General features: G+C 40.9%; 3 protein-coding genes across 3 annotated transcripts; 1 reads left to right on the top strand and 2 right to left on the bottom strand.

Moving 5' to 3' along the window:
* Window positions 1-83,454: 83,454 nt before the first annotated feature.
* Window positions 83,455-85,720, bottom strand: LOC117261895 (uncharacterized). Its single transcript, XM_033634459.2, has 3 exons — window positions 84,954-85,720; window positions 84,678-84,795; window positions 83,455-84,205 (listed from the first exon to the last, which is right to left on the bottom strand). Exons 1-2 carry the CDS (start codon window positions 85,486-85,488, stop codon window positions 84,680-84,682), a joined length of 651 nt encoding a protein of 216 aa, XP_033490350.2. The 5' UTR covers window positions 85,489-85,720; the 3' UTR covers window positions 83,455-84,205; window positions 84,678-84,679.
* A 10,568-nt stretch (window positions 85,721-96,288) lies between these two features.
* ptdss2 (phosphatidylserine synthase 2) lies at window positions 96,289-128,355 on the top strand. The gene is made up of 13 exons (XM_033635901.2): window positions 96,289-96,496; window positions 97,066-97,414; window positions 104,432-104,533; window positions 108,307-108,389; window positions 110,988-111,055; window positions 113,072-113,206; window positions 114,266-114,316; window positions 116,523-116,636; window positions 118,564-118,682; window positions 119,016-119,130; window positions 119,646-119,791; window positions 121,447-121,632; window positions 127,225-128,355. Exons 2-13 carry the CDS (start codon window positions 97,188-97,190, stop codon window positions 127,376-127,378), a joined length of 1,500 nt encoding a protein of 499 aa, XP_033491792.2. The 5' UTR covers window positions 96,289-96,496; window positions 97,066-97,187; the 3' UTR covers window positions 127,379-128,355.
* A 4,012-nt stretch (window positions 128,356-132,367) lies between these two features.
* tmem168b (transmembrane protein 168b) lies at window positions 132,368-143,761 on the bottom strand. The gene is made up of 4 exons (XM_033635900.2): window positions 142,473-143,761; window positions 141,644-141,786; window positions 140,960-141,234; window positions 132,368-132,935 (listed from the first exon to the last, which is right to left on the bottom strand). The coding sequence occupies exons 1-4, from the start codon at window positions 143,607-143,609 to the stop codon at window positions 132,388-132,390; spliced, it is 2,103 nt and encodes a 700-aa protein (XP_033491791.2). The 5' UTR covers window positions 143,610-143,761; the 3' UTR covers window positions 132,368-132,387.
* Window positions 143,762-144,179: the final 418 nt, after the last annotated feature.

Raw genomic sequence — 144,179 nt, 5'->3', positions numbered from 1 at the left:
ATAGTGTCCTGAGGGATCTCCTCCCAGACCTGGGTCAGGGCATCAGTGAACAGTCTCCTGGACAGTCTGTGGTGGTACTTGGTGGCACTAGATGTACAGATACAGTACAGGCCAAAAGTTTGGACACACCTTCTCATTCAATGCGTTTTCTTTATTTTCATGACTATTTACATTGTAGATTCTCACTGAAGGCATCAAAACTATGAATGAACACATGTGGAGTTATGTACTTAACAAAAAAAGGTGAAATAACTGAAAACATGTTTTATATTCTAGTTTCTTCAAAATAGCCACCCTTTGCTCTGATTACTGCTTTGCACACTCTTGGCATTCTCTCCATGAGCTTCAAGAGGTAGTCACCTGAGTTGTTCTAGAGATGGGTCTGCTGCTAGAACTCTGTGTGGCATTCATCTGGTCTCTGATCTGAGCTGCTGTTAACTTGCGATTTCTGAGGCCGGTGACTCGAATGAACTTATCCTCAGAAGCAGAGGTGACTCTTGGTCTTCCTTTCCTGGGTCGGTCCTCATGTGTGCCAGTTTCGTTGTAGCGCTTGATGGTTTTTGCGACTCCGCTTGGGGACACATTTAAAGTTTTTGCAATTTTCCGGACTGACTGACCTTCATTTCTTAAAGTAATGATGGCCACTCGTTTTTCTTTAGTTAGCTGATTGGTTCTTGCCATAATATGAATTTTAACAGTTGTCCAATAGGGCTGTCGGCTGTGTATTAACCTGACTTCTGCACAACACAACTGATGGTCCCAACCCCATTGATAAAGCAAGAAATTCCACTAATTAACCCTGATAAGGCACACCTGTGAAGTGGAAACCATTTCAGGTGACTACCTCTTGAAGCTCATGGAGAGAATGCCAAGAGTGTGCAAAGCAGTAATCAGAGCAAAGGGTGGCTATTTTGAAGAAACTAGAATATAAAACATGTTTTCAGTTATTTCACCTTTTTTTGTTAAGTACATAACTCCACATGTGTTCATTCATAGTTTTGATGCCTTCAGTGAGAATCTACAATGTAAATAGTCATGAAAATAAAGAAAACGCATTGAATGAGAAGGTGTGTCCAAACTTTTGGCCTGTACTGTACATAATGTCCCATAGGTGCTCAATTGACCTATGGCTAAGCCACGCCCCCCTCCACTCACTCTGACAAACTATCAACATTCAGACAGATGTCATTGAGAAGTAACCAAAAGGGCCTAAACTACGCATTGGAGGGATATATTCATCATTTTATTGTTGAGAAGGTCGATGAAAAGCTTAAATTACAAGCCAAAATTTACAGGTCACAGTGTACACTTGTGAACCGCATCTCTTTTATAGTCCACTATATAGTGAATGAAATTAACCACGAAGAATTCGAACAACACTACAAAATGGCGAACACACTATATAGTGCACTATATCCGTGATAGGGAGCAATTTCGAACCCAGCTAATGATGTACGATCACCAAAGTACAAAACTAGAACAAAATAGGCTAATGAACTCCCAGCAAACAAGGTGACATGATGAACAATGCAGCTAGGAGCTAACGTTAGGCTAACTTTAGCTAACGTTAGCTAGAGATGTTAAAGATAACTTTATATTTCTTTCCAGCAAAGTGACAATATGTTGCCTCAAACACAATGTTGACTTACCTTAGAACAGATGTAGACATCATTGTTAATCTTATTCACGTTGAGCTGATGTTGTGGTCTAACGTTACCACACAACTTTATCCAAAGGAGACACTTTTCTCGGTTGAGATGTGGTTTAAAGTGTAAAAAATACACCTCGTCGCCCAGCCTCTCAGGATACCTTGTGTCAGAGTTGCATGTACCCCATGCACACCGTTTGACCATTTTTAAACTTCAAATCTCCGAAAAAGCTCATAAAACTGAACAAAACAGACTTTCTGTAATGCATTTCAATGAACGTCCAGGCAGAGAATGTCCGAGTGCATGGGAATGGCTATACGCACTGTGATTGGCTCATCGTGTTTGAGGGCGGGGCTTAGCCATAGGTCAATTGGATTTAGGTCAGGGGAACGAGAGGGCCAGTTAATGGCATTAATGCCTTTGTCATCCAGCAACTGCCTACACACTCTGGACACATGAGGCGGGGCATTGTCCTGCACCAGGAGGAACCCAGGGCCCACTGCACGAGCATAGGTCTGACAGTCCCTCTGAGGATTTAATTTCAGTACCTAACAGCAGCCATTCCCTTTTTGGGTTGTTTCTTGCTTTTGCCTCTCCATTGCACCTGCTGTCACTTTTTAAAGCAGGTGAAACTGATTCACATTCACCTGTGCTTCCTAAATGGACAGATTGATATCACTCAAGTTTAACTGACTTGGTGTTATAATGTGACCATTAAATGTTCCCTTAATTTTTTTGTACAGTGTATTTAAAATACGTCACTTAATTTGAGTGATCTCGTGGAATACTTCACAAATTACATTTTAGGGCATGTATTCAGTAATCTCTAGTGCAATATGTTTTAAAAGTGACCCTTCTAGCACTGATAGTTCACCTTTACTTCTCAGGAATCAAGTTTGATTTTGGGGATTTGACTAAAAGGTATGTTTGGTGCCGACTGGAAGCTCTCTGTGGTTTGTCAAAGGGATTTCACAGTGTCAAAAAGCAAAATCCAGCATGCACAGTACAACACAGACTGATTATACCATACCTTTGCCTAAATATCTGAATACAATTCCCCTCTACAACAAAAGTTAAGGCCTTGCATATGGAGGGATTACAAAGCTGTGTATACTGTTCTGGATAGCATCACATTCATTGGGCAGACATGAGCTAAGTTGAGGTATTGTTAGGTCAAAGACCTGTATGTGCGGTTGTTGTGCAATAACACCAGATTCCTGTTTTTGACTGGGTGGTGACCACACTTGATGTAAACATAAGGATACAGAAAGTGAATGCAGAGATGGGTATTTTCTGTTGTGCCAATAACAAGCTTGTGATCAGGCAACTATTGTTTCTTTATTACTCACCTCGGATTTCTGGTAAATGCACACTGTGTTGCGATTCATCGTCATAGTTACATTTGTTCACAGGGGAACAAACGTTTTCAACTGTTGGTTGATGGAGGAGAGGAGTGACTCGCTCGCTGTCGCTGCTGTGAATTTATTGTTGGAGTGAGGAATTAGAAAGCCCCCTCGCAAAACCGTTTACCTCACATCTAGGCCTTGTCAATATTTTTCAAAATGAATCCCATAGTCCTGCATTTACTTTGTGTATCTAATCATCTTTTTCTATATCTTGGTAAAAAAGAAACTCTCCTTTTCATCTACGACTCAGAGGACACAGATGAACAGACAGTAAAAGATATCAGTTTTCCCCAGGGCCGATTTCTTTATCATCAAAAAAAAAAAACACTTCACGTTTCACAGTTATGTGTCTCTTCATTCAAACTTCAAACTGTCTTTTAATATTCAAACAATCCCATTGTCAGCAGAAAATCCAGTAAAAGCAAGTTTTCATATCTTAATAACTGTCAATACATGTCAAACACAGCCAAGCCTTCAGGGGGTTGACTTAAGGTTTGGTTAAGTGAAGGCAACTAAAACTTTTTTGTTTAATCCATGTCTTGGAGTTCTCAGTTTGTTTTCAATGTAGCTGTGAGAAAGGAGATTAAAGGTCGCTGTGGCAGTCAGGTCAGTTAAATAGGGGCTCATAGCTAAATGCTAAAGGGAAATAGACATTTTTTTAAAAACATATTTTCCTTCTTTGTGCTGCTTACTTATTGTATTACTTTGTGTTTTTTTACCATTTGCTATTATATTGCTCTTTGTTTTGCACAACTTATTTTTACACCGACCTGTGTTTTTCTTTTTACTGATACGTATTTATATAATGCTTTGTGGTTTTTTCCTACCGGTGCTTCCTGTTTGCATTATTCCTCTGCTGCTATAATGCTGTAAATTCCCCCACTGTTGGACAAATAAAGATTACCTTATCTCATCTTAATATTTTAGTGTCAAGTGTAGGCTAATAAACACGGTAAGCAGTTCCAAACAGAGATGAATCAGTTTAGTCTTTTTTATAGAGTGAGTTTTATACAAAACCACAGCTTAAAAGAATCATTTTAGGCGTTGAGGTGTTTAGTTTTAATAATTATAGAAACATGTTTCAGCCTTTTACTTGTTTTATTGCATTAAAATTTGTTTTGCTGGCCAAGAAATAATCCAAAGTTTCAATTTAATTTGTTCTTGTTTTTGAGCAAATTATACAGACAGGGTATACAACCCAAAAATGCTGGCATTGTACATTCCTGCCAACCTGTAATTATGTAGTGGAATTATATTTATTGAATTGCATTTTAATTAAATTATAATTTCTTATTTTTATATTTTAGCAACACTGTGGTTATTTTGTGGTTGTAATTAGGCACAAAAATTTTAGGAAAAGATCATGTTTTGGCTTAAAATACCTGGTTTTGGTGCCACAAACACCGTTGGAAATAATGCAATGTCGGGCCGTCGGTGGCTTAGTGGTAGAGCAGGCGCCCATGTACAAGGCTGTTGCCGCAGCTGCCTGGGTTCAACTCCAGCCTGTGGCCCTTTGCTGCATGTCTCTCCCTCTCTCTCTCCCCCTTTCATGCTTCACTATCCTATCAATTAAACGCAAAAATGCCCTAACAAATATCTTTTTTTAAAAAAAAGAAATAATGCAATGTCTTGAAAAAAAAAACAATCACTTCTGTTTTGCTGTTGTTCCCGAACAGTGATCTGGAGACTGGCAGCTCTCTCACATAGGTGCTATGCCATCCCCAATCCCCTCCACATTCCAGTGGCAAAGTCAGTGAATATAGAGTGCCGAAGTCACGCCCCTTCCGGTAGAGCTCATGGGACCTTAGATCGGAAAAAATATGAAGGCAGTGAATGGCGAGAGCAATATTATCTTTTGTTCCCGTTTGAGTTGTGACATGAAATCTAAATATGTTGTTAATGAATTTAAAACATACATTTTAAGGTCAAGAAAGTCATATTTTGTGGTAAAACGGTTGAGATATAAGCTTTTTAATTAGAAAGACTCAAGAGTACACAGGAGGAGGTTGCGTATGTGACGTCATAGCTTTCGCTCGCTTCCTGCAGCTTGGCCTCCCCGCTGAAATTCCACTGTTTTATGATTAATCGATTTATGATTGAAGATGTCTGTGTGTTTTGTGCCGGGTTGCAGTCACTCCAAGCTGCAGGAAGCGAGCGAAAGCTATGACATCACATATCGGACCGCCTCCTGTGTAGTCTTTCTAATTACGTTTTTTCAAAAGCTTATATCTCAACAGTTTTACCACAAATTATGACTTTCTTGACCTTAAAATTTATGTTTTAAATTCATTAACGACATATTTGGATTTCATGTCACAACTCAAACGGGACCAAAAGATAATATTTCTCTCCTCATTCACTGCCATTCATATTTTTTCCGATCTAAGGTCCCATGAGCTTCACCAGAAGGGGCGTGACTTCGGCACTCTATTAGGGCTGTACCCATCTCAGAATTATGTCAGTCGAATAAGATTCGGCCGTTTTAAAGTTTGAACGGGGCTCAGCGGGAAGTTCAGTGTGACAGTGGCATTTATGTAAGATTGTAAAAAAGCTAACTGCGCTAACGACGGTTCGGCTATGTGCAACATATGCGACACTAGATTTCAAACAAAGCCAGAGACTGTGAGCTGTAAATTCACCACAAAAATCTCAGTCAGCTGAGGGGTGTCTGACCGACAATTCAACTCTTGTGAATATGCAACACATTCTCACTCCGACCTCATCGCATACTGACGTTTGGTCATGGACTTTCCAGGTTCAGATATGACATGCAAGGTACCCTGGGTGCGTTGGTTGTTGCTCTGGGACGCCGTGTGAAGTTCTGCGTGTTACATGCATTGTCTTCTTTCAAGATACACTTCCATTTTCACAGGAAATTCAACATTTACATACAGTCTCTTTCGGTAAAACACTGCAAATTGACTTTTCTTTTTTGTGCCTTCAACAACTAATGCTTGTGGTTGGCTTTAGGAAAATACAACAGGGTTTAGCTTTATAATTTTACGGGACAAGAACACCACTGTCACAGGTGAAAGTCGGTGTTTGTTGGACCCATTCACCACCCCTCCCACATGCCCCACTCAGACTTTTGTCGCCTTAACTTTCGTTCTTGTTCTGCCGCGTTTCCCCCTGCCGCTGCTAAGTGCCATTAAACTATTACAGCAACCGACTGCTCACGTTCAAGAACAGCTTAATTGTCAGTGTCTGACGCCGCAAGTCACTGCCCAAGCACCAGATTTCGATGACTTCCAAGTGAGACCAGGTTGGAATAGACATAGAAATTACAGCACTTTACAAACTTTGATAATGTGTCCATGGTGTGCAGAGACAGCTAACATTTTCTTTTGGCGACTGGGATGAGATATAAAGTGTTAATTAATGCTTCAGAGGCTGTGGGAGGCAGTGGTATCAATCCTCTCATCTAACTCATTGCAAGAAAGCACATGAGTGTGTTTTCCAAAATGTGGAACTATGCCTCTAACGATGAATGCCACATTTACAATAAGTGATCAGTCAAAACACAACTGGTGACCATATGCTGTTTCAGTGGAACTGCTATAACTTCCTGCTTTGGCACTTTGTGAAAGCAGAGGCTATTTTAAGCTGCTTGAATAAACTATTAACCCCCTTTCTTGAGAGGCAAATTTATATTTCTGTTTTCTTTCTCACATTTAGTTGTTGTGTAACCTCGTGAAAACCCTGCCAAAATCCAATCTATCAGAATAATAAAAACCTCCATGCCAGCTTCCCACAGAAAAAAGAAATGTTTACGTTTTGATTAAGGCATTAATCTGCCAACATTAAACTCATCCATAAATGTTTACATGAGCAGGCTCCTGAGGATGGCGGCGACCTGGTGAAACCCTCTGTGGAATCTTGGCTCAGTAACTAAACAGCTGAATGAAACAAGTCTCCAACACTGAAAAGTAGGTCAACGTATGGCCATTCTGTCCCATTCAACACAGAGTTAATCATAATCATTTGGACAACTTAAAATATAAATTGACTCAGAGCCACCAGCCATGAAATTATGGGTAACTTCCCCCCTTCTCTCCCTCCAAAATTATGGCACAATAAATCTGTTCTCTATCTGATTTATTAACAAAAGCCCATTAAGGACAAACATAGCAACTATGTTTTAAACTTCATGTTTTGTGGCATCAGACTATTTATTGAGTTGTCTGTGTTCAGATATCTATCTCTAGTCAAATACCCATTAAACATTCTTATCTTGATCTGTCACTTTCTTCTCTCACTCCTCTGTGTATTCCTTCTCCTTTTCTTCTTTTTCTGCAGCTGCTTCTTCAGTTGCTCTCTGGTGCTCTGTGAATGTTGGATGTGATTCAATATCCTGCAGTCAACAGGAGACCCGGACTGTGTTTGTTCTTGTAGGGCCTCGGGTGATACAGCTGCTCTGAATATTAACTGAGAGATGTTTTGAGGTGTAAAGTGGATCACATCAGAAGTCTGATATCATTGATGGATGTTACTCGGGTCTGATTCCTTGTGCTTGCAGCTTTAAAGTTACACAAAACTCCATTTTCACGCTTTATGACAACATTGCTTGTGTTCTTTTCCAGGATACTTTGGTATATCATGTTTGTGATGACTTAAATACTCAAAATAGTAGGTACTGTGTATGATTATATAAATGATTCTGTTTAAATTGGATCTAAAATGACCTCTTAGCTGTTGTTTGCCTTTACAAACCTGTCAAGTTGCAGTTAGAGATTACATCCATGTCAGTAAAAACATGCTGCAGCACAAAAGATCTACACAATCAGCACAGTTTCAAGATGAACACTCAAGATTAGTTTTCACCAAGCGCAGTATTTGATCAAATGTCTTGCCCTCTGTTCCTGAGATATGACCTTGAGTTGAGGCCAGAAAAGTGTTTTTGCAAAGCATTATGATGTCACAGTGACGTTGACCTTTGACCTTTGGATATAAAAGGTCAGAGGTCACTTCACTTTAAGTAACTTCAGCATTTTAAATAGTGTATAAATTCCTGAGGTATGGCCAAAAACACATTTTTTGAGGTCACAGTGACCTTCGATCTTTGACCCTTAAATTCTGGTAAGTTCATTCTGGAGTCCAAATGGACCTTTGAGCCAAATTTGTTTATGTTTTATTGTTTATGAAGAATGGAATAAAATATTGAATAAAATTATTTATTAATTTTTTGGTTGTTTAATGTATTTTTTCTAGTAACGTTGAGTAATTGTCCAGATCACGTGTGTTGTAAATTCTGTTGCAAAGGATGGAAAAAAGTTCAAATAATTTAATTGTGAATGGCAGTGCCATCCACATTACCGTTGCTAATTTTACCATCCTGCGCTCATCCACTGAAATGATATCTGCAGCGCCTACTGTCTCTCTGATTCAATATGAACAGAGCATAAGGTTTACAGCTACTGTTTAACTGGACCTCTCCAAGAATTGAATTTCTGATACAACTCAAGTTATGTCTGTGCGATTCTCTTCCTTTAATTCCAGCCATTAAGCTTGTCAATAATTAATGAAATTCTCATCCTAAATGCTTTTTTTTTTTATCAGTTTAGCATAACTGTGGTAGGTATTTGTTTCTGTTAGAATTTATTTGTGTACATTTTGAAACCTGTCATGTTTAATGGCATTATTAGAATGGAAATATCAAAATGGTGTTATCCACCTTTGTTCCCAGTGGCTCTGTGAAGACAGTTTTCTCTAAAACCTGCTGACTCATGCTTTGTCTCCTGTAAGTCTAAATTAACACCATCATCCCATGGAGAAAATAACCAGTCTGTCAAATAACTTCCCATTAAACAAGTCTTGATTTGAACTGGTCTTTTAAACTTTAACAAAGGCATTTGGCTCGTAAATGATGTTGGATCAACTGATTTCAGGTGCCGCTTCTGAGTGGAAACAAAGGGCCTGTTTATACGGTTCTGTATATTTCTAAAAACGGGTATTTATCTTTGCGTTTGCACCTATCATTTACACATAACCTGCGTTTTTCTCGATGAAAACTGAGATTTTCAAAAACGGCTTCCAAAGTGAAAGTCTTGTGCCTATGGAGACGTGTACACAGGATAGATGGAGTTTTGGAAAACGATGACATTGCAACGCAGTTCATGCATGCCCATTAGGCGCCCGGGAACCACAACAACAATGGCGGATATATGCCGGGTTGTGTACGTTTTGTTAGCACTTTTGGGACTACTTACGAGCTTACAAATGAACATAGCACTGCTGCATCAACATCACCGCTACATTGGCGCACAAAGATGTCTGCTGTGCCCAATATTAGTAAGTGCATAGCATCTAACTATGCTACATAAGGTTAAAATGTAGTTTATCATTGTTTTTATCACTAGCACCAAGAGGAAAACAAATCACTGCATCTGCAAAATGTTCTTCTGTGGTGGTTGACATATGGCTTATCGCCACCTACTGGCCTGGCATGCTAATTTCAGCAAAAAGCTGTCTTTTCTGCGTTTTTGTGTGAACGGATATCGTTTTCACAACCAATCCTGTAAATCCGGAATTTTTTTTATACAGGATAAATAAAAATCCGTTTTATTTGTATCGGTATGCGTGTAAACAAGGCCTAAATTTCTGAGTTATTTTATGCAAACAGCAAGCAGACACTGATTGATGACTCAAGCTTATTAGCACTATGCAAGCATCAAACACTCCATTTACAGAGAAACGTGACAAGCTTCTGTAGTCAGCAACAGCAGACTGGGCCACAAAATAGTTTTATTATGTGTTTACTATTCAATCCAGAGGCTAAACCGCCATCAGGATTTAATGCAGTCAAACAGAAATTATGTTAATTAACCAATTAAAAAACATATGCGATGCCACAGCTGACTTTTTTATGACTGTGTCTATGCCAGAGGTACATTTACACGCACATATTAATCATTTGCCCCATAGGTACTGAAGAGGAAACAGCCTGAAGCTTTGACTCACAGGTCGTCTGCAGGTGAAGAGAAGTTGCCGCATGATTCTTATCGACAGAGATTAATCATGTTACTTCTACTGTCTGTCACAGATCAACAAAAGTGTTTTGATGACAAATAAATTCATGGCGAACTTACTGCAACAGGCTAAACACACACACACACACACACACACACACACACACACACACACACAGATCTGGAAAATCCCCCATAGAGCCCCCACCTCTAGTCGTAACTCTAATTGAAGCCTCATGCCAGCAATTGCTGCATTTGCTTTTATAGCCCAAATTCAGCAAATGATTTTAATGAGAGAGGCACAGAGGTTGAGTGATGCTAGCAGTTTAAAACTACTGTTTTAGTGACCACTTGATTCAAAACAAATGTTTTCATTCGGCTTATCCCTTAGCAGACAGAAATCAAGTAAAACATGTTAAGATCTTAAAGTATAGACACTTCCATTTCAACAAATTGTTCACGCAGACATAGAATCTTCTGAACGTTTGCAGCAAGCTGTTCCCAAATGTCTTCAGCCTGCTGAAGAAGCACCACATGTCTATTCTTATTTTAATATTAAGACATATTTTGAGATCTTTACTGCTGTCATGTCACAGAAAAAAAAAGAAGTCTGAGCAACTGGAAACGTCCTTTGATAATTCGTTGCCGGTGTCTTTTAAGTCTGTCTGCTGAGGCGACCTCAAAGAGACAAAATTACTGTTTGGTGGAGGCTGGTTGAACATGAAGCACATTTGCCCCGGGGCAGTTCTGTCTGGGGAGGGCTCCACTCCGGCTCCAGTGGTCTACAGTTAGTTGGGGAGTCTTCAGACAGATGTGGCGAGCTGCATGTGATCAGTGCCAGTTTAATTTTAGTTTAGTCATCATGTGGTCGTGAACAAGGCTGACTGATGCCAGTCTGGCAGGAGTAACATGGATGGAGGAGTTAGTCGCTGCTCTCCTCTCATCCTTTCTCCCGAAAGAATAATCTGATGTTTGATCTCTAACCCTTCTCTCCAATATGATGGAACGAGATGGCACTTGGCTTGTGGGGCTCAAAATGCCCCCCCAAAAATTGACACTAGGGTTAAGGTTAACTCAACAGCTACAACTTATCACCAACAAATCAATGGTGAAAAGTAATGCACCTAAACATGAGTGTGGTGTCTACACTCTGAGCTAGGCTACTTCTTGACATTTGGTGAGGTGTCCACACAGTGAGAAAAATTAAACATGAATAATTTTAATGCTTCAAGATGCATTCATATGTGTTTTATAATTGCATCGTCGCCCTCGGATTTGAATCGTGAGACACCCTAATGGCCGATATCTACAATTTTTGGGGTGAACTGTCCCTTTAACTCTGTGACAGGTTACCCAGTTCATTTCAAACTATCTCCCCTACTTCAATGATTCCCTAATTTACCCTTTGAAATGGTGGATTTCTCCTATATGACTTTGAACCCCTATATGACTTTGAACATTGGGTCTGGAAGCACCTCTGTCATGATGGCTCTTTGATTCTGAGGTAACCACTTATTCAAAGATGAAGATTTAGATAGCTGGAAGTTTTTCTTTTACCCCACCCGCACTGTCAATGTCTCACATATTGTAGATGTTGTGTTTTTTCCCACCATCAAACTTCCAAAACTTTAGGGCAGATGTTTCCTTTAAGGAAAACATTCATTTGCCATCTTGCAGTGAGTTACATGGATTTATTCCAGTCTTATGTGTGTACATTACATACAGAGCTTGAGCCAGGAGCCAATTAACTTAGCTTTACTGTTGATCACGTGTGGCATTTTTTGTGCTAAACCCAGATCTTAGCCAAGTATGAACTGATCTGTTATGACCTGAGTGGTTAATGCCCCTCACTCCCCTGTGTAGTATTTACTCAGCCCCACACTGGTATTAGGAGCAAAATACATCCATGACATCAGCCAGGAGATTTTCCAGCGGCCAGCTTTCATGCCAGGTAGTCAGGCCGTTAAAATGAAGCAAACAACGTAAACACAACATCTGACAGCTAAAGGCAGATTTATACTTGTGCGTCAGCTCTATGCAGAGCCTAGCCTATGCATGTGGCCTACGCCATTGTGAGAATCTATACTTGTGCGGTGGTGCACACCTCCAGAGCACTAGCCAGCGTCGGGATTTCTGTGAAGTGTTGTAAAGTTTAGTTGATCAAAACACACCCAAAACACACATTAAACATGGATTAATAGTGTCAGTTTCCAAAACAAACATACAAAATTCGTTTCCATCACAGCTCACAAGGTGCACTGTCTCATACTAAACATGTTTTCCAATTAATTACATGCTAACATTATTAGCACAAGCCCATGGCATTTTACATTGTATAAATTAACCTAGCAACTAGCGGAAACTTCTACCCATATGAAATCAGGATGAATCACACACAGGACTTAAAAAGCAATTTGTGGAGGCTTTATTGTCTTCAGGTTACCCTGAACTAAGTTTTAAAGGCATATAAAATTGGAAGCAGGGGAAACAATTTGCCTGGCTCTGTCAAAAAAAAACAAGGTAAGACTCTGGGAAGTCCCTACACCCATCTGTTGTTGGCCAATATATTGTTCCAGCAAAACAAGAAAGCAAATCAGCTTATTTCTAAAAATGAGGAACTACTCCTTTAAACTTCCCCCTCACCCTCTCCCCTTCGGCTGTCACATATCTACAGGTTGAAGAGTGTCGGAAGACAGAGTGTGGGTGCCTTTGACCCAGAGAGATAGTCACTTATATAATGACTGGGCCCTGTATGGTGAGTGGGAGGGTAGCAGTTGACCATGAAGCAGCGCTGTCAAGGTCGGCCTATAATTAGCACCTTTTGGCAGGTCAGAGTGGAGGAAGACGGAAGTGTGGCTACAGTCTAATCAGCTTTACATGAATGAGGAGGCGGTGGCAGGAGGTGCACTGACTATATGGAAGGTTCAATTACAAACTGCGGTTAGATGCATCACACATATGAGATTTCCAGCAACTCCACAGACAGGCGAAAACAGACACATATTTAGGCTCCATTCAAATCAGACAGACTGTCCACACTGGTATTTCCAAGTGGTCGGATCAAATTTGTGCGTCCAGAATTCACCAACCTGTCTGTATGGGTTGCTGTGGCAATGACGCAGGCATCAGTAACTACATAGCTATGCTGGCGCCACAGCTTTTTAAGGAGGTCTTTGCCTCCTCCAGTTTTGCCTTTACCTGCCTCCACTTAAGTGCAATATCTATCCACGTACTGTTGTTCTACATGATGTCCTCCACATCATCAAAAAGTCATGACCATGCCACCCATAATCCTGTCCTGCTGGCTCTCCCATTTAAACAGGCGTCATTTCGGTGCTGTCACTACCTCCAATGCTGGCTTAAAAGTGAGCCCACTCTGTCCACCTATTCCACGATTGAATCTTTTGTACAGAACGGCAAGGCAGCATAACAGTGTAAAAGAGGCTACTGTCAGGCGTAGATGTGTAGCCTCATGTTTGACCCTATTTCACCTCTCAGTTTCTTAGTTTCACCACCCTATACTTGAGTGTGAATAAAGTGTACTTCTGCTCTTGGGTGGAGGGACCCTAAAGGATCTAATTTAAAGGCAGCACAAAGGGGAGGTTCCCTCTTTTGTTTTGAACATTTCTCTCTCTGCTTTGCTCCCTATAATACAAACCGTACTCCATTCTTCTGGTGTGACAGTGTATAACCTTTATCCTTAGTCAAACCTGCTGTTGGAATGTGTCCTCATCCTCAGCATGGTGACAGAAATGGCTGAATTCCCCATGAGCCAGTGTAATTATAGATGCAGTCTCTATAAAAATGTTGCTGTTCTATACATAAGGAGTGGAGAAAACCAAAATGTACAGAGAGCTGAGAAGTTCAAGTCCTAACTCTCACCTTGCACAGCTGGCCAATCACAGTGTGTGGTAGGTGTGCATGTCTGGCAGTTGGTTTCGGGAAGTTAAAGAAATTGTCGATTGTTGGATACATCTTCTTGAGTCAAAGTTTCGCCTCATGTCAAGGCCTTCCCTTCTCAACCTGAACCTTAGTCATAGTTGTTTCACTTTAGCAAACCAGCAGCACAGTGGCATATCTAATTTGTGCTATTGTCACATCATTTGTGGTAGAGGATCATAATCATCACATCATTTGCGTTTACAACATGTAATCTGCAGCACGTTACAGTCTGCTCGTTTTGTCAACTTCTAGGAGTCGGTTTTAGAGCCATAGCTTTATCTTCCCTCTCCCGCCATATCTGTCCTTGGCTCTCACTCTCTCCGTATCTGTTACAAATAATCCTCTCTTACACCCTATCTGTCCACCCCTCTCCCTGCTCAGTGTAGTGATAGATGTTATCTGGACTTTTGCAGCAGAAGTGGTGCAGAAGTAACAGAAGGGTTGGTTGGCTTAATGCCCTGAAACTAGAACAGAGCTTCAAGTGTGATTACAACACTCCAGCTCTGTGTGTGTGTGTTTAGGATAGTGTAGACTCAGTATGTGTGTGTGTGTGTGTGTGTGTGTGTGTGTGTGTGTGTGTGTGTGTAATGGGGGCTGATTGGAGGAACTGTCTTCTTAATGTTTGCTTGGAGCGATTGGACGTCAGCCAGGTGTCTTAAAGTTTAGGATTACTGGAGAGCACTCTGACGCTTAGTGGGAGGATGTGTGTGTGTGTGTGTGTGTGTGTGTGTGTGTGTGCACACGCCACAGAGCATGAAAAGGGCATAACAGTTAATTGCATGTGGTAGCAGGAAAAGATTGCAAACACATATTCACAGTATTATGAAATTCAATATTGGCCAAGTTAAGATGAAATTACTCTTACACGTAAATAATTCTGCAAACTGAAGCAGTGCTGAACAACTGTAGGTCGTGGAGGAGCCACACCTTCCAAATTTCAACAATGGGTTGTGAAGACCTGCGCGCCAAACACGCTGAGAGGTTGTTCCACACAAATGAGCCCTTGTGCATATTCTCCCATGTAACATATAGAGGGTAACATAAGTGCAAACTACAGGTTCATTAATGAAGCATTAATGTACGGAGAGGTGGTCCAAAAGATGAGAATTATTGAAGAGGTGGAAGTGAAGAGTGCCACAATGTGTAGCAGGGTGGTGTGCCCTCTGCTGAGTCCACTGTTTCTACATCATCTCAGAGTGCTTTATGAGGTTGACACCATCCACATAAGGAAGAGAAAAAAAGAAGGCTGTACACCTTTTGAAGTTTGTTTGTATTCATTTTAACCTGAGGCAAATTTCGCCTGTATTAGTTGGCAACATAACATGGAGCACTGTTGCTGCTGCTGCAGTTACCTGCAGGAAAGAACTATTTTTGGTCTCATTGTCTCCACAGACATTGTTGGGTAACTAACAGCTGAAGCACCTACATGGATTTAGAAGACATTAAAGTCCAGTTTGAATCATCAGTGCAAAAGATGAACTGCTAGAAAATATCTGGTTCCTTGATAAAGAGTCAAAGGTACAACTCTGTGAACGTAAAACAATCATCCTCATACAATATCTAACAAATTAGTGCACCATGAATGGTGTTGTCACGTAATGTACTGACTGTAAAGTTACGTAGATTACATGACTGGGCATCTTCATGTTACATACTTTATGTTAAGTTACGTAGCTTACTTAATATAAAGTTACGTAGGGTAGGTTTAGGAAAGTAAAGCTACGTAGATTACACCATATTGCCTGCATGAGTAGTGCGTGTGCATTGATGCTTGATTTGTTTTTGTTTCTGGCACCCGCATTAACAGGTTAGAGCAGTCACACTGCCCACATAAGCAGCACTGCTCAGGCACTGCTCAGCTGCAGAGATAGATGTGGAGTCTTGCCTATTTTTTTACACATGATGCCTGCAGTTTCAACAAAAACAGGCAGTCTTTTGATAATCATATTGGCATCATACCCCCTTTCACATCCTGTTTCTGTTACAAAATAAAAGTCCTCTGACAAAGTTCTTTTAATACAAGTCTTTTTATTGTAAAATATTGTGAAGTACTGGATTTTAATTTTGGAAAGGTACTCATAGGAGGAGGTAGCTCTGCAGTAGTGCCACAGCAGTGTGTGAAAAACACGTGTGCAAGCCACAGCAGTTCAGCTGAGTGGACTGGTGTCACGCAGGCAACATGGCCTGCATGTTAGGTTTAGGAAAAGAAACATGGTGACAACGTACCTCAAAATAACTCAAAGTTCACTTGGTTTCACACGAGGCACAAACTCCGGTCTCTTGGGGGAAAGTCTTGTATTTGTTTGACTCATCCACCGCCTTAACCTGCCTCCTTATAGGGACTACATCTTTTTTTACTCCTGTCAGTGCATTGGCCACATGATTACAGCCTTCCTGAATACGTGAATTATATACTGATTCTGACATGGTGCATTACTTTTTGTAAGTATATGTGTGAACAGTGCTTCCAAAAAGCCTGCATAAAAACATTCTGTGAGAGGTTACCTATAATTCTAGAAGTGCATTTCACTCAGAAACATCCAATCACCATTCTTTAAAATTTTACAAAGGTATCTGTGTAAAACACACATCAAAAATCTTCTTACTTTTTATTTAATCTACTTATTCTGAAAAAAGCACATGTGCACAAGTGAGGCACGCTAAAGTAATAATGTATGAAAGTCACAACATAATGTTTTTGTTAAGAGTAGAAGAAGTGATGAATAAAGCCACACACACACACACACACACACACACACACACCAGTACAACTCTGTGCTCTGACTCAGTGCTGACACATGGTTTCTCACACCGTACCAGCTACTGACCGACACAGGAGCCAGCTCCTAAATCCTCCCACTCACACACCTGCAGAATGACTCCTACAGAGAAAGAGAGAGACACACACACACACACACACACACACACACACACGCCCCATCCTCACCCACCCTACCTCACCCCATCATCAGCAGGCTGACCTTTAGCCTCAGGGCCTGTGGGGAGGCATGTCTGGACGTCTGGATGCTGCGTGATTCACTCATAAAGCTTGAGCAGGGGAAACACTGAGCTTATTGTCCTCTGACTTCATCCAAAGTTTAGTTTGGGAGCCTTTGTTTGGGCTGAGATGTGCTGCAAACAGGAAAGAATTACAGAGTCCAAGTCCAGATTCTCACTGTGAACTAGCTGATTGATTGTCTGGAAATTAAATGTCTGTTTGGGCTGAAGAGACAAACATTTAAACTGGGCTGCATTGTGGATAGTTTTCAGATAAAGATAAGATTATTGTAATAATGAAAACACATTAAATTTGCTTTTCTTGAGGCAGAATACTTAAGATTTTTAAATGTCAAACACAGACCTGCAGTTTTGTTTCAAACCAGTAGCTCCTAACCTTTTTGGCATGTGACCCCTTCAAGTTAAACAAAGTCTTGTGACCCCTCATTACAGGTTACGGCCTTAGTGTGTGCAGATATTTTTCTTAGTCAGATATATATTATGTGAAGGATTTGTCAAGGCCGTAATCCTTCACTGAGTTTACGTTTACTTCTTTACAATTACCTGTAACAGATCTTTTTCTTTATCCCTTAAATCATCTGGTGACTCCTCAGATTTACCTCCAGGACCAGACCCCCAGGCTGGGAAATTGTGTGAATTTTTGCTTTCCACAGGCAACAGTAAAACCTGTGAGACTGAGCAGCTATAGCATCATTGCTGTACTGTGTGTGTGTGGGTGGCTTCAAAGTTTAAATGCAGCCCTAAAGGCTTATTTTGCATGATGTAATCAAGTGTTCTAGCTTTCCATTTTATCATTTGAAAGTTTTGATGCAGGTTTTATACGATGGAAAAGGGCGGGGTACAGTTTTTGTGAAATTTTAGATGGTATAGAATTAAGGGTTTTATGTAAGCCTGCACACCACAAAATGACCATGGAAAATATAGATTGTCCACACTGTAAAAAAAAAAGAAAAAAAAAGAGATTTCAATAGAAAGACAGAAAAGAAGTGTTTACAGATGTCCTGGAGTATTAGCTAACCACGTGAAATGGGTCATTTTCATTTGATGTTTTTTGTCCTTCTACCTCTAGATGGACATTAAACATAAGTCAAGCATTAATGTGGTCCTCCTAACATCAGAGCGGCAGAAGCGTCACACACGTAACTTGCGTCTGATGGTCAGGTTGGGAGCTGCAGCCAAATGCCCCACATTTTATAAACAAATACTGTCTGCAGCTAAATATATTTCAAATGTAACCGACAGACAAACATGTGCGTCTCCCATCTGCATATCTAAACATGTGTTGTGTCAAAGGGTGTATTCACTTTCCCGTAGCTGCATCACAACATGTACTGACAGGCGGATTCGTGGAGCTGAAATAAGATTACGACTGTGAGGGAGGATTTCCACGGAATATGATTCCAAGAGCAAAAAGCCCCAGGCGGCTCCTGGAACTGGAGTTCATAGAAAGAATAAACCTGTGTGCACTGATCGACACATGACACATATGATGGAATTTCCAAAACTGTGATGCATTCTTGCCATTTGAGAAAAAAAAATACATGACCGTTTTAATTATGTGCCTGGTTTGGTTTGGTTAATTCTGTTCATCAAAGTTTCATCTTTTACATCTACCATTTTAATTAAAAGTGGCCTGAAATGAGTTACAATAATGTCTAAACTGTATGCATCAAAAACACATTGCTTTGAGTGCAATCACCGTCATAATTTTATGTGTTTGACGCTTTAGAAAAGTTTGCAGCATTTTGCATTTTAATGTATTGCTTTTAATGCATTTTTAATCACACTGCTCAAGCACAAACCAGGGCTTCGACCAGTCTGCGGAACTGATGGAAAAAGCACTAAGAAATGATTGCTGCCATATCAGAAAAAGTCTTCATACAGATGAAACTTCGCCCTGGATGGTTTTTGTTGGTACAACGTTTTCACCAAACAGCAGTCTGCTTGAACAGCTGAATGACATGCTTTCAAATGTTTGTGAATGCCTAAGATTTAAGACAAGCCTCAAAGTTATTAGTGGAGACTTTTATCTAAGGCGTCATACTTAGTGTTACGCACTTAATGAGGATTTAAGACATTTAAATATACAGGGTTAGGAAAGATTATCTTGGGGGTTTTGTTCAGGAGTGAGGGTAGAATGGAGCGTGAGATGGATCGGCGGTTTGGTGCAACGTCTGCAGTGATGCAGGCGCTGTGCCAGACAAACATGGTGAAGAGGGAGCTGAGCTAGAAGGCGAAGCTTTCGATTCACTTGTCCATCTACCAGAGATGGGACCAAGTCACACATGTGCAAGTCTCAAGTAAGTCTCAAGTCTTAACCTTCAAGTTTCAAGTAAGTCCCAAGTCATTTTTTCTTGGGCAAGTCAAGTCAAGTCAAGTCAAGTCAAGTCACAGGTTATGTCAAGTCAAGTCAAGTCAAGTCACCTTATTATTGTAATTTTACCTGCAGAATCTGATCTTAATAAAGTGAAAATACAAGATATAGGCAACGGTCAGTAAACATTGACTTCATCGCTGCAATGTTTACTTTGCAGGGACGACCCCCATGCGTATGCGCGCGCACACACACACACACACACACACACTAACCAAGGCAGCGGCCAAAATCACCCATTTAGCTCATTTAACCCTGTGTTGCTCGTTCATAAAATGTACAGCCGGTCTTGTGATAAACCCGTCGGAATGTTCGCTCATGTTTTCTGGGGTTAATGTTAGCAAATAAATTAAAAACAAGTTCCACCAAATCGACCCACCCCTGTATCGTATCAAGCTAACGTTAGGTAACTACCAACTAACCAGATAATATTAGCTAATTGACAAGCACTTACTGGGCAGAATGGCTCTTCAAATGACGAACAAAGTTTGAAGTTGTTGTCTGGCTGTCCGAGATGTTTATGCCGCATGTCTTGCACTGTGCTGTTCGTCTTTTGCCGTAATAATGGTAATTCCGAAACCCGAAGACGATGACTCTCGGTACCCCTCCCGCTGACATGTTGATGCCTATCTGATATAAGAGGGCCTGTTTCTCCAATAAACACGTAAGGTACGTAGAGAGGGCATGACTGATTGACAGGGTAGTGATCCAATCATGACAACGCCATTCTCAGCCTGCGCTCCTACCGGGTAATCGACATTATTTTTTAAATTGATTTATTAATTTTATATTCTAACCAAAAACATGATGTGAATAACACTCAAGTCATTCAAGTCATCGTGTCTCAAGTCAAGTCAAGTCCCGAGTCTTTAACTTCCAAGTCCGAGTCAAGTCTCAAGTCTTTTATTTTTTGTCAAGTCACAAGTCATCAAAACAGCGAGTCGACTCGAGTCCAAGTCACAATGACTCGAGTCCCCATCTCTGTCATCTACATCCCAACCCTGACCTGTGGTCATGAGCTCTGGGTAGTGACCAAAAGAATGAGATCATGGATACAAGCAGCCAAAATGAGTTTCCTCCGTGGGGGGGCTGGGCTCAGCCTCAGAGATAGGGTAAGGAGCTCCTGTTAGAGGTGTTCCAGGCATGTCCCACTGGTAGGAGGCCCCAGAGTAGTCCCAAGACATGCTGGAGGGACTAAATATCTCATTTGGCCTGGGAACACCTTGGGGTCCCCGAAGGGGGAGCTGGAAAGCATTGCTGGGGAGAGGGACGTCTGGAGTGCTGCGCTTGGCCTGCTGCCTGCATAAGTGGATGAAAATGGATGGATATACTATGCAGGATTTCCCCAAATAAACAATGTATGGACTCAAAGACTATAAGTGCCTGGTGGTGTATTGATTTGCAGATACTCTGCATTGTGCCTGTGTTCTTATTTTCTTCTGATTTTGCTGTGATCAGGAAGTCTTAAACACAGCGTGCAGGTAAGGTTGGGACTTAGTAAAAAAGTAGCGATCAGGTGCCACAGCAGCAGGCATCCAAGAGGAAGCTTCAAAAATTGCTGATACAGCGCCGAAAAGGTGCAAATGTAGCATGACAAAACAGTAAATCATTCTTGCATAGTTCACCTTAAAGACAAGGTTCAAAAGTGTAAGTGGAGACTCTAATCTAGGTCATCATATTTAGTTTAACACACTTAATGAGAACGCAACACTGGACCAACAACCTCCATGAATATTGATGTTTTGGAGCCTAATATGACTCATCACCTAACTGAAACCAGCTCTAACTATCTGATAACTATCTGTTTTTTCACTTCACAAAGTTCAGATAGGTTTTTTGGAAAAAGCTGCTCACAAAAACTCACTTGACTGTTTTCAAAATAAGGTTTAGTAATCCAATAATTCTTGATCCCATGTGGCCCAGTCAAAACACCCTTCTGTTACCCCTTGGACATTGCTAATTGCAATGCTGGTCATGTGTGGCGCTAATCCCCTCATGTCTGAGGACAAGCAGGTTTTTTTGGAGAGTGTCAGAGTGTTGATTTTTCTTTTGTGACCCTTGACCTTTTCTGAGAGGTGCAGATTGCCTTAGTGATGTGTAGAGTCAACAAGATTGGAGAGAGGAGGGCCAGCTTTATAGATATTTATAGACAGGTTAAACATTTACCTGCACCTTGGTATTCTTTGAGCAGTAATATTTGCTGATAGGTGGGAGATCCCAGAGGACAGGAAGCAGTGGTTTGGTACAGCCAGGAGCCTACAGGAGCCACTGGTTTACTGAAAGCTACTCATTAGCCCCATCCTAATCACTTGGCTGGGTTTGCGCTCGGCTAGGGGGCTATATGTGTGTGTATATGAATCTGCAGACTATGGAATAGTGGCTGCCCCGTGGGTAGATATCTGCCCACCCGTGGTCGTCTAAGTGCTGCTATTTAAGGGTCTCCTGTCTGCTCTGGGAGGTTATTACTGTGGAAGTGGGGTCGTGCCGGAGCTGGGGGCGCGTTGCCAGATAATTGAGGTCCTTGTTGGGGTGGTCACATTTTACTGAGTAGGTTTTAAATTGTAGACCCTGACTGTTTTTTTTTTTTTGTAGAAAGGAGACTGTGATTGTAATTATTTGATAGTCCACTCATTTAGCTGAGTTACAGTCCTCAGTGGAGTTGTATACCTCTGATCCACAGCTGCTGTGGAGCACAGTGTCTCATTTGTTTTCAGTCGTCTGGGGTCATGACATTATTAATGGCGCTTAAAAGCCTTTAAGTGATACGAGGTGGATTATGGAATTGCTGTGTTGAAAAGAAAAAGGTTCCTCTGTGTGTGTGGAACCAGCGCTAATAAAGGAAAAAATACTGAATGCTTATTCATGACACCGTTTCAGTTGAGAGTATGGTCAGTTAGCGGTACAAAACAAAACAAGTAGCCTACTAAGTCATTTTTGTTCCTTTAAATGACTCTAAAAAATGAGTGCATTAATTTACACAATTAAAAGCTAAATGCTGCTGCAGTTGCCAGTTGTCAGCAATGTTGGGCAAAAAATAATCAAATTACAGAAACTTTTAGAGTCAGCATCTCCCAGCTGCATTACTGGGAGTATGATGAATGGTGGATATCAGTTTGTTATCTCTGTTTAGTTGATGAACTGGTCTGTGTTGAGGCGTGTTAGCTTAGCAAAGGGGCAGGAGGTGGGGGGAGGTGGTAAGCTTCTACCAAGAGAGGAGAAATATGACTATCAGTAACTCCTCTCAGTAATACCTTTGAGAATCACCCGGTTTTGTTGTGTGAACCCTGTAGCTCCACGTCAGAGCTTCAGGGTTCACTGTGGCCAGTGCTTAATTTGAGCCGGAACGTATTGGAACACATACCAGGATCTTTTCAGAAAAGGCCCTGGTGCGTTCCGGAACTAATTTGCATGGGTCTAGAACTTTTCACATCTAAAAACTACATACAGTTTTGGCTGATGTCCCTAGTGTTGCAGGGTGGAGTACCATAGTGCTACAGGGGGATAAGTTCAAAGATGTGAGGGTGAGTGTCCATGTGCCGTCCAATAACGGCGCGCGCTGGCCACCTGGCACTCAATATGCTGCTGTAATGGTTTGTTTTCCAGACATGTGAGTATCTTTGAGCAGTGAAAGTTATTATTTATTTCTTTTTACTTGTCGACAGTGATTTATTTTCCACAGAGCTCTACGTGCGAGCATTTTACTCGCATTTGCGACTAAAAATAGTTTTGTGCGAGCAAAATAAATCATTCAGCACACTGTGTGAGTACAGATTTCAACCAGCAGCAGAAACGAAAGGCGAATCCTGCTGGTTGTGGTTTGAACGGGGGTCACAGACAGGATACGGCAGTCAAATAGCCTACGGCGGGTCCGTGGCGCAAGATAATGGCTTACCGGCGACAGAGAAGTCCGACTCCAGGTCCAGTAGCCTAATTTCCGGTATGAGATCGCTACTTGTTTGCACGATATCTCGACCGCGCTTTGGAAAGCAGAGGTAAATGGTAAACAAACATGGCAGCACACCGGTAAGGTAAGACAACACGTTTACATGTCGTTTTCTATATGTTCTCTGACATTTATCCTAATTATATGAGTCTTTGTGGAAAAAAAGCTTGTTTAGTGGACTAACTTTGCACTTGAAGGTTGCCCGTTCACTTACGTTTTAACAGGTCTGACGCTACTATGCGCCCCGGCTGTATCTCAGCTAACGGCTAATATGCTAACTATTACTATTTTTATGTCACTAGTCACTTGAAACAAATTTAGGACGACAGGAGACAGGTTGAAATAAACCGAAATTTTCCTTTAAAGTCAGCTTTAAAGGAGCTGTGGTTGCTAAAACAAATTACTATACTGATGTGTGTTTATTTAAGTAATTAATTACTTTTTTTTTTCAAGTAACGTGCTAAATACTGGTTGTCTCATTGGCTCTCAAGCTCACACCAGACTGCTCAGCCTATGAAAATAAAGTACTGAAGCCCTGAGGAGACCAGGAGAGTCTCTTGTGGCCACCACTTGGGTATTTTAAGGTCCTAAAAGCACCGTTGAGCTCAGGTAAAAGGGCTGTTGAGATGGTTATTCTCAGCCACCAGGTGTTTATCAAGTGTAAATAAGCATTTGTGTGTGCCGTGTGATTCTGTGTCAGCCTGATGTCTGCTTCTGGGTTCGTGTATTTACATTGTGTGTGCATGCTGCATACTTGCCTGTGTGTATTCAGGCAGCATCGTGGGCAGCTCGTGCACTTATTTTACTGGGCTTCTCAAAATAGCTCTGGCCCCAGTGTGATTGTGTGTTTATGTGTGACGGACACTTCTAAAAGCGGGGGAAAAGCTAGCCTGGCAGCTCGAGCTGTCTCGGAGCCAAACCTCCAGCTCAATGAGTGGTTAGCCTGCACGGCTATACTTAGTGTAGCGTATACTGTGTGCAGTTGTGTGTGTGTGTGTGTGGTGTGGGGTCTGCCAGATAGAGACAAGGGGATGCCTGTGTCCACCCCTACCTATTAATTCTCTTGGGGTGGGGGCTGTGGCTAACGGTTAAAGCTAACCACAGCTAAATTGAGCTGTTTGTAAATCCAGGCCTAGAACGTATTAATGGGAGATATGTGTGTAAAACTGTCAGCTTGGTTCAAAACTCTGTTGAAGTTGTTCAGTCTCTATTTGTGTGTGTGTGTGTGTGTGTGTGTGTGTGTGTGTGTGTGTTTGTGTGAGAAAGAGAGAGAGAGAGAGAGAGAGAGAGAGACTAGGTTTGGAATGCACTGTGTGTTTGTGTTTGTATTTGGGTCCATGTTTATAACCCAATGGGGAAAAGCAGTGTGAATATGTGATGAAGAGATGGTGACAGGAACTTTAAAGCAAACAAACAGCAGCACGGTATGAATGAGGGACAAAAAATGTCTGCAGCACTGAAAACTGCTCATTCTGTCATCAGATGCATGTGTGTTTTACTGCAGCATCAAAAGCATTTACTGACCTCCTCACACTTTGGAATCTGTAATGTCTCATTCACACATATGGGCTCAAACATCAGAGACAAAACAGGATAAACATTAAAAAAAAAACATGCCCAGCAGGCCTCAAAGACTCAAAATGACCCACTGGCACGATTTGGGAAAGCTGAGAAGGTTCAGATGTATACAAATCACCTGTGGGAGTCACAACCTGAAGACAATCTGTGCACTTATGTAACCAGTTTACTCAGAGAAACCAGGGTATGTGGGTAACTGGAGAACTTGTTTACGCACACTGTAGTAAACTGGTTACTGTAAACCTGCGTAAACATGCAGCAGCTCAGTCATCAGATTTCTCCCAGACTTTTTTCCTATTTTGAAAACAAGGATTGCATACTTAATTACCTGTTTTTACCGAAGACACTGCCTCCTGATTTTCTATCCTTGGTGTGTTTGTCTGACCCCCAGTTTCTTATTTATATGACACTTGGGCAAGATCTACACTTCTCATTTTAAAAAGCATAACTATCGATACATTTTCGCCTTGCATCCACACTACTCTGGCATATTCAACCCCCAAAAACAGAGACTTCTGAAAATGTTGCTGATCCCATTTTAGTTTGAAAACGCCGGTGCTGCATTTTAGACTGGATGCATGGAAATGGAGATTTTTAAAAACGTTCACTTCCTGATTTGATTTTATCAAGCTGCATTAAGAGCTCCTGTGCCAGCAGCAGAGGAGCGAGGCCTCTGGTGTGGGGACTGCTGGTCCTGCTGCCACTCAGCCTGGGATTTTAGCTGTCTTGTTTGCTTGTTTTATTTGTCAATAAATCCCATGGATTTGAGTGTTTTTAAAGGTGTCTTATGTGGTTATTTTGGGTCTGTGGTGGAGTTTTGTTTGTCCCATAGGGCCACCCAAAGGTAGGGCGTAACAGGCACGGCGTGTCAAGCCAAAAACATTAAAGCCAGGTCTACGTACCCTTTTTGATTTCATCAGTCTTGTGTGGGTTACTAATGCTGTATTAACATCCTCCCTGTATGGTCCCATTTCCGGAGTTGAGAAGTTTTTCTTGTGACTTTGGTGTGTTCATGAGTTTTTAAGTCGTACTGTGGAAAAAAACATGGATGATATGAAGAAGATTTGTTTTATTATATTGCTCAGAACGTTTAATGTGTCAGTAGCGTCAGTATTCAGCGACTTTGCAGTGACACCAAGTTTAGGCTGACCAAACATCCTCTTTTGCCCGGACATGTCCACTTTTCACGTCCCGTCCGGGGCGTCTGGGAGGTTTTTATAAACTGATGATAATGTCCGGTTTTCCGTGTGTTTGTGTGTGTGTGTGTTAGATTGCGGCACGGGCCGCATATTTCTGTCCGAACCCGAACCGAGCCCGACATTATTTATAACCAAAGCACTGAGTTTGTCACACAGTTGTTACGGTTACAGGCTATTTAACAGGCCGGGCGTGCTCAGCAGAGAGGGAGACCTCCGTGTTTGAGACGGGAGCGGGAGGCAGGAGGTCCGACGCTTCCAGCGAGAGGAGAGGGAGAAATAAAACAAAATAAGATAAAATAGGAAAAACCTGTCTCCCTCTTTTATTTTATTTTCAGCATTTAATGAAGGCGGAGGCGGGCAGCTGGAGGTCCGAGACTTCCAGAGAGGGGAGAGGTAGAAACAAACAGCCAATGTGTGTGTGTGTGTGTTATGTTCAGGTGTTGTCACGTAAATAACAGTGCCCAAGCAATAAACAGAACAGATAATAGGATTTTAATTTTTTTTACACTACATTTTCACTGAAAGCTGACCGAAGCCGACCCGAGCCCGAATACAATTTATAGCTACATTTTTGACCGAACCCGGCCCAACCTGTCGGGTACCGTCGGGCTCGGATCGCCACACTCTAGTGTGTGTATGTGTCCCCTATTGGGGCCTATCTGAATTTCTGTCTTTGAGAGATATTATTTTGTAATATAACTGAATTTTCTATCCATATATATAGATTTTAAATATATTTAAATTATAAGGCATCTTTGAGTAAACTACGAGTATCATTTAAGTAGGCTATGTCGTGGCCAGCCGAGTGTCCTCTTTTTTGGAAATCAAAATATGGTCACCCTAACCAAGTTGCCCTGTACCGCCTTACGTGTTACTTTCAGTGGCCGCGTTTCCCAGTTAAGAGCGATCTTAAGACTTAAGAGCACAGTTAAGAAAGTCTTTGGTAAGAAGGGTCACTAAGATACGAGTGTTTCCCAGATGCGTTCTTAATGCCCTGCGTAGGATCGCTCTTAAGATCGCTCTTTAAGAAGCTCTTAACAGGAGCTGGCCACTACCACGGTGCTGAAACTACATCAATCGATGTCAGGCAAGTCGATCACCCACCACTTAATCAGCGCATAAGTCACACACAGCGCTGCTGCCTAATGCACTAATTCCCTGCTGCTCATGTGTATGTGTGTTCTAATAATTCTAATGAAAAATGAAGACAATAAATATTTGTTAATGACCTATTTTCATGATGAAAACAAGACTACAACTAAATAAGAAGTAGTCTTGGTAAGAGAATCATGAGGAAATGTAGTATATTTAAACAAAAAACCACAGACACCTTGCTGAGGCCGGTGCCGTCTCCCACCACCTCCAGGAAGCTCCCCACGGTGTAAAAACGCAGCACAGCCAGGCACTGCACCTCCGGGTTGCCCTCCGGATGTGTGGAGACACTTGTTGATGAGGTGTTGTATCTCAGCTGGTACTTCATTTGGACAGCCCGGTCTGACAGCACGTCGAGTGGGCTGAAGTGCTGACGCACAAATGCATTTACACATACGGTTTGGCTTTGCACATGGCAACACTGTTGGTTAGCAGCGAGAATATGCTGTAAAGCAGCCATGGTATCTCACACATGTGTGATGTGGCAAAGCCTTTATGTAGAGTAGCAGGTGGAGCATCCATTGATGAGGTTCCAGCTGAGCTCAATTACACCTGTCAGTTGCCTGATATCTGAATGTTGCAGGTTTGAAAGGGTGGATGTGTTTCTGTTGTGCCCTGACGCATTTTTTGGGTGCAGTAAACTATCTCATATGTGCATGCAGATGTGGGATATGTGCGGACAAATTATGATAAATGATAGTCATGATGATTCATTTTATTTGTGTGCCTGATGTGCACAGCAGTGTATGATTAATTTGCCTGACGCGGCTGGATCTGTGAGCGTTTGGTCGCTAAGAAGACTGTTAAGAGTGGGTCAGCTCAATCTTACAACTCCTTCTAAGATCTTCTTAAGCTAAGTGCGAATCTGGGAAACGCGTTTTTCTTTAACTGGAGGCTTAAGAGCATTCTTAAGAAGCTCTTGGCGCTTAGAGTGATCTGGGAAACGCGGCCAGTAACAGTTTAACCCCACTGTCAATCAAAGCAAAGAAATCTCCGGTCTTACTTTTTTATACATAATAGTTTCTGTAACTAAGCAACCACCAGCAGAGTAGACAAGAAAAAACAAACTAAAAAACATAACAAAGGTGAAGCTAATCACTGCTGTCAACAGCTTCACATGTCTGTACACTCTAACTTTCACAAGCTACAGGAACATTGATAAGAAAAACAATGCTTGGAAAGACATCACACAGGAAATAATCTTCTTTTATGACTCTTTAAATGTTATAGCCACATGGCTACTGCAACTTGACTTACAGACTGTAATAAGTGACCTCATGTGACATTATTGTTGTATCTACAAAACTTCATGTTAGCACACCTGACTAGACTTATCCAATAAAGATCTAGTGAGTGTATTGCAAGATACAGTAAAGATAATATATCTGAACACTTAGCTGTGGATTTTATTACTTGTACACTGAGCACTTAAAGTATGAATCATCTGTAAGACAAACAGACAGTGTGGAGAACAGGGAGAATTAACTTCACAGTCTAGTTTTAAGGCTTTGGCACTGGATTACAGGCTCAGGTTTAGGGTTGAGATGTGGGTTCATTTAAGGGTTCAGTGTTGAGGAAACAGGATTCAGATCCAAAATAAATCTTTGGTTCTCACAAAAAGGGACAAGTATGTGTGTGTTTGTGTGAGTGTGTGAGGACAATGGCTGTTGCCTGCATGCCTCCACTATGGTACAAAATGTTCTGGGTCAGGAGAGCTGGCACTAGACCAAGTCTCCGGACTGGAGTAATCTCAGTCTCACTGCTCCGTAACTCCCTCATTCTGGCTTGCATTAACTCACAGCCCAAACTTAACCCCCAGAGTTACACAAACACACACTGTAATGTAAATTCAATCCTGTCTGATAGCATAATGTGTTTTTTTTTCTGCTGACACACACTCACAAATTAGTTCACAATTTGTTAACTTATCAAAATAGCCAAATGTGTAAATTTCTGTTTACATAAAAAAGCTTTTTTAACCCTAGACTGCAGACAGGGACCAACATTCTTCACTTGTTTATGACACTTATAACATCTGTATCACACACCTTTTTTTATTGCCTGTTGTTATCAGTTCTATCTTCTATCGTCTGTCTTTTCTCTTAAATGCTCATTTGTCTGGTCTCATGAGTCCTCGAGGAATATCACAGCTCTGACCTTTGCCCACTTTATTATTGCCTTGCTCTGCTGCTGATGGAGGAAGTGAAGCTTATTGTCCTCCTCTAATTTTTCAACCCAAACAATAGAGTCGAGATCCCTTCCCCTTCCAGTAAAACATGAAAAAGAACAGGGTGGTTAAAGCTTTTGACTCCAGCCAGTAATAATATTAGTCTTGGTGTAAGTATTGCCTCTGTTTCCTTACTGCCTCATAGGGATATTCAGGCTCTGATGATTTTGTGGGTTTTGAACCAGTAATTTTTTAGAAAAAAACAGTTAGCCATACATTAAACACTGGTATTTTATTTTGTAAAGCAAAGTTGGCAGCATCTGCAAAATACTGTCTTATTAACTTAACAATAACTCATGATTCGTCTTACATATTTTATCTCATCTTACATATTTTACCTCATCTTAAAAACACTTACCATCTATGCTCTCTTCTAATTTTACCTTGCAAAACACAGGAGTTGCTGCCAGGACACAAGGACACAAGTATGTGATGTTGAGGGGACCCTCTCTGATCCACAGAGTATAACATGCGGGGTGCCCCAAGGTTCGATCCTGGGGCCCCTGTTATTTTTAATCTACATAAATGACATGTCATCTGCGCTACGGTGCAAGTTGCTATTATATGCCGACGATTCTGCTTTACTTGTCCCAGGGTGTAATGTTAACGACATTGAAAGTACTCTTGGCATAAAGCTTGAGTCTGTCAACCAGTGGCTTGTAGACAATAAGCTCTCTATGCATCTGGGCAAGACTGAATCAATCTTGTTTGGTACAAAAAGGAAGTTGGCAAAATCAAATATTTTAAAGGTAATGTGTAATGGGTCTGAAATTGTGTCTAACTCAAGTGTCACATATTTGGGTCTAACATTGGATCAATCACTTATAGGTGAATCCATTGCAGACAAGATTTTAGCCAAATGTACCTGTAAGTTGAAGTTTTTATATCGCAAGACAAAGCTTTTTGATTTTTCTGTAAAGAAATTACTGGTATTAACTCTGGTTCAATGTCATGTGGATTTTGCTTGCTCTGCATGGTTTTCTGGGTTGACTGTGAAACTTAAAAACAAATTCCAAGTGCTGCAAAACAATGTTATTCGGTACCTGTTAAAAACACCCCCCTGTACTCATATTGGTAGGGAGGAGTTTACAAGAGCTGGTCTACTACCTGTACATCTAAGAGTAGAACAACTTAAGCTGAACCATATGTTTTACATTGTTAATGGTCATGCCCCCAAATATTTATGCTCTAATGTATCCATGGTCCACACGCAGCATAGTCATAACACTAGGGCCAGCATCCGCTCCTGCATAGTTCCTAGAGCTAATAATGCAGTTAAAAACTCTTTCTTTTACACTGGTATCATGGTATGGAATAGTTTGCCAACTGCTACAAAATGCCTCTCATCATGAGGGATTTTTAAAAGACAGGTCAAGCAGATTTTATGGAACAAGGTGGATATTTAGTGATGAACTAGATAGTTTTTACAGCTGTTTTGTTTTCTTATTTATTTTGTCTCTTATTTACTGTATGTATTTTTAGTCTGAGATTGTCTGCTTCTTTTTTATTTGTTTCTTGTGTGTAAACACCAAGGACCATGCTGGAATTAATTATTTTACTTTAGCATGTCATCCTTAGGATTACTGTCTTATCGTCCTCCAGAAATAAATCAAATCAAAGTCTACCACTCTGTGATCGGTTAGTTTGTTTGTGTTATTGTGTGGCTCTTATAAATCCAAACTGTGAGGCAGCAGTAGACCAGCAGCTCCTGTGTTCTGCGAGGTAAAATGTTTATGTCAAAGGAGTCTGATGGCTTTAAAGAGAGTGTAGATGGATATAATGGCTTCATTTCCCTGTCGGAAAGGGCTGTCTGATGGCAAGGTGGTGTGGTGAAAATATTTTTAACATAGCATAAACTTAGTCTGATATTGATATTTTTCAGTGGGACTTTTTTGGGGTGCAGAATGCCATTTACTGTATGTAATACACTCAGGGCCGAATTCACAAAAGGACTGAGTGGCTTTTGCAGCCGCTAAACCGGTAAAAATGGAGCAAACAGATACCGTCTAATTCACAAAGCACGCGCAGAGGGTGAAATACTCCACTAACTGCGCTGCCAAGCAGATTGTATCTCGGTGCTCCGATGTTATTTGCACGTATTTAAAAGAGGTTATATGCATATATTTGGCGCAAAAATTGCCCCTTTCTATGCAAATGAGCCTATTGATAAACAACGTCTAATTCACTAACACCAGCGCTAATAGCCACACGCAGTTTGAGTGAAGCAAATAACGTCTTTAGAAAGCTGGTGCAAACTGGGCGCTCCTCTGTGGAAGCTTCTCGCCCAGACTTTCCAGTGATCGTGGCAGCAGTGATTGTCTGTTAAATCAGTCTGTAAATAATATTTTGACATTATTATTATAATCATTATTGCTTTAATGGCATCCGAAGATATTGATGCGTTGAACAGGTGACAGTCTGCGGTCGTTCTCAAAACGCACTTCTGTCACGCACTTCAAAAGCAACTTTCAATCATTTATTTTACGAAACGGGGGATAAACGGTTCCATAATTCATATTAAATTCAAAAGTTAACGAAAACACAGCTACAAGTGAGAGGGAATAGTGATAAAGTGGTCAAACTTGGTCAAATCCACAGCCTCAACCCATCCGACACTGTTAGACTGACTCACCAGCAGACATCACTACATGAGGGTATACAGTATTCAGTACTTTGCCAAACAAAGTCGGCCATTGTTCTGCCACGGTGTTCTTGGCGCAAAGCCAGCATTTATACTTTGCCACGTGGCTTATTGCAATCAGGGGCAAATCAGGGGCAAACTGCACTCAGCTGCCAAACTTTGTGGGCGTGTTTGCGCTGGTATATCATTAGTGCAATATCCTTTGTGAATAGGACATTAAGACAGAGCAAACTGCGGGTGCAAGTGAAGTGCAATTCAAGGTGCTATCAACGGCCGCAGTTCATTCTTTGTGAATTCGGCCCTCATGTACAGTTAAGCTGAACTACGGTTATAGCTCGTCTAGGTCATTTAATTGGACTACTGTCCTTATCCCAGTATATATGCATGGGAGGGAGACTGATTTACTAATCAAAGTATGCATGACTCCGCTACGATAGGTAGCGACATGTCCCCTTTCAGCTTGTCAGTACTGGATCTTTTTTTGTCACAGACCAAACAATCGTCATTCCATGTTTTCCTCCCATCCATGTATTTCAATATATTCAACTCTTTCAGCTGAGCATGAACTGTGTCTCTTCGTACGTCCAAACATGCACAGCTCTGGAAGCAGATTTTGCCATGTTGTTACCGACACTAGGTAGATGTTGTTTCCAACACCTGGCAGAGAGTAAATAGTAACATTACAGTAAAAGCTTTCAATACATTATGTTATCCTTTTATTCGATGAAAGTTCGGCTGTTAAAGTAAAACTGTATCAATAGGGGTCATCAGTCAGTTATTAAAACCTTTTCACTCTCTTACCTGTAAATCAGCACTCTCTCTGAGTTCTGGGACCTCCTGATTTACAAACTAGGCACTGGCTATTTCACAAGACTTGGGTGTACTACAAAACCTAAATTATATATTTTATAAGACCAGTTTGGCATCTCAGGAAGATTTGTGACTCTCCATCCAACACCATCACCATGGGGGCATTGACAGGAACAGGGGAAGGTTTGTGGAGCAGCAGAGGGATGCTTAATAATCACCCGTTTTACACTGGTGGGGTTTTGGGTCATTTTATAACTTTATGATTGGTGGCCCGAGTTGTGGAATTTGTGAATGTTCTTCTTGGTTCAGGCAGAAGAGAGAGAGGGCAGGGTTTGACTTCAGTGATGGATGTTGAGGTCTAGAGGCTGGAAGGTCCTGCGGTCCAAGTATACCTCTGCTTCTTCCTCCTTTGCCTTGTAACTTCCATAGTAAAAATGGGTTTGGTACATTCTTTAGGCTGAACGACCTTTGGTCACAGGAAGGCAGAGAGCCTCCCTGACTCTATGTGGTTCCTTCTTATTGTCTCAAGCAGCAGGAAAGCACTGATTTTCACCACTGCCATGTTTTCAGTTCATCTGCTGCCTTCCTCCTGTACCCACTGGGTGAGCGGCGGTTGTGTGCATGTAGGTGGCTTGATAATGGTCTGTGTGTGTGTGTGTGTGTGTCAGTCATGGCTGATTGTTGCCATGTTGGCAAGTTGTGTGCTAGAGTTAATGCCAGGGATTTCATTCTGTCCAAACACTTGAAATGTATTTCACCAAAGCACAGAGAAATCCACAGCAAGCTATCAAATGGTTATCGATCATGTACTGTGTGCTTTCACATATATAAAAAAACGTTTCATGGTATCAATTCTGTCAGGAATTGTTGTGTTATGTGGGTGTAGTTTGGTGGAAAGAAAATAGCTCAACACATTCTCACTCTGACCTCGTCACATAGTTGCCGTAGTTGCTGACATCCTTGGACACCGTGTCAAGTCCTGCCTGATACATGCATTGTCTACTTTTGAATTACACTTCTGTTTTCACAAGAAAAGTACAGTTTGCAGTCTCTTTCAAAATAAACACACTACGTCGGTACAACACCGCAAATTGACATTTTCTTCCTTCAACAACAAACGCACATGGTTGGGTTTAGGCAACAAAAAACACATGGTTAAGAATCTTACAGGATGCAAACATTGCTGTCTCGGGTGAAAGTCAATGTTTGTTGGACCCATTCACCACAAGTCAGACTTTCAGCGCCTTAACTTTCGTCCTAGCCCCGCCGGGTTTCCCCCTCACACTGCCAGGCACTGTTAAACTACAACGGCAATCGGCTGCGTATCGTGCCGACATTGAAGGATGCCTTTTTTCGTTGGTTTCTGATGCTGCAAGTCACTGCCCAAGCACTGGATTTCAACCATTTCAGAGTGAGTCCGGGCTCAATAGTTCCGAGCTGCTCACAACAAGGATTATCTTGAGTAACCTGGTCATGATTTCTACAAAGAGACATTGCTCTTTAGTTTTCAAACTGTGTGTTTTTTTTGGCACTTTTAGCAACACAAACCGAGTGCCATCTAGCTCCATTATGATTGACAGAGGGCAGACATCTCTATTGCCGATATCTCCAACACTCTGCAAATCACACTAAAACAATCTTGACTGATAAATAGCGCTACAGGTAAGAGGAAATATATGAAGGCCAAAACTGGTTGTACAACTGTAAACGCCATGGAAATTTCACTTCACTTGCGATCGTGACAACCGAAGAACCAAGAGGAAGACTCACCTGGGACAAACAGCAACATGTATTCCTTATTCTTTATTCAGGATCCCCATTAGTTGTTACCGCAGTAACGACTACTCTTCCTGGGGTCCACACAAACACAAAAACAAGACAAAACATAAAATTTTGATGTCATAGACCATTCCCAACATCGACAAATTTAAACACACTGGTAAAAGAATTTGTGATATTCAATATTTTTCTCATCAGAGAGGTGATCAGGATCCAACATCTATAATATACAGTTTTTAGCCTGAAATCTGCCTCATTTCTAGTGCTGCTATCTGTTGTCTCTTCCCTGACAGCATCCACACGCACTCAGGTCCCACTGAGGGTTTCTTGCAGATGGAAAAACTGTAACTGTTTATCATCATGGCTCTCTGCCTGCTCTCAGCAACCACTGCAGCCAGGTGGGATGCACGCCTCCATAGACTCTCCTGTGTAGACGCAGCGCTGCCTCGGCCTGCTGTGCAGCACCAGGCTGCAGCGGAATTTTCATTATTTTCAAAGAGGCTGCTCCTTCTTGGGTGGTCCTCGCCATGTGTCGGCCCCAAGTATGTGTAAATACGTGTGTATCTGAGTGTGTATGTGTTGGGGAGTTTGTGTCTTGTTGCTTGCACGTTTTGTGAATAAATTTTGTCCATGTGGCTTTGCAAGTGTGCGTTTTTTTGCCCAAAACTGCACAAGTCACGGATTCCCTTTCCGCATAATTAGCCATGGCTGCATTTTACGAGGGTGATAATCTAAACTGGGCAGCAGCCAAGTGGTTAGGACACAGCTAAATACAGCTGTTGTCCACCGCCTTTTCTTTTTTTGGTACAATTAGACTAAATCTGATTAAGATTTAATCTGTTTTCACAAGCAAAATTAGTGCAGATATATAGAACAGGTCTTTAACAAACTGAAGGTGGTGACCCGTGACTTCCTCTTTATAAACAGTGCAGGGCCCTTTATTCATGTAGGCTACAGAGGACAATTATTCCCTTCTAAAAGCTGACATTTTCAGGTGGGTAATTCCTAAAGGGGGATTTGTGGTATTTGAAATACAGATTATAGAGTAATATACATAGAAAGAAGTACTACACACTCATTTCCTTTGGTTTGGTTTACACCGACATGAACTGACAATATTAGAGCACATTGTGATGCCTTGTACCCTGTAAGTACATTTCATCAGTCTGGGGGCGGATCAACAATTACATGTGCAGGAGAAAAAAAGAACTGTATAGCTCTTTATTGGTGTGGTCCGGTTGCTTCAGGGGCTGGCGAGTACATCAAATGTAAACCACAAAGTCCAGTTTGAAGTCTTATCAAACACAGTCACCGTGTTGCAGTTCAAGCTCCTCTGGAGAAGGATTTTTACAACTCACGACACCAAACCAATTTTCTATCTCAGCTAGCTTTAAAAGGATAGTTTGGATCTTTTGAAGTGGAGTTGTTTGAGGTATTTATTCATAGTCAGTATATTATTTACAATAGATGGCGGTCAGCACTCCACCAGTTTGGAGAAGCAGGCTGGAGTTCAAACACAAAAACTAAACAACGTACCGCTGTGGGGCAGCAGCAAAATGTATTTTAGCCACCTAAAAAAAAACAGTAGCAGTTTAAGGCCCAATCCCATTTCTATCCCTTAAATCTTCCACTTGGTATTGAGTGCCCTCGTTTGCGAGATAACCCTTGATGAGGGAAGTGAGAAATATTATGGTAGAGATCTTTCCCTAAGAAATGAGACACCACTTCATGCAAATCGGCGTAGCCAATGTGCAGGCATACGTCACACGTAGTAGCGACACAAGATACCGGTAGTCATTCAGGTTTGAAAATGCCAGCTCCAGCGCTTGTGTTGTGGCGTGTGCTATGTTTATTCTTCTCCGTCTGATGAATCAACAGAGAAGAAATGCTGGAAACAGGAGCCGCCTACAACGTCTTCTAGTTCTGATCGATTTTCTTCGGGTAAGTCGATTTGTTTAAATATTTTGATGCTGTGTTCAACCGAGTTGCTGATGAATTTACGCTCATCCAACCATCTGTTGTTTGTATAGCCTACATTCCGATCGTACAGTAACAAATTGTCCAAAACTTGCTGAAGTTGCTTACTTTGCAAGGTGTTCTGGGAAATTCCATCTTCCACTTCGTTGTAAGTGTGGGTCGGGGCTCCCTTGGAAACCACTTCCACTACCTCAATTCTGTTTTGGGACACCACTAGCCTAAACGTGAACACGCACAACCAAGTGCAAGCGGGTATTTCTAGGGAAAGTGTGGGTATTGGGACAGGCCCTAAGTGTATGCTTTATTGAGAATGTTCACACTGCTTTATCTTGCAGTCAGACAGCTCTTTTAGACGGGGAAGCCATGAAAGGCTTCAGTTCCACTTCTATGCTCTCATCCAAGCTATCATTTTAGCCAGCTGAACGCAGAAGCTGCTGGTCTTGTGCTGTCGCGATCAGTTAATTTGTGTATTGTGTGAGTTAAGTGAATCTAAACTAATCTTTTAAACACCAAAGTCACACTGTAACACAAACTAACTAACTGATCAGCCTTATACTGACAACACATTCTCACCCCGACGTCGTCACACGTCCACGCTTAGTCATGGACTTAAAGTCGAGATATGACATGCAAGGTACCCTATTTGCACTGGTTGTTAACATTCTGGGACGCCATTTTAATTTTAGCCTGTTACATGCATTGTGTGTTTTAGAAATACACCGCAAATTAAAGTTTATTCCCTTCAACAACAAACGCACATGTATAGGTTTAGGCAACAAAAGCATGTGGCTGGGTTTAGAAAAAAAGAACAGGATTTAACTTTACAGTCATACAGGAAGCAAACACTGGCCTCGTTTTGGCTTAAAGAGGCAACAGATAGGATTCGGGTTTTTTTAGCTTGACGACACCTAGCGTCAGCTGCCGCAGAATGGCAGCGAGGATGTCAGCCGACCAACACTCGCTACCCGGTCCCTGGTTGTGGCGATTTGCGATGCTGGCCAGCTAGGAATGAACTAGCAGCCAGTACAGTACAATCCTCTCTGGTCTAGCTAACATTTAGCCGTGTTACTTACTGATCCATTAGAAAGAAAGCTAGCTGGACATCAGTTTTGAAGCCTCTTTGGTCACGGAGCTCCCTCCATCTCTTGAACGCCTGACTGAGGTTTACTCTTTTTTTTTCCTCTTCTTTTATCACTCTCCTTTTTGTTCTTCTTTGTCTCCTCAGACAGAGGAGCTCGTTTTCTTTTGCTAGGCCGGTTTTCACTTGTTTCCATACTTTGTCCGTCTGCAAAGGACACTTACACTGTTCTACAAACACAGTCTGACCATCTCGAGCTTTTATTTTGGTACTTCCGGTGACCGGCAGTGTGAATTTGCATATTAGCTAAATATTTAATTTCATCCAGAACATTTAGATTTAACATTTACCATTTAGATTTAACATTTAGATTTATATTTAACATTTATATTTATATTTAATATTTAGATTTAGATTTAACATTTAACATTTAGGTGCCACATTTGATATTTAGATGTAACTATTTAATATATTTCTAAGTTAACAAATATTGCTGTAAATGTGGTAAAAGTTGACGTTAAAAAATTCACAACACTTTTTTAAACATTGTTTGAAGCTAAATGTGGCAAAATGTTGATGTTATTTTCAGCTGAGCCACTTTACAAACGGCACCCCATAGTAAAGCAGATTTTTTTCCGTGAAATTTCGACACCGGTGGCAGAAGCTTATTACAAAGATTGCAGAGCCACAAAGTAACCTATGTAAACGCTGATAGTCCGATTTTACTGTGGCCACTACCCTGTGCAACCCACATTATTTTCATAATGATATATTTAGGAAAAATGCTGTCTGTTGCCTCTTTAAAATAAGTACATTATGTGACGAAAATATGTCATGTCTTACTTGTTGTTAAGTTACTTAACACCAAGGTAAAACAACACTTACTTTTGGTTTCACATGGGACATAAACAACAGTGTCCTGAATAAAAGTCTGCGTGGGCTAGAGCTCTCATTCTCAGCAGTACACTGCTTAGCTTTCATGGCAGTACTCCTGCCTGCTTCTCCAAACTGGGGCTGTGCCAAAGGACATCTACTATATGTAATACACTGATTATGGATAAGTAACTCATTTAACCCCACTTCAACAGATCAAAACTATCCCTTTAAGGAAACTGGATATAGTGTGATGTGTTATCTTTGTCAATATGGCCCAGTGGTGAAGCACAGAATCCAACAAGGTTAATTATTATTATTGTTAAGGACTTTCTTGTAGTCAGGAAATTCCATATTTATATATGTGACATCTCAATGTATTTGTAGCAGGGAAAGAGAAAATAATGTGCATGTTAAAATGAGAAAAAATGCTGGCTGAGCAATTTTTTATTGGAGTCCAGGATCCGGTTCTCATCATATATTCATCCTCTCAACACCGTGTGTGTTAAATCGCACAATAAGCACAATATTATCAGCTGCAGGCTGCAATGTAATCTACACAGTATGTGCACTTGGACATAATGTAATTTGTCTGTGTTAAGCATTTCCCAATGAGTTGCCAAGACAAATCCTTTGCTGGATGGCTCTGCATCTCATCATCTCTGCTAAGTTAAAGATTTTAGAATCAGTCTTATTATCTCTATATCATTATTTTATCCTTCATTATCTGTACTCATGCTAAACAATTTCAAATAAGATGCAACTACTTGGCAGGTATGTGCATTACTTTTTGACTTCATACTTTACACAAAGGAAACTGCAAACGAATAAAAGTTACAATCCTTTATTTAAACATTTTTGTCCTGATTTTGCTGAATTAATATCCAATGTGCTGCGTAGAGCACCATGAAATACTTAAATATCTGTGGTGGTTTGAGTCAAAGAAAGAAATTTGACTCTCCTCCTCCAAAATGATTTTTCCATTGTTTTGGCCAATTCCACAGAGGAGAGGATCGGAGCCAAAAGAGCCAACTGTTAGTCCCGCAGTCAGGCTGCAAATGTTTTTTAGAGTATACACCAGCTGCATGCGCCATTATACCATTATCTAAATACCACTGTAGCACACTAATCACACAGAGAAATTGCAACCAATTTTCTTGTCGTGTCTTGTTGTGCTGCCAACTGACCAAAAATACTGCACATTCAAGCTCGGGGATAATTCAGGGGGTACCATTTGTGATGCAAAGTGATGAGTAAGAGAAAGCAGAGTAGTCAGAAAAATCCATCATAGATATAATGTTTCTCCAAATATAATTACTCCGCAGATATTATGCACCATGATTTCTAGTCCCTTGTAGTGAGAATGGTACCTACATATCTGCCATGTGGCATCCTAATGAGCTTCTTTTGCCGTGGCTTAGTGTTGAAAGCTAAAACAGAGAGAGGATGGTAAGTGTGGATGTGCATCAAGAACTTTTGTTTGTGTTTTTGTGACATCCCTTTGCTCAAAAGTAAGTTTGGTCCAAAATGTATATTTCTTAGTGATGGGCAAAAATGACCAAACTAAGCTTTTTGAACGCTTTTTAAAAAGTGTCAGGTATGTGCTGGGTCAGCCTATTGAAGGTCTGAAAACTTGAGAATTCCCGACTTTTTCCACTCTCCCGCTCGCTCCAATTGGAGAGTAATGCTCACGCTGCCTTCTGCTGTGAGTGAACAGGAAATAAATAAATCAGACCCCAATTGGGACCTCTGCCAGCCGAGGCCAATCGTTAATTCACATGCTCTTCGAAAAGTCGTTCTTCCAACTTTGGTGTTTCATGAGCTTTAAGCTGTAACGTGGAAACAACGTGGATGCCGGATGTGTTGTATTTTCTCGCTCAGAGAGTTTAAACAACATGTTGATAACGAAGAGCAAAGGAAACAGATCAGGTGAGCCATGACGTATGATCTGGAACTAATTTTTCAGATTGTTTCAACACCACATTGCACTCGTCTAAAGACTCTAAGTGATCTAGCTTTGGCCGCTGTAGCACCTACATATTGGAGTGTATTTTACTTATATTTTGTGTATTGTGAATTTTTTTCTGTGCTCATAGTTTTGCCAGTTGTATTCTATGATTTCTTTCTTGTTGTATAATGCTCTTGGATGCACTTTTTGACCTTGCCTGCAAAAAGCGCTATATAAATAAATTTAACTTACCTACTCACTTACCACATGAATGCAGCACAAGGCTGTGGTGGTAACTGGGATTTCTGCAACTTGCCCTTTAAAGAACAACAGATCGTTGGTTGGTGGCATTTCTGTGTCATCCAACTGAGGTTACATAGTCTACCTGCAGACAAGAGAAGTTTTGTGAGGCAGGCAGCACTAGATGTCAAACGTACATGTATTGTAATGGAGTGTCTCGAAGAAACTGACACCATGTTTTGCAAAACGTACCAAATTTTTGAATTTTTGAAAGGTTTGAAAAGCTCCATACCAACTTAGTCTCACTCCGAAGTCATCGAAATCTGGTGCTTGGGAAGTGACTTGCCGCGTCAGACACTGACGATAAAGCCGTCCTTTAAGGTCGGCATAGTATGCAGCTGGTCGCTGTTATAGTTTAACGATGCTCGGCAGTGTCGGGGGAAACGCGGCGGGACAAGAACTTAAGTTAAGGCGGCGAAAGTCCAAGTAAGGTGGACGGGTCCAACAAGGTCGTCCTGTAAGATTGTAAAGCCAGACCCTGTTCTGTTTTTCCTAAACCCAACCACGTGCATTATTTGTCAAAAAAACATCAATTCCTGTTGAGCTGACGTAGTACATATATTTTGATAGAGACTCTATTTCAACGGTAAATTTCCTGTGAAAACAGAAGTAGACAACGCATGTAACAGGCAGAACTTAACACTGCGTCTCAGAATGTCAACAACCAACGCACCCAGGGTACCTTGTATGTCGTATCTGGACAAGGAAAGTCCATGACCAAAAATCGATGTGTGACGAGGTCGGAGTGAGAATGTGTTGTACAGGTATCAACTTGAAGGAACTGCTACTGTGAACAGAAGTTTTAGTTTTGACACCAGCAATCTTGGTCCGATCCAACATTTCCTTAATGCACAGGATTTACCACAAAGGCATTGACCTAGATAGAGCTTTTTCTGCTCTATCAACTGCCTGCAAAACTTCTGCAGAGGAATGCAATGCAGTATGTTGAAGAAAGACTTGTACTGATGGAAAAATCACAAGTGGACAACAGAGACTGGAGAGAATAAGGAGGAGTAGGGGAGGCAATAGAGGAAAGAGCAGAAAGAAAGAACAGACTACAAGAAATGGAGAGAGTCTAAAGCCTGCTGAAACATATCTGTAGGCACAGCCAGTGAAGGTGTTGATTTACTGTACTTAGCAGAATAAAGAAACATGCTTTGCAGGCTCTTTGAATGATTCCAAACATAAAAGTGTACACGTGTGTGTGTCAGTCTGAGTGAGTTTGTCCTTGTTTGTGCGAACATGCCTCTTTCTCTTCCCCACTGGCAGGAACAATAGCCTGCGGTGAAGTCCTCAGGAGCAGCCAAAGCCGGGAACAATGCGAGGGGCGTCACGTGCCTCAGCAGGAGGTGGTTCATGCCCGGGCCCTCACTGTGGGGGGAACGTCAGGAGTCAGGACTAGAACCAGGTGAAATGCCTGGCATGCCACAGTCCCATCTGGCTTACTGTAATGGAAAACCATCCCAAAGAAAACCAGAGAGGGAGAAAGTAAAGGATTATGTTCACCGTCCAGTGGGGTGGAATGCTGGGCTGCGAAGAACGGAGACGAGCCAGCAGTTTCTGATTGGATCTGAGCCACTAGCAGTCAGTGACCAAACAATCTGGCTTTAACTCATCCATGGGGGGGGAGGCCAAGGCCAAAATATACACTCTCTCAGAACACTGACGAAGATGCTTTTTCCATCACATTGACAAATAGGTTGCATGTATCTTTTTTATGTTGCACTTGGTGAAGTTTTTATGTCAGTGTTGGGACTGAACAAATTCTGAACAGTTCAGAGAGGTCATGTAAGGATTCATAGCCCATGTAATCACAAAGTCCTCAGCTCAAGTCTGATCAGGGACCTTGTCACACAACAGGTCCTCCAAATTAAATGTCCATGACCTTCTTCCTGTGCAGATTTTAACACTCTAACCACCATTTCCACCTTTCTTTCGCAGCGGCTAGAGGCCTTTGTAATTTAAACACAACCATGTGTGGTTTGAGGCACTGAAACAACTGATGCTGTCGACAGTGTTCTTTTCTAACACCAATTATTTCCTCAGTGATTTGATTTTTACTGTTTTCTCCCAAGAAATTGTATAATTTACCAAACCCAAGGTGACACATTTGTCACAGCTCAAGTTCCTTTGGTCATGTTTTATTTATTTAATTAATTCATGTTGTTTCCTGTTCTACTTTGAAACTCTCATCTCCTCTCATTTCAGATCACTTCACTTCCTGCCCCATGTGTGTTTTCCCTCCCTTGTGATGACTTCACCTGTGTCTGATTGTCTGTCCCGCCCTGATTAGCCTCACCTGTGTCTCGTTATGCTTCACCTCACCAGAGTATTTAGTGTGTCTTATCTTCTATCAATGCCAGTTCATCTCAGCTCCTTGTGTGTCTGGTGGTCCAGCCTTTTGTTTCCCCGTGTCCTTTTCTTGTTTTTTTTTTTGGATTTAGCCTGTTGATTGACTCTGCCTCTGCCTCATTGCTTTTGTATTTGTTTGCCTCCACTGATAGTCCTTTCAGTGGTCAGTCAAAATCGGGCCGTCAGTGAGCGTCTGTCGGCCTAGTTTTTGCGGTGTGTCATGCACTGTCAGCAATTCGGCGTTGGTGGCTTTTCAGCCGATTGAGCATGTTGAATCGGTGGCTGAGCTTGTCTGTGTGAGAGATCACTCTGATTGGCTGTTCAGGTTTGATTTCTTCGTTCCTGTAGCGAGTGACTCTGCCTGTAGTGAAACCGGGGCTAACCAGTATTTCCTCCGCAGGCTGCACTTCACTCAGCTGCCTGACAGACCCGTTGCTTCTTCCCACTTTAACCTCAATAGCTGCAGCAGGACTGGAGGGAAGCACAGCCAGTTAGCCTCCGCTAGCTTCCCAGGTAGCCCCAGCTCTTTGTTTGGATCCAACCGAAGCACCGAGCCCTGGTTTGTTATTCAGGTTAAAGTGGGAAGAAGCAGTTTGCCGAGCAGCTGAGTGAAGTGGAGCCTGTGGAGGAAACACCAGGACCGTCTGGATGTAATAGTCCGTGGAGGTGCTGCGGTGCTCAGCTGCACAGATAGGAAACCCCTCGGCTGACAGGATGTACCACTCTCTCACTCCGCTACTTTGTTTATCTCATGCATTCCTCAGACTTCCGGTTTCCCTTTTTGCGTTATTTCCTCTCATGCAGATGCAGAACGTACGTGCTACTTGGCCGTCGGATGTAGTCTTTGTAGTGTGTTCAAATGCAACTGACACAGGGCGACGTGAGGCGACGTAGACGATGCAACATTTGGCTTTCGTCGCCGCTAGTTCTTTGATGTTGGTTTGGTGTGTCTGCACCTTTAGAGGCAGAACAACTCTGTCCCCCCATTCCATGATCATACCTTGTATACAGAACAGCAAGGACGAATACTGGCCCAACATTCCCGCCTCAGTTAGCAATGTAAAAGGGGCTTATGGCGAAATCTTAATTGATACGATTTTGTTTGCATAATTATTGCTAAGTTAACGCCTAGCATCCACACTACTCCTGCATATTAAAACTCAAACAAAACAGTGATGCCTGCACCCAAGTTTGTTTTCCAACTGGGTCTAATCTGTCACGATCTGTCAAGCCAAAACATTATACCAAGGTCTAAAACTATATACCTTTCATGATTTTATCCTTCTTGTGTCATTACTCATCGGACAATGGATAATGCTTCCAGTCCCGCTCGGATTTGTTGCCATATTTGCTTTGCAGTGTCTCTTAATCAATGTTTTCCACTGCCTTGACAGCCTTATACTCATGTGTAATTTTACTTTTTGCTACTGCTGTTCTTTCTATGTGTTATTTTTCTGTGACTGAGCAAACAAACGCAGGGTAGACAATCTGCTTCCTGTTTACGCTGGCGCACATATGCCCAATACACATGAATGCGTTTTCAGGCGAGTTAGTATGGTCGCAGATCATTTCTGAAACAGATCTAAAACACTTGTGTGTATGGAGATCATTTTCATGTTAAAACACCATTCTATGATGAAAGGATATTAGTGTGGATGTCTCTCACTCTCACTTTTTATATCAGTGCTTTATCATTGAAAGGGAGGACACCACTCTTTTACTGCTCACCTGTTTCATGTAAACTTTTACGTTTATTGCCAAACAATCATATTGTTAATACACACACGCACACACACAAACTGAGAGCACACACACACACACAAACATAAAACCTCGCCCAGCCCCCGACCACCACTTTGCTGACTTGACATAAACAAGTCAGAGAGGCTGAATGAAAACAAGCCAGGACACATCGCTCTGCTCACTTTTCCTTTTGGCTCCGCTTCATGTCCCAGATCTCTCAATCATTCACACTGAGGGGAGGATGTGGATGGACTGAGGAAAAGAAAAACAGTGATGTAAATCCTCCACACATTAAAGCAAAAGCAGTCCAATTTTTATGTACGTCGCTCTCTGTTTGACAATCTCTCCTTTTTTTTCTTTATGCACTTTCTCACTCTCACTTTTCATCTCAGTCTCTGCCTCTTTCTCCTTCTCTTCTTGGTATCACCCTCCGTGTCCTTCCCCAAGGTGTGGATTTGATTAATACCACATGTGCTGCATTGGCCTTGAGACGCAGCCAACATTTTATTTTATATAATTTTTAATTCATAGTCCCTGCAGAGAGGAGGACAGGATGCCAAAAGCACCTGGAATCGCTCCGAGAACTTTGGGATAGACAGGTTGTGCTCTCCGTGCCAATATTGTGTGTGTGTGTGTGTGTGAGTGTGTGTGAGTGTGTGTGCTCTGTATGTGCTTGTTAAGAGCACCATATCTTCTTTTCCCTCTGCTCTCTCTTCTACATTTTCTGGAAGCTTAATACCTCTCTGCTCACTCCTCTCACACAGCAGTGTACTCTGAATTCTGCTTTAAAACTGATTCCACACTAATGCATACATGAAGATATGAGTTGAAGTTGAGTTAAGTTGAATCGACGGTACTAAAAACTCAGCACATAAAGAGGAGATAGGGTTGATGGAGGGAGCTGCAGCAGGAAACAGTCAGCTAATGCAATCACCACTGTGGTTTCTGCCTGAAGTAATGCTACACTTTAGAGTTATCCATTCTGCTGTTGATTATCAGCGCAATCAAAAAACAATATCCACCCATTTCTGACACAGACACACATTTGTCTCCAGTTTGAAGAGATAATAGACCGGCTAGACTGCTACAGATCTGCTCAAAGACTGTGAGTCAAACATTTGAGTTGAGTTTCCAAACTGCCTATACTTAAAGAATGTTGTCTTCTGGCTGACAACGTTTGACCCCTCTCACATTTTATTTGAAGAATATCAGCTTTTGCCGTCACACAGAAGATTTAGAGTCCCATAGGCAAGACTGAACAGGCTGAAGAACACTTTTGTTCCTCAGCCTGTCAACCTATTAAATCAGAGTTGCCTCAGTGTACCTGGGTCAAACACTGTGTCGAATGTAACAGGGAATGTTAAACTGTAGGTAAGTAAAATCGCAAGGTGCTCAACATTAAAAAGAAATTACACAATAAAAAGGACAGATAGCAACAATACACAGCACAGGGCTGACTAAAAACATATGAAGGTGTGTCCTAAAAATATCACATAAGTGATAAGAGGAGTGTCCGCAAGACTGGGGGACTGCATGAAAGGCAGGTCACCTTGAGTTTTATAGTGGGTTGGAGTCTAGTAATTTTAGCTCAGATGTTTTTAGAGCTAATTTGGCATATAAGGGGGGAGGAGGTCAGTGATGGGGAGTTATGGTGTGTGCGACCTGCAATGGGAAGTCGGAATTTCCAAGTTCCCCATTGGAAATTTCCGTTGGAACACCCTCTGAAGTCAGAGGAACTTCATTAACCCCAAACTCAAAATCCAAGATGCATCACGGTTGCTTCATGCATCAACAGTAGTGAAAGCTGTAGTAATATATTATTAATTAGGCCCCTCTGTCGTATTTGTGGCCCATTGAAACAGTCATATACACAGTCCTGTCCAGCTTCTATCCGCGAACATGTTGCTATGGCGTTTGTATGTGCAAAATACATTGTAATGCATTCTTAACAGCTAGTAATGCTCGCAATGGCCATCCAGGCTTGAACTGGAATTGCTGACAACATCTTGGTTTTCCAACTTGTACAGGAATGCAGTCAACTCAGGTGTATCATCATTTCCAACTCCAACCTCTGACCTCCACGGTGAATGAAATGCAGCATTAGGCCATGCAGGACTCACGACAGCACCAGTACTTTAAAATGAATACAAAATGTAATAGGAAGCCAGTGAAGTAGGGATAAATTTGGTGTGATATGTGATCACTTGCTACTTACAGTTAAGAGCCATGCAGCTGCATTTTGGACAGTCTGAAGACAGTTTTGTATGATTCAAACAGGTAAAAAGACCATTACAGAAATTTAAACAAGAAGAAATCAAAGCATGAATAAACATCTCCACCTCAACTTCAAACACCACTGATCTTAACTAAGTGATGTTGCCGAACTGACAAAAAAACATAGACAGTAAAAATGGGTGACGTAACGGCTCCCCAAAAGTGAAGCCTATCATCTCATACATTTCCAGGGTTCTTTTACAGCAATCAGTGTTCGATTTAAATTTCAAAAGGAAGACGCCAAATCGCATTGACTCGCAGCGGATAAGATCAATGTATTCATTTGCATCACCCATGTTTGAGTCAGTTATTGGCATCCTTCCTTCCAATCCCATTTCTATCCAACAGCCATGTTTTCACATCAAAGATGGAGAAAGCTCTGTTGATCGTAATAGGTGCTTTGGGACGTGTTTAAGCCTTCTGTCATCGCGTCCTGGCGTCCCATCCTTTGTGTCAAATCTCGTTTAATCACTGTTATTGATTGTTCTTAATCACCGCTTTTGGTTTCATCTCATTTGGAGACCACTTCTGCAGTAATAACGATACGCCCAGTGCCATCTGTTCAGAGCGTGAGGCAGATCTGGTTATCAGCCATGTGGCACCTATTCCCAGTAGAGGTGCTCAAACAATGCTCAGATGACCTGTTAAAATATGGAGATGCTCCTGCCCACCAGCTCATTACTGTTTCCTACGAGTGTGCGTCTGTGTGTGTGTGTGTGTGTGTGTGTGTGTGTGTGTGTGTGTGTGTGTGTTAAGTGTAGGGGGATGGGCTTGTGCCACTCTGTGCTACGTGTATGTCTACACGTACATTGCTTTGTTTGTGATGCAAAATTTTTTACAATGTATGAAACTATTGCTTTGCACAACTTGTGTTGAGAGAAAAAAAAAATCCCCATTCTGTTCATTGTATTGCCTTTTATAGGAGCTTTCCACAGATGTTTTTATGTTTGATTTTGATGTCTCCAAATCATTTGTCATTGGAATTTTATGGCAAACCTTGAGTGTAAAGTGATAAAACACAATGACGAAACAGAGAAGGGGGAGGACGTCCAAACTCAAGGGTATCCCTGAAACAGTCTTTCACAATAGAGACAAAACAACCAAACAAATACAAACTGCGGTGACGAGCAACTGAATTGCCACTGAGGGTTGGCGCTCAGAGCGAGGACACTGGACTGATAATGGGTGCTCTGTACTGGGCCTGATGGCCTGCAGTTTTACAACCTTTTACTGTCTGGTAACTCAGCGCCAACAGATGTGTTTACACAACCTTTATTACCTGTCATTAACGAGCTGTCAGCATGTGTGTGTGGAAACAATTGAAGGTTTTCCTCAGAGACATATGTGCAGCTGTTGTGACTGAGAGGTGGTTTGAATCTGTGGATTTGATCTGGAAAAGTGAGGATACGACTTAAGATGGCTTCAAGCTAGAAAACATTTTGGGAGATAACCTTGTGTGCTCCCTGACCTTATGTTAAGGTGACTATATGGAAAAATAATTATATTAATTTCATGTCTGTGCAGGCAGTAAAGAAGTGCAGGGCATTAGTCTTGCATTCACTTGGCACAAAGATGAGAAGCAATCAGGCTGGTTTAAAGTCAGGAAATTAAGGTTTGAAAAACTGAGTGGGAAGTGCACTAAATAATTACTGCATCTGATGAGTTATGAGTCATGTGAGTATTTCATTCTAACACTGCTTGTAAAGGGATGATTCTCCTTGTATAGCTGCTTAAACAGAGACAGATTTTTTTTTTTAAATGAAAATGAACAGCAGCAAGGTTTTGTACAAAATCCATTTGTATTAGATTAGATTGGAGGATACATGCAGTTTCATCTGTGCAATAAACTGCAGTAAACACATTTGTTGCAATAATCTTGCAAAACACTGTTTTGTTCCCTTTTCTACAAATTCAGCATGTTGCAACAGGCTTTGTCTACAAAAACATGTTTTTGACGTAAACATTTTTTTTTTTCCTTCACAAAAAAAGATTGTAGACAGGGTAAACATTTAACCCCAGTAGGGTTGGACAGAGACAGCATTAAAAGGAATTTAAAAAGAATATATGTGTATATAGACACCACCATAATGAGGAACGGTTGCTAATTAACATATCTGGCAAAATGTTAATACTGAATGTACCAGCAAAATGTTCACTGATAACTTTTTCAGTTGTTTCCCACCACCGTCTTGCAATACAGCATCCAGTCATAGTGATGACAGCATTATTTTTTTATTAACATTGAACCTTAAAGGCCGTGACTCACCAAGCCAAAGGTCAGCTGTCGGTCAATGTTAGGCCATTGGTTAGCATCCGTGACCCTCGTCGCTGCAGTGTATGCCACACCATTGGCTCTTGCTGGTGCTAGACCACTTTTTTTCCGCCGATTCAACATGTTTAATTAGCATCAGCACAGTGGAGCCTGTCGGTGAATGATTCACTCTGATTGGTGGTTCAGCTCAATGCACGAGAACAAAAACAGAAATGAGGAAAGTAAACAAAGAGCTAAAGTCAAGAATGAGCGACACCAAAACAACTTGTTATATGAGGTAAGATTATTTTTCTTTGGCCATTGAGCTCTTTCGCAGAAATGTTTTGGGATGGTTTGTGTTATTGGTCACTGGCGCATGGTCAATATGGCTATTCTTTCAACATTGGATTGTGTTGTTAAAGTGCTAATTGGCTAACTAGTGTCAAGACAGTCTGGTTTCCCTTTTTGTATGACAATTACAAATGACCACTGTCTGCTGGTGTGGAAAGTTATTTCCCCTCACGCAGGCACAGAACACACTTGCTGGTTGGCCATCAGTTGAAGCCTTTGTGGTGTGTTCATGGGCAACTTTTTGACTGAGACACAAGCAACATGAGGCAGTTTGGTGTGTCTGGGCCTTATGAGAGAAGTCTTTGTTAATATTTCTTTTATTAATAAAATGTAACTGAAATCTGGTCGTTCCCAAATCAACCAAAGTGCATTTGTTGGCCAAACCTAAGACCAAACAAAATTTCTAGAGGACACAGTAATGCAGCTCCCTTTAATGTCATGATGCAATGTTTATGTTTAGATCATGACATGTTTGAGAGCTTACATTTACAGTGTGCGGACAACTTCTTCTTTTCCTTAGAATAAGATAGTAAATACAATACTTGTTTTGTTCTTCATTCATTCTCTGGGAGGAATTAACATCTTCCTGCACAGTGGAGGTCAGAGGTAAGGGCTGCAGAACACCTGGCAGGAACTCATAATACTACGGCAGGACGAAAGCTTGCAGACACAAGAGACTGAGCCCAGGTGTCCTGAGACTGCACAACTCAAAAAGTTTTGAGCAAAGATGTGCAGATAATGGCAAAATAAACCACTTTGAGAAAACATAAACGGAGCAAAAACACAAAAATAGTACAAGTAGGCTAAGTAATAGGAGCTAAGTAAAAGCAAAACTCAGGAAAGAAGAAATCGTGTCAAGCAGTGATGTGCAAGAATATGAGAACAGCCCAGATGAAGGAAGAAAGTGTGACTGTGAGTTTATAAAGAAGGAACTTAATGATACTGCAACTACTGCTGCAGCTGCACAACAATTTCCTCGTGCTTTTGATGCTTCACTGAGATAAACTCATTCCATCTGCTATAAATATCTTTTTTTTTATTTTTTTATCTGACTTATTGCTTCTGTTGCATGACATGACCTTGCCCCTGCCATTCCAGTCTCTCTCTGCATATGGTCTGAAAAAACAAACAATCCTCTATAAAAATTTGCCAGGGAAAATGAGTGGAGAGGCCGTGTAGAAGACTAAAAGTGTCTGTTTATTATCTGCCCGTCCAGAGTTTGTTGCTGTTTCTGCTTGGCTGCAGCCTAAGCTTTGGAAAGGTCCACAGCTGCAGGCTGTAGTGCACCGTACAGACCACTGCAATCATAGAAGAGCATGTCAGCCAAGCAAACACCTACAGTGGACGCTCCGGGGAGTGTGTGTATGTGTGTGAGTGTGTGTATCTGTACTGTTACATTGTGTGTTTAGTTATGGACAGCTGCCAGTGGAAGGAGAGAGCAGCGAAGGGGGGCTGGTTGGATATCAGTGTTTGCTCTGGCTCTGCGCCAGAAGACTCCTCTGTTTTTCTCAGCTGGCGATAATAAATGGAAAGGAGAGAGCCAGAGAGAGAAAGAGAGAGACTGACTGTAAAAGTGATAGGAGAGAAGAGCAAAACAGGAGGGAGTAAGATGAGGAAAAAGAGGACAGACTATGTGAAAAACACATGGAGAGAGAAAACAAAGTCAAACAAAACAACACTCGATATAAATGGGTTAACTGTCCTTATCCGTGGGGGGTTGGAGCAGCAGGAGGATGAGGAGGGAGTAAAGGGAGTAAGAGGAAGCAGAGGGAGGGAAGACAGTGAGGATGAACTGACAGGAAAATGAAGAATAAGAAACAGGAAGAGGAAAAGAAAAGGACAAAGGGAACAATAAGGGGAAGGAAAAGAAGAAGAAGCAAAGAGGACGAATAAGGCCACCAGTGCACTATCAGTCAGTGTCCTCAAAACTGATGTTGAAGATAACACTTTGAGAAACTGTCAGTGTACAGACAAGACTTGCAATTTCCTCAAAACAAATAGTGGAACTGGTTTAAAATAATGTGTAAATACAAACCACAACCCACACAAATGAAAGAAAAACCTCTCTGTGCCCATCTGTTAAATCCCCTAGTTGTCATTTTCCTGTTTTGATGACAAAATGTTTTGTTTGCAGTACACTGTCAGCTGACCAGACAGGCACGGAGCCAAAACAGAAAAGATTTCACAGCTAGGCTGTTAGGCTTGGCTTATCGTTTTAAAGTTTTCACACAGTAGGTTAATTAGCTGAAAGTGAGCGAAGATTGCAAGCGGTGTACAGAGCTAACTAGTTAGCTAATGCTACTATACTCACTGTCTGCCTCCAGAGGGGACTCAAGTAAAGCCATGGCCGAGTCGATGCGCCCTCTCTTCCAGTGCTCACTCTCTGTGACCATAGTAAAGCTCACCGCCAGCTTTTTCTGTCTACACAACTCCGGCTGTTTGTGGTTCTTGATCCATCTATAGCAGGGGCGATTGCTCTGAGACAACAAGGGAGGCTGAACTTCCCCTAAAATTTCATAGAAGAAATGGTCAAATATGCACTATAGAGTGTGCCAGTAAACCCGGAACTCCGTTAGCACTTTTAGCACTTCCGGTTCTCTCGTCTAAAAGTCAATACGTTTTTTGAATAGGATTTTGGTAAAATGCCTCAAATAAGGTCTGTGGTTAACAAAAGCTTAAGCGAGTTTCATGTTTTGTTCTACAACATAAAACACGTCAGTAAATACCCTACTTGTGAATTTTGAAGCTTCTACGTGTCATAAAAAAGGCAGTTGCTAACAAGTTGCTCAATACGACTACAAACCCTGTCGGGGACATTAAACGTCATCACCCCCAAACAGGCGAGAGTGCTGGCAGTCCACCATTACAGCTTCTTATTTAGCTTAAACAGTCCGATTTCCCCATTATACAATGTTTTTAAAATAAAGCGGCCGAAATCAGTTGAAAGCTTAGTGGTGGTGACGTCAAGAGTCATGCAACCGTGGAGTAGTCATGTAGTCTTTTAAAGCCTAACGTTAGCTTTTTACTTCTGGCGATCGCATTTAAGCTTCAAATGCAGTATGAAAGGTTTTCATATGTGAAGATTATCTCGCTGAACAAAACCTGTAAGTATCATAAACTTGTGTTAGCCACAGAGCTTATTTTCTGACATAATCCAAAACGCAATGCAAAAATCACATTCACTTTCTCTTTTGTGGGCGTGTTTAATAAAAGGCCTTGCACCCGCAGCTGAGTTCAGTTGTGTGTTGGTGAAATGGGAAATGGCAGAGCGTCTCCGATTCACGTTTTTTTTTTTTAAATTCTTTCATCCTTGGATTCGGTGCTTGGTGTTTCAACTTCTGGATTCACAATGCTGTGCCGCTGTATAGCCCTACTTTGCCGACACATACATTCTCGTGTCAGCACGGTGGATGCAGAGCCTCCAAGCATTCCTATGAGACAGCGCTGAGCAGGTTTTTTTCATGCAGCAAAGCGAGACGGTCATTGGATAAATGCGACAAAATCGTCACTTCCAGGGAGGCTCAGCTTCCCTGGGACCTAATGTAGCGGTAGGCGGGAGAGGACGCTCGGTGTATGCATGATGATCGGAAGAATTGTCTAAAAGGCTGAACCCCTTTGTGATTGACAGCACTTTGGAAATACACACCGGCATTGTTGTTTTGTTTTTTTTTGTTGTTGTTTTTGGTATATATTTTTCATTGGTTTTGTTAACAAAACAAAGAAAGATCAACATAAAAGAACAGTCAGAGCAAATACATGAACAGAAATCAAAATTATCACAAATATATAGCATGTTTTAAAATAGACACAAATGATAGTAAAAACAAACAAACAAAGTAAAATAAAATAAAAAGACATCACTTCACAATAAATCATCGTAAAGCATCGTCACATTTTGAGCTCAGTCCTATGTACATATTTACGAATGGAATCTATCGACAGAGCGCCGTCCGCTTATTTCCATAAGCGATAGAGCTCATTTTCACCGTTTTAAACCCATCTGAAAATCTTTGATGTGTGTGTTGCTGTGGTTCTGTGGCATGAGTGTGGTTGAAAAACGGCTTTAATTAAATGTTCCTTTTATAAGTTACTGCCTTGCTACAATATGACAAATTTTATGATGTAAACTTAAAGTGAGCTTCCCCTGTGTGAAAGACCAGCAGCTGCCACTGATCTATAGATACTTTTTAGTTTGTTACATTTTGTCCTACACTGCTTGGCCATCTGGTGGAAGCCATGGTCAGCCATTCACTGAGAAACAAGCTGTAATACTTTCTCATTTCTAACAGCTCCATCCAGCTCCTGCTGTATTTCCTCTTTGCCGATGATGGAGAGGAACATCTGCGCCTCGTTGGTTGACCACGAAACGGGGTTGTGTGCTGACATTTTTAAATACATTTTAAAAAAATAGGCTGCAGTGTTTTTATCGCAATGTGATATTTAAAAATGTTGGGTTTGCGCTTTTTGCATTAAGTCATGATTCTCTGTCGACCAGTCAACGGACTGCAGTGGTTTTAGCTCCACCTTTTAGTTCCAGATCTGTGTGCTAGGTACCCCAACATAAGAGTGACCAAAAATGGGGACGGTACGGAATGGCTCCATTGGGAGAGGAAGGTGTTAACCTGCATGGACATATCAGCCCACCCATCCTTACAACCGCCATCTCAACTCTGGTTTGAGGTGGGTCACATGCTACCCGACTTTGGTGAACAGACGTCTCTTACAGTGATGTTTTCTGTGAGAAACGTATACATTTTAAGCAGGATGTGGCTGCAACAAGGCACACATGATCAGCAATTACTGCACATGTACCTCTGGTAAGAGAAACACACACATACATACAGTGCGTCAGAGAGAAGCACTTTAGCGTCATGTTCGCTCATCAAACTGTACAGCGGTTACAATCATAAGAATTAAAGCGACAGGACCCATACATTACCTCCTCTCTGTCTCACACACACACACTCGCACACACTTGCAGCACCAGCCCTATCATCCACCATTTGTGACTTTGATCGCAGCGACCACAAATCCAGCCGGGGCGGTGTTTATAGTGTGTAGTTGTCGCCTCAGTGCAGCTTTAGAGTGGAAGAGGTGGGAGTGACACCGAGCGACACGACTTCCAACTTCATAAAGAGCAGCCAAGCGCAATTAGTACAGTTTTTTTCTTTCTGTCCGTCTCTGCTCAGAATGGGGAGGGGTAGGAGGCGGTGAACCAGCCACGCTAGCTAATTGGGGCCCACATCTGACACAGGCCTCTGCACTGATGTCAGATCCCGGCCCAGATGTGACGTTGTGGGCAGATGAAAGAGTTTAATAGACATGATTTTTTTTTTCCATCCATGGAAGGAAGGAGCGACCAGAGGAGGGTTCAGGAGATGAAGAAGATAGAAGATTTGGAGATAATTTTAAGAATAATGGTTTGATAACACCGGACTCTCCGTCTTGAAACTGAATCACAATCCTGACGTGACAAGCGGACTGGAGGGAGGCAGATAAAAGAGGCTCCTGGGGTGTGTTTGTTGTTGTTGTTGTTCGTTTTGATGATAAGAGCGTCCTCTGATCATAAGGCCTTATTATTGGCCTACTCAGAAGGCAGCTCATTACGGCCATCTGATAAAAAAAGAGCGAAACAAAAAGGCTGATTTGTGTTTTCATAACAAAAGATAAACACACAATATCTCCGTCCCAGTGGCTTTGTTTGCTTACTTTGCTTGCCTCCCCTCCTGTCTGTTCTGCAAGAATCTCTTGAGGCCGACAGTGTCACGTTTGGGGCTTTAAAATCTTAATGCTCTCCTTCTTTGTTGGGGTACTTTAATCAAAAGGGTGAAAATCCTCTTGGATGCAGTAGAAGCAGGGATTGGATGTGTTAGTGAGATGGTCAACAAGACACTCAGCTACCAGGGAGTCTCAGATTCTGATCCACTGTGAAAACCACTCCGTTACTTATTCACTGACTGGAATGGTTCATCATCATTTTTCAGTGTGTGGGATCGGTCATTTGGTGCTCAGCAAAGTGCTAGTTTTTAGAGCTGTGTTGCTGAAAATGATGCCATGCCATTGTTTCGACGGCCCACATTTCCGTAGCCCCATTTGTCCAAAAATAAGTCCCACTGGAGCAAAACCCCATTCCTCAGCCCCTTATCCCAAAAACAAACACCCATTGCTCCCAAGTCCTGTTTCTCTGAAAAGACACACTCTCTGCAGTCAGTTTCAGTTTCCCAGCAACACTGCAGGAGTTTTTACTGATCATTGCGTTTCTCAGCTACATTTGAGCCACCGATCCTGGGTATTTTTACTGACCTTTCATGGCATTTGCCAGCGGCATTTAGACTACCAATCTCAGGTGTTTTTACTGTTGCTTAATGGCATTTCTCAGCCATGTTTGAGCCACCAATCCCGATTGTTTTTACTGACCTTTCGCAACGTTTCCCAGCACTGTTTCAGCCACCAAATCTGGATATGTTTACCAACCCTTCATGGTGCTTCACAGCAGCATTTAAGCCACTGATTCCAGATGTTTTTCACAACTTTGTGGTGTTTCCCAGCGGTGTTTGAGTCACCGATCCTGGATCTTTTACTGATCTTCCGAGACATTTCCCTGCCCTGTTTGAGCCACTGGACCAGGGTTTTTTACCAACCATTCAGGGCGTTTCCAAGCAGCATTTGAGCCACCAATCTATTGCGTTTTTACCGACCCTTCACATTGTTTCCTAGCAGTTTTTAAGCCACTGATCCCGGATGTTTATACTGACCCTTAGTGTCATTTGCCAGCAGCGTTTGAGCCACCAATCCCAGGTGTTTTTACTGTTGCTTAATGGCATGTCCCAGCAGATCATGGTGTTTCTCAGCTGTGTTTGAGCCACCAATCCCAGTTGTCTTTATAGACTTTTCACAATGTTTCCCTGCACTATTTCAGCCACCAAATCTGGGTGTTTTTATCAACGTTTTGTGGCGTTTCTCAGTGGTGTTTGAGTCACCGTTCCTGGATGTTTTTACTAGCCTTTCGTGGCATTTCTTGATCCCTTGTGTTTTTACTGACCCTTCATGGCTTTTCTCAGCAGCATTTGAGCCACTGATTTCTGGTGTTTTTCCCCATGCTTTGTAGCATTTGCCAGTGGCATTTAAGCCACTGATTCCAGGTGTTCTCACAAACCCACCCCTGCTTTTCCACCGGCTTTTGTGCCATCAAACATCTGGGTTTGAAGCCAAAACATAATATTTTCCTAAGCATAATCAAGTGGTTTTTGTGCTGAAACCTAACCACACATTTACTACAGTGTTGTTGAGAAACATAAAGTTTCAACATATCCGCTACAAAATAATGTACAAATGTAATGTATCCATGGTGTACAGAAATGTACAGTGCGAACATTTTTTCTGGTGACTGGGTTGTCTAACTGTAGGGAGTGTGTATTCCTGGAGAATCAGGACTTTGGAGCAATGGGTGTTTGTTTTTCGAATAATGGGCTGTCCGAGAAATGGGCTTTAGGTCCAATGGGACATTTTTTGGAGTCACTATAAAGTAGGTGTTTAACAGTGGACGTCAAAGCTTAGTTTCGGAGTCATGTATCAGTGTGACTTCGGTACTACAACAACAACAACAACAACAAAAGAATGAGGATTTGTTTCTTTTTATTTATTTTGAACAGACAATAGTGCAAATGTCAAAAACAGACAAAATCGTCTTGCTCAGGACTAAGGTAGTATTTTGACACAGGTAACTTTGGCATACTATTTTTTATAACAAAAATAAGCAACATTTAATCACTTGTGCTATGAAACTGAAAATACAAAATACAGGTTTCTCTTTCCTCGATCTGGTGATCGGCACATCTGGATGATGCCGTCAAATGTGCGTCAGCATGTTGGAAGTGTTTCCATTCACATCTCAGTCCCTCCAGCGATTATGCGATCGCATAATTCAACGCATAACCAGCCAAAGTCTGCATATTTATGCGGGGGCTGCATTTTTTCAAAAACGCCGCACTTTCGCCTCATAAATCGCCGATTTCCACGCAAAATGCACGAAATATGCAGGGCTTGCATGATTTCATAATACCAGCATTTTCGTTGCAAAAAAGTCACATATATCTTAGCAGAAAGTTGAAAAATGTTGCATTTACTGCACACAAGAGCAGCCATTTCCCCCCTGTTGCCTTGGGAACGTTATGAAGTGACGTAATTACGCGATGTAATTACGCGACGTGAACGTCATCGAATGTGTGCATAAAAATAAAATGTAAAATGTGTGCAGGAAGCACACATTTTACATTTTATATTTTATTTATTCATTTTTACAGAAGTTATAGCATATACTTTTTGCAAAACTTCAGAACTTGTTTGACTCAGCAATGTTTTGTAAGTTTGAGCCATGCCTTTATTAAGGTCTGAAATAAAGAAATAAAATGAGAACTTAAATATTCCCTGCACTTTCTGTGATGTAGTATGCTTGCTTATCATAAGAAGTAATTAGAAATGACTCTTTACATTAAGGTAGTAGCCTAGTGAGAACAGGGTGTTGGGGGAATCACTTTTTTTTTCTCTTTTTCATCAAACCACAGTTTTTGCAAGTTCCCACAATTTTTACAAGTTCCCGCAATTTCATTGCATAAAATTGCATAAATATCCTGCATATTCCTTTGCATTTTTTAAGAAAACATGCCGCATAATCAAGGATTTTTTGCCCGCAACAATCACAAAAAAAAAATTTTCTGGAAGAACTGACATCTCCTACAACGGTGGAACAATGCACACTCACCGTCTTTGTCTTACACACAACTCTCCGTTGCTGTTGTAGCTGACTAGAAATAGTCTCTTCTTAAAGGCATTAATGGGAGACACCATGGGTCAACAAAACCCTGGACTTAAACACAGCAAGAGGCTGTTCTCCTGTTTCCAAAGCATGTTTAAAGCATGACCACAAGCAGTCCCAAACCTTAACCACGTTTCTTATTTTCACCATGACGACAAAGCTCCCAAACCTTAGCTAAGTAGTCATTTTAGCCCAAACTTTAAATTTCCCTAACCTTAACAAAGGTCAACCCAGTGCCCATACTACCATACTATTTAGTATGCCAGGAAAAGATTTATTATGTCCTGCAGTATGCTGAAAATACCAGGATGTTCTTTTGCATCCGGAAGCATTTTGCAGTTTGCAAACCAGGGTGCTTTTCTGGCTATTTTGACCTAAACTTGCAGTGGAAGACGCCTGAAACACAAACAGACCACAGCTCATTGAAAGCTCACAGAAGCTGCAGTGAAGGGTAACAGGAGAGTGCTACATATTTTTTGTGACTCGTGCGTATAATTGATACCTTAATATACTATTGCTGCATGAAGCAAAGTGGACTGTGATAGATGTAGGAACAAGAGTTTCAAAGTTTAAGGCGCAATGTTGTGACGAAGTAGTGTGTATGATCACAGCTGAGGCAGGGACGACAGCACAAGCACTCCTGCCTGGAGAGGACACACCCCCTCCTCAGGTGCAATCACTTTATCAGATGAGAGGCTATATATACTGCTTTGCTCCCTTTGTTCTTTCTTTGACATCAGCCATGTTGTGTGTGGCCAGAAAGTGATTGATTCACATCTCATAAACCACACACACAAAGAGACGTGTGAAGAAATCTACAAAGAAATTAAGCTAAAATAAAGCTGCTCTACATTCTTAACATGTACTCCTTCACCTCCCTTCAAACAGTGCTCCATTAGGTTTAGGATTTAACAATCTTTCCCTTTAACCAAACAGAGTCATTTTTGTGCCTAAACCAATCCTTAATCATGTAGTCACATCATTAAACTGATTGGTGACGGTTTTGGAAGGCACAAACAAATGATGACATCTTGCCCCAGGTACGTCACATCAGAAAAGGCTTCTGTGTAACTCTTGAGCACATGAACGAACATCTGATTTTACCATTTAGTTTGGAGGACTTGTCAATGAGACTGAGACAGCTGACACATTTCAACGAAAATCTTCACTTCATAAGTGGGTAAACAGCAAGGGCTCACTCAGTCCGTTCTCATTCTGATCTTGGGAAATACCACCACTTTGTCAGTGATTCTGTTGTTAGACAGACACAAAAAACACAACTTTTGCTGTGGTATGATATGGTGCAAAAGGTGCATTTTTGCATCAGTTTAAAACGCCGCTGGTAACAACATAATAAAAGGACCTGGAAAGTCTATATAGGGCAGGTGGAAGGAGACTTTGATGGGTCCAACAAACCTCGGACTTCCACACAAGAGCCCGCTGTTTGCTTCCTGTGTGAATGTCGAGCCCAACTATAATGTTTTTTATGCCTGCATGCCAGTGAAAGCTGTAGCTGGAGGCATTATGTTTTCAAGTTGTCTGTCTGTGAACATGATATTTTAAGAACACCTTAAGGGAATTTCTTTAAATTTGGCACAAACATCCCCTTGGACTCAATGATGCACTGATTAGATTGTGGTGGTTGACGGCCAACATAAGTGTGACCTCACTAAACATTTTTTTTGGCCATAGCTCAAGCATTCTTATGCTAATTATGACCACACTTCACACAAATATCTAATATGATGTAATAATAATCAAGTAGTGACATTTTATATCCAAAAGGTCAAAGGTCAACTTCACTGTGACATCATAATGTTCTGAGAAAACACTTTTCTGGCCGTTACTCAGTGTCATATCTCAGGAACAGAAGGGGAGATATTTAGTCAGATACTGCATTGGTGACTCTATTGTCGGGTGTCCACCTTAAATTTGTGCTGATTGCATAGATCTTGTTTGCTGCCTGGGGGAAGATGCGTGTAAAGCATCCATGTTTTCACAGACATGGGAGAAACTTGACTGGTGCGTGGAGGCATACGACCGCAGGGCCGTAATTCTAGTTCTAAAGCTAATCACGTACTTTTGTTGCAAAAGGAAATAAACATAAATAGCCAGGTGTTTTATCCACCTGGTAAGGTCATTTTGAAAAAGACTGCATGCATCTAACAGGCAGAAACTGTACATAAGTGACTGTAAATTGACTCCGCGTCGCAAAATGTCAACAACAGACACAGGAGGGTACCGAGTGCGTCATATGTAGATGTGTAAGTCCACTGACAAGGCCGTGATATTTGACAAGTTGGGATGAGAATGCATCGGCTCTCTAACTGTTTGATAAGTCTGAAAATGATGTGAATCATATTCTATGACCTTCACAATCAGAAGATCTAAACCTGGATGAACATCTGTGTGAAGATTTCATGTTAGGCAGCGCTCTCTATCACCATCATTGAATCACCAAATAAGAGAATATCAATTGAAAGAACACTCTTAATCCCTCCAGTAGCATTTCAAAGATTTGGTGAAGACACTTAATGTTGGTTTACTTTTTAATTTGTCACTCACTTGTATTTTATCAGACAACAAAAGATGAAAACACATCAACATGTAAATGTGAAAAAAAAAGAAATTAGAATGAACTCTGGTTTGGGAACGACCAGAAGTCTGCCATCCTCCCGTCTCGACCTTCTACTTCTCACATCGGTCACATGGGGGCATACTTGAACCGACAGTCTGCTCTCTCTCACCAACTCTGGCCTGTTGTGACACACACACACACGTGCACACATACACAGACACACACACACACACACGCCCTCACTCACAGAGGGCTCCGACATTCACTCTCACACAGGGAGACACCCCCTCTCTTTTGAAAATACACAATCGCCATTCACTCTGCAAAATCCACACACACCACGTCCTGTCTGCTTGGGTACACTTTATCAACACACACACGCTCCTGCACACGCACGCTCAGACACACACACACACACACACACACACACACTTCACAGAGGGCCCCTCGCCTTATTGCCTCTCCATTTGGCTGGTGCCATTTGTTACACACGTTTTGTCGGAGGCTGACGGAAAGCTGCTCAGAGCTGGTGGTGCTGTGAGGCCACATGATGGAAGTGCTTGTCCTGACTTGTTGGAGACTTATGTCATGACCCGAGACTTTACTCAGCATTTATCTGTCGCACAGGAGAGAGATGCTTTTCAAACACAGGAAACTTTGATGAATCTGCCGTTAGAACAGTGAAGCTTTGAAAGATTCAGTGCGCTCAAATTGTGATCAAACCAGGATTTTGAACTAATCCTATTGTTAAAGTTACTGAGAGCATCAGTATGAGTCTACAGTTAAAGGGGAAAACCATATTAAAGCACTCAAATTTTGTCATTTGGTGGTGTACCTTTCTTCACTCCCTGAGTTGATTTACCTGATCTTAGAACTAAAGACTGTGTATGGAAAAACTTTTATTCTACTTTTAAACTCTTAAGCCTCGTTTCCACCAAGCAGTCTGGTTTAGTTCCGTTTAGTTTGCTGCACATCAAAGAGGTTATTTTGTGTTTTCATTGTCAAAAGTTGTGGATTTTTTCTACTAAAAGCTGGAGCTAGAAACACTGCAGTTCCTTGACTGGTCAACAGGGAATCATAACTCATGCTCGACAAGGACTGATGGCCCAGACACACCAAACCGACTGCAGAGGACCAGTGGCCACAAAGGCCCCCTGCTGCATCACCAGACGTCACCATGTCTTGACCAGAAAAGTTGTGCATGAACACACAGCAAAGACTACAGCTGATAGTCAAACAACACCTACGTTCTGCACCTGTGTGAGAGGAAATAACATTTCGGAAAAAACATTTCTGCTAAATGTTGTGGCAAAAAAAAAAAATCTTACTTTATGTAACAAGTTTGTTTCTGTCTCACTACCTCTTGAATTTAGCTCTGTTTACTATGCTCACCTCTGTTTCTCTTCTTGTGCATTGAGCTGAAATGCCAATCAGAGTGACTTTGTTCACCGACAGGCTCCGCTAGCCAAAAAACAAACCAATGGGAAGCAAAGAGAAGCGACCGGGGGCAACAGTATGAGACACACTGCACCAACTACAGCAGCAGAAGCTCACCAACAGCCCAACTTTCACTAATGACCAGAGGTGGGTAGAGTAGCCAAATATTGTACTCAAGTAAGAGTACTGATACTTTAGAACAATATTACTCAAGTAAAAGTAAAAAGTAGTCATCCAAATAATTACTTGAGTAAGAGTAAAAGAGTATTTGGTGAAAAAACTACTCAAGTACTGAGTAACTGTTGAGTAACGCCTGATTTATTTGTAAAATAAGAACATGAACGTAATCAATAATAATCTGCAAATTCATGTATTTTAAACGATAACCCCTTTAACTAAAACAAAAATAAATTAAATCTTTACAAACATAACATAAATCAAGGCACAAGAAACACAGATATATTCTTATATATACTGTACATATAAATATATATGTAATTATGTACTCAGAGGTGGGTAGAGTAGCCAAATATTGTACTCAAGTAAGAGTATTGTTGCTTTAAAACAATATAACTCAAGTAAAAGTAAAAAGTATTTTGCATTAAAACTACTCTGAAAAGTACAATTTATCCAAAAAGTTACTCAAGTAAATGTAACTGAGTAAATGTAACTAGTTACTACCCACCTCTGCTAACGACTAACTAATGTCAGCTTGGTGTATCAGGGCCTTGAATGCACAAACCTGCTATTTTTAAATATCCCATCGATTACAGCAGAGACTCTAAACACTCCAGCTGCATTTTTGTTCTGAAAATTTCAGTGCACATTTCATAGAGTGGCCCATCAATGAGGTGCAGATGTTCTCTGTATCACTGGTGAAGAGGAAACACAGTGCCAGCTGGATGGAGAAGTGACGTGACTAATACCATCTGGTAATTTCTGTCTGCGGTAGAAATGCTGTAGATCTAGGGTTTAAGTACATGTCCGGTTCTGAGGGTACTTTACATAAAGTATTTGGTGGAAACGCGGCGGTGGAGTAGATGAGAGAAACTGAAAGAAAATGACTACACTAAGAGGGCATCACTGCTGGAAAAAAAACAAAAAAAATATACGATGAGAATGTTTTAAATCTTTTTGCCCAATTTAAATGAAGTTTGAATGAAGGCGTTTGTACGTCCAAACCAACCAATCAATGTTGGCATCTTGTGTTCCTGCAAACCACAGATATGTAACATCTGTATGCTATTATGGAGCAGATTTGTTGAAGCTGTATGTTCCTTTACGTTTCAACAATGCTGTGGTTAAGGTGTTGTAATATTTAAGCAGAAAAAACACTTGGTTATGGATAGGAAAAGATCACGCTTGGTTTAAAATACTTGTTTTGGGTGGAACAACTGCTACTGGAAATGCACCTATAGCTCGCTGAAAATGAATTAATGCTGTTTGTAGGCCTCAAACAGTGGTCTGCAGCTTGGCAGCCGTGTCACCTTCATGTCACACTTTCTACTATCTCCTCCATCTCCCAATGATAAAGTCAGATCATACACAACACTAGCACACTTTAGAAAAGTTGATATGATATGTATGAAATGAACAAATGTAACGTACTCATGGTTTGCAGAAGCGTACAAGGCCAACATTTTCTTGTGGTGACTGGGTTGGTACATCACACAAATGGAAAAATATTTCTGGTTGGCTTTCTAATGATCTCTACAGGTGGAAATCATAAATCATCTTGCTGATTCAAGTCATTTTTTTTCAGTTCAGTACAAAGATTTTTTTTTTTTTGTAACTTACAATGTTACAACACGTGTGTTCTCACTGTGCTGATAGTGATGGAGAGGTGGTTTGATTTCCCAGAACTGACACGAAAACTCCAAACATCCGTATACATTTTTAAATCACAGTGGCACATGTTTTATTCAACAGAATCAGGAAATGTGGTTGCATCTGTGGCGCCTGTAAATGCAATATTGTTCTTCTTGTCGCCTATTTATTGATCTCTATTACCTATGACAGTAAAGATAGTATATAAAGTTATTTTTTGATTCAGTGTCGCATGGTCCAACGTTGTCCTGAGAGAGAATTTCAGCTTGTGTAATCACACCAGATGCAGGTCAACACTACTGCTGGTCTTCCTATGGACACCAAAATGTTGAAACCACTATCAGCACTTATTTGTGGTTTCCAGTGCTGCTGGAGGTGCATCCCTGCTGCCTTATCTCCTCTCTCACCCTCCCTCTTTCTCTTTCACTCACACATACACAAACACACACCCCAATTCCCATCCCTCTCTCTTTCGTTATCGTCCTTTCTCACTGCTTGTGAAAAGCTACATTTATTGTTTTGTGTGTGTGCACATGCAGGCACGTACAAGACCAAGAAAGCCATCTGATTATGCTTACACGATCTGGTCGGACCACACACCAGCATGCACGCAAGCACATGTGGCGAACACACTCACACACTCACGCACACACACACCTGAGCCACACTTGACTCGGTGGGTGGTGGAGAACTCGCCAGATTTCGCCTCTTTAAACAGTGCAGCAATACTTAACAAGGTGGAGAAGGCTGTGCCGTTTAATCGGGGGCTTAAAGAGTGAGAGTAAAGAGCTGGCACTGTGATGAAGGCAAATTGTGCTGATGCCTCCTTTAAATTTTTTAAAAATGTGTCTTTTCCTCTTTATTTTGAGTTCTTACATTTATGTTTCTTACATGTCTTTCCAGCAGCAGCAGCCACCACAATGACTCTAAACTTGAAAATATCAATACAAGTGGATTTAAATTTGATTAAAGAAAAAGCTCATGTTACTAAGAAAACAAAGTCACTCAATATGCGTTCATACGCAGCTAATTTGTAACAGCATTATACAGCCACTTAAAACATTTATTTCCAGTACGCTTCTACGAAAAAGCAGGCCTCTCTGGAAAGCCCCAGTCTGCAAACCATCCGGAGTGATGAGCAGACTCCTGCACAGACGGTTGTATAGACTGAACCCAGTGACCCTTGGTTTGTACTGTCCCGGGGTTATGTGTTTGAGCATGGTCTTGTTCTCAGAGCAGAAAAACAGGGACGTCTGTACATGTTTGTATGAAAAGGAGTGTCTGTTACTCAGATGTATGTCGTACAACACACAGGCACAATAACAACTCAAAAAGGCAGAGTTTTTAAAATTAAATGACCAAAACGTTACAACTCGCCTTGTTTAACATGTAACCAAAAAGCTGCACCACAGTTGTAGCTATTTGAAGTGTAATACCCTCCTGGGTCCTGACAATTCATTTTTGTCCTCTGTGGAGGACATTAGTCTAACTAGTGTAACTCAAGTATTCTTTATGCTATCCATTTGGGTCAAATTGTGTTCTGAAGAGGACATCCAGGGCTTTCTAATGATGTAGACATTATGTGGGTGGGGTTAACAGGGCAAACACACACCCTTTTCAAAATGGCTGCCATTACGTTTTTCTCGTTTTTTGCTGCCAGAGTGGTAATTGATCATTTTCTGGCAAAAATTATGATTATTTTGTTAATATTTAATTAGTTTCCTGAATATAAGGGTCTTAACTTTAATTTAGAGAGATTTCAGAAATCCAGAGTAATTTTAACCTTTTCAAAATACACCTTTTATTCAATGTCCTCTGTAGAGGACATCAGGACTTAGTACCCCCTGTCTTTTAACCAATTTCCATGATTCAGCAGGCAGAAGGCCATTAAGGGGAATGACAGTTTTTTGTCATATTTTCTAATACATTTTAAAGGTTAGTCAGTGTTAAAGCAGAAATTTGGCTTGGAGTGAGACTCTGAAGTAATGTGTATGCAAGAATTTGGAGGTTTATTGGAAAAAAGAACACCTTAGGTGAACGTACATTCCCATGCATCTATGGTAGGATACTACCTAAAAGGAGGATTTCAAGAAACTTCTTGCTCTATTTCCTTTAAACAATTACAATTCTTGCTGAGAGTATATTCACACATACAATAGTATCTATAAAGCTTCACTCCACTGTTCTTTACCATTCCTAGGCCACCACACACAATAAAGTTTACCTGGTCTTTGGGGTCTGTCGCATAGGGGTCATGGGTCAAACTATTGGGCTCTCCATCACTTCTTATTGCCTGGGCGAGTGTTAAATGACTACATAGCAAGTATTACACCTCATCACATCATAGATAGTGAGGGGTGAGTGCAGTTGGACCACTAGGCTCTTAAACCCAGTGGTACAGGGTACCAATCCTGCACCCTGACTGGAACGTCAAGCCCATTGGTATAGCTATTAAGAATACACTCTACCTTGCTACAGCTATCCATCATAGTGTTAAGCATTGAAGACAGCCACATAATAATTCCAGGGGAGTAAAAGTCCTTTGTAGCTCATTTATTTAGAGATAAAGCATAAAATACCCCATAGTCCCATTGTAACTCAATTGAAACTCATTGACTAACTCTGGAAATTTAAGACCCGACTAAGTCCCAATGTCCTCTACAGAGGACATGTGATAAAAAATAAATAAATAATATTTTTGAATTTTTTTTTTGATGCAAAATGTTTCTTTCAAGTCTAATACTTAAATTACATAAAACAAATCTTGATGTCAAAACTTTTTTCTTCTGGGTCCCTGCACATTTTCAGGTTCTGTGTGCTTTTTGCAGCCCTGAGAATGCAGTCATTTTGATGCAAGATTTCTTTGTCTCTCCAGTAACTACTCCTCTACTAAAATTAAGGCTTTCTGGTCATACAGTTGGGAAAATAAATCATACACAACTTGGCTAAGGGTTCCAGTATACATGAAAGATTTTTAGCAAAAAGTAAATTGCTTTTGTCCTTTGATATGTTTGACAGTTGTAGAGCAGAGTGTGTGCTCTGTGATATTTTTACACAGTGATTATGCAACACGTTTTCACTCCCAACTTATCTAATACAGAAGCTTGGTCAGTGACCCGACACTTCAACAACACTATGACACTCTAGATACCCCTCTACTGTCAGTTTTCAAGTCAACTTTGGCTCATTACATACTGCAGTATCATTCAAAATACACTTTACAGGAAATGTAGATATCACCAACAAAACCACTCTAGGTTAGGCAACAAAACTATTTGGTTAGGGTTAGAGAAACAATCATGGCTTCAGTTAAAATAACTACGTTTGACCCATCCGCCACCTCTCGCACCCTCCATATAAGGACTCTCTCGCTTTTTATATTCAAGTAGTTGCTGGTGGCCCAATGTGTATCATATCATACTGCGAAGGTTGTCTCTCTGCATCTGTGTCTGACACCATCGTCCACTGACAAAGTAGCGGTATTTGACAAGTTGTGTTGTTCCTCGCTGTGTCTAAAACTGCCGTTGATGCCAAGCTCACTGACAAAGCCATGGCATTTGATGACACAGGAGTGAGAACAGGCTGCTATGTCAATTGACATGTGCCAGTAACTTCATTACATGGCTGCAAATACTAAACTTGACTTTTGGTTTCACATGGAACACGAACACCAGTCTCCTGAATGAAAGTTTGGTGTGTGTTTAATCCATTCATGACCCCTCCCTCCCACCATCCCTACTTGGACTTGCTCTTTCTACTATGTTATTGCTGCAGAAGGGACTATATTCAAGTTAGCTGAAAGCCTGGTGTATCTCATACAGACACTGTAAGGTGTCTTGTGCATCTGTAACAGAAGCCAATGGCCACTTACCAAGCTGCTGTATGTGACACCGAGTGAATGAGACAGGTTTGGATTATGCAATATCCACACTAATGGTTCCAAAGGGGTTCCAAGATTAATCTGAGGAATCACAAGAGGATGAATAGATAAAGAAAATGTCTATTTTTGTTGGGGTTTTTTCTTACATTTTCAAATACTGGATGACTTCACCTCTTCAGACTCTAAAAATCCTTAAATTGAAGCTGTGAAAAGAGAATAATCACTCTAGATAAGGGTCAAAATGACATTCTTCAAGTCTGAGGGGTCACAAGACAAAGAGTAGGGAATCAGTGCTACAATTATTAGTAAAATATATGTTTTATTGAAACAATAAATAGAAAAATACAACACTGTGAACATGTTTCATGAATTTGTGCATGATTTCAATTTGTTTTAAGTTAAACAGTTGGTTGACAGGAAGCAGAAACCATGTTCATTTTAATCTATGTCATAAAATGACATGAAAACATTATACTGGTGCAAATGATGCCAATTCTTCCCAGTGACCCCTCTCCCCTCCACAGTGACTCTCTAGGAATGGCTCAGGGATCACAGGGAAGGTTTCTGGGGGCTTGAAAGTAAAATGGGGGATGAATTTGGGGGACGGACAGGAAAGGGGGGTGCCCACGGTGTCTGGGAGCAGATGGCGTGCCTCTCCCTCTCTCTCTTTTTGGTGACGTCCGCTGGGAATTGGAGAGGCCTTTAAGCATTCCTTTAGAGGCCAGAGACAGATAAGTGAGTTATGCAGTTCACCACCATCTGGGCTCAGACAGCACCTGGCCTGCAGCTGACAAGAGCGTGCGTGTATGTGTATACTATAGTAATAGTAAAGGGGAGGGGCAGGGGTAAGGGTGTGTTTCCATAGCGATAGGTCCTATTCCTGGAGAGAGGTCTGTGCATACACTCACACGCTGCCCTCCTCCGTGGTTCTGTGTCGTCATTGTTAACTCAGATGCTGACTTTGACAACGTTTTTTGTTTCTTCCTTCTTTTTTTTGTCCTTTTTTTGTACTCCGGTCCCCACCGTCATTGTCAACAAATTTCGGGCCATTCTTGTGCAGCTGACAGTGTCTTCATGGAACATAGCATCTGTTGTGAAACAGAGGGAGGGAGCGAGGGATGATGGCAGGGAACCATGTTAGGTTTGCCAATTTCCCTATTCCCATCGTTCAAGGCTTTGTGTGCATTGTAAGATGCTGCGTGGCGCTGCCAATTCTGATCTTCGCTTGACCTGTTGCATATCTGCCTGTTGTTATCTGTGTTTAGGTCTTTTGCTTTACTCAGGGGTAACACTGTGCAAATGCATCTGTGTGCACATTTCTCAGTGCTGCAATTTATTTGGAACCGGCCTCTTTACTTAAAACCTTTTATCAGTGAATCTTGTTGTTGCAGTTCCAGTGAAATAACACTGTTGCTTCTAGCGTCACAACTTCTGCTAACACTACAACTTCCACTGCAGTTTGGCCCTCTATTGATGAAACAGTGACAACCTGTCAGGACTGTAATATCTTGACAAACATGATAAACTGCAGGCCTATACAGTAAGCAATTCCATGTGTAAAACTTTCATGATTAAAGAGATTTTTTTCACTTCCCAATAAGCTGACTAGTCCAGAAGCCAAAGGTGGAAAAACAGTCATGGGAGCCATCCATCCTAATAAATCAAAGAGGCAGACAAAGCAATCTATATTGGCAGAACACGTAAAAACCAAAGGAATCCTTTAACGTGGTCTATAATCAGTTTAATCTTGACTAAGAGACCTGACACAAGTCGACATCAAAGAAGTAGTTGCAACGAATGCCATGTTCCGTCACCTCATGACGCTGGTGCCTCCACCAAAAGTTGCACTTGAACGCACCACAAAGACTACAGTCAGTGGCCAACCAGCACATACATTCTGTGCTTGCATGAAAGGGAATATCTCTCCATACCAACAGGTGGCGGTAGTCTGTATCCATCATTCGAATGACGCTAGATTCAACATGTTGTATTGGCTGAAAGACAGCTGACTAGGGCCGACAGGGGCCAACTAGTAACAACAATGCAGAACTTGCCACAAAAACAAGGGTAACAGATTCTCACAGACAGCCCAACTTTGACTGATGGCCGAACGTCATCTTGGTGTGTCACGGCCCTGTTAGTAACTAGTATGGCATTATCATCCCAACTCATGAACTTTCACGTCTACACATGGTGCACTAGGTATCCTCCTGCCTCTGTTGTTGACGTTCTGGGAAGCCATTACAATTTACCCCTGTTTCATGCATTGTTTCTTTACAAATACACTTTTGTTTTTACAGGAAATGTACAGTTTCTCCTCATTAGATGCATAAAGTCTTTTTCAAAATAAACTTGCAATGTTGGTAAAACACCTTATATTTATGTTTATTTCCTTGTGCAACAAAAGCACATGGTTAGGTTTGAAAAAACATCATGGTTTGGCTCAAAAATAAGATAGGAAGCAAACAGCAGGCTCCCAGGTGAAAGTCCAGGGTTTGTTGGACCCATCTACCTCCCCTCTTGCTCCTTTTACAATGTGACCGGGGGCATTACAAACTGCCACCAGCCAGTGCATTTCATAATGCTGCAGAGGGTGCCTTTCTGCATTGGTATCTTACGCGGATGTCCACTGACATAGTGCCGGGTTTTGACTACTTTGGTTGGTGGCCGCTGCATCAACAACTGCCATCGCCCAGCGCATATTATACTGCTGCAAAAGGTGCCTGTGTGTGTCAGTATCTAACACCCAGATCACTGACAAAGTGGTGGTACTTGTTCAGAATGAGAACAGTTTGGATAAACTCCAAAAATGATCAATAATAGTCATTTAGTGTTCACTTTGCTTGCATTACCACAATATAAGTCACTTGCCAGCAGTGCCAAAGGAGCGTCTTTACTGAGACCCAAGACACATTCAGGACGATTGCACGGTCACACTCTCTGAATGAATCACACCCTGTGATGGTTTGAATTGGAAAGATTTGGCCATTTCCATCTTTGTCGGGCATCTGTTGGCGTTCTGATGCTCTGATGTTGTACAGTGCCAGCCCTATGAAGATAAGCTGCTGCTCAGCCCCTCGATACATTGATTTCCATGTCCACAATGTAGGCTGAATACCCACTGTGTAAGTACAAAACCCCAAAACACACACTGAGACAGTTTCCCTTTCCCCTCAGTCCCCCTCTCTCTTTCTTAAGTCTTCTTCAAAGCAGCCTACCGAAACATCACCTGCTTCTCTTTGCTTTCTCTTTCCATCTATCCATCCATAAACATTTATGTGTGTGTATGTGTGTGTGTGTGTGTGTCTAAGCAGGCCTTTCCTGCTGTGTAATTGCAGGCTGTGTATCAGCCCATTGGCGTTGCCCTGCATGGAGACTAAAAGATGTTGCTAATCCGCCAACAGAATACAGCAGGTCAAGCAGCCAGCAGCGGCTGAATTCAACCCCAGGACCACAGCCACAAATTAGGATGGCTCGACAAGGCCCTGCGGCATTCTGGGTATTGTTGCGAGCTGCCAACAGGCCTCTAAAGCGTCTGGCCCTATGTGAAGAAACAGCTAAGGAAAGGTGAAGATTAATAGTGGCTTGGTGACCTGGGAGTACGGCTATTAATCTATATCGCCACCAGACGCTCAGCCATAGTGCACGCCTGTCTGTCTGTGCACACACACACACACACACACACACACACACCATCAGCACCATGTGAAACTTCAAACATGAAGAACAAATCAAAACTTTCCACAAACAAAACCCGATACAAAATGTTTGTCAGCTTCTTTTCTCAACTTGCAAGTAGCTGTTATTTCAAATTAAAGCGGCCACATCCCAACGTGATGCTAGCAGCCGCAAGCAGCTGAGGGCTAACGGGATGAACCCGAACTCTGCCACTCCTCGGTGCTCTACAGCCTGATGAATGATGGTCCTTTGTTGTGTGTCCCATAAAGGCTGCCGTGGCCATCCCTTTTCATAGGACCTGGCGAGCAAATGTGAGGCGTGAATAGCATTAGTCCGAGTCAGTGCACCCATAGCGGTGAAGCCAGCCCTGAAAACACAGCCTGCTAGCCCTCCTCCCTGAGTTTTATGAGCCAAGATGATTGAAGGAGAAGACAACTGCTCTGCCAATGGAGAGGGCCAGGGAGGAGAGGAGTGAGGAGGAGAGGTGTCAGAGATGGATGGATGGACAGATAAAACAGAGACAGCAGCCGCTCAACAGAGGACTCACATCCCATGCAAGAAGGGGACGTGAAGGGGAACAGGTTTGCTTTAGGGGGACTGAAAAGGGTGCGGACAAAGGGAGAGAGTAGAAGAATGGAGGTGGAGGACTCTGGCTGTCAGGACTGGCGCTGGGATGGAGTTAGATCTCATTTCTCAAGTGTCATCGCACTATCTGTGTCTCCTCCTCTCTCCTCTCTGTCCAATTACTGCCACAATGAAGCAGGCCCCTTCCTGCAGAGCTGCATATGGCCCTCTGGTTGTAAAGCCATCACTCCCGAGTGAAGCTATGCAGTTTTTGATAGGTACAGTATGTGGGAGACTCAAAGGGCCACAGTAGGTTGTTGTTTGAGTGAGCGTGAGCCGCTGCTTTGACAGCTTGTCTCAACACGATTTCCTCTGAACGCTGACACGCTACCAGCCCAACACGGACTGGAAGCAACAATGTAGGATTAACTCATCTGCTGTCAGCTTCAACATTGACCTCAAATATTGTTGTTATTCAGTTTCTCCCACGCCAACAGGCTCACTTTCTAGTTGAACTGACTTACAATAAGGAAAATGACTTTTAACAGAGTACTCTGATTTGATGATACCATATCATTCTGGGGTCATACTCACAAAGCTTCCTGGTACTAAGAGTACTAGGAAAGTTCTTGGAATCATGATGTTTAATAAAATGCCAGAAATCAAAGTGATCACAACGGTAAGAGTCTGTTTCAGCCATCAGCAGAGAAATCATCCTAACAATCAATCAACAATTTATAGTCTCATATTGTGACGCAGTTCATTTCATTTCCACTGGGTGTCCACACCTTGTAGACTCACCTTGGCAGCCAATCACATCTCTTCAAAGAAAGTGTCACATCCAGCAACAGGGTCAACCATACCTTCTCACTAAAACCCCTTTTCAACCAAAATTAGGCCATAGACTCCTTTCATATTGCCAGTAGCCCAGAGCTGTGTACACGGCTCTGCAGCAGATGACGATGCCTCTTTGTGTTTGAGGTCTCATATGAATGCCCTGACCTTGAAGTCCAAGCATCACAGGTTAATGCCACCCTTCCTGCTGCACTCAAAGATTACTCAACTTCATGCTTCACTTCTCTTTAGAGCTTGGGTACGGCTGTGTGGGCGAAATAACGTCAGGGCGGACTCACATACCTTGGTTCCAGTGTTTTAAGCATGTAACAAAAGCATTGGTTTTCAACAGCGCTGTATGGACGCAAATCTTTGCACATGAAGCAGGTGATGGACTGTGTTGTTTTCTTTGCTCTCTCAGAGTTGGATGGTAGTTTTGTCAGGCTGGTTGAGTTTTTCAGAGGAGTGGGTTTAGTGTTAGCTTGGCCATCAGCAGCTAACGCTATCTCTGGATGGTTGTAGCATTCCCAGAGTATTTTATTCTGCTTGCAAATCGCATGTGTCACATCCAAGTCCTTGCCTTCTGTGTTTAAAAAAATCCAAAATAAGTCCTGATGTTTGATTTAAACACCAACAGCACATTTCTGATTCCTTTTTCGGTGCCTTCATCTTTATTTTTGATGAACTTCCTGCCAAATACCGCTGACTGAGACCCTCTGCTGACCTCACCAGGGAAAAAAACATCAGCACCCTCTAGTGGACCGAATAAGCAACTGATTTTATTATTCTAGTACCAAAAGTTGTATCAAAATTTGTATTTGCAAACATTAATGATGTATATAATAAACAGTCAATACTTGGTGTCCATGTATCGATACAATATCGCCACGAAAAAGTATCGGGATACTATGCTGTATTAATTTTTCCCCCACCCCTAGTAGCTACGTGACATTACTACGTGACATTACTACGTGACATTACTACGTGACGTTACTATGTGACGTTACTATGTGACGTCACGACATGACGTTCCGACTTGACGTTACGACATGACATTACGACTTGATGTTACAACGTGACATTACGACTTGATGCTATGACGTGGCGTGACGTTACAGCTTGACGTTACGACGGGCATTATGACGTGATGTTACAACATGATGTTACGACTTGATGCTACAACGTGGCGTGACGTGACGTTACAGCTGGACGTTACGACGTGACGTTACAACGGGCGTTACGACGTGATGTTACAGCTTGACGTTACGACTTGACGTTACGACGTGACGTTACAACGTGACGTTACGGCAGGCATTACACTGTGGCATTACAATGGCAGGACCATACAATGGCGTGACTTGAAACAACAAAGCTAGCTTTTGCTTTCACATGGGACACATATCCCACTTTCCTGGGTTAATAGCCATGTGTTATCTTGACCCATCCACCACACTGACCACCTCACTACTCGGACTTTGTTGCTCTTTACTATGTCACTTCCTCCTTCGCTACCAACATGTGAGCGAGGAACATGGATGTGTAAAGAGAACTGGATACAGTTTTGGATATGGGGCCCCGTTCATTTAATAAAAGTTGCCAAAAAAAAGGGTCAACTGACGCATAATTTACCCCGATGATTGGCACTCCTTCTGCAGGCGCACTGGAGACCTCTGCTGGTTAAGCTAGTTACTTCTGGTTGAGCGCTCCGCTAACTTGAATAGGGATGAAATGATTTAACGTGCAACTTTTCTAGACTTTCCAAAAATTATTAGCCCAAACGGTTCAAAATATGATTGTCAAATTATTTATTTTATGAGGGTTGTGACACTCAAAAAAATTATCTACTGATTTACAGACATCTCTTTTGCTATGGGAGTCATAGGTTAAACAGATTTTGGGCCACATGGCATCACGTGACAGACGTTATTTCAATGTTTGGCCACTACAAAAATTAAAGGCTTAAAAAGTGTGTGAAGGTTTAAAGCCTGGCACACTTACTGGGAGCCTGAGGAGAACAGCCACAGCGTTTAGGTCACACAATCACAACCTCCTGGCTCACGATTACATTGCTTAATGAGAACATCCTGACATGGTACGTGTTTTTTCACACTCAAACTTACTGATCTCTGTTTGAAAGTTGCTGAGACTGTCAGTTCCATTGAACCCCCCTGACATCTGTGTTGTAAAGGCATTCAATATTCACATAGCATAGCTGGCTGCACTGGTGCGTGTCCTCTGTGGGAATGCAGCACACGTAAACACACACACACACACACACACACACACACACACACACACACATACACACATATGTTAATGGTGATCCATTGATGGTGCCACAGAGAGAGAGCAGTGTTTGTGTAACTGCAGCTCAGGGTCAGCTACAGGATCAATCAAACAGAAATCAGTGTCTTTCTCAAGGACACAGTGGCAGCTCCGACACTTGCAACATAAATGACCAGGTCCTTCAGCTGATGTTTGTTTAGTGTTGAGGAGTTGGGTGGAAAAAATGTGCTTGTTGACTTTCACTACTTTAATACTTTAAGTAATTAAAGGCTGTTGCTATAATCTCTCAGGTTGTGCTGCAAAACATCCATAAACACACAGTTATAGATTAGTTTTAAATCATCTAAAAATACAGATGGGTGTGAATTTATTACAGTTTTAAATTAGGGCACATCGAGTGTAATATAAGGTACAATAATAGATGTGAAAGATGCACACGTACCATTATTAATGGCTGCCTTCCATTTAGCTGTGCTTGTGACTCTGTGTGTGTGTGTGTGTGTGTGTGTGTGCATTCACTCCAAAGCAGACTAAACAAGATTGTCCTTTGTCTCAGACTCTAACTTTAGGCCATATTTTTGACAGTGTAAATGATCATAAAAGAGTTTGACTGTTTTCTAACATCTGAAGAAAACATTTTTGATATTCTGGGTGCTCCTGTGGTGGAATGAGGATGATGGAATTTAGTGCTTTTTGGCGCCAAATCAATAGCGTGACCTCTTGACCTTTTCAAGCGGGGAAAATGGCGGGACTGTGGAGGATAGACATCCTTTAATTGATGGCCTTTACACTGAAAAAAATGTTAACATGTGAAGTGTTGCAGCTTAAAAAAAGAGTCAGAGAAATACCTCAGTTATTTCCAGTGTAATTAATGTCTTTAAAGTGGATAAGTTTATCTTAACCTGCCTTTATTAATAGATTTTTCATGCTATTCCTCACAAACAAAAAACTGAATGATAGTATACAAGAGACATCTGATTCAAGGAAATATCGAAATATCTCTTTACATTCTTGCAAACCTCTCCAAAAGTGCAGATAAATAGTGAATCCTTTCAAATGCAGAGTCTGCAGACTAAATGGTCACTGCACTCATGCTGACACAAACATGATAATAATAAAAAAATATATTGATTTAACAAGTCCAAAGTGTAGGCCAATACTTAAGAATCTTGCACTTATAATAACAGAAATGTCCAAAACTGCATTTAAAAGATTAATAAATCTCAGTATGAGGTCACTTCCCCAATCTTCCTCAAAAAATTAAAGTTTAAACCCAAACCTCCTCCATTTTTCTGAATAGTCAGCTGTATATTTTTGCAGTGCAGATTCAGGAGCAGCCGCAGACATTAAGCCGCTCGCTCCATCACGTTGTGAAACATTGTAAAGGATCTGCTTTTCTTCTGGGCAGTGTTAAATCCGATCCCCTTGATGCGTGGGGAGAGCAAAGTGAATTAGAGATTGAGGTGGGAGGCTGATTAACCCCCCCCCCCCCCCCCCCCTCCCTTCACCTCCCTCCTCCCCCTCTTCCAACCGAGACCAAAGTCGCGATGCAAAGAAAAGGAGGAGACAGACAGAAAGAAGATATTTGAAAAGCTGCCACGAGTTCCCTGTCACACCGCCTCCTGCGTGGATTGAGCCGTGCTCTTTGTTATCCGCGGGCATGAATACTGAGTGGATGTAAAGAGAAAAAGGCTCGGGAGAAGGAAAGAGGAAAAAAAGAAAAACACTGAGGCATGTCTGCATCTGGAGGAACCAAAACAAAAATAAGTTGATCTACAAAATGTCCTAATATTGGTGAAAGAGCCTGATGTAACTCCATTAACTCCATTTTCTCTGGTGTCCCCCTATTGTTTAAAATATTTGACATATAGTTTCAATGCTGGGGGGCTCTGTTGTGGCCTCCCTTATATTTAGTATTAATTATCAACAGTGGTGTTATTATAACATTAAAGTCCTATAGTTTTCTCATAAAGTGTGTTTTCTACTTTTATAACCTTTACATTAAATTATTTAACTTATGCTGACTAAAGGAAAAACATTTCTACAACACAATTAACAATATTTTTTACTAAAAGTGAATGTTTTAGAGCATGTATTGTACGTGTGTGTTGTTATCAATGCGTTTTACTGTAACCATGTTGTCTGGTGATGTTATCTCAAATAATTGCAACACAAGGTCAAGCTTTATGTCATGCAGGTTTAATTTAGTTCATTAGGATCCCCATTAGCTGCTGATTTCTTCCTGAGGTCCACAACAACTTTACGTTTGTGACAGTGCACAAACACACTAACGTAAAACACTTAACAAAATACCAGGACTAGACTAAAACACTGAGTTCCCGGTAATACAATAATTAAGATTCATGATTTCATTTGGTAAGTAACCATCAGTTTGGGGGTAAATTTTGCTCTGATTTTTATTTATTTAACCTTTATTCAGCCAGGAAGTCCCATTGAGACGGAAAACCTCTTTTACAAGAGAGACCTGACCCAGGTAGCAGCATCAAAACACGCTTCAAATGCAGCAAATACAACATATAATACAAAAAATCCACAATAAAACAACAACTATTCAAACTGGCCTCTCAGGGAAAAAAAGCATGTCTCTGTCACCACATTTTTTATGATGCCCTTAAATTCATTGATGGATATACATGTTCTAATTTTAAATCATTTTGAAGATGTCCAAGGTGCAGAGTGGGAGAATGCTGCTTCCCCAGATCTGTGAAACCCCAGGATACATTAAAAACCAGAGCTGAATCAAGGCTACGTAAAAAGGAGGAGGTTGCCTGCATATACAATAAGTCACAGTGATTAATCAATGATTATTTGATGATGATTAGCTCAAGTATTTACATAACACTATACATTCAGATTTCTATGTTTCCATACACACATTGAAGTTCCCAGGAAAAACAATAGTTTTACCATGCATGAAGCTCATTGCAGTGTGTGAATCATATTATATAGGTCACCTTTTCTTATGTCATTTGAAAAACATGAAAATATGATAAGCATACAACAGAAAACCATCACTAACTAAATGTCCCTGCGCCACAAACAAAGACAGGCCCTTCACATCCTGACACACATGACTCAGTCACAAGGTGTTAATGATAAAATAGCAAGAAGCATATTAAAGGCAAAAAAAAAAAAAAAGTTGAACAAAAGTTAAGGAGGAGTTGTGGGAAGGGTCAATGGTTCACCTTTGAGGTAGGTATTTTTAAATAATGGGCATGGAGTTGCAGGGCGGGATGAGTAGGTTTATGATGTAATTTATTTGTTTGCAGTGATCTGTATGTTTCTCTGTATTGTTTGTTGTTTCCATGGAGGACCACTTTGGAAATAAATGGTTTAAGCAATGCTTTTAACTGCAGTCCTCTAGGATGTTTGTGTCATTTTACTCCTATAAAATAAATAAATTAATTCCTAATATATATATTTATTTGTTTAACCCATATTTAACCAGGTAAGTCCTGTTGAGATCAAGAATCTATTTTACAAGGGGGATCTGGCCAAGGCAGCAGCACACAACAAAACCAAACAATAAAAAACATAAAAGATACACAGCAACATGTAGAAATATTGGAACACCTACGCACAATGACAAGACCCAACCACTCATTCACCCTTGTACTTATGAGAGCTTTAAAATCAGGCAGAGACACCAGTTCACATAGGTTATTCCAAGTGAGAGGAGCACAGCACATAAAAGCTTTTTACACGACTAAGTCTGTGCATCAGGAACAGACAGCAAAACTAAATCTTGAGAACTCAGTCAGTCAGTAAAGTGCAAATGTATGAAGGGAGTTTACCCAGTATGGCTTTATGAATTAACAAATGCCAGTGAACAAGCCTATGAAAGGTCAAAGAAGGCCAACTCGCCCTGGAATAAAGCGCATAGTGATGAGTGAGGGCTTTACAATTTGTAAAAAACAAGCAAAAAACTATGATATACAGTGTCTAACGTGTTTTAAAATGTAGTGTTTTTTTCATTTGGCTTGTCTGACACACACACACACACACACACACACACACACACACACACACAAAGAAAGACAGACAGACAGACAGAGAGAAACACACCCAAACAACAGTTCCCTCCTCCGGATATAATCACCTTTATGCAAACACGTGGGCCTCTGGCCTCTGTCTACCCACTTCACTCATGGAGTGGAGTGGGGGTGGGGTGACTGGGGGGGGGGCACAGGTGTCCAACAATCCTACAAACACCCTCCAACCCCCCAAAACACCCTCTGCACACACACGCATTCTCATGTCATTGCACTAAAGATCCCAGGGCGCAGCTCCGAGGCGAAAACAGAGAAACAGACAAGAACAGCTTCAGATTTTTGTTGAACTGTTTCCATTAGTCTGATTATAATTTACTAATCGTGAAATTACTGCCAGGCTTGTGCGAGAGGAGCGACAAAGAAAAATAGGAGCTGCCTTTTGGTGCGTAAAGTAGCTCCACAGGCCCGTGCGTCAGGAGGTCAAAGCCCAGCTTGCACTAAAATATATCCACATTAACGCCATTCAGTTTGTGTTTGAGTCATTTATGTTACTTCATCTCTTGACACAACTGAAAACCAGCATGCGACAGGAAACAACTAGCTTCATTCTGAACTGTTCCATGTTTATAACTCACCATTATCTGAGGAGAAATGATTGTTGGAAATTGTTTTATTTAAAGAGAATCTGATTTAAGACCTGCAAGATCAGACTGTTTGCACTTTTCTCGATAATTCCTCGATTGTTTTGATCTGCAGCTCCTAAACACACTCAGACCTGAATTCAGGCCTCAATTCGTTACGCTATAGGTTAAAAAAAAAGAAGTCTCTTTTGGTGAGGGGGGTAAAGGGGGTCAGGGAGCTTTAACTCGGTGACAAAGCCTCATTTGCAGGTCAATGCGATGGCACACTCGCCTCTCTTCTCCATCCAGCTCGCCTTTGTTCCCTGTCGCCTGCGCCGATGCCAGATGGTCATGGAAAATGCTAATTCCCCTTGGCTGATTTTCCTCCTTTCTATATTTAATTGCAGTCTTTGCAGACAGTCCCGTTAATTGTGTGTTTTGAGGGGAAAATGCAATTTGAGGTTTTTTTTTCTCTTCTCTGAAATTATATTACATTTGCATGAAGCCCCAAAGCCACTGTATGTGTCAGAGTGGTTTAAACGTCAGACCCAAAATGGAGCAACATTTCGGAGGAACTTGTGATGCATTTTACTGAGAACTGAGGAGACTGTATTAGCAACCAATGTCATTAATTACTAAAGATAGAACAGACTCTGCACACACACACACACACACACACACAAAGGGCGCATTGTGCCTGAAAGATTAATTTTTAAGATCGACTTTTGCATGGACTATATTTATTTAACATTACTCAGCGCTTCTTTAATTACACTGATAAAAAGATCGAACAGATTGAGACTTAAATAGATATTAATGTATTCCTTTTCTTCTTGGTAATCCAAGTGATCACCGTTTCAAAATAAATGACACCAAATAAAAACAGTTTTCCTCCCTGTTTTATGTTGACGCACTTTTTATTTTAGAATGAATACATGTTTTATAAATTAAAATAAATTAAAAAATGCTTTTCTTTAAAGGAATGAAGGCTTGTTTATATAAAGTCTTAGTGCCCTTAATAAAAAATATATTGCTTTTGCTAAAGTCTTATACATCGATCCATTTTCAGAAGGTCAGAATAATTTTTATCCAGCCCAGCATCATGTCCCTGAACGCAGCATAACTCACAGTAAATGTTACACAGTACACGTTCAAAAATTTTTAGCTTAATTTTAACTGATTAAAGAAAAAAGCATTAAGATTTTACTGTTGACTGGGACAAATGAAACTGTGGGTGTGAGTTAAAGGTCACATGGGAGTCTGAAGGGCTCACGACGCCGACTGCCTCCATCAGCAGCTGGTTGTTTAATTATATTCCATTGTAGTGGGCTTGTTAATGAGGTCTGTATGTTAGCTGTCATCTCTTTCCTTTATGTCCATCATACATACAGCAGGGGCTGAATTAAGTTATCATATTCTGTGAGTGGAGCCCATTTAAACTGTAAATACCCACCCAGTCATTAGATGTTAAGGCCTAAGCATGGAAGCTTGTATTATTTGGGATAAATCTAACATATTATTATGCATTTACAGTCTGATTAAAATGATTTACTGTTCAAGATACAGCTACGTTTGCTTTTCCACGTTTAAAGAGAAGCTTACCGAGTTGAATTTCAGGCCTTAACCTGTGACCTCTCCTGCAATGGCTCAAATTCAATACCTTTTTGAGAGAACGAAAGCGATTTAAAGTTCTATTTATTGGGACAAATTTTATATAGTTGCACAGCTGTAGAGACAAATAAAGGAAGATGACCCCTTTAACTCTGAGGGGGGACTTGAGCCCTTGAATGTGTCCAGTCTCCAGCATAGAGGGGACTTCATTAAAGTAACACATGAACAGCTGTTGTCTTTAACATGTAAACTATTGAGAATTTAAAACTACACTGAATGGCCTCGCAGCTCCCCGTGGGCATATGGGCGTTAATTAGCTGGATATAGCCATAGATTAATTATAATATTTTTTTTCTCGCCCATTCGTATCAATAGAGCAGCCAGACAAAGTGTCTTTTGTTCTCTGATGCAGGACATTCTGTGGCTGACTGAATGGGTCTTGGCTATGTCTACATGGATTTGCCATATGGCAACAAAAAGGAAAGAATGGAGCCGGAGAGCGCTTTGTGTTGGAAATCAGAACAAGCCCGTCAGAGCTTATGGGCTGCATAGAGCTGACAAAGTCACTCTGGCCATCAAAAGTCTCCATTTTCATCAAAACATTCATGTCACACAGTCAAAGCGATTCAACCCAGTGGAGAAACTTATGGAAAAATTATGAAATGTTGCCTTTTGTTTCCTGCATGCGTGCGCGCACTGTCCAGGCCCACTGCGCGCACATTCACACACTGCTGCATTTGGCTTTTTTCAATTAAGGGTAAACTTGCAAGTATGACCTGTTGAATGGTTTGTTTCAATAGACGAGGACAATTACAAAGACTAGTAGTTTTCTTTTTCCAGCTCTGGCAGGTGGCCTCCACGCCCGGTGTATCCACGGCGGGGTAAACAGTGTGTGTGAGTGGGTCTTTAGAGGGCTTGTTGAGTGCGGGTGGATGTGGGGGTGTCTTCGTGGCGGACAAAGCGGGGATCCAAAGGCAGCTGCTGCTTCTTTAGAGGGGCGAAAGGGCCTTTAAATCCCAGCCTATATCCCGCAGCTGCCATGCGGCCCAAGGCTGCACGTTTGAATGCGTTTTCCCCCCGCAAGGTATACGAGCCCATAGAGGCAGACAGATACGGGCGGAGCTCAATGAAAAGTAATGTACCTGCGCCCCCGGGGGAGGTGGAGAGTCATAAATGTCTGCGATTACACTGCGTGGATTCTAGGTGGTGTCTATTGTGCATACTTTGCACCGATGCCTGAGTGAAACATAATAAACCACATCTAAAATTATTCATAAGACCTGCAGCCAATAAGCAGAATACACACAGCTTTCATTTAAAGCACAATAAAGCTGTTATTTTTCCAAATGTAAAAATCACGAGGCAGGAACCAGACAACACAAAGTCTCTTTTCTCGGTTTCAGTTTCAAGACTTAATTTGACTCACACAGTTTCACAACACCCCAAAACTAAACAGGACACAAACACACCAACAAATCCGCTTTAGAGTTGAAGTGAAAAATATTTTATTCTCATCTTTTACACGACATAATTAGGGCACTTGTATGAAATCACAAAACAAAAACAAAAAAAAACAAAAAAAAAAAAACGGCTCAGAAACACAATGAAACCTATTTTTTTCCTTTTCAAGTGTGGACTACTATGGGGGAAGCTACATGATTGCAAAACCTCACAAAAAAATATCACAAAATGGAAATAATAAAATAAAATAAAAATATGCCCTTTGGCTAAATCAACAAGGCATTTAACAAATATAAAGAAACATAAATAAATTATAAGTTAGAATAGTCTTAAAATATACATTTACAGGAAAAAAACAGAACAGAAATAAACATTTATAGGCTGTTGTCTCTATAAAGCTGTACACTTTTGGCCAGTGTAGACAATTATTTTAAAGTAATTTAGGATTGCACAGATGTTAAAACATTTAACACTGTCGAGTGGCTGTATGCAAAAGCAACAATGAATGCTACATTTGTACTGGATAGAAGTCATTCGGCGAAACGTCCTCTCTCTTTCTTTCCTCCTCCCCAAACCGTTCAGTCCTGAGAGTCTGGTCCGGTGTTCAGGCTGCGCTCCGCCGGGGCGCACCGAGCCCAAGCAACCGGCCGGTCGGGCTTCTTTCTCCCATACACCATCCCCCATATTCTCCATTCTCCGGAGGTTTAAGTTGCAGGGAGAAACATCCTCATCTCGATCCTCAAAATGCGCAGGCAAATAGTGCAAAAACACCTGAAGAAAGAGGGAATAACACACGGTGAGTTACAAGAGGAACCGTCATTCCGGAGAAAAAGACGCGAGTCAGCTTTCTGAGGAAACAGAGGATGTAACCTCAGCAGCAGGCGTCACTCTTTACCCAAGCCTTTTCCCGCCACATCGTGACGCACATTCCCCTCCCCCCAGCCACGGGTGTTACTACAGCTACTACTATCACTACAACTGCGATTTCACCACCACAAGCCCTCCCCACCTCCCTCCCTGATATGACTGTCTGCACTTTATGGCTCACGTAATCATTTCCAGTTAGTGCAGGAAAAACAAAACAAAAATAATTTATTATGAGACAGCTATAAACGCAGGTCTTATTATTAATAATTAACAGTTTGTTTGCCTGAGGTGTAACAAAGCGGAGGTGTCATATTAGACTGGTTTTAAAGATTTTTAACGGTTTGAGCAGTTTGAAAAATACGATAAATCTTCATACCTTCAACGGATCCTCTTTCGTGGAGTTTGTTCCACCGGGATTGGAGACTTGGAGAGGTGGCAAGCGCTCATATCATTAGATTTTTTATCAGCAGCCCTCCTTCGTTTCACGAAATAGTCTGTAGGAACGAAGAAACACAGTTAATACACATAAATCAACCTGAGTCGAAATTACGCACACGGGACACAGACAGGATGTAATTTGGAAACAGTGCGCAGCCCTGAAGCCAAGTGCGCACACAGCCTTAGTGTCATCTTTACAGTGCTTTAAATTTACCTGTGATGTGTGTGTTGTTGTTGTTAGAAGTGTCCGTCCTCTTGCGTCTAACACACGGGACCTGTCTGTGAGCCGGCTTCCCTGAGTTGAGCTTGTCTGTGCGGTTCTCCTGGTTAACCTCCACCGGGCAGGGAGTGCTGCTGCTTTCTGGCACGACCAAGCGCTCCAGTACATCCATATCAGGGGTGTCCGGGAGAACAGAGTCCGTGGAGGGCCTCTGCTTGACGGGTGTCTCAGGCACCCTGGTCCTGCCGTTCTGTACAGAGTCCTGATAAAACACCGGGGTCGTATCCACGGGCACCTCTTCCCACTCGTAATCCCCACCCAGCGGGGTGTTGGTCTCGAAATTAAAGTTCCATCTCTGCTGGTCCCGCTCGGAAATCTCCCGCAGCTTGGATTTCATCTCCTGGCTCAGCTCTTCGTGATCCACCGGTCCAAAGAGGTTGCGGCAGACGCTTGTGCGTCTGTGGAGGGGGAAGGTCCTCCTGGCCACCAGCCTCTCCAGTGCGCTGCTCGATAACTGGACGTTGGACATCTCCAAAAATCTTTCCAACAAAAACACCAGAAATTAAAAAAAGATGCGGAATTAAGCAGATTGATCCCTGATGTCAGATAGTGTCAGATTATCAAGTGTTGTTGTTGTTCTGCGTAAAGTGAGTGTCTCCTTCTCCTCTCGCCTCGCACGTCTCTCCCTCTCACACACTTCTGTTTAAATGTACCTTCTCGGTGAGATGTAGAGTATATAATCTTCCAACAACTCCCCAGTCAGAGAAGCCACCTCTGGCGACTCTCTCATTGGTTACTTTAAGTCCAACCCTCTCCAAAACACGCACAGCCCCCACCCTGATTTCCCATCGGCCCCTGGTGCCCATTTGGATGTGAGCCGAGCAGAGCGCAGCGATTTGGGTTTTCAACTGGAGCGTCAAATCTCTGCGAACAGTGAGCGGACTCAGCGTCAAACTGATGGAGCTGCACTCTTTGGATCGCCGCTGGGTACTTACACAAGCAGCTGGTTGCTTTGCATCCATTATCGGACACGAGTGTTTTTTTACTCCCTCTTCTGTACAGTTACTGCTGCGCTTTGCACTCGATAACGGACCTACAGAGGATCAGTCGCCTCATGTTATGAAAGCACTACATGGTTGTTGAACCATTTTACAGCTTCGATGGAAACAAATGTAAAGCAAACGTATGTCGCTGGTTTCCTTCTCTGTCCGATGTTTGACCCCAGCATATACAGTAGCCTACATGCACCATCCTGTCCCAACACACACTCCCTTCTTTTTTTCTCTCTCATCACAATAGGAGCTCCTCTGGTTATGAAACGTGTGCACTCAGCCGTCTGCGTGGATTTTACACTGAGAGAGCTCCTTCGGTTTTACGCACATGAGCGAGTAAACATTAAGAGAAGACAGGGTCATAAATAAAACATGTTTTCCGCCCAGCTGAGCAGTTATCAACTCTTTAAGCTCTTCTTCAGCAGAATTATCAGCGAAATGAAATTGTGTCCTTTCTTTATTTTCCTTCTAACTGATTCTACTCCGTCATGTGTTAAACAGATCACTGTAATCCACTTTAATTGTGATTTACAGCCAACTTTTCAACACTGACAAGAAAATTAAACCCCTGCAGTGACAAAAAGACATGTCATGCTCAATTTACCGTGAAAACCAAAGTGTCATTATGACATTGGATTAAAACAGGTGTTCACCTCCAGTGTGCAACAGCAAAGTTACGCACAAAGGTATAAATCACCGCTGCCATGGCACAATCAGGCTAAGTGTACGTGCGTGTGTGCACGTGGAGGATCATTCTTCAGTAACTGTCATGCATCATTATTTTGTGCGCGCGTTCAGTTCATTCTGAGCTGAAACTTTCCTCAAAGTCAGAACAAATCTTAAGTAACTGAGCGCACAGTGTCTGCAGAGTGTGTCCAGTCTGCTGTCCTCAGATCCAAACAGTCAGGACGCACAGACAACGCCTTAGTAGTGCAGGATAGCTGCACAGCAGCCCCTAGTGGCACAGAATTGGTACTACAGTATGAGCTTGTTAAACATGCAAACAAGCCTTCCTAAAATAAAACCCATATTTGTGAGAGTGGACACTTCCCCCATGAGTCACATTATCTACATTTAATTTTTTTTGTGTTACACCAGCTATAAGGTGTGTATATTGATCCTAATGTGGAATATCATGACTGCACATGCATTTAATTCATGTACACAAGTCTAGGGTGACATACTGTGTATTTGTCTAACTTTTACATTTGTGTTTTTCTACTGTTCTTACCTATCGTAGTCATCTCTTGTTTGTTTCTTGGGTTGCTGTAATGCTAAATTTCCATCCTCTGGATCAACACATTTAACTGCATCTCATCTTGTCTTATATTTTAATGTGCTAATGGAGTCGATGTAAACATTTTTATCATCATTTATTTATTTACACCTTTGCACAGAGAACAGAGTGAGCAGATAACAGCTCAACAATACACTGCGTCTGTCTCTGTGTACAGGACACTTTCTTGTGGCACCCTGATGTCATGTGAGAGTCACCTATAGGTTAATAATAGCGCACATGTGACATGTGGGAGTTACTTGAGTCACATGAATTTAAGTGTGAGACCACCTGGGGAGAGGTGTGAGGAGGCATTGTTAAGCAGCAGCCTGCTTATTAAAGGCCAGGTGCTCTCTGAAAGTGATGTCCCTTCACCAGGAGATGTGTTGTCCTCAGGTTGGACGTATGATTGAGCTATAGTGATGCTACAAATGAATCTACATAGGCACACATAGCATCATTAGGTGGTAAGCAGCAGCTGGACAAATCTTGTGAGTGATCAATAATCAGTAATGATTTCCTGATTTATATAAATGGTAACTACATCCTCTACATCAAAATAATCAGTGGGAACTGACACAACATTATACAGTTATATGGTTATTGTGACGAATAACTATAAATCACTGGATGCCAACCCGGGGGCCAAAGCTTCACAGGGTTGTCATGGGGCCTTCTTGATTTTAAGGGGTGAAAGAAAACTTTTTATAAAACACACAGGAGGCCTATATCTCAGCATTTCATTTGTTTCTGTGAGTAAACAAAATAAAATGGTAATTGTAAAGTTTAGATTATTAGTTAAGATATAAACGTCAAAGAAAGTCTCGCAGGATAAGGGCACAGTGATGACCTGAACACTGACAGAGCCGTCACTTTCTGCTAAACAGCCTCGTCTTGTGTTAGAAAAGTACACTGTTAAAGCAACCAAAGAGCTAACAGAACAATGGCCAAAAATATCCATAATACAGAGAATTAATTGTAGAGAAAAGTTCCTAGGAGAAGAAAAACATATCTTTGATATGATATTTAAAGGAAATAATCTGCTCAAAATTCATCCAAATAACTGTTTTTACACAAACTTTCTGCAGTTATTGTGTTCACTATTTGGGTTCATTGTACAGTTTATCAGTTTTTTCAGTACTGTTATTGTTATGTTTTGAATATAATATGAAATTTCCATAAAATATGTCACTTAGTCAGGGGTCATCATCAGTTTACTTGATGATAGATAAGGAGTCCCTTAAGGAAAAAGGTTGGAAACCACTGCTATAAATAACATCTTGGGAAACAATAGTCCTTACTTACACTACTGTTGAATGAATATTTAACATACGATGCATGTACTGTACATATTTCTTAGTTATATTTCTATACATGCCATGTGTTGTAAATCCTAACAAAATGCACATATTTTATATTTTTAAACAGTACACACTAGTTTTATTCATTGTAACATAGCATAATGTACATGTTTTTTATATTTTAAAATATTTCACATATTAGTGTTAAACATTTTGGCATAATGAACATATTTTTTATGATTTTCATACTTCTTAAGATGGGATAAAATCCCTTATTCGTCCCACAGTGGGGAAATTTGCAGAGGGATAGTGTAAACAGGAAGCATCAGTTGAAAAAAATACAAAGCAATATATAAGTACATAAAATAAGTAAACTAAAGAAAAACAAAGAGCTATATAATAAGCAAACAATATAAAAATAAAAAAACACACAAAGCAATATAATAAGGGAGCATCCAAAAGAAACAGAATATAATAGGAGACAGACTGAATGACTGATTTCACATTACTGACCGATGGAAGTATTGATATTGCACACTCGACAGGCTGAGCAGCAAATATACATTATTGCAGGTATCATTGTAGAGATTTGACAGTTAGTATATACAGATGAGCAATGATTGATTGTCCAGTTTTATTTCTCCTTATTGTAATTCTCAATTCTATACATCAGAGCCACTGTAATTTATCACAATTTTCCCCCAGTGATGAATAAAGTGTCTCTGATTCTGATTATACAGCTCACCTGATGTGATCTTTTCTATGTCTTTTACATAAATTCAGATATTTTTGTCTTGATTGTTGCTGTTCTTTAATCATAAAAATGACAAGATCAGAATGTTTGGTCTCTTAAGTTGAGCTGTGATTAATGCCACACCTACCTAATGATCTCTGACATCATTTTGGCTCTGATTATAAACATGAAACAAGAAATCTCCATGTGTTGTTTGTTGGCTCCCTCTAGTGGTGAAATATATTCACCAATATGTGGCCTTTTTATTAGCCTGATTTAAAGCAGAGTATTTAAACAGAAACCCAATAGTATCTCATACATTATTGATTAAAGTATCCACTTTCACCTTATTGACATTCCTATTAATCAATAAACTGCATTAGCATTACATTACTAAGAGGGTTACAGGCCATGATGATTAGCAGAACCTGTGCTTTTGTTCTGACATCAAACATCCCTGAGCAGAATATTATCTTCCTTGTCACATCTTATTACTCAATTTCAAACTGGTCACAGATGAACTTTGACAAGCTGGAGAAAGACTTATGTTCCTCAGGCAAACAGATTTTATCAGCTAATGTTTTAAAGGCCATGAAAATGCAAAGAGACATTTTTGCATTAGTTATCTTTCAAAGGGAAGATAATCTCACAGCTTTCATCGGAGCAGCAGGTCAGTCGACTGGTGTGATGTCCTTCAGCTTTATTCTCTCTGACAAATGCTGCAGTATGATTCTTTTATCTTTAAACACACACGTGCACATACCTCCACACTGGCTTAACCTGCTCTTTGACAGAAATGGAAATACCCCGAGGGCTAAATGCAAAGTTGGAAAGGTTCTCCAGACTTTTGTGGCGGTAGCAGGCAAAAACTGAAAACAGGTTTGGACAGAATGTGTTTGAAGGTGATGTGCAGGAGCCTTGAATGTGCTGCAGCTATTGTCAAAGATCCAATACATCACTGCTAAACCTTGACCCTGAGAACAAGTTTGTATGTAAAGTTAGGTTAAAGTCAAATTAGACTTTCTGTTGAAGCTCTGTATGTCAACGGTACATCTTTTTTTGTATTGAACTGTTCTTGTTTTTATTCAAGTTGATGTTTTATTTGCATCTGCCACTTTAAAGGGGGACTTTGCCCATTTTCAAAATTCATATCTATTAATCCAGTGGTCTAAGACAGCCCAAGAATGTAAGCAGATATGAACTAAGTCTGGAGCTTCCTCATAAACAATGAACTGGAAAAGATGTTATAGATGACACTGAGAGCACCCAGGGGAAGGATCTGGGTACATGGCTGATTTTTTTTTCAGAGCTGAGAACACTACAATAGAATAAAGCTTATTTTGGTATAAAAAAAATAAGACAGACCTTCAGTGGGTCCATAAAATCAGGCTCCCATTCATTATCTATGGAGCAGCTCTTGACTAGTGATGGGCAAAGCAGTTCTTTAGATGTTACTGAATCACTAGAATCAGTTCATTAAAAAGATTCGTTCAAAAGATTCGTTCACCTAATCGTTCAGTGCTTGGCGGGAGGAGCCCTGACTGTGTACTGCGTAGTCCGACTCACTGAAATGATACACGGCTAAGCTGCTGCTGCGTCTGCCCTGCACTGGTGAGTCTCATTACTGCCCGGCCTAACGTTTTCAGTTTGTTTATCTGGAAACTAAGTCTGTTAAAACAAACGGTTCCTATGAAAGTGTATCGCTAAGAAGAAATCATTTGAATCACTCAGGGATCAGGGTTACGTCGTTCACCGAGTGATTAGTGATTCGTTCAAGGAGTGATTCGTCATGCGGTAGGCAGTCCCTCCTTGCCCCCTGGCTGACTCGCGAGTGATTCATCGTTCGCATGGCCCGAATCGGCGATTCAGTTCAGTACGTTCACTCAACAGATTCGTTCTTTTGAAAGATTCGTTCACGAACGACACAACACTACTCTAGACTTTATACCATATGATACAACAACTTTGAGACTTACTTCTCTGGTAAGCCCAGTTCACTCCAAACTTGTTGAAAGCTGGGGCTTGGGCAGTGACTTGTGGTGTCAAAAACCATCGAAAAACGGTGTCCTTTAATGTCAGCATGATATGCAGCTGGTTGCTGTTATAGTTTAACAGCACCCAGCGGCGTCAAGGGGAAATGCAGTGGAACAAGGACGAAACTTAAAGCCGCTAAAGTCTGACTGGAGCAGGCGGGAGGGGTGGTGGATGGGTCCACATAAAGGGGCCCAAAAACACAGACCTCAGCCCAAGATAGCAGCGTTCGTGTTCCGTAACATTGTAAAGCCAAACCCTGTTCTTTATTCCTAAGCCTAGTCTCGTTCACCAGGCCTTTCTCAAGAAAAGAAAGGTCTGGCTGCGCCGACTCTCACTTTAAGATTGGAGAAAAAAATGCCCCAGATTTTTTTATTTCTTTCAACCAATCACAATCATTCTTGGCGGTGCCACAGCAACGGTGCGCTTGCAAAAATATTGCCGGGGGGAAACAGGTTTTGGTGTAACACACTCACAAAAATATCGCCTACAGGACACGAACCATGGCAGAAAAATGGCTACATCCCTGCAAGATCAAACACTGCAAAAGTTAGTAAAGGAATAGCTCCACCCAATGAGAGGCTGATCTATGCAGCGAACTTCCGCCCACTCAGACTATCCTAAACCCAACCATGTGCATTTATTTTGAAAGAGACTGTATGTAAACTGTAAATTTCCTGTGAAAACGGAAGTGTATTTTGAAAGAATACAATGCATGTAGCTAGAACTTGACACGCTGTCCCAGAACGTCAACAACCAATGCACCTAGGGTACCTTGCTCCTTGTATCTGGGAGTGGAAAATCCATGACCAAAATGTCAATATGTGACGAGGTCAGAGTGAGAGCTGGAGCCTATCCCAGCTGACACTGGGCGAGAGGCGGGGTACACCCTTGACTGTATGCCAGACTATTATAGGGCTAACACATAGAGACAGATAACCGTTCACGCTCACATTCACACCACATGACCCCATACTACTCCTATGTATATTTTTCTATTATTGCACTACATGTTTCCTTGTCTTTCATACCTCATTTGTTCATTCTTTTGTGTTGCATCTGGACCAGGGAAACACCATTTCACTCCTATATGCACTGCACTGTATATAGATGGATGATAGTAAAGGCTCTCATCTCTATTACCAGTTAACTTACTTAGAAACTACATGTTTTCTCATCTGCTGCTAGAACATATAGCCAACATCAAGAGAAGTGTTTTGTGTGCTGCAGTGCTGCTGCCATAGTTGGAAGTTTTTTTATGTATGTATTTTTATGTATAAAAGGCCATTGATACCCCCCCACCCTCCCACCTGGACCACTCACCTGAACACACTCATCCTTTTGATGTCAGAGGGGCTGCAGGCATCACCACAGGCCCCTTTAGAAGCAGGATGAATAGTAATTTGACCCCCCGGCCACGTTACCCCTATAAAACCATTTTCTCTGCATGCTGCCTTTAGGATTGAAGCGAGCCATCGTTTGACACACCCGTCTGGAGTGATTTCCTGGATGAGCTGACCACCGTTTCCTACCTAATGGTCCACTCTGCCAAATTATGCGTGAGTATCTGTAAGCTCATCAGACCTTTTGATTGATTACATCCTGCCTGTTTGATGAAACGAGCAGACAATCAAAAGTAAACCGCTTAATTTACATTGTAAGATCATGTAATTATAGAACACACACAGTATATGATGTCGGTATCTCTAATATCTTGTGATAACCATGCATGTCTGTTGATTTCAGCCATGTCTCACCATTCCAAACTGAAATATTGAGTATATTCTTTACTCTCTGTAGCTACATTTCTGTTAATGCCCTTTGATTCTGTCATCAAATCATGCTCTAGTCTTGATGTACTGATAATGACACACTTTGGCTTTCTGAACATCTATGGTTATATTTTCCAAACTTTGCTGATAGATTGCAGCTGTTATCGCCTCTGACTTGTCCGTTTTCCAACAGTTAAAAATCCTCCAATAGGACGATGTTACAGCCAAAACATGCCCTGGAATGCAGCAACCTGTGCCCAGTGCTTTAAATACATTTTTACAGAGCTGCTTGTTCAATAGTTAAAAATAGCTCCTGGAATGTTTTCATAATACTTCTGAAGCAAAGACCTAAATTGAAATAAATAATAAAAAGGCAACTATGCAGTGTTTGCACCTGACTCGTGTTGCTCCTTTCAAGATAAGACTTTATAGATATGTGCTTTTGTCTTGCTTGCCTTGAACTAGATTTGAACTTGACTATTTTGGCTGCAGTTTTTAGTGCATAAAGGGCAGATGTCTTTTGTTGGAGGCTTTGGGGTTTTTAAATGTCTTAAAATATGGGATTTACAGAGCTGCATGATTGAGAGAGACTGTCAGTGTATGAAAAGAATATCTATTTGTTTAATAATAAGAGTCTTCAAAGGAGAAGCATCACTCAAGGGGCTTTATGTGAGAGTGCTAAGTGGTTTATATGACATGCAGTCACTGACTTTGAACAAATACTTAAAGCCTTGAGCTACTCCTGCCATTCATTTACCTTTGCAATGACGACACCTCTGTCCTCACAGTTTATGACCTACAATGAGCCTCATCCAGACTGCAGAGAATGTTGCCTTCGGTTGTGGTTAGCACAATGCCAATCATTTCACAAATGCACACCAAACAAACAGGTGTACACGCCTCTTTTGCTCTTCCTAATAATAAACTCAAAGGGTCAGCTAAGATGATGGCTTCGGACAGTGGCTGAAGATGCACTTGAATTATATAATGGCAATTTATGTAACTATACCACACTGTTTGATTAATGATCAATCATAAGTCATTATTATACGTAAAACCTAATCTTGCAAGTAATTAACAAGAGGCCCAAGATAAATGTAGTGGAGACAAAAGTGCAACACTCTTCTCTGATATCCCCTACATTTGAGGAAAAGTTTTTCAAAACAAAAATACTAAATACAAAAGAGCTTTTCTCCATTTTACCTCTGGCCTGGAATCCCCTCGCTCTGGTCACACAAGACTGAGATAAAGGTGGTTTTGCCATGTGGTGTCAGCTGAGGGATTTTTGAGGGATTTTCCAAGCTAATAAAAGAAGCCTCAAGGAGGATCTTCTAAATGTATCTTTTACCAGACAAACTTGGTGGAGTGGAGTCGAAGCAAAAGGTTATGATTGCCCAACAGTGACTGCCTGGCTGAGTTGAACTCTTATGCATCTTAAATTAAAAGCAACAAGTCTTTGTCTTTGAATGTCTAGATTTTTAAAGTGATAAATGATGTGACCACAATGTGCTATAAAATGAGGTTTGGTTCTTTCTGAAGAAAGAAAAACCCCTTTGTAATATGTCACCAGTGGTGGAAGAAGCATTCAGACCTTTTACTTAAGTAAAAGTAACAATACCACTGTGTAGAAATACTCTGTTACAAGTCAAAGTCCTGCATTAACAATCTTATAGGCCTAAGCAAAAGAACAAAAGTATTAGCATCAAAATATACTTAAAGAACCACAAGTAAAACTTTATTTTTTTTTATTTGTTAATTTTTTACTTTATTTTTAAGCACAGTAAATTTCCAGCACAAAGCTTTTATTATGAGGTGCTGTTTTCTGCTGTAGAGTGAGTGACTAACTGATAGCTACTTGACAGAGACAGCAAACTAGGTCAAAGACATTGCCAAACGCAAGTATGAGGCTGAATGTATTAGACTGTGGGACCTCAAGCTAATGACTAAGGAGAAATCTGGACCCTGTGGCTGGACCAGTTGGGAACCACTGCTCTACAGAATGGCCAGTCTCACAATAACATATATTTGATTATGATTATTAATGAATATATGTGTTAATTATCTAAATTTTGCAGCTTGTTACGGTGAAGTTAAACTTAATTTATATGCTGCTGTGTACCATATGCCATAATAGTATATCATAACTTATTAGTTGATTTATATTTTCCATTAAAAACACAAATCTGCCACCAGCCAAATGCTGGTAAAGTATGCAAACGGCTGCTAGATTTGCTTTACTCAACAGCCAAAAAACAATGGTAATCTATTCAGTGGCCGGTAGATTTTGGAATCCACCAGCAACTGTGGCAGGTGGACAAAAAAAAAAAAAAAAAAACTTACAATGCTGAAAGTAACTTGTAACTAAAGCTGTAAAATAAATGTACTGGAGTACAAAATTTGCCCCCAAACTGCAGTGGAGTAGAGATTTAAAGTAGCAGAAAACTGGAAATACAAAAGTAAAGTACAAGTACCTCAAAATTGTAAGTAAAATACTTGAGTAAATGTAACTCTCCAACATTATATGTTACTAACTAATGGGTTGCCAAGTTGTGAAAAACTGACTGCCGTTTATGCTCCGTTTTGACTCACATTTGACTATACTATAGAAATATAATTATTGGATTTTAATTATTTTTTAAAAAAATATTTAAATCGCATTTTATATTATTATTTTATTTATATCACTTTACTTATTTTATTTAATTCTATTGAAATTTTATTTTATTTTTGAACATTTCTGAGACGTAGCTAAGCGGAAGTGACGACACACACAGTTACCCAACATGTTTTGAGTGTTTTTGATAACATGTTTTCACAGTTTAGCTCATTCAACGGCGCGGTATGGTACAGTTACTGGTATGTAACACATTATAGCTGTGGGAATAAAAAACTTTAACATTAAAACGTCAACTGTTCAAACAAAGCGTACATTAATAGCGGATGATCCTCAGCTAAACCCGCCAGATAGGTCAGGCTGCCAACGTAAAAAATAAGTAAAGTAAAACAAGTGAGACTTCCGATTTAAATATTGATTGTAAAATAAAACAATTTAATGTTAGATTACACGAGCGTCTTTTATTGTGAAGAGCGTAGACCGGATATGGAATTGTTGTTGCTGTTAGCTTGCCACCAAATACAGTGCGTGCCCATGTGTGTCTGGAGCTGGAGTGTAGCCTGTACAGTCTGTGGTTTAGAGCGGTTTGTGTGTTTGCTGCCACAGTAGAGGCAGCCTGAGGGCGGCGTGACACACATTCACCCGCTGAATATTTTTCTTTTTACTTACGAAACAGATTTTAAGCGTCCGTACCGATGTAGCGTTAGCAGCTCGTGAACTCATCCGGACTTCAGTCAGTAATCCCATAAACTGAACTGGTGAGTAACGTTATCTTAAATGTAACGTAAACACGCTCGCGGCTAGCTAACGTCGAGACAATATTTAACGCATAAAGGGTTAAACGCTGCTTCGAGTAATGGTGGTTTTACGCGGGTTAATTGTTAACAAGCTTGTCTGTTAACTAAGCCTGGTTAGCAGGGTCAAATAGTCAAAAATAGCCTGCTACATGTAGTTAGCTAACGCAGCTAGCCAAACTATTATATCGCACTCATCGCGGCGCATCTATCGTTAACGTCACTGTGATTTGTCAGCACGTGAAAGCTAATTAAATGCCCATACGTTGGTTGTGTATAAATTGTTGCCATTGTTGATACCTGACAGTGTTGCTTTGCTCATTTTTGAGGTCATGCGTTGGTTTAAGGAGGCAGTGTCACAGACAGAAGGAGTCAGAGCTAACTAACATCTTGAATGCATCTACATAACGTTACTGTACTCTGCCGTGCTGGGCGGTGTTCAGGAGCCAACTGTCTGCAAGACGTGATTTTCAGGTTATTCTCTCCTCCCTATCTATCGTCTTAGTAACGTTCATTTTCTCCGACTACCCCAGGATGCTGACAGTCACTTGGGTGGGGCTGACGCGGATGACAGTACACCGGAGCAGAGCCCAGGGATAAACCACACCGCACCGGATCCGTTTAAAAAACCGAGAGCGGGCGGTGGGTAAGAGCCATGACCAAGCCCGAGTCGAAGAGAAGCGGCGTGGCCACGATCAACACCACCAGCAAGTGCGCCACATCCGCCGCCGATCAGATCAAGAACGGCTCGGTCGAACCGGGCTGTCCGGATCAGAGCACACATATGAAATCTAATGTAATGAAGCAGACTTCAAGGGAGAGCATGCACCGGAAAAACACCGAGTGTGAAGTCTATGACGACGGGACCAACACCTTTTTCTGGTGAGTGCTTTAAGGCAATGTCAACACTTCAAATGTCAAATACTGAGCGCTGCAGCATCTGAGGTGATGGTGTCGATTTGATCAGTGACTGCAAGCACATACTTCAAATTCACAGTTCCTGCAGTAAAAGACTAGACAGCAGGGTTTTATAGCTTTCAAGGTGAACTGAAAGACAGGTCCGGAGTGACCTCCATTAATCACCACAAATACTGTGACCTTGTCCTAAATATTTGAATACAATGCAGTTGAAGTGCCAAGTCTGAGGTCAAGCTAAAATGTGTTATGGGGAAATTATTAACATGCAAATGAATTACCAAGGTCCACAAGGTGTCAGTTATGAAGGTGTTCTGCTAGTGTTTGCCAGGCTGTTATAGTTGCTTACATTGCACATCCAAGCGCAGAGCTTGTTGTTGACAAGCCAATAGCCAATACCCCAGCCTGCACCTTCAGCAGAAAGAGATCCACGGCAGATTTGAAGTCGAGACAGATATACTGTCCATGCAGTAAACTGGAGAAGTGAGTTCTGCATGCACCCACTGACACACACACACATACTCAGAGCATGGTGACATGTGCAGGGTGCAGGTGTTGCAGTGTGTGGGCTCAAGGCTAGTCTGGAAAAGTGACATTCTGCTTTGCAGTCTTATTTATTGTATAGCTACCATGGCTCTTCAGCCTGTCGCTACAGGAATATGGAGTCTGAGTCTGTGTATGTGTGCATCATCTCTGCTTTGTGTGTAGAGCAAGGGGCACTAAGAATCTGTTAAGCTATGCAATACCTTTGACAGCACAGGAGACTGGTCCTCCCAAAGAAAAGCCTTAATGAGAATGTCTCATTACTGTGTTACGGCCTTGACATCCAGGTTTCCTGTTATTCTGATACTGAAAGCATTAACAGGAACTTAGATGCTAAGGTACTTTGTCTATTCAGGTTATTAAAGTGGATCATCATCCTGCAGTATGTAAAGGGGTTTCTAATGTATGGCCTCCCCATGTATATCAATTAGGGTGCACTAAATACTAGACACATAGCTTGGTTTATGCAGTGTGATTAGAAAGCACAGCAAACTGCAGACTCAAAAATGAGCATAAAGTTGAATCAACACTTCTATAAAACTGTTCAGCTTATTCTGAACATCGTGACCCTCATGACGGCAGGGGTTACTATAGGTTTGCTGTATTAAACTGCAAAACATTATGATCTTGGCTGAGGTCAGCTTAGTTTTAGTCATAAAATAACCATTTGTGGTTAGTCCTACTTGTGATATATGTATATGTTTGCTTGTTAGGAATTTGGCCTTACAGTGGTTGGACGACACTCCCAGTCTGATATAATCAAGAGCTGATAATGAAGAATGTAGCTTTTTACCTTGTGGTCAACTTGGAACCCTGTGATCATGTTGAATCACACGGCATCCTGGATGTTTATTGGCTAACACTGCATTTATTTAAAAGCGGCAAAACACATTTCATAGCAAACGTGCAGCACCTGATTTCCTCCTTCCTGTCATAAGCCGTTAAAAATGTACATTCAGCAGTTAATACTTTTCAGAACGGAAATAAGGCCAACCACTACCTCAAATTCACCCATGATGGACAATTTCTAGGAGCAGACTGTGGTTAAATGTGAAGAAACTGTGTGTTAAGCAGACGAAACAGAGGAAGTGATTGTGATAAAGGTGGTTGTTTTGTAGGAATCTTTATAATGGAGCTCAACAATAAGGATTGTCCGATTGTCCAGGGCAAGTAGAAAACCTTATTGGGCTAGAAAATCTTGCAGCTCACTTGCCTGATTGGGTAAGTGGTAAAAAAGAATGAAACACATCAATTTTCTTTGGAGATGATGTTGGAAGTGGCTAAGGAGTGAGCCGTCATTGCAGGAGTTAAAGACAAAGTTTTTGAGCTGAAGTGCAAGCGAGCATTTCTGTTGTCTTAGAAATAGTTGGGTAACAGAAGAGGATGTGGGTAAAACTCCAACTATGTATTACACAGTTTACTGCAAGTTTGAGGGCAAAGATGGATAAAATGGGGTCATTTTTTAAAGGCGCATCCAGTTTCCAAATAACCTTGCTTGAGCGGCAACAACATCTCACTGTCTCTTGCGTTCGTTGTTATTTGATAACCACAAATTAAAAATGTTTAGGAGCAAGTAAAAATTGACTTTGGGCAAGTAGGTTTCTGACCAACTTGCCCGACCAGGCAGGTGAAATAAAACAGTTAAGATGAAACCTGACATAGGCTGGGATGTGAGACACTGACTCCCGAGTGTTACACCAAAGAATTGTTTGTGGATTCTGACAGCTTCCTCTGGTAGTTAAGGAGGGTAACCATGTGGCACACAACCTGCCTTATTAGCACAGATTGAATGTCGGGGGAAGTGTGTTTTTTTTCTGAGAAAAGAGGAATAGCTTGGATAGACCCTTTTATAGAAGTAAGCCTAATGAAACAAAATTTTGTGCTTGCACACCACTTTTGATTTTTCCCTAAATAGCATTGCTGCCCACACATTTCAGAGGCTTCTGAGAACGCTTTGTGCCTTTTGACTGCTGACAGTGTCTTGGGAAAAGTGTCATTTTTGAATGTATTTAAGACTTAGGTTATTAACAACACTCAAGAATATTGAACTCATATGAGGATTTAATGTTAAGTGTCAGGAGGCCGGTGAACCTGGGATTTATAAGACACTGAGGTCTTGGAAATGAGAGGCTGCTGTGAAACCGAAGCTTGTTGCATTAAATTAAGTCACATTTTTTTAGCTCAGTAAGTCACAAGCTATTTGTCAAGCTTATTTCAACCCTGCAGGACAACATTAGACTATTTGTGCCTATGCTCTGATTGGTCATTTGACTCACTTCAACCCGTAGCTTGTTTTATGTGAATGTTCAAACTTAGTCTTATTGGGAAATGTTGCTCTAAGGTTAGGCCGCCTCTCAGTTACACCGGGCTGGTATTTCCGCTGTGTCTTTTCACTCCCGGTGGTGTTGTGGTTCTGTGGTTGTTAAGCAAGAGAGAAGCCAGGCCCTCCCTTGTGTCTCCTGCCAAACAGGTTGGATAAGGAGGTGGAACAGGGAGAAAATGCTAATGACACCTGGCATGCCAACTCCGTGACTCAGACTCTGAGCCGAATGGCTGGCAGAGGGGGTGATGTTCTCCAGCTCGAGGGATGACAGCAGGGATCTCAATACAAAATTAGCTTTTTAAAAATATTGCTATATTATTCATTCTTAAATACTAAGACAAGTTTTGTTGTGTTGTTGTTGTTTTTTTCAAGTCTGGAGAAGAGACCATTATCAGTGTAGCTACAGTCTGATACAGCAAATGCCTCTGTGCCGTTGACCTCGATTGTTGTCCCAAAAGTATTAAAAACACATTAAGAGCCACACTGTTGCACCAGCTGACATTTTCCTTAATGACAGTAAACATGGAAAGCATATCCACTCTGAAACAACTCTGTGACTCTATTATCAAATCTCTGGAGAGGCAAATGTCACTTAGCGTGCTCAGGGACATGGTTTCGTGTTTATGCATGGCTTTACTTGTGTAATGAGCGGAGAGAAACAAACTACACTTGCTGTGTTGATTGTATAAAAGCTGTGAGACAGAACAACACCTAAACAAGCTGAGAGACATAACCCCCAAATATTACCAGGCGCAACCACCTGATGAATGCAAGTCCAATATTCACAATGCTTTCAGCTCTGCTTTGGTGACCATATTGATATTGGCATTATATACCGGTATGTTCATTGAAAAGTAACAATAAATTGCAGGACAGAGAGATGTGTTTCGGGTAAGTTAGAAGCCATTGCAATCATTGCGTATTTTGTCTACAAGAGAGCACTGACAGGTTTAGTTTGCTACTGTAAAATGTAAGAATGTCATGCTCACACTCCTGCAGCAGTAGTCCTCTAAAAAAACAGAGACGGTGATAGCAGAGTAGGGAGGCTCTGCACACAGGTCTACAATGAAATACAATTTTACCCTTTTTAAACAGGTAGAAAAAGATTTCCACACACTGACATCTATGCGGTGTTTCACTTTATTGTTGAGCTTTCGGTCTATTTGACCTTCATCAGAGCACTGGACATTTGGACTTATCGATGTTTCCAGCAGCTTGCCAAGACCAGGCCAGGTGGAGTGGTGGTTGTTCACATGTGGGAGGTTGAGTGGCGATTGCGCTATATGGTGATCGAATACTGATGTCCAAATTAAGAACTTGAGTATTTGAATACTGAAGTCTTTTTTTTTCTTCAGATGTGCTTAAGTAGGTGGAGTGTAGCGAAAAAAACAAGGAGAATCTCAAATCCTGCTTTTCATTGCAATCAGTTTTCAATTTAGAATCGAAGAATTGCGGTTTTTGCATCTTAGAAAACAACTTTATAGCCTCAGTAGATTTTTCTTAACTTTCAAATATTAGTGCTTAACCTGCTTTTATAAAAGCAGTCATCATTTGGGCTCTTATCTTATCTTGCTAGACGTTCTCTTTAGTTAGCAACAGCCACTAGCTTTAGCCCTTTTACACTGCCTCATTAAGGCAGCGTTATGTCACCTCAGTGTCAATCATTACAATTGTGGAATGCAGGTACAGAGTTGTCTTGCCTTTAAGGTAGTAACAGCACCGAAACAACGTCAGTGTAAAAGGGACAGCCAGCTGAAAGGGACAGTGGACAAGACAGGTGTGACCTTTTGATGTGTTTCATGTGCTGCCCACCCCAGAGAGATTTAAAAAGCAGCTTATAGCAGTTAGCAGCTAACTCAAAGAGGAGGCACAGTGGCCAGAAATATCTGCAAATTGGGAAAACAATAAGGTCCAGGAGTTCCTTACCCTTGGTGCAGAGGATGAGATCAACTGGCATATAACAGGGACAGTAAACCACTGCTGATGTTTATGTTATATGTCATGCTAGAGGCTGACACTGTTGTGTTACATATCATGCCCTTCACGCCTCTTTTAATTGCACAGTGCCAGCATGCTGGCTTTGGTTCTGTGTAAATATGCGAAGGCAGCATAAAGAAGGGACTTCGTAGCAGCCCTATAGTGCAATCTCTGTGTAAAAAGGGCTTTTGAGTGATGTTTGGTACTCGAGGTGCGAAATAGTAGTAAAGGACACTGAAGTTTAGCAGTGGTTTAGAGGGGTTGTGCAACATGTTGCTGAAATGCAAGTGAAATTGCTGAATTTGTAATTGTCTTTACCTGAAGTGACACTGCTCACAATACTCATTGTTGCACACATTGTCACATCATTAGGTTAATTGACACTGGCTGCTGGCCGCTGTTTATTCCCTTCACAGTGAGTGTCACAGTTCACTTGCAGGTCACACGCTCACAATGCTGTTTGGTGTCAGTGTTTTTAACTGAGCCCCATGGAGTATTTTCAACAGCTGGGGTACCATCAGCAAACAAACACAGAATAGGCAATAGGTCAAGCGTTTAAAAATGCTTTGACTGGCCTGATGCTGACCTCAGGTATTGCCTCGGTACAGCGTGGATTACAGTAAATATTGGCTGATTCCAGTGGCCTTCTGATTAGGGATAGACCAATATGGATTTTTAAGGGCCGATGCCAATACCGATTTTTTTCCATCACCCTTAGCCGATGACCGATTATGGACTGCCGATTTTCTTGAGCCGATATTTGGGGCCGATACTGCTTTTGCTCCCTCAATTTACATCAAAAAATGACACAATGATAACAAATATTACAGGTCTCAAGTTTAAAATAAGAAACATTTATTGAACAGTAAAAAATACTAAAACAAGATGGAAAGTTGAGGTAGAACAGGTAGAATATTATTATTATTATTATTATTATTATTATACATTCAAATAAAAAAAAAAGAGTTCAGTGCTCTTAAATCTTCCAGTAATGTCTTTATAAAATAAACAAATATTTAAGCTGAAGCATAAATAAAACAACAACTACGCTACACAGTAGGATTCGCTGCATGTGCGCTGCAGGGTCTTCCGGCAACACAGAGCTGCCCGTGGATGCCTGTCTGTAAATCATGCCAGGGAAAAATAAATCCGTGAACCCACGCGCATATCGGCCGATGCCGATACAAATAAAAAACTCAAATATCGGCCCGATATATCGGCCGGCCGATGTATCGGTCTATCCTTACTTCTGATCAATCTGATAAGTATAGTTTTAAACCTTGACCTGACTTTGCCATTGCTCCAGCCATTCTCATATAGATTATCATGCAGTTATGTCCTTGTCATTTTTCCAAAGATCATTCAAGGGCTTAATCCTTTCCTCTTTATAATTAGGAATTCCTGGGGTAATCCATTTTGTGTTGCCGTGGCTCATATCAGTAAGTGGACAAATAAAACTTTGCCCCCTGAGTTAAGATGAATCCCACAGATAGCATGAATGTATATCTGAACCTCTGTAGCCTGTAACTGTTTTAAGACAAAGGCCGAGGTTTGCTCCCTATATGGGGAATGAAGTTCAACTTGTCGACCACGGTATGCAAATGCTATAAATCTAACAAACCGGATGCTCCCTGCTGAGGTCTCCACAGTCCACAGTCAGGCATGTCACCAGAAAATTGACACAAAAGCTGTTTTTGACTTCTATGCCTCCACTGAAGTGAGATAAAATGTTGGACTGACTCATAAAATGTGTACCTCATTGTGTATTTTTTGTTTTGCACACCCTTTTGTAATTATGTTCAGCTGACGTAACCTGGTTTCTCAACAGAAATCTCTTTGAACTCACCTGTTTTATCTCGTCTCCACTCCCTTCCTATGTTCACACTGATTATTGGAGACAAAGATATTTTGGCCCACACCCAGGATGTCTAAATGCTTTGTTAAGACACTTTGTTAAGTGATCACCAATGTGTTCACAGCTCAAATCACACTGCAGTTATATTGCTTAACGTTCTCCTTTGGTGACCTGAGATATTGTCAGCTTTTTTTTTCTTTACTCCGGTGGCTTTTATTGAATTTTCCTCTTGACTAATGTTATTAATATCCCTCTCTCCGTTCACTCTCTCCCCCTCTCTCTGCAGGCGAGCCCATACTGTGACAGTGCTGTTTATCCTGACCTGTGCTCTGGTCTACGTCACGCTGTTGGAAGAGACCCCCCAGGACACGGCCTACAATACTAAGAGGTCAGTAGACTACGCGCGTCACTTCCTCAGAGTCCTCAAAGCCAAAACACAGCAGGAACCAGCAGGCTGCCCAAAGAATATCCACTTAATCCTCTGAGGCCTTTTGACTGGACTGAAGTTTGAAATAATTGTTGTAGTCAGCATCAATACTGATTTGAGGTTTATTCTAACTGGTTTTATATTTTGATTTGTACCTCTGCCCCCTTTTAACCAGACGTCCACCATTACTTTGTTTTTATGTTGTGTTCTGTTAGTCTGATTTCAAATAATTTGCTTCTGTGTGGGACACACTGTGTGTGTTTGTCAATCTTTTGCGGGTCATGTCACACTGTCATTTAAAGCCCGATGAGTAAGTCACATAAACAGAACAAGCCAATGAGCACCACAGTTTTAATCTCACCTTTAACACCATTTGGCATGAATCCACACAGCCACAGCAGCATGGGTGAGGTGCAAACTTCAAATTGAATCACTCCCTTCTTCAGTGGCGTTCACCTTGAACCCAGCTGGCCCCCTGTCAATGCCATGTGGAGCTTTTCACTGAAAAATGATAGCCCAATGACCATGATAAGGAAGAGTCTGAATGTCAGATACCATGTGATTAGATTAAGTTTTGAAGAGTGGCTGTTGTGCTTTACTCTTTCAACACAGAGAAAATATCAAACTCAGTTCAATACATTTTCTAGTGCCCAGTCATACCAAAAAGTGACAGGCTTAGTAGTGACCATACTGAGTAGTCTATGCCTCCAGAAAACAGCGTAGGTATGGTGAAGAAAGCTCTTATTCTAAAGATGAGGGTTGTTTTAAATTAGATGGTTCCTCTTTTATTTTAAACTTACTGGTTCTCTCTGGTCCCTCAACTCTCCAGTAGGTTTCCAGACTCAAATTTATGTGTCAATATTCTTCAAAGTTGAAGCCTAATGCGGCTTAGTGGATAGAGTAGGTGCCTGATGTACAAGGCTGTTGCCGCAGCGGTCTGGGTTCAACTCCAGCCTGTGGCCCTTCCCTGCATGTCATTCCCCCTCTCTCTCCCCCCTGCACACTTGACTTTCTTATCAATTAAAGGCAAAAAATATCTTAAAAAAAAAAAAAAAAGAAAGACATTTTAGAACTGACCTGGATTTGTTCGCATGGGCTGACTTGTCTTCATCATCTTGGTCAGGAGTCGATATCTGATGCACATTAGTCTGATGACGGCCACCTGAGCTTTGATACAGGACAGGGTCGGCAGCAAAATGTATTTTAGGACCTAAAAAATAAATGTGTGTTCAAGTATACGCTATATAGAGAATATTTTCACCGCTTTACCTCATGGAGGACGGCAATTTCTATCCTTTCATCAAACCCACAAGACTCAATTGAGAAAAACAGTCATTTTAGCTCATTGAACATGGGAGCTGCCGGTATACCGCTGCCCCGATCAGTTAGTTTGTGTTATTGTGTAATTTAGGAGAATCTGCACTAACCCTTTTTAACAACAAAGTCACACAGTACAAACAAACTTACTGATCGAGGCAGCAATAGACCAGCTGCTCCTACGCTCAGTGAGCTTTCATAACTGTTTTTGTCAATGGAGTCTGACTTTGAAGTGAGCAGTATCATGGCTTCTGTTCCTTTTTGGATATTGCTGTCGGATGACAAGGTAAAGCTGTCAAAGTAATCTCACGTAATGTAGCGTACACTTTAGTGGATATTAATCTTTTTAGGTGGCTAAAATGCATTTTGTTGCTGACCCCTCCTCAATAATACATGGGTCAGCTTCCGTGTCAGTACTCTTGCCTGCTTCTCCAAACTGGGGGCGTACCAACCACCATCTAATGTATGTAATGCACTGACCTTATAAAAGCCCACTCAAAAAGATCCTTCAATTTGCTTTTCAGCAATAGTGGCTGCATGTGTTAGTCATTTAATTTAAATAGTGCAAGGCAGGCTAAGCACAAGAAAGCTGCATAAATGATGTGTGTGTCTGTGACAGAGAGAGTGAGGTTGTGTTTATGTGTATGTTGCTGCGTGTGAGGGATTGTGTGACGTTCTTAACAGGATTTGCTGCAGTCAGCGCAGTCTGGCTCGTCAGGATTAAGACCCTAGAGCTTCTTCTTAGCAGAGGAGTTCCCATACTCAGACTGAATCTCACTCATATGCTCATTCATGCACAGCAGGATATGTTCAACCTCTAACACTAGTTCACACACATTTACCCTCACTTTGACATATACTCGTAATCACATACACTCACTTTCCTGCCTACACACAATCAATCACCGAATCACACACACTCATGCTCCCACCCTCGTTGGCACACACAAGCTGAAATCTCATTGTGTGTCTAGCTAAGCCTCCTCTGTTCATTTGTAGGCTCAGAGCAGTGGAGTCGCCACGTCTCAGGGTTTTCAGATCTCAACACAGCAGCGATTAAAGGCAACACAGCCTGATAGCAGCAGGTTCAGATTGGCCTCATCTCTTGAGGAGTTGTGAAAGGGAGTAACTGTCCATGGTCAGCTGAAACAGGTCACCAAATCAAATTATGCCGCATTACTTTCCCCTTCCTGTCCCTTCCTATGTTAGGCCACTGACATCACAGATTTTATGAACAGCTTGAATTTATTTTCAGACCACTAAAAATATAGAAGTATGAATCTGGGTTGTAGAAAATCTTCCATTGGCACCTCTCTTCTAAACCTGCTGTAATGTATTTCTCTTTTTCAGTACTTATGCCAAGAAATCTGTTCAGCAGATTTTGTAGGTCTGGCTGTATGTTGAAAACACATTCAGACAATTCCCTTAAAATAAACGCTCTAATGTGCGAAACTTAAACTTTTCAACTAAATTTAGCTCACTTTGAACAGACAGCTGGCCATCATTTCAGGGCTGCGCTGTTATCAGCTGCTCCAACATCAAACGGACACTTTGGAAGCGAAACCTTGAAGCCGCAAGCCTCTTAAATCTCTGTTATTATTGAATCCTCATGTTTTGCATTCACATTCTGAGTAGCTTGCCAACAAGCGTGTCATGGCTGAATTTCCACTTATTAGTATTAGCAAAAATGAGGCAGATGTGCCTTTTGTCATTTATAAAAAGATAAATCACTTTTCTATAATACATTACTGATATTTCAATGGAATAAATTACTTACTGACTTTTTCATACTTCAAAAACAGTATCAATGAGTGATTAACATAGAGGGGATCAAAATAAAATAAATAAATAAAATAAAAATCAACCAGCCACCCTCCTCCCCTGACAAGTTAAGAACAGTCCCTTGATTGCAGTGAGGTTTGTGGACCGTTACCTGCCACAAAGAGAGAAATGTGAACGGCTTGTTTCTCCTCTGACACGTCACATACCTGTGTGCCGCCACGGCTCGGCTGTTCAGGTACTACTGGGCAGTCATGACACCAATGAAAAAGGAAATTATTGGACCTTGAGCCGGGCTTCTCAGTCGCCGGTAACCCATGTTATCTTGCACCTGTAAACTGTAGAACGCTGATGTTATTTTTTTTCCCAAATTCAGTGTTACCAATTTAAAGCTGGTGTTTTGAGACTGAATAACTTCCACATTCACACAGACTACCTCTGTCTGCCGGAGTAAGTGATCAAATCAAACATCTCCGCTTTCACTGTCAGCGTAAATATGTTCAGTTCCACTCTGCTACTGGAGTAATAGCCATGAGGCTTGAGTCCGCAACACATAAATCAGCTGCCAGATTCATTTATAGTATATCAGAAATTTAAATTGCATTTTTCTGTGTTTCTACTTGTGGTCCTAACTGTAGGGGGATTGTGGCCAGCATCCTGGTGTTCCTCTGTTTTGGAGTGACACAAGCCAAAGATGGACCCTTTACCAGACCGCATCCAGGTAAGAGTGGCATACTTGTGGCTGTATTTCATCTTCTTCACGCCATCTGCCTCCTGTTATGTTAAAGAGTAGGTTATATTTCAAATAATTTGAGTGGGTACCTCCCTGAAGCATAACCAGGATATGTCATGTTTTGCCCTGGTAGAGAATAACTTAAGAGTAGAGTATGAACAACCTCATGAGCATTAAAGAGCACTATATATCTGCCATTACAGTAATTGACAGGAACTTTGCTCTGTTAATATAGCGCGCTGTTATCAGGAGAAGCCCAGGTGTTGAGTCTGATTTTTTTGACGGCGCATTATTAATTTATTGTCTCCATTGCGTCCCTGTGCAGAGAGGTAAGAGTACCTGAGAGCAGTTTCCACTAATTCAATCAATAGCAACATTTGAGAATCTCATGTTGGCCTCTAATATGAAACAAAGAAGCTCTGAGTGCTGGGAATCAATACACACAATGGCTTGCTAAATTTAATTGTCAAAGTGAAGGAGGCATCTGGGTAAATGAAGTGGGTGGGGTGTTTTCCTGGCATGGGTTAGGTCCAAGTAAATTCCACTGAGAACACCAACAAACAAGTCCACACTGGGTAGATAGATAGTTACAATAATGCTCAGTCAATATTTTAAACATGGTATTAATGCACACCCTTTAATGGGGCATTTTCGGCTCAGCTTAACACATAAACGTCTCCCACAGATCAGTGAGCTGCTGTTTAGATGCAGAAAAAGGGACATTTGTGCCCCTTATGGTTTTATCTCAGCAAGACTGCGACCATTTTCATTTATTCATGACCCACCACTGAGGCAAATTTACATTAATGCAGTAACTTGACACCCACCGGTAAAGATAGCTGGCATTAGCCTACATGGCATTATACCATGGCCACATTGCATTCTTGATTGCGCTTGGCTGGCAGGTATCTAGTAACTGAAGAGTGTAACCGGACACCTCTGATGCAGGTGTTTGTTTCCACTTCTGCTTTGATGTACCAGTATTCAAACTGTAGGTTAGGACAGCAACAGCGGGGCTTAGATTAAAGAGCTTTCAGCTAGTTGAACATCTTGGAAAAGGGGCCACAAGTGTATGGTCCCTGAATGCAGCATAAGCAATGTGGCATTTAGATCTCTTTGTTAAAAGTTGATATGAGTCTGCATCCTGTTGTTTGTTTTCATTACTCAGGTTACTGCTGTTGTTTTTGACGAGTGTGTCAGCTTTGTATTAACAGTTTTCACCAGTGGTGGGGGTGAAGATATATCGTATGTTGAACCTTTTTTGGTGTCGCTGAGTGTATTAACTGTCACACTGCACCTCTTTTTAAAAATCTGCTGCACACTCTAAAGGGATGCGTCTATTTTAACAGTGCAGTTCGTGGAAGTAGTTTGCTGTTTAGGCTTTGAACCAGGTCATTTATGCAGGACACTCATCTTCTCCCTTACACAACATGTTTCTCACTAACTCCAGAGGGAAAGGAAGGAAGGAAGGAAGGAAGGAAGGTAACAGGGTGTGGAGGTCAGTTGGGGATGCACATTGAATGTTGGCGGTTGTTGGCGGAGGCGTGAAGTGGCCAGACAAGAATTTGGGCTGCTGTTATTGCATTACTCGTGCCTTCTTGCCCCCTCCTTTTGTGGATTGAAAGACAAGGGTTCATTTGTTGTTGAGTGGCTGCGTCACACTCCCTGACTTGTTGAGCCAGCCAAGTGGGTTCAGTTGTTGTTCACCTTGTTGTAGTTTTTTTGAAACTCCACAGGTTTGTATCCTGGGAAAAGATCCAGGGGGACTTTAGGATTTACAACCTGCAACTCCCGCTGGATCACCAGCTGGGAGTGTCGCAGCACACTGAGCTTACACACATCACTTCACGAGGAATTACTGTAACAGTGACCGTTGAAGTTAATCCTTTTGTGACTCATATATTACAAGGTGCTGCTGTGAAAGTGTTCAACTTCTACCACATCCATTTTTTGTCCTTTCATGTGACTTAAAAAAATCTATCAATGAAACACAACTTAAACAGAGGCCAGATTATCTGTGGCAACCCTTTTGACTGTGGTGCTCAATTTCTACTGACTTTTGCTGTGTCCCTGGTAATAGAAAAACACTATGATTGATGTGTTGTGAAATTCTAGATGATTAAAGTCACCACATCTTACCATCGTGATTTGATTTTGCACTAATACTCGCATCCGGAGCAGCTCATTGTGTCCAGTCATGTGTTCAGGGAAGATGTCTTTCATGAAAAGACGCATTATCAATTTGTTCATTGCGTGTTGGTGTGGATATCAAGAGCATTAGTGAAAAGGGTACATGTCAAAATCAGGGCAGAAACAAAGGAGATATCAGGATATAACATTGTAAATTCATAGTTATGATTGTCAGCGAGGTCTGTCTGACTGAGAGAGATATAATGATACTCAATACAAAATAAAGCATCACTTAGATTCTGTTCACAATCACAATCTCTAACCTGCCCCCTTTAAACATCAGAGGAACTAAACTGAAGTTGTTTTAATTCCCAGATGCCACCCAACATGTTGTATTTTTGTCTTTCTTTGAAAGTAACTACAACTCTCACCATCACTTTCTCTCCTTCTCTGTAGCTTACTGGCGGTTCTGGCTTTGTGTCACTGTCGTCTACGAACTGTTTCTCATCTTCATCCTGTTCCAGGTTGGTGTGCCGATGATGCTGATGCATTGATAGACTGAAACACTCACATTAAAACATTCATTGCCGAAGGGATAACCATATGCTGTACATACACATATAAAGTATGTACAGCAGAAGTGCTTCTCTGGCAAAACTGAATTTTGTGGACATTCACATTAGGGCTGCGCCTGACTAAGAATTTTCCTGGTCGCCCTATAGTCGTCATTTAGGGCCATTAGTCGACTAGATGCCTGCATGCTTATGCTGTTAATTCAACTATTAAATGATATATTTTGGGCAGGGCAACACAATGGTTTGAGTTGAAGGTGTGAGAAAGAATAGTATCAGTAACATTGTTAACACTGTGTTACATTACAGAGAAATAGAAAACCGTACTAATGAACCTTCATTAATATAGGCCTATATTTTATCTACAAGTGCACGTCACACACTGACGCCGGATTTCCACTAGATGCGTGTCCATTGCAGAACGGCAGCGCTGGTTATCCACTGCATGCTCCGCCGTCCGTCAATACCCACCGGCTGCGTTTGCTGTGCGGTGCGGTGCAGCTCCGCCGGAAGACATCTCGGTGCACTGCCATGATTAATATCTCCTCGTCCATGGTGTCAACGGGGTGAAATGACATCTGAAAACCTCTGACCTGTTGACTTCAGGCCTGCCTCTGCCCATTATGTAGTTTTTAAGGTGTAGTGCAGGGAAATATGATCCGCTGTAAACACTGTGTATTTTATTTTGAAAATTAACCGGATGTTTTATTGTGTTTCTGTGCACGACTTCCTGCCCCGCACGATCTGCTCTGTGCTGTATTGCTGCGTTGTGCTCCGGCGTCCGGCAAAAATAGAAGTCCTGCGTATCTGTTGCGGAGGGCTCCGGAGTGCCGGAGCTGAGACGGAGCCGGAACGCAGCACAGCCGCAGCCGGTGGAAACACACACATTGACTAGAATTGAATCCTATCGGCTCCGCTGCTGTGCCGGAGCGGAGACGCAACCAACACGCATCTGGTGGAAATTGGCCTTGAGCGAGCCGCCTGTTAATGACGCTGTGGGCTAATGGGCATGTAGCTACTTCCATGTTTCAGATGATACGTCATGTTTGTAGTCGACCAATGAAGATGAGTTTACATATCACCTTGGGTTCGTCCTTCACCTTCTCAAAATGATCCCACACTTTGGATTTCCTGCCGGACATGTTATTAACTAGCCTGTGGAATAAGCACAGGTACCAGCCCTGGAAATTAACCTGACTCCTGTCTGACTGCTGAGCGTGGACACTTCCTGTGTCTAAGCGACCAATGAAATCTTGCCAACTAACGTTTGGTCAGTTTAAATTGTAGATTTGTGTTCACAAACCAAAGCAAAGTAACTACACTCTGAAAAAACATGTAGTGGAGTACATTAAGACATCTTAAAACCAGGGCTTAACACTGGCCAAAATATAAGATTATCTGTTCCGCTTTTTCTGCTGCGATCCTCCCACATCTGGAATCCTGGAAGCCTCTTTGTGCTCTCCCAGTTTGATTAAAATGTCACAGAGCCAGACCCTTTCAAACAGCAATACTTTACAGCTGGCAAACTGAATCGTAATCAAGCTTAAATACTGTTAAAGAAGTTTTAATACTTAAGCCATCTACTTTTTTTTCTCGAGCAAGGAAATATTAAATTGTAGATTGGTGAAATCCTCCATTAATTCCACAATTCATAGAAGCAAAAAAGGAAACTTGTTCTTCTGTGGTGTTCTTTGTAGTGCTGCATGGAAACAGCTAGAATCATTTTTGCTTTTTTGGTAGAAATTGTTCTGAAGGTTGTTTTGAACTCCTGGCAATATGATTAACAACGGCATCTGTTTACTTGGAAACATTTCCATATTCCTTTATGTAACAGTCATAGGTGAAAAGTCACATTGCACCATTCACCATTCAGTCTCAGTGTGGTTCGATGTCACAAGAGAAGCTTCTTTTCAGAGAGAACAAGCGCTAATAGTTTCTGTACTTTTCCTCTAAACCCATGTTATCCAGACGGTGCATGATGGACGACAGTTCATGAAGTACATTGACCCCAAACTCGGGGTGCCGCTCCCTGAGCGTGACTATGGAGGAAACTGCCTCATTTATGACCCAGGCAATGTCAGCGACCCCTTCCACAACATCTGGGTAAGACTATTTATCACCTGTTTATATCAGTGATAAAAGGTGACTCATGAACATGTGTCTTTGTGGACGTGGCATTTTATTGTTTTAAACATATTTTGAATATGCAGTACCGTTCATGCTCAGAGTGTTAAACTGAAAACTTGTGAAAAAAAGTGAAATTTCTGACTTGGTGCTGTTATTTATATTGTGGTACTCTTTGCCCTCAATTACTACTAATAAGGAAATGACCCAATTCTTAAATAGTGAGAATGAGTCTGTTTCTTTCTCTCATACATTCACACACTCATTCTCCCTCCTGTCTCTTTCTCCTTTGCTTTCTCTCACACACAAACGCACACACTCGCAGTTAGTGTGGCTGTGTGCTGACTGGCTCCAGAGGCTTGTGTCTGGTGCAGATTATAGCCCATCAGTAGAATCAGGCCTTCCCCCCCCCCCCCCCCCCCCCCCCCCCCCCCCCCCCCCGGGGAGGCAGTCTGCTGCTGCTGTTGCCACGATGACCCAGACCCCATCTCCACTGTTGGCCTGAATTCAGTCTCAGGGAGTGGGTCAAGCTCACCACATCCTTTCCTAAATTATAGCCAACCTTTGTGAATAACCTTTAAAAATGTCAAGTTACGACCACATATTTAGAAAAAACAAAACAGAGTTGGAGACCATTTTGGAATTGTATGTAAAAAAGCAAAAAACTAAAATGTGCGAGGCAGAAAGATTTGAATATAAATGCTATGTGGTTGAACTGCAGTGTGTGAAAAAAATAAAACAGCGGAGAACTGCTTTTGGACATATTTTATTTCTGTGCGTTATGATGCCCAGCCAAGTTTTGTCCTGTTCAGTGACCCAGTACTCACTGTTCTCATTTCTGGTTGGTACCAATGTGAACTATTTGTGGGACTTTATTAGAAGATAGAGAGTAGAAGTTAAGCGTAGGGCTGCAACTAATGCACCAATGAATTGTTCAGCCCATTAAATGTCAGAAAGTAGTGGAAAATGCTTAGTGAAAAAAAAAAGCTTCTCATGAAGAGTACTTGTTGAAAGTAACACATTGGTTGGTCTCTGCAGGACAAGATGGATGGCTTTGTTCCAGCTCACTTCCTGGGATGGTATATCAAGGTACGTATGCAGTGTGCTGTTACCGGACACTGTACACCTGTGTGTGCTAATTGAATTAGTCGCTTAAAGAACAACTGGCGGCTTTTAAACTGCCCACTCTAAACAAAATGGTTTTCAATGGCTGTGTTATGAAAGGACTTGAGCATGGGACATAGAAAAGATTTGCAGCAGTCAGTCTTGTTACTATGGGAATGAAAACAATGTCTTTGTCAGTGATAACAGATAACATGCATTTAAAGCCCCACTCCACTCAAAACATGTTTCTTCTGTTTATATCCTCTAAGATGTCTGACCTTGACTATACTGACTTGTATCTGTGCAAACTTAGACAGGTGTTTTCATATTCTTCTACTGAAGGAGGTGCTGTCTGTGTATTTTCCTTAAAATCTAAGATTCAAATGTACACAGAGCAAGCTGCATTAGCTACGTCACAAATTCAAAAGCCAATTGCTGTCTTAAGGCCCTGACACACCAAGTCGACGGTCGGCTGTCGACCAAAGTCGGGCCATCGGTGAGCGTCTGTCAGCCTAGTTTTTGCGGCAGACCTGCTGCTTCTTCCCACTTTAACCTGAATAACAAACTGGAGCTAGCTGGGAGCGGCTAGCGAAGCGTTAGACGCAGCGTGACCGGAGGGAAGCACAGCCAGTTAGCCTCCACCAGAGATATTGGATAAAGGAGATACCCCACCGTAGGCTTATCCAATATTAAGAAAACGGTTACTCTTCCTGTCTCCTAAGTGGGCGTGGTTAGCTCTCCCTCCAATCAGAGCCTGTTCTCCCTCAACCCCGCCACAAGTCTCCTACGGGGGCGTGGCGCTGACGTCACTGAATCAGGAAGTGAGCTGAGTGGGGTATCTCGCTTTATCCAATATCTCTGCCTCCACTAGTCTCTGAGCTAGCCCCGGCTCTCTGTTTGGATCCAACCGGAGCACTGAGCCCTGGTTTGTTATTCAGGTTAAAGTGGGAAGAAGCAGCGGGTTTATCTTACAGCTGAGTGAAGTGGAGCCTGCGGAGGAAACACCGGGACCGTCTGGATGTAATAGTCCGTGGAGGTGCTGCGGTGCTCGGCTGCACAGATAGGAAACCCCTCGGCTGACAGGATGTATCACTCTGTCACTCCGCTCTCTCTCACGCAGGCGCAGAACGTACGTGCCACTTGGCCGTCGGATGTAGTCCGTGTAGATTGTTCAAATGCAACTGACACTGGGCGACGTGAGGTGACATAGATGATGCAACAGTTGGCTTTCGTTGCCGCTAGTTCTTTGATGTCGGTTTGGTGTGTCCGCACCTTTATATGGGAAACACATGATGACAGTGGAACAGACTTTGACACAACACTAGCAGAGAAACCCAAAATCTCCAGCGCCAAGCAGACAGTACAGAGAGCAGAATTAGCATTAGCATAATGACAGCAACATAATGAAAGTTTTGACAGCAAATGTGATAGACTGTGCAGTTTTTAGATGTAAACCGAACCAATGTGAATGCGCTGTAACATCATAGCAGATATAACTGTATGTTTCACAACCATTAACGTTTGGTCAGCTGCTGCCAGTTAGCCTACAAGCTAACAAGCTCACAAACAACATAAATAAAAGATGCTTACTACACTCACCATTCTGATATGTCTGCTAGTCGCTGAGTTTGGTGCACAACAGACTCCTCATGTGAGTCTGGGTCTGACTGGGGTCAAACATGTGTAGCTGAATCTCTCAGATGTTTACTCTAACGCTAATTTTGGCCATCTTAATGAGCAAACTCTCTGCAAGCAGCAAAGGTGGGTGAGGCAGAGGCCAGATCCAGAATTTCTCATTGAGGGAGAAGGAGAAGATCTACTATGTGGAAAAACATCCTAAACAAAGTAATAGTACAAGTGCATAATCTAAAATGTGTCTGGAGGGGGACTGCAAATATCTGACTCACTAAGATGCAAGCACCTGAATCATTTAACACCAACTCATATATATTATTGGCTGATCACCATGTTAAAAAATCTGTCCTGTAAACTCGACCAGTCTTTTCTGTAACAGACTGACAACCAGGTTGCTGTTTTATGAAACAGACCAACAGCACCGGTGTGCTCTGTTGCATTTGCAGCAATGACGAATGTTTCCTTTCTTTCTGTGGTATCCTGCAGACCCCCTCCCACTCCACGTCACTTACCTCCTCCTACTCACCGTCCCCCTTTGCTCTCTTCTCTTCCTCAGACTCTGATGATTCGGGACTGGTGGATGTGTATGATAATCAGTGTCATGTTTGAGTTCCTGGAATACAGCCTGGAGCACCAGTTACCTAACTTCTCCGAGTGCTGGTGGGACCATGTACGTACAAATATTACTTCTCCTTTGCTTACCGAAGAATCAACAGGTGTTAATATGAATATACTGCAATGAACAAACATCGGTATGACTGAAGGTGTGTTTGTTTGAATGTGTCCACATAAGATGGAGATTCTTGTGAGTCACCGTGAGAAGAGACTTGACCTGCAGCTGTGTACAGACTTATTCAAAATGTAGGATAACTGTATACATAAACATCAACAACAGAAAAAACATGACTGCATAGGCCACCTACTTTAGGTGGATGATTTGTTGTCCCAGAAATAATTGTGATAAATGATGCTATTGTCATTTTAAGACCGTTTTATACCACTAATGTAATGATTATATAGTAATTGCTGACCTTGATGAGTCGAATTATCGTGAAGAATTATATTGCTGAGCAGTTGCAGACCTCATAGGGCTGGGCTGCAGTTGGACATTTTTCCAGTAAGTCTGCAACTCAGTCTTGTTTTCTCACGAGCCATTCAGCAGGACAGATCGGTAAACTTCTCACCATGTGCTGAATTTACTCAAGTTTGCAAAGGTCACTGTACGTCTGAGCTGCTGCTCTGCAGTGACTGGTGAAAGCACAATGAGTGGGTTTACATGGACAGTTTAATTCCCTTTTAAGAGGAATGAAAGTTCATTCCTATTAAAAATGAACTTGTAAACACCTAATTCGGAATGAAAATGAAAATGTGCTTGAAAATTCATTCCGATGTAAGGGGCCGGAATATTCCGTTTCTAATTTCGAATGAAAATTGCAGCAACGGGCTGAGATAGAGGAGTCGGACTCGTTGCGCTCACCGGTTTCCATTCGCCACAGCACGGTCTTCTATCTCCCTTCTTCGACCTTCTACCTCCCTTCTCCTCCTCAACAGACGAAGCATTAGCAGAACAAGGTTGTTGTCGTACTGCTGCTTCAAGAATATAAGCAAAACAAGCCAGAAAAAGGCACTAAGAACGGCGGCGTCAAGCATCTTGTTATCCGGAGCGAGGACTATAGTGTTTTCTTCCGGTAAACACGTAACATCCGCCCCGTCCCCTATCCAATCAGAAACCTTCCCTGCCCCAAACCTTGCGCAGACCCAAATAAAGGCTAATAACTGATCTCCCATGTATACCCTCATTCGGGATGAATATTTCTCATGTAAACTACCTGGAAAAACTTTAATTCCAAATGATTTCATTCAGATTTATTTCATTCCGAATGAGAAGCCATCATGTAACCGCACCCAGCATGGAGCGTTGTCTTGCATCAACAGTTGAGGAGGCATTGTGATTTTTCAATATCCTTGTGCTTGCTCCCTCCTTGCTATTAAGCTTTATGGTAGCAATTAAGTTGTTATTTGTTTGTATGATAAGAACTTCATGTCACGCCCCCGGGAAACAAGGCGGTCTAAGCAACACAAGTGATAGCAGGGAAAGTCATATAAACACCATTAGGAAGTAATAGAGCAACATAATAGAATGTAAACAGACATATTGTTAACTATAAAAACATATTAAGTAGATTGCATCAATAGGACGTAAGGGCAGTTACTGAAGTTATTGCACAAACAACTGCTTTTTTAAAGTAAATATGAATAACAGTACAAGTTTATACATAATAGAGCCTGAGTATCTACTGTATGTGTGATTTCAAGAGGGAGACACAATTCTGAAGAGAAAGGATTTACATTAAAAACAAGGCCTGGCACACACACTGATGTTCTCGTTTCATTCTGTCTGACAAATGTTTCGTCAAGTGTGAGTTTTCCTTCCTAGGTTGCAACAAAGCTAATGTGAGAATCAGGGAGATCTGTACGCGCCCACAAAGTCCTAAGAAAAAGTCTATCTTGTGTAGGTGGATCACAGTTGTGTAGGAATGTCACTGTGTATTTTTTCTTTATTCTTTGATAAAATTGTTTTGCTTATCTTTCTCTAGTGGATCATGGATGTGTTGGTGTGTAACGGTCTGGGGATCTATTGTGGCATGAAGACCCTGGCCTGGTTGTCAATGAAACCCTACCAGTGGCAGGGCCTGTGGAACATTCCTACATACAAGTACGACTTCACACCTGCTGCACTAAACATTGACAACAGCTGCCTTTCTAAAGCAAGATATGGTATATTCAAAAGTGTGATTAACCCATGATCAAAGCCCTGCTCTTACAGAATCCAACCATGGCATTTAAACAAATGATACTGATTTTAAAAGTATATTTCTGTAACTTCTCCAGAATTATTATTATAAAAAAAAAAAAATCTTCGACCTTTGAAATAGTGTGCATTAATGGGCTGGTATTGCCCCCTTTAATTACACATGCACCAACATTGCTGTGTTAGAAATGTACCTTTATTTATTTCCAACTGTGTCTCTGCTGTGTCCTCTCTCAGGGGGAAGATAAAGCGGATAGCATTCCAGTTCACACCGTACAGTTGGGTGAAGTTCGAGTGGAAGCCTGCTTCAAACCTTCGTCGCTGGCTTGCTGTGTTAGGCATCATCTTTATGGTGAGAAATAACCTGTTTTTTATTTATACGAAAAATTGGAAATAATAATGGCAACCAAGAAGGAGATGACAATACAGTGAAGATAGTGAACATGCATGGTCATGAAAGACGTCCTCAACATGCTGTACATGACCAAGAGTCAGTCCACTCTACTTAAGCTAAATGTTAACCTAAATGTTTTTCTACATTTGTCATTGTAATGTGATTACATTTTTGATTGTTGGTTATATAATAGACTTACGTAAGGTATACAGTATAGGCTTAAAAACATCACTGTGTACTTTCTGAAGCTCTTTAGCTTCATAGATTCTGCTTTTTTTATTTTTTGAACTAAAAAATATTTAGAAAAGTAATCAGTTAATGAACCTGTGTCAGTAACAGTCATTTTCTCACTTTAATATTATTCAGATTTATTAATATATCAAAACATGATGATTAACCGCCTACAAATGTATTATGATATTCTCATTGCACCTACATTAAGACCTGTGTTATCCTATCTTGTACCGTCTTAGTTTCTCCTGGCGGAGCTGAACACATTCTACCTGAAGTTTGTTTTGTGGATGCCTCCTGAACACTACCTGGTGCTGCTCCGCCTGGTCTTCTTTGTCAACGTGGGAGGTGTAGCCATGAGGGAAATCTACGACTTCATGGATGACCCGTGAGTAGCAGCTACATAAAGTTGGCTGATGGGAAGTGCAGAGGTTGAATGGGTTCATAGATTGACCACATGCACAAGTAGAGTTAGGTAGATCATACCGTGTCTGGAATACTGATCTGTAACTGATGCCACATTTTCACTGTATGGTTTGGCTCGACTCACCTCAGCTCAGTTTGGTCCCGACTGGTTTTGTCCATTTCATTTTCCACTGCAGATCGAAACTCCTCAGTGTAGGCAGGATTCTCAGATAATCCTACTAAATGCAGGAATGGGCCACCTTACTCTGCTTTACTCTAAATGGCTTACCCTGACATTCTTAAGGCCCTGACACACCAAGCCAACGGTCAGCTGTCGGTGAGTGTCTGTCGGCGTAGTTTTTGCGGTGTGTCCCGCACCGTCTGCCCTTCGGCATCGGCGGCTTTTCGGCTGATTGAGCATGTTGAATCGGCGGCGGAGCTCGTTGGTGAAAGAGATCACTCTGATTGGCTGTTCAGGTTTTATTCCCTCGCCCCTGTAGTGAGTGAATCTGCCTATAGTGAAACCAGGGCTAACCGGTGCTTCCTCCTTAGGCTCCACTTCACTCAGCTGCCTGACAGATCCGCTGCCTCTCCCACTTTAACCTGAATAACAAACTGGAGCTAGCTGGGAACGGCTAGCGGAGCGTTAGCCGCAGCATGACGGAGGGAAGCACAGCCAGTTAGCCTCCGCTAGTCTCTGAGCTAGCCCCGGCTCTCTTTTTGGATCCAACCGGAGCACCGAGCCCTGGTTTGTTATTCAGGTTAAAGTGGGAAGAAGCAGTGGGTTTATCGGGCAGCTGAGTGAAGTGGAGCCTGCGGAGGAAACACCGGGACCGTCTGGATGTAATAGTCCGTGGAGGTGCTGCGGTACTCGGCTGCACAGATAGGAAACCCCTTGGCTGACAGGATGTATCACTCTGTCACTCCGCTCTCTCTCACGCAGGCGCAGAACGTACGTGCCACTTGGCTGTCGGATGTAGTCCGTGTAGTGTGTTCAAATGCAACTGACAAATGGCAATGTGAGGCAACGTAGGCGATGCAACAGATGGCTTTTGTCGCCACTAGTTCTTTGATGTCGGTTTGGTGTGTCCGCACCTTTATATGGGAAACACATGACGACAGTGGAACAGACTTAGACACAACACTAGCAGAGAAACCCAAAATCTCCAGCGCCAAGCAGACAGTCAGTACAGAGAGCAGAGTTATTCTACACCTAGCAACCTTATTATGCCCCTGATAAATAAGTAAAGCTGTCCTACATTAGGTAACTTTAATTTAAATCATACAAATAATCTAAAGCACACATTGTAGTACTTGCATGTGGGCTACTCTGTGCAAGGCTGCACCCACGTGACAAAAAATGAGCAGTCAGCTCTACATAATGTAGCAGTTTTGTCTTAATTGATGGGTATATCAGTGTGTTGCTGCTTTCTAAAAACTTACAAACTATTTTACTTTAAAGTGTAATAACTATTGTGCAGAAAGATTTTTCAGCAGCTCTGTAACCTTGAGTATTACTGTGATATAATGTCTATTTTGGGTGTCGCCTGCAGCACAGTCTCACCTACAAACAGTAAAAACATTCTCTCAGTTTGATGACTTTTCCATGATGACACCGTCTTGTGATTTTTCCCACAGGAAGTTCCACAAAAAGCTCGGCCAGCAGGCGTGGCTGGTGGCAGCAATCACGGTGACTGAGTTCCTCATAGTGCTCAAGTATGACCCCACCACCATCATGCTGCCCATCCCCTTCTTCATCATGCAGTGCTGGTTCTTAGGACTCCTCCTCATCTTAATCTGGACCCTGTGGCGGTTCTTCATCCGGTAAGATGCAGTGTGGGCTAGGGTTTACAGGGGTTAGAAATTTAGATAAAATTAGCTGCAAAGCTGCTTAATGACATAGGTCATGGATGCCTAAAAGAAATGATAAAATTCTGTGCTCATTCAGGAAGAGAAATTACTTTGATGCAAACATTCCTTTGAGCAGAAGTAAATTACAAAACTGGTCTGCATCTATGACATTTAATAATCCAGATTTTCTTTTCAGATGATCTGTCAATACAGATCATAATGACCATGCACAGGTGTGTTTGTTCTGTGATTGCGGGTAAAAACAGGAGACTAAAGAAGCGAAGAAGGGATTGAGCTTTTTTTTTTTTGTGGCAGTTTAAAAATAATAAATTGCCATTTGTTCTCAGTCACCACTGCTTTGCAAAAAAGTACAGTTAAATCACAATAACCAATTGAATTTCATGAACATGGGTTACAAGGTTCCCACACATTTTTACCAATTAATCTTCAAAACTTTTCCATAACTTTCCTATAATATTTCACTCCAGTTTCCTGACTTTAAGTAATTTAAAATGAGTAGGCTTATATAGTGATACAGCCATACATTATTAAGCATGCACCAGATATTTGCAGCTAAGCAAACTGCTAGTGTTTGCTAACTTTAGACATTGCAACAACCAGCTAGCTCCATATTCCAATCGACCAGACCGGCACATATGGATAGGGCCAAAAACTTCAAGGCCATGCCCTTTTTTGAAGGATAGACAGCCAAAGATCCTGTAGATGTCAGTGCAATTTGACATGTGTTAGGATTACAATTGGATTCGCTTCAGTCTTCCCTCATCCAAGTGGATTGATGACTCAACACAGTGGCCAGATATTACTCATGTATACATCTGTTAGGGGTGGGAATCACCAGAGGATCCATGATCCAATATAATCACGATAATTAAGTCACGATTATTGCGATCTTAAATATGTTGCGATATGCTGAGTATTGCAATAAAATATAGTCTTGTTTGTCAGCATCTGTTTTATAAAGTCTGTTCACCTTACTGAAACCATTTTTTGCAGCAGCAAAATTTTTCTCATGGATTGAAAAATGCAATTGATTACATTATTCTAGTAGGCTACCTAAAGATTAATTAGTAATCGTAATATTAGTGATTTATACAATAAAACAGATTTTGACACATTTGTCACTGTTTGACGATACAATATTGGCATACAAAAATATTGCGATACTACGCTGTATTGATATTTTCCCCACCGCTAACATCTGTACATGTAAAGATGGTTACCTCATGGTATTTACCTTTTTGTCTCCTTATGTGACATCACATTTATTTACCCAAAAAGGGGGTGCGGCCTTGGTGATAACATGATGGTGATCCGGTTTAAGTGTGATACTAGTGACGTTTCAATGGTCACGCAGTGCAGCACTAGATTTTAAATTAGTAATACAAGGTTCATATTTCACACATCATAGACATGTTTTGGGATTTTTATAAATATATTTAAAACAGCGTATAGTCAAAAAATCTCTTAAACACTAATTCCAAACCATTTCCAGGCCTGGAAAACAGTTTTGCTAATTCATAACTTTTCCAGGAGTCTGATGGACATGGGAACCCTGGGTTTATGTGCATGTGATCCAATGAACGTTCTTCATCAGTAGGCCCTGTATCTGATTTTCCTTTTCCTCCTGACCTCATGCAGTGATATATTTTAGGTTGCTTTTGGTTTGATTCACCTTCTGTTGAGTAGTGCTCCTGTGAAGCGCAGCCATGCTCCAGCATGTTAAGCTTTTTGTCTACTTTGTCCTTCCCCATCCTCCCTCCCTTCCTTTCTCCCACCCAACTCCTTCCTGCCCATGCTCAGCAGTAATGTCCATGTCCAGTGAGGTAGGTATAGGAGAGAGGCGTTTCCTCCTGTCAGCAGTTTTGTATTTTGTTTTATTTCCCCTCTGAGACGTCACTGTTTGGATCCATACTTATACTCAGAAGATCTTTGGGATTCTCTAGACAACACAGATGTTACTCCACATGGGTCCGTCTCCTGCATGGCACTTTAAATTTTTCTTTAGTCTTTATTTTTACCATTTCCTTTCACATCATTTCTATTCTTAGATGCAGTGAGTCAGATAAGTAACACAGATGTCAGCCAGCATGCTGACATTGTAGAATTGATAGACAGGAGACAAAGGGGGTCACTGAATGAAACCAAAATAAAGTGTTGGCACACTTCACACACACATTATGTGGTCGTCAGCATGCCGGCTACTCCAGCTGGACTGCCCTTCACCTGATGAGAGCCAGTCAGATCAGCCCTCATGGTGCACGTCGTCCAGTCATACAGCACAGTGCATCAACGACACCAGACACTACAGCATGCCGTTTAATAGTAAAACACGCTGGGTGGAATCGTATTTGCAAATGGTTATAATGCATTTAGATTTCTCTGGTTACAAATAAGTCGGCTTTACCCCTAAAGAAAAGCATTGTGACCATTATTGTGTTGTTAGGGTGGGAGAAGGTGCGCATGTACCTCCTGTTACTGTTAGTCCCACTGAGCTAAGAGCCTGTCTACACCTGGTATCAACATCTGTCTTTGTGATCTGAACACAAGTGGAGAGCTGAGACACATAACCTTTCACACCTGTGTCTATAATATGTCTGAGGCTCACCACCTGTATTCAGAATTTATTGCTTATATGTAAATTGCCCTAAAAAGTCAAAGGGCCCTGCGCACAGTTATTGTGTCCACACTAGCATGTTCGCCAGTCACGTTAGCGGTTGTGTTGGTGCAGCTGGAGATACCATTGTCAGCAGAATTCAACACATCTCCTTCCATAGGGCAAAAAAACGATGGCCGATCAGACAATTCTTCGTCTAACTCATCTTAAAATGGGCAAGTTAAAGACCGACCATTACATCCTGCACATCCTACATTGATGGCTTATTTTTCTGTTACGTGCTTGTCGGGGAACGAGTCAGGATGCATCAGCGTAGAGTGTACACTATAAAAGGTCTGGTCAAATGTGTCCCAGACCACCACAGTGCATCTTGGTGGTTTACGCTTTTATTTCCACTTGTGATGGGATCACCAAAGACCCATGTCATTACCAGGTATAAACAGGCTCAAAGAATTATCTGCAAACACAATTTGACCCAGTTGTTCAGGTTCGGGTGTGTCACATCCGTCTCCATCATCTGATACACAGCATCAGCAGACAAAGGTGAGTATTGTGGGGATGTGAAGAGGTTTGGTGCTCCACCATTAAAGGATAACTTCGGTATTTTTCAATCTGGGCCCTATTTCCCCATGTGTATGTGTGTGTATGATACATAGGTACAACTCGTTCTAAAATTGGTTCAGTATTGAGGGAGGCGGATGCAGCCGGGAGCCGCGAAATGAGCTAAAACGGTAACGGGGGCAAATGCGTCCTGTATAAGTTTGCGCATTAAAAGTACTTTTTTTTGCCTCTCACCGGTTCAGACGCTATCTCTGTAAATAGCATACTAAGCGTTTCCCTTACCTCTGGGCTGTGACGTCATCTCGCGAGAGCTTTGCTTGTTGCCGGAAGAAAACAGAGAAGCCATGCTGAGCGCCGCTCAGAGTGGCGCTGGTTGTCCCGGAGTACAGTTGAGAGTTTTACTGCATCGATTGAAAGCAATGGTTCGTGTTTGTGCTTATCCGAATTGTAAGAACAGGATGTCGCGCAACACCCCGTACAGCTTTCATAGGCTGCCTTTGTCGGACGGCGAGATGCTGAAGTTGTGGCTAGTTGTGCTACAAATGGATGCTAACACTCCTGTCCAGACACCGCGCCTTGCAGACCATCGGGTCTGCAGTGCTCACTTCTCCCAAGATGACTACTGCCAGCTGAAGTAGAGAAGACATCCAATCCTCAAACACCTCTTCCTCAAGAAAACGGCTGTCCCACGAGTAGAGAGAGCTACAGACACAGTGGAGCAAAGCTCTCGCGAGATGACGTCACACAGCCCAGAGGTAAGGGAAACGCTTAGTATGCTATCTACAGAGATAACACTGGTGATCTGAACCGGTCAGTGGCGAAAAAAAGCACTTTTAATGCGCAAACTTATATGGGACGCATTTGCCCCCGTTACCGTTTTAGCTCGTTTCGCGGCTGCCGGCTGCATCCACCTCCCTCAATACTGAACCAATTTTAGAACAAGTTGTAGCTATGAATGATACGCACACATACACATGGGGAAATAGGGCCCAGGTTGAAAAATACCTAAGCTATCCTTTAAGTGGGTCATCAAGAAATTTGATGATTATCTCTCCACTGTCAGTGTCACTGATTGTTGTCAGACTGACCCTCATCTTGATTGGGAATACATCGATGGTATATAACCAGTAATGGCATATGCATAAGAGGTAGCCAGATTAAGACCTACGTTCACGTAGTGGACAGCTCCGAGCAATTTTGGCTGAACTGTCAGAAGGCAGTGATGTTGTCACAGCTGCTCCTTGAGATACTGTCTATTCCGAGCTATGTGATTTGTCACTCAGAAACAGACAGAAAAGTCTATTTATGGGAAGGAAGTGTTGCTGGTGAGTGTTGAACCTTTATCACCACAGAAGGTAGAGTAGGTCGTCCACTAATCGGAAGATCAGCTGTTCGATCCTCGGTTCCTCAAATCTGCATGTCGAAGTATCTCATCCCAAATCGCTCCCAATGGCTGTTCCATCAGTGTGTGAGTGTGTTAAGAACTGCCACCTTGTATGGTAGCCTCGGCCACCAGTGTATGAATGTGTGTGTGAAAGAGTGAATGTGACTTGTAGTGAAAAAAGCGCTTTGAATGGTCAGATGACTAGAAAGGTGCTATACAAGTGCAGGTCCATTTACCATCTCCCCTGTGTTGTAAGCTTGTTAACTGTGTAGTCAGCCCTGTGTTAACATAGCATTATGTTAGCCACCTAGCAGATGTTGTCACAGAAACAAAAGCCACGAGTCGCTTGGACAAAGTGCTCCTTGCTGCCCTGCCACCACCTTTCTGCCAAAGAAAATCATAATGTGGACACACACCTTTAGACACTTGAATCAGTTATTCACAGCTCATAGAGTATTATGCTCTTGAGTAAACCAAAGTTTTCTTATTAATTATCCCTCGAAGAACTTGGCACTGGTGTTTGATTCTTGCAATTTAGCATCTCCATGACGATAGAGGGGGAGTGCCAACCTCTTTGGACTTCTTGCTTTTCTCCATGACGATGCATATCATGGTTGAGAGAGAAAGTGACGTAGCTTATCTTTAGAAAGTTAAGGTGTCAGCAGCATCACGTTTGTTGTCTCAACAAATAAAATGGTTGTTGTAGAGTCTGAAAACTCTACAACAGTCTTAAATAAGCTTCCTTACTTTCAGATACTCTAAATTTAAGTGTTTCCTTTTTATCTTTGTTGTGTTGAGGTTTAAAAATGACAAGTATTTTGCTGAAAAATGGATAGAAGACCTCAGGAACACGTCTGTTTGATTTTAATTGCTCAATGTGTTTTCCATGAGGAAGCGCATTGAGCAATAAAGCTGGTGGAACAGAATCTAGCCATGAGGAACTGTTCCTGAGGCTCTGTTAACTGTGTCCTCTCTTTTCTCACAGTGACATCACACTCCGTTACAAAGAGACCCGTCGACGCAAACAGGAAGTCCCCATGGACCGGGACCGTCCTCTGGGCAACGGCAGCACAGCCACCCCGTCCGGGCGGAGCAAACTGAACGGCAGCTCCGAGACGGTGCGGCACAGGAAGTCCTGAGACGGGAGAGCACGAGTCGTAACCGGTCTGTCAGCAGCAACAGGACGAGGTTTGATGGCGCGAAATGAAAAGACTGAAGGAGAGTCGTGACACAAAGACACACGTAGAGGCAAACCGATGGACACATGTACGTGCTGTGTAGACTTTTTTTGTGCCTACATGAACCAAGTAGTCATTCAACAGAGGCGAGAGGGTGGAAGGGGCAATTTTCATTCGGTGCATTGCCTAGTTATTGTCTTACTACAGGGATTTACCTCATTCTATTTTTTAAAAGCATTTGGGGAATTATACACAGGACAAGATACATTTTTTGTGTTATTTATACATTAGTTTGGAAGTTGGGTGATGAGGGGAAACAGAGTGGAAGGGGGGATAAAGGCGATCAGGGAAGCAGACAGACACGTGACCAATAATCGACAGCAGTTCTCCGTTTTCTCAGCTGCACATTTTGTCTTTGAAAACAAGATTGCGGAAAAATGCCCGCCTCTGTAAATACGCTTTATTCTGTGCAGTCGCATCAGTGCAGGTGAGGAAAAGGAGTATTGGGAGCAGTGACACGTTTCAATAGGTGACTGATGTTCAGTATCACCCTGGGGTTTGGGCCACGATATCACCAAGCAGCAGTTAAAATGGAGCTTGGTTAATGACGACACATTTCTATTATGTTCAATTAATATTCTACTTTTTGTCTATCGTATTCCCACACATCTTTGAAAGTTAAGAGTACTCTTTTTTTTTTCTAAGGGTTGGTTGCAAGCTCCAGACACATGATGTACACATGGGAGACAACGTGAGCTTTTAATTTACAGTTCAGGGTTCTGATTCCTAGAAGCGCTGAACCTCGGGTCCTTGTAACTACTGGGGATCCTCGCTCAGTCTGACAGAGAGAGGAGGAACTGGCTGAAGCCTTTCGCTCCTCTCAGACAAACGACAAGTTTGTTTAAAAAAAAAAAAAAAAAGAAAGAAAGAAAGAAAATCATGATGTACCATACTCTAGTTATTTAACTGCTGATTATACAGAAATATATGGGGTAGAGTTTGGGTGTTTTTTTTGTAGATGTTTTGTCACTGCTGTTGTTTCTTTAGGGTAAATGGATTCTGAACACTAGATTGTACTCCAGTTCCTTTTTGTAAAAATGAGGAATCTGCAGCACTATGACGAACACATCCATGACAATCACACTGACAGGAAGACGTGCTCCCTTCTCATGGAGACATGTCGGCTCACACACGGTGCAGTAAGGAATGGCAGAGATCAGGATGTCCCTCCATTGTAACAGGACTGTAAATGAGGCTGGGCTCAGCGGATTCAGTCACATCAGAGGGTGAATTTAATATCTGATTCCTTTTATGCCAAATGTATTTTCTAAATTATTATTTAACGCTTTAATTTTATTAAAATGTCACGTTCTGCTGTGTCTGAATCACCTGAAACAAAACCCGCCTTAACGTGGGAGAAATGAAGTTTTAGGCCCCAGTCAGACAGAGCGTGAAACACGAGGTGCATTGCAATGCCTTTTCTTGGTTGAAGCCTGCCCCGATCGGACAGAGCGCTTTTTGCAGCTTGTGGCGTCTTTTCACCTGTCTTAACCGCTATTTTGTTGTAAAGTACTCACAAATCTGTACCTTTACAATCTGACAGCCAGAGAGCACTTGCTCTGATTGAAGATGAGAGGTTGTTTCCAAATGGTACAGTATGTTGATCACAGGGAATCAGAGACCCTTAGACAGAGTAGAAATCACAGGGAGTACCACCAGCTGGTCCAGGAGCTTTACCTGGATGATGGTTGGTTTAAGGCTTATTTTAGGATGAGTTGGGGACAGTCCAGGGTACAATCTGCTGTTAATCGTCAGGCCTAATTACAGCTAGTAAGACGTCAGAAAGTAGATATGTCTCAGTCCGCCCACGGCAACATAAAAGTGACATTACGGTAGCTTCACACTAACCATGTACGGTGCTACTTCTTGTCATAGCCACCATGAAAGGCCCACATCAATTCATTTTAATTTGACAATAGGGAAACTTTTTTTGTCGTACCTGAGATGTCTGCTGTATAGAGTAAAGAAAATGCAAGGTGCTCAGCAATGCAAAAGCAGTAATCACTCTCATTGAAAACCAGGCTGCTAAAAGGTGCTTTGTTTGATCGGAGCCACAGTTGCGTTTGGTTTGGGCAGAGAACCATCCGTCTCCAGCTCTGCAGGGTTGACACATTGCACATGCAACAAGCCAAAGCTTAGATGTCATTCTTGCTAAAGCCATAAATACCACTCAGACCCACTTGAGCCGCTCAAACAGCTGTTAAACCTCATTTAGATTCCTTTTCATTTCAACTAAAGCAGAGTCCAAAACCACTGGGATTAGTAATGTCGGCAATTTTTATGTTACTAATGGAAATTGAGACCTGGAGGTCAGACCATCGAAACCAAATTTACTTATGGGAAAATTGTGGACCTCAACTCTCCGGTTTCTGTAACACTAATTGTCTCTCATTCTGAATATGTGGAATCATCTTAGCTGCTTTTTCGCTTGTAAGTTACAAACAAAATTGTTAAATGTAGTGATGTAAATGAATCAACTGAAAATTATTCCTAAGCTATTTTGATGATCGATCATGTTTCAGTGATTATTTTTTTCCAAGCAAAAACACCAAACATTCTGTGGTGGCATGTAGTACTTAACTAAATATCTTTGGGTTTTGGATGAAACTACGACTTCATAGTGGCTATTTTTCACTTTTTTTTCCAGACCTTCTTTAAACAAAATGATCATGTAGCCGAGAAAATAATCAACAGATGAATCGATAATAAATTAGTAGTTGTTGCAGCCTTATTTAAATATTCTTAACTTAATAATGCTAAAAAAAAAAAAAAAGCTTTACACTTAAATCCAACTGATTCAAACTGAAAATAACACTGTTGCTTCCAGTCAGGTTGGATCTTCTGTTTCCAAAAAATGTCTCTCCGAAAGCTTTAGTCTTTGTCCTGTCCAGGTCTTGTGACTGTCAGAGAATCAGCTGTAAATTTTTTGTCATTCATCGTGTCCCGGTGGCTACATACTGCATAGTTGAAGACTAAGTAGATGACATCTGTGAATCTAGCTCCAAATTTCCCTCTTGTAAACTAGGCTGATGTTTAATGACACTATAGTAATTTTCTAGTGAATGTAATCCAGTAGAATCTGCTGTTCAAATGAGAGGGTTAGTCATCATGTTTCTTTTGCCACAAACACTAAACTGAAGTTTGCTTCTTTTTTTTGTTGCAAAGGTCATTCTCATGCTCATTCAGGCTGCAACTGTTAAAATATTTCACCCTCTTCTTTGAATATAAAGATTACTGTTCAAATTTAAAACCCTAAAATCAATGTTTGTACGCGTTATCCAGTGCTGTGCTAATTCAGTTGCTTGTGAACTTGGTAGAAGTTCAGGAAATTTGCTTTCTTTCCCTCCTTTCGTAAATGAAGCCTTTTAGACACGGGCTGGGGTTTCACTGTGTACCTGTGTCCATGCCTTGGGTCGGTCAAAGTGCTTCTGTTCGACTTAAACCAACCCAAGTCATGAATTTGCACATCAGCTCTGAAACCACAAAATACTGAATTCAGGAAGTGGACTCATTAATGAGCTTTAGAACTAAGCAGGAACTGGCCTCCCCACTGATAAAGGACCTCTTCCTTTAGTGTGTTTTAGGGTTCAGTGTAGTTTCACTTGCAGCCACATGGGGGCAGTAGATGTTCTGTTACTGTCTCTGCCCTGTGTTGTTGTCGTCTCCTGGACAACGATCATTCGCAACTTGCTGTAAAAGCCATTTTCAACTTGGTTTGTGTAAATGTGAACATGTTAAAGATCTTAAAAACTGAAATATGCTGCTGCACCACATAATTTTATAATGTTTTCAATAAAATCAACAGAAAACCTGAATTTAGTCCGCTTGGTTTTTATCAAATCAAAGAGGTAAGTATGAGTTTAAATTTGAAAGTACTGTCAAACAACATTTCAGTATGATTTTAGAAAACATCAGAAAAGTGTTAGGCAAATACACTATTCACTTTTTAAGTTTTGTTACTCTCCCAGTGTCAGACACATGAAAAAAAAAAAACATTTAATTATAGCAGTTTTTACCCAAAAGAGGAGCACTGACGATTCATGATTTGAGCAGTGAAGTCCCACTTCTCCTTTATTGCATAGTTGTACCCATCTTTCACCTGAATAATCGTGCATAGCCCAGTAAACTGCAATAAACCCCAGAAAGAAAATGTCTGTCATCATGTGATGCATTTAATTCCCGGGGTTTATTATAACATAAATACTGTAGTTTGCACACATCTCTGTGTAAAAAAAAAAAACTTCCTGGACTCCCTGAAGCAGCTGGAGAGTAGTTAAAAAACTGACCCCCAAAAGCATTACAAAATGCTGTTACAACAAAGCAGTGCATTGAATATATGTGGAGCGTAAAATGCATAGTGTAGTACAGAAGAGGAGAGGAATCATTTCACAATCAAATTACAAGAACTACATAAAAATTTCAACTCTAGAAACTGCTCTAGACTTCTTAAAAAAGATGTACACCTGAGATCTTCCTCTGAAAATGTACCACGGCCACTTTGGTTAAAGGTTAAGAAGATCAGCCAGGCGAGCTGGATGTTCTTTGGTGACTTTACGGTAAAAGGCACAACACGAATGTTCTCAAAGTCAAGGTGGAATCAGATCTAACGGTATTTACGATGCAAAAATGTGCAAAAATAGTGTCGATGTGCTCAGTCACATTTTATCCATCTGTTCAACAGGGATGTTAAGATCTCTAATCAAAGCTAAAAACATTAATAGAAAATCTTGCAAAGAATATAAAACTGGTTCTAAAAAGACATTTCAAAATGCACAAATCAGTAACTACATTGATTAGTTTTTCAGTAACAAACAGGATAGCGGCACGTTAACAATCCAATAGCTGCCTATTTTCAGGGTCCAAGAAATATAATCTGAAAATAAAAATAGCTTTTGTTTTTTTTTTTCTTTCTATGATCTAACCAGTTTGAAGCCTTGGCCAGTGTCAAGTATCGCTGGTGGAAACCAGTTTAGTTTGACTCGCTTCAGACATCGCAGGCAGATGCTGCAGAGCGACAGCTCGTTGAGACTGCTGCACCACAGCGCCAACTGGACCACCGGGTAGGTCATTCGAGGGAAGTATATGCTCCAGTGGTTGGTAACATCACTTCCTGTTGGCAGGTGCAGTGTGTAGTCGCTCCAGTGTTTGGAGATGCCATAGGTGGCAGAGACCGCCCTGCCCCTCTCAGACCACCGGATGTCGCTGTTTGAGTTGCAGTTATACTCCACCCACTGAGAAGTGAAGTCTCCGAGTTGCGGGGTTTCCTGCAGCTCAACATCTGTCACTCGGACAAGTGTTGCTCCCTGAACAGCCACGTACAGACCCTCCACCTTCTTCACCTCCTTCACCCACGCCAACGAGTTGTCACAATCAAGCACCAAGATGAGGCGCGAGCAGAAGCTGCCATTCTTCTCCCTCCACCACTCCAAGATCTGATCCAGGCGAAGTGTGTCTCCTCCTGATAATGAACACAGAAACCAGCTGATTACAGATCACAAAGAAACAAACAATGCATAAGGTGAACAATAAAAGATTTTTAAAAAAAAGTTATATTATGATATACAAATCATGGTATGCTTTTTTTTTTTTTAAATCATACTACAGTAGGCCATAAAAACTCAATATAGTATGTTAAAAAAAAATCATAGTATAGTATGTTAAAAAAAAAGTCAGTATAATATGATAAAAAATAAATCATAGTATAATATGATTAAAAAAAACATCCTAGCATTAAATGTCATAAAAAAAACCTCATAGTATAGTATGATGAAAGGTCACACAATAGTATGATAGAAAAACTTAGTATAGTATGGTAAAAAAAAATCATAGTATACGTTAAAAAAAAAAATCAAGAAAGTCATACTATAGTATGATTAAAAAAAGTCATAATATAGTATGTTAAAAAAAGTCAATATGTTAAAAAAATGTCATAGTATAGTATGATAAAAACAGTTATAGTATAGTATGATTAAAAAAATCATAGCATAGTATGTTAAAAAAAACTCAGTATAGTATGTTATTAAAAAAATCATAGTATAGTATGTTAAAAAAGTCATAGTATAATATGATTAAAAAAAGTCATAATATAGTATGTTAAAAAAAAACTCTCAGTATAATATGTTATAAAAAAATCATAGTATAGTATGTTTAAAAAAGTCATAATATAGTATGTTAAAAAAGTCATAGTATAATGATTAAAAAAAGTCATAGTATAGTTTGATTAAAAAAGTCATAGTATAATATGATTAAAAAAAGTCATAATATAGAATGTTAAAAAAACTCTCAGTATAGTATGTTATTAAAAAAATCATAGTATAGTATGTTAAAAAAGTCATAATATAGTATGTAAAAAAAAGTCCAAGTATAGTTTGTTAAAAAAAAAAAGTCATAATATAGTGTATTAAAAAAACTCAGTATAGTATAAATAAAAATATCATAGTATAGTATGATTAAAAAAAGTCATAGTATAGTATGATAAAGTCATAGTATAGTATGATTAAAAAAAAGGCATAACTATAGTATAATAAAAAAAGTCATAGTATAGTATGATTAAAAAAAAGTCACTATAGTATAATAAAAAAAGTCATAGTATAGTATGATTAAAAAAAAGTCACTATAGTATAATAAAAAAAGTCATAGTATAGTATGATTAAAAAAAAGTCACTATAGTATAATAAAAAAAGTCATAGTATAGTATGATTAAAAAAAGTCATACTATAGTATAATAAAAAAAGTCATAGTATAGTATGATTAAAAAAAGTCATAATATAGTATGGTAAAAAAAAGTCATAGTATAGTATGATAAAAAAAAATCATACTATAGTATGATAAAAAAAAAGCCATAGTATAGTATGATTAAAAAAAAAGGTCATATTATCGTATGACGTTAAAATTTGATGAAAAATGTCATAGTATAGTATGACGTGAAAATTTCATGAAAATTGCCATAGTATAGTATGACGTCAAAATGTCAAGAAAATTGCCATAGAATAGTATGACGTTAAAATGTCATGAAAATTGCCATAGTATAGTATGACATCAAAATGTCATGAAAATTGCCATAGTATAGTATGACGTTAAAATTTCATGAAAAATGTCATAGTATAGTATGACATGAAAATGTCATAAAAAATATCACAGTATAGTATGACGTGAAAATTTCATGAAAATTGCCATAGTATAGTATGACGTGAAAATGTCATGAAAAATATCCATAGAATAGTATGACATGAAAATGTCATGAAAATTGCCATAGTATAGTATGACATGAAAATTTCATGAAAATTGCCATAGTATAGTATGACGTCAAAATGTCATGAAAAATATCCATAGTATAGTATGACATGAAAATTTCATGAAAATTGCCATAGTATAGTATGACGTGAAAATTTCATGAAAATTGCCATAGTATAGTATGACGTGAAAATTTCATGAAAATTGCCATAGTATAGTATGACGTCAAAATGTCATGAAAAATATCCATAGTATAGTATGACATTAAAATTTCATGAAAAATGTCATAGTATGACGTCAAAATTATAATTTAATAAGTATAGTATGATAAAAAAACAGTCATAGTATAGTATGATAAAAGACGTCATAGTATAGTATGATAAAAAAGTCATAGTATAGTATAATAAAAGACATCATAGTATAGTATGATAAAAAAAATCATAGCATAGTATGATAGAAGAAGTCATAGTTTAGTATGATAAAACAGTCATAGTATAGTATGATAAAAAAGTCATAGCAGTATGATAAAAAAATGTCATAGTATAGTACGTTAAAAAAAAGTCATAGTATAGTATATTAAAAACTCATAGTATAGTATGTCAAGGTATAGTATGATAAAAAAAAAATCATAGCATAATATGTCATAAAAAAAACCCTCATAGTATAGTATGTTATGACCTAGGTCATTATGGTAAAAAAAAAAAAAGTCATAGTATAGTATGTTAAAAATAAATCAGAGTATAGTATGATAAAAAAAAATCATAATATAATATGTTAAAAAAAAAAGTCAAAGTATAGTATGTTAAAAAAAAGTCATGGTATAGTATGATAAAAAAAATAGTATAGTATGGTAAAAAAAAATCATAGTATAGTATGGTAAAAAAAAATCATAGTATAGCATGTTAAAAATAAATCCTAGTACAGTATGATTTAAAAAAAAAAAGTCAAGGTATAGTATGATAAAAAGTCACAGTATAGTATGATACAAAGTCATAGTATAGTACGATAAAAAAAATTAGTATAGTATGTTAAAAAAAATTGTATAGTACGATAAAAAAAATCATAGTATAGTATGTTAAAAATAAATCATAGTATAGTATGATTAAAAAAAGTCAAGGTATAGTATGATAAAAAAACCATAGTATAGTATGTTATGACCTAGGTCATTTTTTTTTAGTATTTTCCTTGTGTTGATCTGTGTGACCTTTAAGATGTTCTCTTTCCTCCTGTCAGAATGTGTGCATGTGTTGAAGTTTGATTGGTTCTCGCGAGGCAGGTCGTGAATGCTGATTGGGCTGGCTACAAGAAGATTGTTGACACCGGATTGGCCCACTTGGAGTCAGAGCGCTTTTAAACCTTAAGCTGAGAGAAGCTATTCCCTCCTTTCACCTTTCCACCACCAACAATGCTATATAGTATACTTAGATTGTGTTTGTGATGTGTGTGTGAGTACCTGCACGCAAGACTCCTCAGCCTAGCAAATTAGTGTGTGTGTATTTCTTGATAACTCTGTTAGGTAGTAGAGATATTCAACTGTTGTTGAGTAGGTGAGTAGAGTTTTGTTTAGCAGCTTTATGTTTAGGATAATTAGTAGGTTTTTCTTGTATCTTTTGTTGTAGAGCACTGTAAACAGAGCACTTAGAGCAGTTGAGTAGGAGAGAGATGCCTGTTTTTGTTTGGGATTGCCATGTTCTTTTCCCCTATTTTTTTAAATGATAGAAGTTAAGGTAATCAATTTGTCTTTTGTTTCAGGTAAGTTAATGGACAATTAGTATATTTTTGTTTGTTGTTTTGGGCACTGATCACATCCAAAGATCAAATGAACTACTTCTTTGTTGTTTAAAAACTGTGTTACTGGCCTTTCTTGGGAGTGGGAAGAATGGGGAGTCACACATCAGGTTATGTCTAGGTTTCCCTAGACCGGGGACATAACAAGTATGATAAATAAAAAAAAAATCATAGCATAGTATGATTTTTTTTTTTAAAAAAACTTTTAGATCATGGCTTAAGGTCCTACAAGGCTATCAAGAAGCCCCTGATCAATGAGAGACAGAGGTTAGCCCGGCATCGTTGGGCCCAGGCACACAAGAACTGGACAGCCAGGAATTGGAAGAAGATTTTGTGGTCAGATGAGTCCAGTTTCCAGCTTTATCTTCCTCCTACTAATGTGAGGGTACGCAGAAGGCCAGGCGAAGCATTATCTCCAGCATGTACAGTACCTACTGTCAAGCATGGTGGAGGCAGTATCATGGTTTGGGGATGCATGAGTGCTGCTGGTGTTGGTCATCTCACTGTCTGTGATGGCACACTGAACTCTACCAAGTATTGTACCATTCTCGAAACCCACATGCTCCCTTCTGCACGTGCACTGTTCCGTTGAGGTAAAAACTGGATGTTTCAACAAGATAATGCCCCTTGTCACACATCCAAGGCCAGTAGAACTTGGCTGCAGGAGCACAGTATCCAGGTCTTAGAGTGGCCAGCTCAATCCCCGGACATGAGCCCCATTGAAAATCTGTGGTGGATTATCAAAAGGTCTGTTTCAAAGCATAAACCAAAGAATTTAGAAGAATTAAAAGCAGTAATTCAAGAAGAATGGGACAAGATTACCCCTCAACAGTGTGAAAGGCTCGTGGGGAACATGCCAGCCAGGATTAGAGCTCTACTACGTGCCAATGGCAGGACTACTAAATATTAATTTGATGATGTGATGGTTTATTTATTTTTTGTTCAGTTTTGAACACATTCTCTGTTATTTGTTGACTCTGATACCGGCAATGTTGAGAACTGACATATTGAAACTGTCAAGAATTTAGTTTTGTTAGTTTTTCTTGTAAACAATAAACAAAAAAATATAATTTGTATTTGTTTGTATCTGTCTAATGCAACCACACCTTTTGAAACACAAGAAAGATTTTCCACAAATATTTCATGATAATATTTGAGATTGTGTAAAATTTTAAGGGTGTCCGAAAACTTTTTTCTACCACTGTATGATAAAAGAAGTCATAGTATAGTATGATAAAAAGGTCATAGTATAGTGTGATAAAAAAAAGTCATAGTATAGTGTAATAAAAAAGTCATAGTATAGTATGATCAAAAAAATGTCATAGTATAGTATGATAAAAAAAATCATAGTATAGTATGATAATAGAAGTCATAGTATAGTATGATAAAAAGATCATAGTATAGTGTGATAAAAAAGTCATAGTATGTTAAATAAATCATAGTATAGTATGATAAAAATTCATAGTATAGTATGATAAAAAAGTCACAGTATAGTATGATAAAAGAAGTCATAGTATAGTATGATACAAAAAAGTCATAGAATAGTATGATAAAAGTCAGAGTATAGTATGATAAAAAGAAGTCATAGTATAGTATGATAAAAGTCAGAGTATAGTATGATAAAAAAAAAAGTCATAGTATAGTATGATAAAACAAATCAGTTTAGTATGATAAAAGAAGTCATAGTACAGTATGATACAAAAAAGTCATAGTATAGTATGATAAAAGTCATAGTATAGTATGATAAAAAAAAGTCATAGTATAGTATGATAAAACAAATCAGTTTAGTATGATAAAAGAAGTCATAGTATAGTATGATACAAAAAAGTCATAGTATAGTATGATAAAAGTCATAGTATAGTATGATAAAAAAAAGTCATAGTATAGTATGATAAAACAAATCAGTTTAGTATGATAAAAGAAGTCATAGTATAGTATGATCAAAAAAATGTCATAATATAGTATGAAAAAAATCTTAGTATAGTATGTTAAAAAATATCATAGTATAGTATGATAAAAAGTCATAGTATAGTATGATAAAGTCATAGTATATTATGTTAAAAAAGTCATAGTATGATTAAAAAAAAAAGTCATAGTATAGTACATTAAAAAATCATAGTATAGTATGATTAAAAAGTCATAGTATAGTGTGATAAAAAAAAGTCATAGTATAGTGTGATAAAAAAGTCATAGTACAGTATGATTAAAAAATCATAGTATAGTATGATAAAAAGTCATAGTATAGTGTGATAAAAAAGTCATAGTATAGTGTGATAAAAAAGTGATAGTATGTATGATTAAAAAAATCATAGTATAGTATGATAAAAGAAGTCATAGTATAGTATGATAAAAAAGTAATAGTATAGTATGATCAAAAAAATGTCATAATATAGTATGATAAAAAAGTCAAAGTATAGTGTGATAAAAGAAGTCATAGTATAGTATGATAAAAAAAAGTCATAGTATAGTATGATAAAAAAGTCATAGTATAGTATGATAAAACAAATCAGTTTAGTATGATAAAAATCATAGTATAGTATGATTAAAAAAAAGTCATAGTATAGTATGATCAAAAAAAATGTCATAATATAGTATGATAAAAGTCATAGTATAGTGTGATAAAAAAGTCATAGTATAGTATGATAAAAGAAGTCATAGTATAGTATGATAAAAAAGTAATAGTATAGTATGATCAAAAAAATGTCATAATATAGTATGATAAAAAAGTCAAAGTATAGTGTGATAAAAGAAGTCATAGTATAGTATGATAAAAAGTCATAGTATAGTATGATAAAAGAAGTCATAGTATAGTATGATTAAAAAAAAGTCATAGTATAGTATAGTATGTTAAAAAACTCATAATATAGTATGATTTAAAAAAAAAATAAAAGTATAGTATGATCTTAAAAAGATCATAGTACATTATAATGTCAAAAAAACATTGTATAGTATGATATAAAATAGCATGCCAGGGACCTCCTATAATACACCGGGCACCTTCTCTCCTTCTCTCTCTCATGTCCTGTTACTGCATCTTGCTAACTCGGCTATACTGCATGTCACTAATTCGGCTTCTTCTCCGGACCCTTTGTGCTCCACTATCTTGCAGGTTAACTTATATCACAGCGGTGCCTGGATAGTGTGACGTGTGTGGTTGTGCTGCTGCCGTGGTCCTGCCAGATGCCTCCTGCTGCTGCTGTTATCATTAGTCATACTTCTACTGTTATTATACACATATGATTATTGTCACATACATATACTATCAGATATAAATATTTACTTTCAACATCTTGTACCACAATAGCCAGAATCATAATTATAAAATTATTACTTTCAGTAATGTTGTTGTAAGCTACTGTCATTACCGTCTGTCCTGCATCTCTGTCTCTGTTTCTGTCTCATTGTGTCATATTGATTACTGTTAATTTATTATGCTGATCTGTTCTGTACGACATCTATTGCACGTCTGTCCATCCTGGAAGAGGGATCCCTCCTCAGTTGCTCTTCCTGAGGTTTCTACCGTTTTTTTTTTCCCCATTAAAGGGGTTTTTTGGGGAGTTTTTCCTTATCCGCTGCGAGGGTCGTAAGGACAGAGGGATGTCATATGCTGTAAAGCCCTGTGAGGCAAATTGTGATTTGTGATATTGGGCTTTATAAATGAAATTGAATTGAATTAAAAAAAAATCATAGTACAGCATAATACACAAAATCATAGTATAGTATTAGAACTCAGGGAATAGTATGATATAAAAAAAAAATACCAGGAAAATATGACATAAAAAATGTCATAGTATAGCATGATATAATAATAAATTACAAAATTATAGTGTAGCACACCATAAAATGATCATAGAATAGTTTGTCTTAAAAAAACATTATAGTTAAGTGTGTCATAAGTAAGTCATAAAAAATATAGTATAGTGTGATTCAAAAAATTCAGTCTATCATGTCATAAAAATCATATTAAAGTATGTCACAAAAAATCATAGCATATGATAAAAAGAATCATAGTAAATTATGTCATTAAAAAAAGCATAGCAAAGCATTATATAAAAAAATATTACGTAGTATTCCATAAAAATGACAATGTGTAGTATGCCATAAAAATTATTGTGTAGGTTATTTAAAAATTATAGAAGTGTGTCTTTGAAAAAAATCATATAGTATGTCAGAGATTTTTTAAAAAAACATTGTACAGTATGCCATTAAGATGTCATAAATATTCATCTATTGTGAAATTTCATAAATAAAGTAAAAAAAAAATTCATAGTATAGCATGCCATAACATTTCAAACCAGTGCAAAGCAGCAATATTACAGCTAATCCTACGTAATTAACTTTGAAAGCCAAAAATCATTATTAATATAGAACAATTATACAATTAATTGTGCAGCAGAACTAAAATGGTCAATCAAACAACACTTACTAATCATAATTACTTCAACTAGATGCCTCTCTCACCTGCCAGCGCCCACTCTCCAGAGCGGTGACTGTGACCACTGTAGAAGATGATGTAGGTGTCATGGCGAGGCCCATCTGCCGTGCGGAGCTCCAAGAAGGATTTGATCTTGACCTGCAGAGCATCCAGGGCCAGCCCACTAGTGGAATAGTCGCAGCCAAAATTCTCAATCAGGTGGTGGGCGAAGAAGCGCTGCACACTGTTCAACATGCCTGTGGAGCGCTTGTTTAGCTCCTGCACCTGGTCTGGAGGCAGCAGCACAGGCTGACCGTCAGGACTATGAGGCAGACAAAAGTAAAACAGAGGAGGAAAGTGAATGAATCATGTCTATTTAGAGCTGTCATTTAGCACAGGTCAGGATATGTCTTATGAGTCATGGACAACTGAATGAACACACAATGACTTGACAATGACTTATTGCAGGAATGTAGCACTTGCCTGTTAACAAAATTTTAATAACAGATTTTATTTGGCCCTTTTAAAACTCAATCACACTCAGGAAGTAGCACAGATCTCTTACTGTTGTGTGGCGAGATGCATGACACAACATACTGATGTAAAACTGGGAAAACTTTGACATTTACCTCTCAACTTTAATCATATCATGGGATTTTCTTTATTATTGTGCAGTACTTATATCTGACTGGTAATTGTTTACCACTCTCAGTAGTAATGCATGGCACTACCTGCAGTAGTTGGTGGGGATGACAACAGCGTAGCCCACACAGGTTCCTCCCAGACTGTTCCCGAGCTCGTGGAAAAGCCCGTGGAACAGAGACTCCAGAGGCAGGACGAGCAGAAACATGCTAACAAAGATACTACTGGAGGCCTGCAGAGCACAGTCATTAGTCAATTAAAAATTGGTTTTCACTGCAGACAAAAGTATGACATATGAAGGAAAATGCTGTGGAAGATACTATAACATTAATCTGCATCAGAATGAATTCTAGCAAAATATGAGAAACTATTGTAGCTAAGAATAAGAACATGCTCCTAAAAATACAAGTTCTTTCTGTGTTATAGTAAATCCTGATTAAATGTGATGTAGAAGTAATCAGTATGGTACTGTTCGAATCAAAACATTAAAGAAATTAAGCAATTCAATGTGTCTTGTAAAAGCATGAAATGTAAATGTAAGGCACATTCTCAGGCTGTCCTACAGTCCAAGCCAGAGGTTCCCAACCTTGGTTTTTGGTCCGCCACAAGGATTCACAAGATAAATCTGAAGGGTTACAACATGACTAACAGGAGAGAAAAGCAAGAAACATATTATTCTGCTATAAACAATTATATTTTCTTTCCTGACATTTCTCAAATCTTAATTTTTTCTTGTGAATTCATGGGACACCACTGACACATGCAACCAGTGATGATGGTGGGGGGGTCCCAAGGAATCGCAAGCCACAAAGGTTGGGAACTGCTGGTCAAAGAGGACTGAAAACACACCATACACTTCAGTTGACAGTGTGTGCCATCTCTCTATAAATAAGGTATTTGTTGTCTGGCTGCTCTTACCTGCCAACAAAAAGCAGCAACAGCAACAGTTGACACCAGCGAGAAGAGCACCAGGCGCTCAGAGATGAGGCAGAAATGTCTCATGCCCTTTGAAGCCATAACCTTGTCCAGACCGCTGACCCCTGACCCCTGAGACAAGCACACCCTCTGGCATTCACTGAGTTTGGTGTGAAAGCCCCACACTGTGATAACAAACACCATGTGGCAGATGGCCCAGAAGAGCGCACAGACCACAAAGCTCGGGATCATCAGGTACCACTGGTCCAGGTCTTTCAGCTTCTGAGCAGCCAGAATGATGAAGGTCACCTCCACCACCAGCAGAGGCAGGAGGGACAGCCGGCGCCACAGGCCCCGCCACACCAGGAAAGGCTGCCAGCGCTCGGTCACGGAGAGGCCACTGAAGTAGACATCCAGCAGTGGGTCGCAGATGAGCTGGCTGAAGAAGCAGGCGAGGGCGAAAGGGTTGATGGTGACGTTCAGAGACTTGAAGAACAGCACAGCGGTGATGACAGCGAAGCAGACCAAGTTGGCGAGAGCCAGGAGAGCCTTCATCCGGAGGGCAATCATCACCGTGGCCAGCGCCACCACCAGCACCATCACACTCAAAGACTTCTGGATGAGCAGAGCCGTGCTGGCAGTGGCAAAGCCCACCAGCTCCAGCCGCTCTGCCGAGGTGAGGAAGGCAGGACGGTACTTGGCACATCCAACCAGTCTCTCCAGCAGCGCCCACAGTGTCCTCAGTGTCACGCTGACCAGCAGCAGGTAGTTGGCCGCCTGCTCCTTCACATCGCTCTCCAGGGCGGGACTGTTGAGGAAACACTGCATTCCCAGCAAAAACCCGAACCACAGGTGGAGGAGACTGAGGCTGACCCTCTCCATGTTGAAGTAATAATACACTACACTTGCTATTCCGAGGACGATTAGAGCCAAAACGAAAATGACAAGAAGACCAGTCTCTGCGGTCCTCTCCCACCGCGCATAGAGCCCCAGACACAGGGCGATCAGCATGTTGAGACCTGACAGGTAGCCCAGCCACCGGACAGACGACCACATGCTAACCTCTCCGTTGACCTCCTCCAGCCGGGTCATCGCTGCATGGAGGCAGTGGCTGACACAGTAGCGCAGAAAACGACACATTGTGATATAAAAGACTAACTAACCAAACCTAGAAACAGGCACTTTAACGAGTTACAGTCGGTTTATTGTCCGTAATGACATCTGAAACCAAACGACGCTTAAACTAAGTTGAGCTAACTAGCTAGCTAACTTGTTGAAAGTGGCTAGCTTGACTACCGTTAGCTACCAGCGATGCATCTTCGCACCGGCCAAAGTTAGCACGCAGAAACATTCACATCGTGACGACGGCTGTTTATGTTCCTCTCATCTGATGTCCGACACTGGTTTAAAAGTTTCAGGACGGAGCACCTTCAAACAAGCTGTCAGTATTGTGAAAGACATATCCGTATTAAAAGTTTGTAACGTCAAAAGTTTGTCAGTTGACAGGCGCCATGACGCTGGCTTCCACTACGGCAAGTGCTGAGGGTAAAAAATCACTTGCCAACGTCAAACGCTCATTCAGTTCTGAATTTTTATGCAGTCTGTGGTTTTGACTCGATATTAAATATGATTAAATAATAATGAAAGATCAAGTAAGTAATAATAAATTATTATTCTTAATATTATACTCAATATTATGAGCTTATTTAC

Source organism: Epinephelus lanceolatus, chromosome 5 (genome assembly GCF_041903045.1).
Source record: "Epinephelus lanceolatus isolate andai-2023 chromosome 5, ASM4190304v1, whole genome shotgun sequence".
Lineage (NCBI taxonomy): Eukaryota > Metazoa > Chordata > Actinopteri > Perciformes > Serranidae > Epinephelus > Epinephelus lanceolatus.
The sequence above is the reverse complement of the archived record's forward strand: the minus strand, read 5'-3'. Positions and strand labels throughout refer to the sequence as shown.

Coding starts and splice junctions, on each gene's coding strand:
- LOC117261895 (XM_033634459.2), bottom strand. CDS start 85,488: ATGTCCAACGTCCAGTTATCGAGCAGCGCACTGGAGAGGCTGGTGGCC. Junction 84,796..84,953: donor CAACAACACACACATCACAG/GTAAATTTAAAG, acceptor TCGTTCCTACAG/ACTATTTCGTGAAACGAAGG.
- ptdss2 (XM_033635901.2), top strand. CDS start 97,188: ATGACCAAGCCCGAGTCGAAGAGAAGCGGCGTGGCCACGATCAACACC. Junction 97,415..104,431: donor GGGACCAACACCTTTTTCTG/GTGAGTGCTTTA, acceptor CTCTCTCTGCAG/GCGAGCCCATACTGTGACAG. Junction 104,534..108,306: donor ACGGCCTACAATACTAAGAG/GTCAGTAGACTA, acceptor TCCTAACTGTAG/GGGGATTGTGGCCAGCATCC.
- tmem168b (XM_033635900.2), bottom strand. CDS start 143,609: ATGTGTCGTTTTCTGCGCTACTGTGTCAGCCACTGCCTCCATGCAGCG. Junction 141,235..141,643: donor ATCCCCACCAACTACTGCAG/GTAGTGCCATGC, acceptor TCTGCCTCATAG/TCCTGACGGTCAGCCTGTGC. Junction 132,936..140,959: donor TGGAGAGTGGGCGCTGGCAG/GTGAGAGAGGCA, acceptor GTTCATTATCAG/GAGGAGACACACTTCGCCTG.